Consider the following 120,518-nt stretch of genomic DNA (forward strand, 5'->3'; position numbering starts at 1 on the left):
AAACAAAAAAGGTATGATGTAAAATAATTTCTAGGTCACTAGTCAAATTTGTGACAGTGACGATGTCAACTCCATATTTTTATTGGAAATTCTCATATCATGCTGGATTAATACAATTGATCATTAGGTTTTGCACAATTGAGTTCATACCCAGCTTGAGTGTATACTGTCATTAAACCAAAAGGGAAATTCATTGCATTTTCAGTAAACTCAACTCAAAATTGTTAATGTAAATTTACTGATAATGTAATTTTTAACTAAATGTTTTTATAACATTTGAAAAATGCAAATAGAAGCAGTTTTATTAATATTCTTAGATGTTTGGACCCAAATATATATATATACAAGTTGAGTGTGACAGTCATTTTCATTAGAGATTTTGTTTCCCTAATGCAAATAATATAATTTCACCCTTCATCTTCACCTCTCCTATAGCACTTAATTGTCTTGTTGCATATCAGCAACTTTTGAATATTGCAAAGCTCCAAAACAGACGCGAGTCTCTAAATAACAGCTGCAGTCCAAAAAGTCAAAGCTGTAGATAATGTCAGTCAAAAAATCAGCAAGCATGAAGCTTTAGTTGCACATTTCGGTATAATGGATTCTGTCAAAATACCTTATATCCTCCTTTAAGTAGGAAAGGAAAAGATTTTCTTAAGTCTCAGTAATAGAATTTAATCAAGAGATGATGTTACTCAAATCTTTTGCCATTACCGAAATAATAATTGTATAATATTTATTGTTTATCTTTTCCAAATCACAAGTATGTGCTTTGGATTTTACATAACATGCTGCTTTTTGTTCTTTGAAGCATTGAATTTTCTCATTTTAATTTGACTGCTGGTGCCAATTTATTTTGATACAGTTGGTTGATCAGCATTCCACCACTACAATTGTTTTGCACTGCTATCTGGTTATGCAAGATAATGAAGGTCAAATGAAACATGTGGTGCAAGTTAAAGCTTACTCTCTCTCTATTCAGGAGGTTCGGACCCCCACTTACAAACCCCACCTGCTGGGTGTATTGACCAAAGTCTGATGGAGCGGTTTTCAGCAGTAATTTTTTTATAAAAATTTTTCAACTAATGACTGAAAAAAGAAAGCATTTAAGATATGCATTATACTTGCTTGATTACATTTAAAGCTCACTTGAATTTGTTTTAGATCATTAGCATTGTTGGGTGTAATCTGTAATATGTTATTGTAATCTAATTACTTTTAAGTCAAATAGTAGTGTAACAATTGACATTCTTGCTGTCAAATTACTTTTAAGTATGTTACTTGGGTTACACATATTTTGTAGAATACATTTCAAATAGATATAAAATACATTTACACTCACTGAGCACTTTATTAGGAACACCTGTACACACAGTGATGTGAAAAGGTATTTGCCCCCTTCCTGATTTCTTCAATGTTTTTATTTTTCATTCTAAATTGTTTTAGATCTTCAAACAAGATATAACATAAAACAAAGGCAACCTGATAAAACACAAAATACAATTAAAAAATATATATATATATATATTATAGAATCAATAAAGTTATCCCACACCTATATCAGAAAAATCTGAATCAGCAAATTTATCAGAATTTGTCTCGTGATGAATACATCACCATGTTAAGGCCCCCTTAAAATTAATAGCTGGTTGATATACCTTTAGCAGCAACGACTGTTCCTTGGATGTTATCCTTGGCTTTTTTTGACACTTCCAGGATGCGTTGACAATGTGCTCTTGGAGGAATTTTGGAAGGTCAGCCACTTCTGGGAAGCTTCAGAACTGTGCCAAGTTTATAATGAGATAATGACTCTCACTGTGGTTCTTTGGAGTCCCAGAGCTTTTGAAATAGCATTGTTACCTTCCCAGACTGATGTATTTCAACCATATTTTTCCTCATATTTTTGACCTTGACATAGCGTATTACTGGGTGAGACCTTTTAGCCAACTTCATGCTGCTGAAAAAGTAATATTTAGGTGTCGATTTGATTGAACCGTTCTGGCAGTAATCAGGCCTGGGTGTGTAGTCCAGCTGAACCCCATTATGAATGCAGTTTCATAGATTTGTGGGGGCGGGGGCATGTGTGAAAAAATACTTTTTCACACATGCCCAGCTGGTATTGGATAAATTGTTTGCTTCAATAAATAACATTATCATTTAAAAAAAAAAATATATATATATATATATATATATAGGCCTATATATTTTTTGTTTACTCAGATTACCTTCCTTTAATTTTAGATTTACTTTGAAATGGTCTGGTTTGAGTACAGGTATTTCTGTACTTTTTTTTGTAAAAAAAAAAAAAAACCTTCCAGTGAGTGGAAGTTCACACATATCACATCGGAATGCACAACACATCGGACCATGAGAAAGATGGGCAACGACAACAGAAGACCACATCAGACACACCAAAGTGTCCCTAATAAAGTGCTCAGTGCGTGTATGTTCCTATGTGTGTCTGTTTGTATTTCTGTGACAGCTGTAGGGACAGGGATAATGAACAAGGAGGAAATATAGACATCATTTAAAATTTGTTCGATGGAAAAACAAAAACTATTTTTGTGAAAATCGCTTTAGAGTAACTTAAATGTAAAGCAATTTATAAAGAAATCAGCTAAATTATTATATATATATATATTATAATTTTTAAAGAAGTAATTTAGTGGATTACTATTTTTAATAACTTACCCAACACTGATCAATAGTCATGATGCCTTTGAAGGCTCTCCAAACCAGAATCCTTACAAGGTCCCTTCATATGCAAATCGTGGCCTGTTTATGTCTGACTTAATGGGCAGGGATGCGGCAAGACAGCTGTCTTAGCTTTCGAAACAGCAGCTGATTGGATGATGGCACCACAACAGGTCTCATATAGAAGATGTACCATAAAATACACTAAATCAGTGCCTGAGCCCACTTTCTTGGTTGCTGCCTTTGATGTCACAGCTCATGCAGGATAGTCGCCAGAGAAGGGAATGGGATTTTGAGCACTCTTGTGGTGCAATCAGCCAATCAGAGCTGTCAGGATGTCATTTTCCTCAGGCCCCAGAATAAGTTAGCACAAGGGAAATTGCTTACATAACCTTTAACTAGTTCTTGAATGGTCCATAGACTGCAGATGTTTACATGCTGAGAATGTTAACACTGCTAGAGGACTATTTTAAATTGTCTTACAAATCTGTGCGCTCCACGCCAAGTTTACATCATGGTATCCATGACACTCCTGGCTTTATTCATGGCTCTATCCAGATTTGAAGACTAAAAAAAAAAGAGCAAAGGCCTGAAGACATATCAGAATGATGCCAGTGATGAATAACCTATTTCCTAGGGCCCATTTCCTTGTCCCATCTGTCAACCCAGAGCATACCACATATATTCACAACATACTAAGAGCAATCAACAATCCTTAAAGTCAATGTGGAATGCCGCTTGCAAACATTTTACTTTTGTAACCTGACATACAATTTCGGAGTGACACAGGATATTCAATGAAAAATGTGGGGCAGATAGTTCCTTATGCATCCTAGATAAACTTGTGCTGCTAAGCTTTCCACTGAGGTGAAAGCCGTGTAACTTCAGTTGCAACAGATGTTCTTAGTTGACTGTTAATGCTGTATGTCATTTAATTTGCTCACATCTCTTGCATTGCCAGTGAGCATCAGAATATAATTCTTACATTAAGAATTTAATCATGCATTATGCTGCAGTTCCTAAAAAAATCTAAGTTTTACTGTTCAACTACTTAAAGAGTAGCTTGTAGCTCTTCAAGCTAGTTTTTAATGTAACTTCCCCAACATTGTTTACAGCAGACAAGTGAGCTTCTGAAAAACACTACATCAATGAACCTCAAAGAATATAGTGTTTCTGAAGGTAAAGTGAAATTATATATGTCGCTTTTTCTAAATTACTTCAACATACAACATTTTTATGTATCTGATTAATTAGCACCGTAAGACCAATTAGCATCAACTTTACAGGGCATGCAATTCCCTTGGCTAAAAATATTGGCGTCTTGAAAATCTCATTGTTTGTCCCCATAATTTTTATTTAAAAAGGGTCTCTCACTTTTCCATTATCATGTGTGTCAAAAATGAAATGTATAAATTCAGGAATATCTAGCTGCACAAATGTCCTCAGACCAAAAATAGCACCTGATCAGTGGTTTCCCTGACTACAGCCCCACAGTTAAATAGCTTTAACACACAGAGATGAGTGGAAATGTGTTTTTAAGGGCTCTTATCTCAGAGACAACTTTGAAATAATTAAAAAAATTACAATTAAATTAGTCTTTTTGATTCTGAATGACATAACCATGGCTGGTGACATCATTGCCTTTTTTTTCTAAAAAGACTGTGACCTTTTCAATCTCTTGGCTCAGATGCAACAAAGTTGTATACATTATCTTTAATCATACCATATACACTGTTTATATGAACATATAAACCCAGATTTAAAAGTGCATGCCGTTATTACACTTTGATTGTACATCATATGCCACCTGTCATTCTTAATAGTTTGTTTCTGGTTGAATTGAACTCAGTTTCACTGTACATTCACATACATTCTGATAATGTCTACTGCATTAAAATCATTTAAAATGCTGCTGTGCTATGACTTTCTACCTTCTCAATAGCGACCATAAATGGTTTAATTGTAGTTATCAGTCTTTTTCTTTGTTTTGTTTTTTCTTTTAAATTATCAAGCTGCAGTATGGCAATTTGAGATGGATTAAAATCAGAGCAAAAATAAAAGACATGACATTTTGATTAGAAAACTTTGAAGAAAAAAAAACATGATTAAAACATACAACATTGTGTGCAACTACATCACATTCAGAACAGAGAAGGACGAAGTCAGCTGCTCAGCTCATACAATGCAGAGCCACAGGCATGCACCCAGTTAAATGGAGGAAAAGGGGTCTTCACTTCTTGCGAGGGACCTTGTCACCCAGAGGCACGTCATCCATGAGTTTCTGCAGATATAAGAGGTAAGCAAAGAGTTAGAGGTGTACAAATAAAAAAGGCTTATGTCCTGAAGTACTGCACAGTCATGTACAGGATTCACACACCTTAAGAAGTCTTGCAATGTATGTTCTGTCATCTTCTCCCTCTCCCCGCATGACATCCACATGGTATCTCCTGCAGGCCACAAGCAGCTCTTCAGGACTGAAGAGGGGTGCAGGGTCAATCGAATGACCATTAATGAGGCTAACCAGATATTCTCTATAATGCTTCCTGAAACAGAGGGCAACATTAAAGTTACATAAAATTGACAGGAATAGTTTAGCAAAAAAAGGAACATTCTGTAATTTACCTTCATGTCCTTACATACCTGTACGCTGTTTTCCAAATGACTTGTGGACTCTATTCATAGTATTCTGAAGCTATACAATGGGTTAAACCTAGGTCTCATAGAATGAACGTTACTATAACTACAGTACATTTTTGCAAACTGACTTCTATGTGCCGCGTTTTACGTTTCACTTCAGTTTTCTAGTGAAATTAACAATAGAGGCACTATAATAATTGTGCGTTTTATTCACTTTCACAAAAATCCCAAGCACAACGGCTGATTATGACTTTATAAACACTTATTCTTCACACTATTTCTCACACACTGCTATGTTAAGATATCAAAACACTTTTACTATAACGCAACATTTGAAAAACAATACATTTTAAGGCTTGTATTACAGATGCAACTATATTTACATAAGTAATCCAGTTCACCTCAAAGAGTGATAGAGCCTGTGCTTTTCATGTCACATTTGCTTTTTCCACACTATTGGTTAGGTTTAGCTATTGGTTTAGGATAAGTGGATAAGGACATGTGTGCTTTGTTTACCTCTCATTAGGACACCATGTCGAAGTGCCTTTTTGTTTTTATATGAAAGCAAACGCAAATAAGATTTCAAAGCTACGGCAGTGGGGAAGATTATCACTGAATAATAGAATACATTTCTATCCGTTTTTCACCAGAAGCATCGTATGGCTTCATAAGAAAAAAAATAGTAACTAATTTTCTTATCCTTTTTTAAAGTTTGATAGTTACGGTGACTGAACTTTCCTTGAGTGGACAATAAGTGTGTAAAGATTCTTTAAAAGTTCTCCTTTTGCATTTCACAGGATCAAATAAGAGCATACAGGTTTGGAACGACACAAGGCTGTGTAAATAATGACAGAATTTTCATATTGGGGTGAACAAATTACTTTAACACCATACAACGCAAATGATTGAAACTAAAAACTATTAAATGAGTTGCCACAGTTGGGGCAGATAGGGAGGTTATAATGATTTCACGCACTCGCAGAGTCCCGCCTGGCCCGGCTGAGTCTGAGCCCCACATGCAGAATCTGGACGAGGCCCTTCGTCTTTCTGCTCTATCACTCCGCATACACCTGAAGCACACGTGCAAAAACACAGCAAGGATGTATTTAGAGGAAAGGCAGAGTTTTCGAGGGAGATATTTTCAGGATGGATAAGTGGGACAGATTGTGAAATCAAGCTGTAAGGAGTAGGTGTATGTGTGCGTTTGAGAGTGATTTCATGGTACATATATAGCCTCGGTCTGAGAAGCAGTAATTGGATGGCAGTTTTAGTCTGAAAACAGTGCTTTGCTTTATGATGTCCGGCTTTTAGACTTTCATTACAGTAAAAGCAATTCTGTTCTACTGGGCAGTTGAGATAAAGAGTGAAGTAAACTAGACTTAAGACAGAGACAGATAAATTAGGAGAGAGACAGGCTGAAAAACCCAAACAAACAGATAAAAAGCGCTGAGGTAGTTAAGACAGACTGAAACACAGGCACGCTGTCAGAATAAACTAAACAAGTACATCTTTTAAAGCTGTTTTTAGCTTTTATACTCTTACAAATAAAAACATACCAGTTTGTGCTCCAGGAGCAGTGTCAGTATTGTAGTTCACCCCGATTTTCTATGAGGAAACACAACGACAATGTGGTGTTTAAACAAGTAGGCAAAAATAAATCTGTGGAGATAAGACGATATTTCACAATCCAACCCTGGCACACAAGCTCTGTAAGTGTGTATGTGTAGGAGGAAATGTAAGTGTCTGTGTTAAAGCATCACATTGTACTTGAGCAGAGAGAGAGAGAGAGAGAGAGAGAGCTGAACATTTATTTTGTTAGAGAGAACATTTTGTATAAACAATATTTTACATGTACAATCATTTCCAATGTACACTACTAAATTATATTACTACTAGAGCTGTCAAATTTAACAAGTTAACACATGCAATTAATATAAAATGTTTAATGCGTTCATTTTACTTAATCGAGATTAACGCATTTACCAGTTTTCACATAAGATTCTGACATTATATTCAGCTCTGTTTGAGTTCTGAAAACTGCCTGGAATAGGATGGAACCTTTGCACTGTTTTACACTGATGGACACACCACAAACAGAACACACAACAGCGACTTTGTGTCAGTGATCAAGTAATGGAGAAAGAACCTCTTAACTGTAATGTTTTGTGTACAAAATCACGTTCACCTCGAACCATGATTTATATCTCTGTGATTATAATCATCTTTATTATTATTATTCTTACATTTATAAATTGTTTTTATGTCTTCATTTGTGTAAATAATTTTCTGCCTGCATTTTCAGACAGATGCTTGCCTGATGGTGAATGGAAAGGTGGTTACTTATATATAAATATATTATTTTTATCACTTCAATATTTTAATTGCTTTTTCATTTAGTTTGGAGAGCAATTTGAATTTAGAAATGTTTAAGTTTGTAATTTTTTTAATAATTTAACTTTCAATGCAAAATCACTAAAGCAAGAATATTCTCAGATCCCTCAGCCTGAGGGTTGCCTACGTAATTGGATATTGCGATTTATTATATATATATATATATATATATATATATATATATATATATATATATATATATATATATACACAGTGGGTACGGAAAGTATTCAGACTCCTTAAATTTTTCACTCTTTGTTATATTGCAGCCATTTGCTAAAATCATTTAAGTTCAATTTTTTTCCTCATTATTGTACACACAGCACCCCATATTGACAGAAAAACACAGAATTATTGACATTTTTGCACATTTAGTAAAAAAGAAAAACTGAAATATCACATGGTCCTAAGTATTCAGACCCTTTGTTCAGTATTTAGTAGAGGCACCCTTTTGATCTAATACAGCCATGAGTCTTTTTGAACAAGTTTTTCACATCTGCATTTGGGTATCCTCTGCCATTCCTCCTTGCAGATCCTCTCCAGTTCTGTCAGGTTGGATGGTAAACGTTGGTGGACAGCCATTTTCAGGTCTCTCCAGAGATGCTCAATTGGGTTTAAGTCAGGGCTCTGGCTGGGCCATTCAAGAACAGTCACGGAGTTGTTGTGAAGCCACTCCTTCGTTATTTTAGCGGTGTGCTTAGGGTCATTGTCTTGTTGGAAGGTGAACCTTCGGCCCAGTCTGAGGTCCAGAGCACTCTGGAGAAGGTTTTCGTCCAGGATATCCCTGTACTTGGCCGCATTCCTCTTTCCCTCGATTGCAACCAGTCGTCCTGTCCCTGCAGCTGAAAAACACCCCCAAAGCATGATGCTGCCACCACCATGCTTCACTGTTGAGACTGTATTGAACAGGTGATGAGCAGTGACTGGTTTTCTCCACACATACCGCTTAGAATTAAGGCCAAAAAGTTCTATCTTGGTCTCATCAGACCAGAGAATCTTATTTATCACCATCTTTGAGTCCTTCAGGTGTTTTTTAGCAAACTCCATGCGGGCTTTCATGTGTCTTGCACTGAGGAGAGGCTTCCGTCGGGCCACTCTGCCATAAAGCCCCGACTGGTGGATGGCTGCAGTGATGGTTGACTTACTACAACTTTCTCCCATCTTCCGACTGCATCTCTGGAGCTCAGCCACAGTGATCTTTGGGTTCTTCTTTACCTCTCTCACCAAGGCTCTTCTCCCCCGATAGCTCAGTTTGGCCGGACGGCCAGCTCTAGGAAGGGTTCTGGTCGTCCCAAACGTCTTCCATTTAAGGATTATGGAGGCCACTGTGCTCTTATGAACCTTAAGGGCAGCAGAAATTTTTTTGTAACCTTGGCCAGATCTGTGCCTTGCCACAATTCTGTCTCTGAACTCTTCAGGCAGTTCCTTTGACCTCATGATTCTCATTTGCTCTGACATGCACTGTGAGCTGTAAGGTCTTATATAGACAGGTGTGTGGCTTTCCTAATCAAGTCCAATCAGTATAATCAAACACAGCTGGACTCAATTGAAGGTGTAGGACAATCTCAATGATGATCAGAAGAAATGGACAGCACCTGAGTTAAATATATGAGTGTCACAGCAAAGGGTCTGAATACTTAGGACCATGTGATATTTCAGTTTTTCTTTTTTACTAAATGTGCAAAAATGTCAACAATTCTGTGTTTTTCTGTCAATATGGGGTGCTGTGTGTACAATAATGAGGAAAAAAAATGAACTTAAATGATTTTAGCCAATGGCTGCAATATAACAAAGAGTGAAAAATTTAAGGGGGTCTGAATACTTTCCGTACCCACTGTATATATATATATATATATATATATATATATATATATATATATATATATATATATATATATATATATATATATATGTGAAGGAGGGAACAAAACAAATGTATTCACACATGTATTTTCCTGGACAATAAAATACCCGACTGGTAGAGAATACACGGATGAAGTAGGTTATTTTCCAGAGAGATGTTGTCCTTCACAACTGTTGTAAAGCCATCTTTCAAAATGTCAACACACTAAGTTGCACTTAATTTATTTCCATTTTCATTTGAATTTTAAGCAAAAATAAATGAAAAATAAAGTTCAAAGTTTGAAATCAAGGTGTCTTGTTTTAATGTGTAGGCTTAACACTAACCCTGCTTAACGAAAATTACCCCAGAGTACCACCTAGCGTCCAACCAGCGGTTTACTGTGGTTGGTTGGTCGCAGAAAAAAAAAAAAAACTCCAATCAAAACTTGGTCGACTAAGACTCTTCTCATCGACTAACATTTGGTCAACTATTAGGGGCAGCCCTAGTGAATAGCCATTAATAATATTGTGGAGAATGAGGGTTGAAGAGATTTAAGGCCCATTGCAATGAAAACGCAAACCACAGGGACTAAATATTTCAGTTAGTTAACCTCCCACTTACACATTAGGAAACATTCTACATGAATTGGTGTTATTTTAGTGCATTTCTATTTTTATACTGTGGAATGCTTTGTATGGAAAATATCAATACAATTTTGTTACATTCTAAAAATTTTCTTAGAAAAATTACTTTTCTAAGAAGGAACGAAGTACATTTTGACAGGAAACAATCGATTAATTGAGATTAGATATTTTAATCGACTGACAGCACTTAATACTATATTTTACCTTGTCCTTATTTGATTATACTTATATTTTCCTGTACCTCCTTTTTTACATTAATCTATTTATTTTTGTAATGTCTCAATATTTCAATGACTAATGCTGACAATCATGCCAATAAAGCTTTGTTACTTTTGAAAGAGAGAGAGTGTGTGAGTGTGTACCTGAAGTAAGGCCTGAAGCCTGGCAGGCTCCCAGTCTCGGAGGTAGAAGAGGCAGTCTCTAGGGTGATGGGAATGCAAACCTGTCACAGTACACTGGTTCACTGCACATGTCTACCAGAGAGATAGAGAGGGAGTGAGGAAGAGTGTGAGGGAAGGAGAGAGGGAGTGGAAAAAGATGAGAAGGCTTTGACTTTTAGCACAAACATAGCTGTTTGCTGGCCTCAAACTGAATATAACAATCATGTATGTGACTCTTTATAACATGCACACAAACCTACAGATTGGCATGAACAATCTCACTGCAAGAAGACAGAGAAGAACAGATGAGCATTGAGTTGAGAGAGACTCACTGTGTGGAAGGGGTTGTTGCATCCGCTGCAGAACTGGTACCTGCACTGGGAACAACTGAAGTGCATGCAGCCGCCCCTGGCCAATGCATACTGGAACCTACAGTTAGGACAAGCTTTACAAGAGAGTAAGAGAGGTTTCTTAATATTACTAATTTATAAAAAATTCAGAGCTGCATATAAAATTACAGGGAAACCAGCCTAGTTGTCACACTATCTACTTTATATTTCTCAGGGCAGGTTTATTTTTGAAAGTTTCCGCATAGCAACTTGCTTTGAAGTTAACTTCAGTTCATTCAACACATGTTAACCATTTATGACAACTTGCCCCAACAGTGGTCAAAATGTACAGGAAAATGAAGGTAACAAATTTCACAATAATGTTTTGGCCAACAAATATTGAAACAACATACAAATCCTCTGCTAGAGGAAACACACATTTGCGACTTTTGAATCTCCAATTCTTTTTGATATACACTCACCTACAGGATTATTAGGAACACCTGTTTAATTTCTCATTAATGCAATTATCTAATCAACCAATCACATGGCAGTTGCTTCAATGCATTTAGGGGTGTGGTCCTGGTCAAGACAATCTCCTGAACTCCAAACTGAATGTCAGAATGGGAAAGAAAGTTGATTTAAGCAATTTTGAGCGTGGCATGGTTGTTGGTGCCAGACGGGCCGGTCTGAGTATTTCACAATCTGCTCAGTTACTGGGATTTTCACGCACAACCATTTCTAGGGTTTACAAAGAATGGTGTGAAAAGGGAAAAACATCCAGTATGTGGCAGTCCTGTGGGCGAAAATGCCTTGTTGATGCTAGAGGTCAGAGCAGAATGGGCCGACTGATTCAAGCTGATAGAAGAGCAACTTTGCCTGAAATAACCACTCGTTACAAACGAGGTATGCAGCAAAGCATTTGTGAAGCCACAACACACACAACCTTGAGGCGGATGGGCTACAACAGCAGAAGACCCCACCGGGTACCACTCATCTCCACTACAAATAGGAAAAAGAGGCTACAATTTGCAAGAGCTCACCAAAATTGGACAGTTGAAGACTGGAAAAATGTGGCCTGGTCTGATGAGTCTCGATTTCTGTTGAGACATTCAGATGGTAGAGTCAGAATTTGGCGTAAACAGAATGAGAACATGGATCCATCATGCCTTGTTACCACTGTGCAGGCTGGTGGTGGTGGTGTAATGGTGTGGGGATGTTTTCTTGGCACACTTTAGGCCCCTTAGTGCCAATTGGGCATCGTTTAAATGCCACGGCCTACCTGAGCATTGTTTCTGACCATGTCCATCCCTTTATGGCCACCATGTACCCATCCTCTGATAGCTACTTCCAGCAGGATAATGCACCATGTCACAAAGCTCGAATCATTTCAAATTGGTTTCTTGAACATGACAAGGAAATCACTGTACTAAAATGGCCCCCACAGTCACCAGATCTCAACCCAATAGAGCATCTTTGGGATGTGGTGGAACGGGAGCTTCGTGCCCTGGATGTACATCCCACAAATCTCCATCAACTGCAAAATGCTATCCTATCAATATGGGCCAACATTTCTAAAGAATGCTTTCAGCACCTTGTTGAATCAATGCCACGTAGAATTAAGGCAGTTCTGAAGGTGAAAGGGGGTCAAACACAGTATTAGTATGGTGTTCCTAATAATCCTTTAGGTGAGTGTATATACACACACACCGATCAGCCACAACATTAAAACCACCTACCTAATATTGTGTAGGTCCCCCCCTTGTGCCAAAACAGCACCAGGTCACATCTCAGAATAGCATTCTGAGATGATTTTCTTCTCACCACAATTGTACAGAGCGGTAATCTGAGTTACCATAGACTTAATCAGGTCGAACCAGTCTGGCCATTCTCTTTTGACCTCTCTCCAGACAGGCTGGTTTGAGTATTTCTGTAACTGCTGATCTCCTGATATTTTTACACACAACAGTCTCTAGAATTTACTTCGAATGGTGCCAAAAACAAAAAAAAAAAACATCCAGTGAAATTCAGTTCTGTGAAAGGAAACACCTTGTTAATGAGAGAGGTCAACAGAGAATAGCCAGACTGGTTTGACCTGACAAAGTCTACAGTAACACAGATAAACGCTCTGTACAATTGTGGTGAGTATATGCTCAGAATTTTCCTGGACCTTTTTCTTTCCTTTTCCTCAGAATGCTAATCTGAAATGCGGGTTGGCGCTGTTTTGGCGGCACGAGGGGGACCTACACAATATAAAACAGGTGGTTTTAATGGTGTGGCTGATCGAAGCATATATAAAATTATCAAAGAATCAGAATGAAACTCAGAAGAATGATTGATTCAGAAGAACAGACAGAGAGATGATCCGGACAGGAAGATAGATTTATAGAGCAACAGAATGAAAGGACGACAGATACAGAAGAGCATACAGACAGATAAAGAGAGAGAGACAGATTCAGAGAAAAGAAAGACACATTCATAGAAACAGAAAGACAAACAGCCTTGATATGAAAGTGATAAGTGACATGCACCACTATAAACAACTTGTTCAGGCAGTAACTCACTCGGCTATCACTTTTGAGGTGTGAATAAATCAGAATAAAAATGCCTACAAGTGAGAAATACACAACATTAATATTTGATTTAAGGGCTTTACACTGGACCATACCCAAACACAACAAAACAAACAAACAGACTATATGAGCAAGCAACATGTTTTCTAGGGTTAATTCTGCTCATATCCAGTCTGGTAGTCAGAGGTGCAGGGGGTAGTATTTGATTTTGAGCTCCTCTGAGGTGGTGCTGGTACAGTTAGCTGTCAGTAGATGGGGATTAAAAGAGCATTAACACAGGTCCAAGAGGCTTCTGGAGCAGATCAAAAAGTGACTCACTGATCCCATTGTCACGCAGGTATCCAGCCAACCCCTGCCGCTGGTACTCCGGGTCATTCTCTCGCTTCCACTGCTGGAACTGCTCACATGAGAGCCCCAAATGCTGGGGCTCCCACTGCAGAGTGAGACAGACAGACAAATGGTGAGACAGAAGAAAACAACTGTTTGTCTCCTTCAGTCATGCAGTACTATGACTGATACATGGTTTGCTTCCTCAGAATGCTTACCGGCTTTTTGCACTGTGCACAGAAGCTTTTCCTGCACTGCGGACAGGTGACCTTGAGCTGATCGCCATCGTAGATAAAGCCATACGAGCACTGTGGGAATGAGATGAGAGAGATGCACAAAGGTTCAAGAATAAATCTGTTAAATGGCATGTGAACTGAGAACATTTACTAGCCATTAATATTTTTTATTTGCCATGAAACTGTATTTTGAATTATTTCCTTAAAAATATGTTTTCACACACACACGCGCACGCACGCACGCACACACAATTTTGACCATATGACAAACTTATTCAGGTGCTTTTCTGTTACTGCAGATGGCAGGTTATAGTGTCCCTTGCAGCTAGAAGTAGAGAAATATGTAAGTTTTACAGATACATTTGTGCCGTTAGTTCCTTATTGGAACTATCGTTTATCAGCAAAAAACTAAGCTGATAGTTGCCTTTTCTATTTTATTCCTTCTTAAGAGAATTCTACAGTTAGAATGACAGTGAAATAATATAATAAAGCAATATCATACAAGAGTACTGTTATGGCCGTATATCAGCAAAGCTGCGATTCAAGTGTAGGTAATCACAGCAGTGCTGATATACGGACAACAGCATGATTGAGAGTGTAATCTTGCTTTTATAAAACAGTTCAACAAACATGTAAATAAATAAGTAAAAACTAAGCACTGTCCCAAAAAAAAAAACACTTGTGTGTGGAACTTCTTTCTTACATCAAGGATTAGGATCTGCCATTGCTAGTTCAAAAGACACGCCCATGCCTCCATTAGTAATACAAAAGCGTCCATTTAGAAATATTAACTACAGCTTAGGTTGTTTCTAACAAATGATTAGAGTAAAAAGGACGTGCGTGTGTTTGTGTGAAAGCGAGAGAGACTGAGTGTGTAAGTAGACGATCAACAATCAGCACTGCACTTTATTAATCATCATCTTGTATCACACACTGGACAGTCAAATATATTCTCCCCAATTCAACTACTGTAGATATACACTCACCAAAAGGATTATTAGGAACACCATACTAATATTGTGTTTGACCCCCTTTCACCTTCAGAACTGCCTTAATTCTACGTGGCATTGATTCAACAAGGTGCTGAAAGCATTCTTTAGAAATGTTGGCCCATATTGATAGGATAGCATCTTGCAGTTGATGGAGATTTGTGGGATGCACATCCAGGGCACAAAGCTCCCGTTCCACCACATCCCAAAGATGCTCTATTGGGTTGAGATCTGGTGACTGTGGGGGCCATTTTAGTACAGTGATTTCCTTGTCATGTTCAAGAAACCAATTTGAAATGATTCGAGCTGTGTGACATGGTGCATTATCCTGCTGGAAGTAGCCATCAGAGGATGGGTACATGGTGGCCATAAAGGGATGGACATGGTCAGAAACAATGCTCAGGTAGGCCGTGGCATTTAAACGATGCCCAATTGGCACTAAGGGGCCTAAAGTGTGCCAAGAAAACATCCCCCACACCATCAAACCACCACCACCAGCCTGCACAGTGGTAACAAGGCATGATGGATCCATGTTCTCATTCTGTTTACGCCAAATTCTGACTCTACCATCTGAATGTCTCAACAGAAATCGAGACTCATCAGACCAGGCAACATTTTTCCAGTCTTCAACTGTCCAATTTTGGTGAGCTCTTGCAAATTGTAGCCTCTTTTTCCTATTTGTAGTGGAGATGAGTGGTACCCGGTAGGGTCTTCTGCTGTTGTAGCCCATCCGCCTCAAGGTTGTGTGTGTTGTGGCTTCACAAATGCTTTGCTGCATACCTCGGTTGTAACGAGTGGTTATTTCAGGCAAAGTTGCTCTTCTATCAGCTTGAATCAGTCGGCCCATTCTCCTCTGACCTCTAGCATCAACAAGGCATTTTCAGCCCACAGGACTGCCGCATACTGGATGTTTTTCCCTTTTCACACCATTCTTTGTAAACCCTAGAAATGGTTGTGCGTGAAAATCCCAGTAACTGAGCAGATTGTGAAATACTCAGACCGGCCCGTCTGGCACCAACAACCATGCCACGCTCAAAATTGCTTAAATCACCTTTCTTTCCCATTCTGACATTCAGTTTGGAGTTCAGGAGATTGTATTGACCAGGACCACACCCCTAAATGCATTGAAGCAACTGCCATGTGATTGGTTGATTAGATGAGAAATTGAACAGGTGTTCCTAATAATCCTTTAGGTGAGTGTATATATATATATATATATATATATATATATATATATTGGTCTATACCCTTACCCTTACTTTTTATTTTTATTGTATGTGTATTCTATATTGTGTGTATTGTTTACTGTACATTGTATATTGTGTAAGTATGTGTACATTTGTTATGTAAATTGTGTTGTGTAAATATGTTGTTTATTGTAATTGGTACTGCTATGTTATTCGGAACTGCACACAAGACTTTCACCTACTGTTGCACTTGTGTACACAGTAGTGTGACAATAAAATGATTTGATTGATTGAAGTACAAGCATCTGTAGCGATACCCAAGCAGTGTTGAACAGCAATGCTGATGCTGTTAGGTTAACTCCATTTATCAGCTTTAGTTTGGTAGTAATTCACTCCGAGTGATCATGGAGTGATGCTGCTTAGTTTAAGTTTAAGTGTTATGTTGTAGGAGAGAAAACATGGAGGATGACACCTGGATCTATGAATCTATGAATCTATGAATCACCATACATAAATAAAACCAGGGTAAATGCCAGTTTTTAAGGAAGGTTATAATTTCGAAATACTAATTTCTGTTTCCAATACAGAGCCAACAGTATGTGGCTGTCACGTGTCAAATGAATGAAAGACTCATACCAGAAGACCCAGTCGGTAGGTGAACTAATCATTTCCGTTTCCTGTACAGATCCTATGTGGCTGTCAAGTGTAAAATGAACGAAACACTAACTATAAATTTTGCGCATGTGAGGCCACAACAAAATAAACGAATCACTCTCTGGGAATACTCTGGGAGTTTTTCCAGAGTCTGTAAAAGATTTGTTAAAAGTATTCCTTCACTAGTATCCTCCCAATTTGGAAACTTTGGGTATCAGGTAGGTGCCATGAACGTGTTTGATTATGCTGTGTTTTGCGGCTCAAAGTTGTGATCGGCAGTTATGCAGAAGCTGTTAGTTAAGCTATATTGTAATTTCTGGTAGTTCTCAGCTTTGGTGTAGTAGTTACCTGAACAATCATGGAGCGAGAGACATTATTATTACCATAATAATAAACGTATTACCTTAAATGTTCCAATGGCATAAAAGACACACGCAATAGCCACAGATCTTGCCTTCTGGAGATGTTTGAAAGTCTTAGATTTGATTCACACATTTTAAAATAATTCAACCAAGCATTATTTAGCATTTCTTAGAAAAGTTACAGGCCAACTGCAATTTTTACTCTCATTTGGTGCATAGCAAGTGTTAATTTTGGACCTCGATGCAAACATACTGTGATGCAAACATAAATGCTCCTCAATTATTAGTGTCAACTAATTCTTGCAGCTCAATTCAGGTCATTGTAAAATGCACTTGAATGAGACTACTGCTTAGTATTAGAGTAACAATGTCACTCACATGGCTGCACCACAGGAATTTTGGGTCCTTGATGAGAGCTTGCTCAGTCAGCTTCTTGTGGAAGAGCTCGTACACATCCAGTTCCAGACAATCCCTGAGCTATGCAATCACAAACACACAAAAATACACAGTGAGATAATTTTAGACGTCACATAGAGTAGTAGCCTGAAGCACAGTTACATGCCGATTTGCTCTTTGAGGAAGTCATTTCCCAGTATTATACTGTCCATATCCTCAGCATCTCTATTTATTTATTCTTTCACTTTTTTTTACCTGTATGTCCAGAGTGGAGAAATAGCTGTTAAAGTGCTCTGGGTCGTTGATGTCAGGCTCAGTGCAGACAGGGCACACCATGTCTCTGATGTGCTTGTCCCTTACTGCTATGGTGAAATGCTGCTTGAAACAGCCACAGCACACAGAGCACTGGCACGATGTCAGAGACTGCATCTGAAATACAGCAGGTGAGACAGAGAGACCACAAAACAAAATTGTACTATTACTAAGTAGAGTCCTGACAGTGCATTTACACATTCAGCCTTTGCTGTAAACTTGAAAGCATTTTTCCATTTAGATGTCATCATGTGTCAAAATGCTCAGAGTTTTAATATTGTGGGAATTTAATAGTTTCATAAATGAAAGTGGCTGATACCAGTCTTACTAGCCACTCTAAATAGATTAACTATAAACAAGATCGTAAACACTGTCCTAATCAGGTGTGACGTGATAAAGCCACAAGCTACAAAAGCTCCATTCTCCATGTATATCTGAGATTTGTCCCAACCAGTGGCAAATGACATGGCATTTTTTTGATTGCTTGATTTCTATTTCTGTTGTGTCAGTGTGGACAGAAAATTGCTTATCACCGAAAACGTGTTCAGTACCTTACTTTGGGGAAAGACAGACAGGCAGATTGGGCATTCTTTGTTCAGAACACGACGAATGAAGTCTCGATCATGTGACTCACGCACGGCCTGTACCACATCATCCAGAGTGTATGGGGCTGCAGGATCCCGAAGCAAAGACAGAGCCAGCTCGCAGCGCCCCCAGCTGGGCAAATCATACACCGCCAGTAACCTACGACAAACACGCTGAACACAAAGAATACACTATTTAGTATGTATTTTTCTGAACATAACAGTCAATTTACCACTGACCACCTTAAATATCTTAAGCAGCCAATGTTACAAAATGTAAAAAAAAAGTTAAGTTACCAGATATAAAAATGATAATAGGCTAAGCTGCTTAAACTATTTTGTACATCTACTTGTGAGATAGCAATGCAGTCTTTCAGTGAATCCACACGAAGTTAAAAGGTCAGTCACCTGTTTATCAGTATGGTTGATGTCGATGGGGGGCTCTGGTTCATTGCTCCACATGCGCTGATGGAAGGGCTCCAGTGAATGCCGCTGCAGCATGACGAGAGCCCCCCTCACCTCCCCTCCGCTCTGCCTCAGGGCTTCTTCACAGCGAGCTACATCATTAAAGCCCATAGAACCTAGTTCTTTTACCTAACAAATACATACACAGAAAGACAAGACGTCATGTTAAAAAATTGCTTTTGTTTAAATGAAAACCTTGGTAAAACTTTAATTACTTTCATTGATAAATCAATTACAAACAATATTTAAAACTTAGGTTGATAGACATTCTGGGATATATAAATAAATCAAAGTTTCATGATATTTCTAATTATTTAGCATACTATATTCATATTATATTCATGTTGTTTAGCCAGAGGGGAACTGGTCCCCACAGTGAGTCTGGTTTCTGCCAGAAAAAAAAAAAAAAAGGAAAAAAAAAAGCTAATACATACACAATGACGAGAACTTAAGGATCTTCTTCAGTGTGTGTCTGATATCAACATGTAAACAGATGACAAGCACACATATCTGAAGCTCAGGTTTATACAAGTACTCCACTAAAACAACAGATAATTCTGCTCTGAATGTTGCATTTGCTTGGCTTGAATTTCAACTGCATCTGGGAGAAATGCTTTTATCCACACTTGCATTGTCTTTTATGACAAATGTAATTTTTTTGTAAAAAAATATCAAGAAGTTTTTGCAGGGTTACACCAAATGAAGAACAAAATGTGCCCAAAATATTTATATATGGGGCTCCGTTTTCATAATCACGCTACGTCTAATTCAGTTTGCTGTGAACTCTTTATTTACTATCACCTATACTAAGACCTGAATCAATACCTAAATTAATTAATGTTAAGTTATTAGCTTTAATTTACTCTGGAGAAAATGTAGATGGACTCGTTAATGTTATACTTGTTCATATGAGTATAAGGAATGACACATTTTAATCCATAGCATGCACTTCTCAGTATTTATTTAAAGATGTTTTAAAAAAGAAAGAAAAAAACACTGCATGTATCCTCTCTAGGTACCTCATACCACTATAACAAGTGACCCAGCAACAAAGTCTTTAAAATGTTTTGGATCATTTTGATAAAATCCAGCTTAAAACTACTCAAACATACACCCGTAGGATCTCATTGTAAAAAGGCAAACACTTGTCAGAGAAATGGCGGCGGAGCAGCAGTTACTAAGACAGGATTGGTCAGAAACGATTTTAAGGCACGGCTTGCCGAAGGGTCAATTCCGCTAATGTGCTGTGCAACTGAAATATATCTGGAGCACTGTAAATATAACGCGGTCAGCACGTTTGCGGAGTGCAGGAACCAAGCACAGCTGTTCTGTACTAAATGCACAAAATTAGTGCATGAGATGGAATACATTTTTTATATATCGAGCACAGAACCGTCATTATCCTAGGCACGTCCCGTGGGTTTTATAAGCATAAATAAGCATTATTTAACGCTGTGCCCAATACGCGTTATATGGGCGAGTGTAATGTTGTGGAAATGTTATTGACGTAAATTGTTGCCTTAGAATCCACCAGCCAATGAAAACAATTGTCACAGTGGCAAACTTCATGACCAAATTGTTTTCAATTCAGGACAGTAATATTGCTCATATCACAAATAAAAGATTGTCATGTGTCCATTAAATCACACAATGAACTATAGTGCTAGAAAAGCTTGTTTTGACATAAAACAAAAAGAAAAGATTGCTAGTTACTAGTTTCAATATCATTGTCCTCACACGTGTTATGAGAAATTGGGATGTACCACTTTAAGATGTGTAAGGATTGTGGGATTTGTTGTAGTTCGAGGATTTTGCGTAGTGTTGTGTGGGTGTGTGTGCGAGCCATGCTGCTCGGTGTTAGAAGAGCAAGGAGGGGAAAAGTTTTAAGTTTTGCCCACCCCAACGTTTATGTTCATACCATGCAAGATATTGTTGGTGGCAAGAATAAACGCAAGCTCTTCAAATGAATGTAGTCTCACTCATCATTTGCAATAGACAAACAACAGACTTTGGGTGCTATATCAGAGCAACAGAGAATTCGCTCTGCCCTGGAGCTCACAGCTGCAGCTTCCCTGAGCCACTTCTTCACAGACCGGTGGCCGAATTAGGAAAAGATAACACAAGTCACTCTTCCCACAGTTCAGAAACACGATTTTGTTGTAAAATCACCCACTTGTTGAAGTTTCTATAGCCTCTCTTTCTCAATTTTTTATTGAAATCTGCGTAGGTCGCTGATGCTTTCACTGCAGATAGTTGCATGAACTTGAACGTGTTGACAAACTAAAATCTAGCCTATCAGATAGTGTGACTGAAGGAAGGCGCTTCTGATTGGCTAACTCATTTTGGTAAGTATGCTTACCTTGGCCATTTGTAGTAGCAGGCGTGATTCAGTTTGGATGAACGTACATTGTTGAATGAAAGGGAAGTAAACAATGGAATCAAAGCATAAAATAAAGTGCTTATATCTGAGGGTGGAGCTAAAGGGAATAAATTAATAACCGTCTGTGCGGGGATAAAAGATGACAAATTTAAACAAAAACAGTAGTTTATATTAACAATAATATTTAAAAATGTTATCGTTAGCTAAGCACTGCTTACTTTAATTATATGGATGTATATAATCATGCACTGCCATGTGAGCAAAGTGCTGTTGTACTGAATAGCATCATGGTTGTGATTCAGCCATAAACATGAGGCTGCAGGTAATCACAGTTATGCTAATATTCAATATAACAGCATGATTACGAATCTAATATTGCTTTTCTACAACAGTTCTATGAAAAAGAAGTTAATACGGAGCATTTACGTATTAGACACAATATGGACAGTTATTTTGACTATTGTTGGTTAGCTAACAAAATTGTTCCAAACAAAGCCAAAGCAGGATCAACCGTAGTTTGTGGCATAGAAACGTAAAGACTAACAGCTGCAAATAAGACAAGCAGAGTGATATAAACAGTAAAGCATCCTAATACTAAATATCAACTCTCTTTCAATGCCGCTTGTTCAATCAGATTGGAGGACGAGAACTAAGTTACAATTATCCATTTCATGATGCAGCCCATTCAGACCATTTTTTAGCATATTAAATCACATCATATACCATTCTGAAAGGTCTAGCAACATTTAAGAATTCATAATATTACTGTAATAGGTAGTCAAACCAGCAAGTTTTTCATTGTGATGAGGTGCACAAGGCTGGTCTGTCATGAACTCACTTTAGCTCTACGGTCTCGGAGAGCCTGTCTGATAGCCTTCTCATTATCGCCCCCTGCTGCCAGCCAGGCCCGTTTGGCTTCTGCTCTAGACAGGGGAACAGCAATGCTCTTCTGTCCATTCTGGCCCTCGTTCTCCCCCGAAACATTTGGCAGAATGGATTGTGCATTGAGTTCTTGCTGACAGGATGCAGCCATCACACAGATCTGATCAAGCATGTGAGGAAGCTCTGTCTTCAGCCAGTCATATGGGGTCACATTGTTGTTCCCTGACACACAAGTGCTTGTGTATACCTCCTCTGGGCTCACCCCTTTTTTCTCTCCCTCCTGAAGTAAAGAGTACAAATAATAAATGTACCAATAATAAATCCAGAGAGGAACTTCTCTCTTGTGAAAGCAACCACTTGGATTTAAAGAGACAGTTATACCAAAAATAAACAAATAATTTGCTCACAGTCATGTAGTTCCAAATCTGTATGACTTCCTTTCGTTTGTGGAACACAAAAGGAAATGTTAAGTAGAATGACAAAAGTATCTGTTCACTTTCATATTATGTCAGTCATCATTCACTTCCGATGGATCTTTTTCCCATATGGGTTTGGAGCAACATGACAGTGAGTAAATAATTACAGAAATTTCATTTTTGCCATTAACCATCCCTGCAAGTTTATAAGGATGGAGTCCAGGCTACAACAACTGTACATAGTACAAATATAAGACTTACACGAATAAGCTGAATCAGTTTAAGCCCCTCCTCCCTCATTAGTCTCTGTCTTTTTATATCAGGGTCCTCAGTGGGTGTGATTTTGAGTGTGGTTGAAAGCGGTGTGATGTCCTTCGCAGGTGAGAGTGGCAGTACTTTAGAGAGTGGCAGGACTTTAGAGAGTGATGGGGCAGGGTCTGATCTTGAAAGACAACACATTTCACAGACAGGTGATGGCATGTGGTTGTCATATGTACAGAACTGGCAAACCCACTGAATGAGAGAAGGAAAAAAGAAATAGGAAAAAACAGGATCAATTCTTAAAACTTCCAAATGCTCAACAAAGGGATGATTATCACATCCTCAAATTAATGAATATGAAATATATGCATAGATAGAAGTGGCAACATCAACTGTAATACTATATGTACCTACAAAACTGCAAAAATATTTAGTGCGAGTTAATATTGCATATGGAGTAAAGCAAAAATTGGCACCTTGCTGTCCATTAGTCCTGTAGCAGAGGGAGTTGGCCGTGAGGGTGCAACAGGAGGCCGTGTGGCCAGACGAGGGCGCTCACACACCACACAGAGTATACTGCTGCCTGCATTCACCACTGTGCAGCTTTTACACTGCCATTCTAATTGACAAATGCAACGTTCAAAGATTTCGATTTCAAGTTGATTACAAGGAAAATAAGCTACTAATAAATATATATTTTTAAATGTTCAAGCAAAACTGATTAAAAAGTAATTTATGCATTTAAAAAAAAGTGGGATCCAGTCAATTTGGTGCAGAAACTATGACAAATGCAGGATTTTTGAAAAATTAAACCTATACAGAATGTACAGACTCACCAGATATTGTGGAGGGCTGTGATGGCTCCACCTGTACAGAGGGTGCAGTGGAGGACAGGTGTGGTTGATCACAGGTTTCACACAAAACCTGCTGCATTGTATTTACTGTAGTGCAGTGTGAACACTGCCATGTAGACAGAGATGAGCTAAAGAAAGTCATTGCAGAGACTGAGAATATGCAGTTTTGAAAAAAAAAAGAAAAATCAGATTACAAAAGTTTAAAAAATGTTTCATTTAAAAATGCTAACCTAAGCCGTTTTGTGGGTTTGGAGGAAGTTACAGGGATCCTGATGTGTGTGGATCGTCCTGAATGGGAATGATACAGCCTGTCACATTCTGTGCACAGTCGCTGAGTACAGGTGGGACAGTGAGCGGAGACCGGATTAATGCCACATATGGTGCAGTTGTCTGCAAAGCAATTGAAAATGAATGAAATTGGAAACAGAAGCCTAACAGAGGGGATACCCACAATTAAACATATTCCTTAAAGGAATAGTTCACACAAAAATAAAGATTCTCTCATTATTCACTTACCCTGATGCTATCCCATATGTGTATGACTGCATATCTTCAGAAGAAAACAAATTAAGATTTTTAGAAGAATATATGACTCTGTCAGGTCCTTATAATATAATTATATGGGTGTCAGCATTTTGATGGTCCAAAAGTCATATTTAGGCAGCAACAAAATAATCCGCACAACTCCAGTTGATCAATGAATGCCTTCTGAAGTAGTGTTGTCAAAAATACCGGTACCAACTCAAACAAAAAATTATTTACGATACCAGAATTTCTGAAGGTACCGGGCTACCGAGTACCGTCTACCCCACTTACCCAAGCAGAGGCGGGAACTTTCGAACGCTCACAACAAGCAAAAGATGATGACAAGCAAAGCTGCTGCGGAGTCTCAACTGAATCATGTCGAAATGAAAAGTGGAAAAAGCCAGGTTTGGAAATTATTTGCATTTGAGGCTGATGAAAAGGGAAACATCATAGATCAGCAAAAACCTATTTGTAAACGCTGCTTTCACAATTTTCTGACGAAAGGAGGGAACACATCAAATTTAATAAAGCACATGAAAGACAAGACACGTCTGGATTTATTCAAGCAAATAAAGCAGGTGAGTTTAAAAGCATATTATCATTTATATTAGGGCTGAAACGTTTAGTCGGCATTATCGACATCGTCAAAAATACAAAACTGACAAGAAAACTGTTCGTTGTTGAATAGCCGTCTGAAATCATTTAACGTAACATGAAATCACATTAAACTGTAACAATGACGCGCGAGAGCAGCAATTCACGCCTGATGGAGGAAGAATTACACAGATCAGTCCTGATGCACTCGAAACTTTCACAGTTTATTTTATGTAGATCCCAAAGTATTAGGGAATGTGAAAAAAAAAAAAAAAATACATTCAGAAGCATGTAAGGTTGTGGTATAAGCGGAGGCGGAGCTCTTTAAAGGAAACATCCTGGCGTAACATCTTAAATGCAGTAAAACTGCTTTATTAAAGTTCAAATAATACAGAAGCAGCTCATGTTAATAACTATAAACTCAGAAACTGGCATTTCTCTGTGTGGTCGGTGCCTCTTCTATGAGTTGCGAGAATGTCCCGATCTAACCGTGCGTTCACACCAGAAGCGGCGAGAGCGTCAAAATTCACTCTGGCTGCCCTGCCTTCAACGCTCGTGGACGCTCTGACATATCTGAAATAGGGGGCAACGTTTGTTCAGAATGCTTTGTTTTGTGAACTATATTTAAAGGGGCTGCAATTTAAACATCCAGACATGTCGACCATTTACTTTTTAACGACCTATCACAAGTAGCGTATATCCTCTTTAAAATGTGAAAATAAGAAATCGATCGATGGCAGAAAGTAATTAAAATTATAGTTGTTAGTTATTATTACAAATGTATTTTATTTTGATAACAGTGGTCTTGGTTGTTTTATATCCCTGTAAGCAAACAGGGACAGATCATATATTACTATGAAACCCGCCACGGCAATAATTAGTTTCTCCTCCATTTTATCTTCGGAACGAATGTTTGGTGGGAACCAAAGTTTACACTGTTGTGTTCTCTAGACTTCGCTTGAGCGGAGCACTTCTATATTCCAATAGGTTGCCGCCGAACCGCGTCAAAGCTCATTACCATAATGTTGACTGCACTTGAACTTTCATCTGACGCCCACACCGCCCAAGACTTGCCGCGCCACTTCTCGCCGCCGAGAGACGCTGGCTGTCATTGAAAACGAATGACTTACAGCCGATTTTACGCTCTCGCCGCCTCTGGTGTGAACGCACAGCAAGGGGGACAGATTGAAACTGCACCCGGCTGAGAGAGACTCTGCCTCGGGGACACTCATCCCTCGCGCGAGCACGCTAAATGCAGCTTAATTAGACCGTGATTGCTCGCGACTTATTTAATCATATATATATATATATATATATATATATATATATATATATATATATATATATATGTATACAGTGGGAAAGTATTCAGACCCCTTAAATTTTTCACTCTTTGTTATATTGCAGCCATTTGCTAAAATCATTTAAGTTCATTTTTTTCCTCATTATTGTACACACAGCACCCCATATTGACAGAAAAACACAGAATTGTTGACATTTTTGCACATTTATTAAAAAAGAAAAACTGAAATATCACATGATCCTAAGTATTCAGACCCTTTGCTGTGACACTCATATATTTAACTCAGATGCTGTCCATTTCTTCTGATCATCATTGAGATGGTTCTACACCTTCAATTGAGTCCAGCTGTGTTTGATTATACTGATTGGACTTGATTAGGAAAGCCACACACCTGTCTATATAAGACCTTACAGCTCACAGTGCATGTCAGAACAAATGAGAATCATGAGGTCAAAGGAACTGCCTGAAGAGTTCAGAGACAGAATTGTGGCAAGGCACAGATCTAGCCAAGGTTACCAAAAAAATGTCTACTGCCCTTAAGGTTCATAAGAGCACAGTGGCCTCCATAATCCTTAAATGGAAGACCTTTGGGACGACCAGAACCCTTCCTAGAGCTGGCCGCCAAACTGAGCTATCAGGGGAGAAGAGCCTTGGTGAGAGAGGTAAAGAAGAACCCAAAGATCACTGTGGCTGAGCTCCAGAGATGCAGTCGGGAGATGGGAGAAAGTTGTAGTAAGTCAACCATCACTGCAGCCATCCACCAGTCGGGGCTTTATGGCAGAGTGGCCCGACCGAAGCCTCTCCTCAGTGCAAGACACATGAAAGCCCGCATGGAGTTTGCTAAAAAACACCTGAAGGACTCAAAGATGGTGATAAATAAGATTCTCTGGTCTGATGAGACCAAGATAGAACATGTGTGGTGGCAGCATCATGCTGTGGGGGTGTTTTTCAGCTGCAGGGACAGGACGACTGGTTGCAATCGAGGGAGAGATGAATGTGGCCAAGTACAGGGATATCCTGGACAAAAACCTTCTCCAGAGTGCTCTGGACCTCAGACTGGGCCGAAGGTTCACCTTCCAACAAGACAATGACCCTAAGCACATCGCTAAAATAACGAAGGAGTGGCTTCACAACAACTCCGTGACTGTTCTTGAATGGCCCAGCCAGAGCCCTGACTTAAACCCAATTGAGCATCTCTGGAGAGACATGATAATGGCTGTCCACCAATGTTTACCATCCAACCTGACAGAACTGGAGAGGATCTGCAAGGAGGAATGGCAGAGGATACCCAAATCCAGATGTGAAAAACTTGTTGCATCTTTCCCAAAAAGACTCATGGCTGTATTAGATCAAAAGGGTGCTTCTACTAAATACTGAACAAAGGGTCTGAATACTTAGGACCATGTGATATTTCAGTTTTTCTTTTTTAATAAATGTGCAAAAATGTCAACAATTCTGTGTTTTTCTGTCAATATGGGGTGATGTGTGTACAATAATGAGGAAACAAAAATGAACTTAAATGATTTTAGCAAATGGCTGCAATATAACAAAGAGTGAAAAATATTTAAGGGGGTCTGAATACTTTCCGTACCCACTGTATATACACTCACCTAAAGGATTATTAGGAACACCTGTTCAATTTCTCATTAATGCAATTATCTAATCAACCAATCACATGGCAGTTGCTTCAATGCATTTAGGGGTGTGGTCCTGGTCAAGACAATCTCCTGAACTCCAAACTGAATGTCAGAATGGGAAAGAAAGGTGATTTAAGCAATTTTGAGCGTGGCATGGTTGTTGGTGCCAGGCGGGCGGTCTGAGTATTTCACAATCTGCTCAGTTACTGGGATTTTCACGCACAACCATTTCTAGGGTTTACAAAGAATGGTGTGAAAAGGAAAAACATCCAGTATGCGGCAGTCCTGTGGGCTGAAAATGCCTTGTTGATGCTAGAGGTCAAAGGAGAATGGGCCGACTGATTCAAGCTGATAGAAGAGCAACTTTGCCTGAAATAACCACTGCGTTACAAACGAGGTATGCAGCAAAGCATTTGTGAAGCCACAACACGCACAACCTTGAGGCGGATGGGCTACAACAGCAGAAGACCCCACCGGGTACCACTCATCTCCACTACAAATAGGAAAAAGAGGCTACAATTTGCAAGCTCACCAAAATTGGACAGTTGAAGACTGGAAAAATGTTGCCTGGTCTGATGAGTCTCGATTTCTGTTGAGACATTCAGATGGTAGAGTCAGAATTTGGCGTAAACAGAATGAGAACATGGATCCATCATGCCTTGTTACCACTGTGCAGGCTGGTGGTGGTGGTGTAATGGTGTGGGGGATGTTTTCTTGGCACACTTTAGGCCCCTTAGTGCCAATTGGGCATCGTTTAAATGCCACGGCCTACCTGAGCATTGTTTCTGACCATGTCCATCCCTTTATGGCCACCATGTACCCATCCTCTGATGGCTACTTCCAGCAGGATAATGCACCATGTCACAAAGCTCGAATCATTTCAAATTGGTTTCTTGAACATGACAATGAGTTCACTGTACTAAAATGGCCCCCACAGTCACCAGATCTCAACCCAATACAGCATCTTTGGGATGTGGTGGAACGGGAGCTTCGTGCCCTGGATGTGCATCCCACAAATCTCCATCAACTGCAAGATAATATCCTATCAATATGGGCCAACATTTCTAAAAAATGCTTTCAGCACCTTGTTGAATCAATGCCACGTAGAATTAAGGCAGTTCTGAAGGCGAAAGGGGGTCAAACACAGTATTAGTATGGTGTTCCTAATAATCCTTTAGGTGAGTGTATATATATGTCACTATGCATTTCTTATCATGAAGAAAATTGGCAATATGCAGCTTTATTAATAAGAGAGCACTTTGCACATTAGTTTGGAAATTGTTTTTATTCATTCTATTTTATGCTTGTTTATTTATGCTTTTTTTTTTAGTACTTGGTAAAAACTTAAATTAAAAGTTAAAGTAAATCTTATATAAATGTTCAAAAATACTTTAAGCATACATTGTTCAGTTTTCTTATAATTAAAAAATATTATATTTAAATTAAAGTGTTGCCCAATGGCATATTTTTGTTCTTAGTTCTGCTGCTAATGTTTTGTAGACTTTGTTAATAAAAGAGTGTTGTTTAGTAACCTGTTTTTGCTTTGGTACCGAAAATGGTATCGAGTACAGTGAAATTTCACTGGTATTGGTACAGACTACTGACATTTTGGTACCGTGACAACACTATTCTGAAGTGAATCGATAGGTTTATGTAAGAAACAAGTTGATAATTAAAAAGTTTTTAACTTTAAATCGGTGCTTCCATCCAGGGCTCTGAGGCAGTTTGAAATGGGCGAATGCTCACATGACTAGTGCTGCCCCCAACAAAAGATTTTCCTAGTCGACTAGTAGATATTAGTTTAAGCCATTAGTCGACTAGTTGTCGCACATTTATTATATTAATTTAATTACATAAATAGCCCTAGTCACGTGAGCGTTCCAATTTAAAGTTAAAAACATTTTCATTATCGACTTGTTTCTTACATAAACCTATCGATTCACTTCAGAAGACATTCATTGATTGACTGGAGTTGTGCAGATTATTTTGTTGCTGCCTAAATATGACTTTTGGACCATCAAAATGCTGGCACCCATATACTTCTATTATAAGGAGTCAGTTCCAGGGCTGAGAAAGAATGTTATAAGTAACATTGCTAACACTGTTCTACATTACAGAGAAATACTAAACCAAAATAATGAGCCTTTAAAATATACATTTTACAAGTGCACGCACAAAGCGAACCGCAGTGACACTGGCAAAAATGGTAATGATTTTGAATGTGTCAGAAAAACCAGCAGGTAGACTGACTGAACATTTAGTTAATTTATAGAGAGCAATGTACATCAAGTTAAACATGCAGCAAGCAAGGTACTAATTTAGGTTCCCCACTCCCCACGAACACTTGAATAATCCTAATAGCGCATATTTATCTAGGTTATGTAACAGAGCGAGCAGCCATGCTAAATGGCTAACGTTAGGCTACTTACATGTTTCAAATGATAAGCCATGTTTGAGGTCGATGTATGATTGGCGAACATTTGCCTGCAGAGTTTGCATGTCACCTTCTTTAGGTCATCCTTTACCCTCTCGAAATTATCCCACACTTTGTATTTCATGCCAGACATAATTAATTACTGCATAGACCAGCTATGTAAACGATCATGTCTGTCCGTCATTGACTGCGTGACTTTGCCACTTCTTGTGGAGTTTTTTTTACTGCGACCAACTGACCAATCAAAACTTGGTCGACCAAGACTCTTTTCATCAGCTAACAGTTGGTCAACAATTAGGGGGCAGCCCTACGCCTGACGTTCCATTTTCTGTTGTAAATATGTGCCACTTCCGGATTCTCACGCAAACTCGCCGATATGCTTATGTCACGTTTTGCATCAGCTGCTGGGAAGAAGCGTTTTTAAAAAGTGAATAATGTTTTAATTATCTATTTATTTTTACTCAAATGTTTTTGTTTCAGAAGACACTCATTGGTCATCCTGAGACCTGTGGATTACTTTTATGTAGAGATGCACCGATCGACCGGCCAGGGACCGGAATTAGCCGATTTTCCGCATGCTCGGCCGGACCGGTGACCGGCCGGTCAGCCTCACGTCTTTCCGATTCCAAGCCGGTCCGTTTTGTTGACAGTTGGCAATAACGTCACAGCCGTACGTAAACATGTCATTGGCGTGGAAGATCTTCACTATGAGTGAAGAATACATAAAGTTCGAAATGTGTAATAATTGTAAGGCCAAAGTAAACCGTGGGGGAACCACCACAATAACTTTCGGAACAACAAACATAATTAGACATTTAAAACACCATCACCCAGCTGAAAATGCCCATTTTAAAAAAGAAGCTAAAAAGGGAAAGCGGCTAAAGCTAGCCAGAGCTCAGAGCCAGTCACAAGTCAGCAGCCTCTCCTATCTTTCCTTGGAATGAGCAGCGAAAAGACCAAAGCAATTACGAGGAAAATTATGGAATTCATGGCCTTGGATGACCAGCTGTTCTCCATAGTTGAGGACAGAGGGTTCAGAAATCGGATACATTTCCTCAATACAGAGTAGGAGGTACTTTTCCGACGTCGCAATGCCAGAGTTGTTTAATCTCGTGTCATGTCACACACGCAGCCTGTTTGTTATCTGTCAACATTTGGGTACACAAATCCGGGAGAGGTGAAGTGGGGTGCTGGATGGCAGAGGCAGGCTAAATACATACAAATTGTGCCGTTGTGATTTAATGTGCTGAGTAACGTAATTTTCCCCACCGTGTCCGATATTAAAATCAGTGCGACACACATTGCAAAAGGCGTGGGCATTGTCAATATGGCTTCGGGATGAAATTAAATTCTTCCATCCAGCTGTTGTTAAATATACATGTATATTTTGTTTTTCTTCACCGGAGCACCAGCTGATTCTTCTCCTCCCCTCTACCAGCGATGCTTGATTTAACATCCCACGTCTACTGCCTGCGCAGATATCAACAGCGCAAATGGGTTGTAGGTTGCCAGGTTGAGGTCATAAATGATTTGTAATGTGTATGATGTGTCGATTGTGTGAGTAGGATGCGTTTCATTCAAGATCTGGCAACTGGATATTTGGACATCTAACGTAAGATGAGCGTATGTTGCATCGAAGAAAGGTAGATTTTGTTTGTATATGCGGTCAATAATAGTTCTTAGAAAGAAAATCGGAAAAAATTGGTATCGGCAGGTCACACTTGCAAAAAATCAGAAATCTGAATTGGCCAAGAAAATTGCAATCGGTGCATCTCTACTTTTATGTTGCCTAAATATGACTTTAGGACCAACAAAGTGCTGGCACCCATGTACTTGGAACTGACAGAGCTCTATCTTCCTCTAAAAATCTTCATTTGTGTTCTGCTGAAGAAAGACAGTAATACACATCTGGAATGGCATCAGGGTAAGTGAATAATGTGAGAATTTTTATTTTTGGTTGAACTATTCCTTTAAAGGGAAAGGCAGTATTTTTTTAAATACAATGGTGAGTGTGATGTTTTCACCTGTCTGTTTAGAGGGCACTAGAGAAGTCAGAGGTAGCGCTGGACTGTATGGAGATTTGGGCTGAGAAGGACCCGACACTGGCGAGGTAGTCTGTTTCTCCCATGGTTTTTCACTAGAAGAGAAGGCAACTGCATCCGGACTGAGTTCCTCATCATCCTGTACATATTTTATAAGACAATACAGAGTTTGTGAAGTAAATCTTAAAGAAATATTTCACCCAAAAATAAAAATTGAACATAAAAAAAGCTGTTGGTCTCAGTCACCTTTCAGTTTCATTGCAGCTTTTTTTAAATACAATAATAATAAATGGAGACTGAAGTGCAAACGTGTGACGCAAATTTCATCATGTGCTAAAAGATTTAATCTCCACTAAACAACAGGAGACAAATGTAAAGATAGCAACAGTGGAAGTGCCCCTCAAGAGCGTGTGTGTGAGGATGTCAGGAGATCCCTGCATTTATGCAACTCCAGTCTGAAAGAATATAAAGACATCTTTATTGGTCTAAACTACTGAAGAAATAGTCCGGTGCCTGATAGCAGTCGTAGCATGCATGCGCCAACTGCCTGTGTATGCACACACAGTCAAGTATACTTTGATAGGCTAGTTTTCGACTGTACACAGACGCATTAAAATTGAAGTACAATTTGGGTTTTAGGCTTTAATTCTGTCATAAATCTCCTTTTGTGTTCCACAGAAGCGAAAGTCAATTGGTTCTGGAGCATGACAGAATAACTGAATTAAAATTTCTGGTTAACTATACCTTCAAAAGGGATACGAAGATTTTAAGAAGAATATATCAGCTCTGTTGGTACTTTCAATGCAAGTGAATGGTGAACAGAAATCTGAAGGTCCAAAAAGCAGATAAAAGCAGCATAAAAGTAATTCATAAGACCCCAGTGGTTAAATCCATATCTTAAGTAGTGATATAGATGTGGGTGAGAAACAGATATTTAAGTCATTTTTTACCTTAAAATCTCCACTATCATTATCACTTTCAGATGTGAAAGTGGAGATTAAAAATAAAATGGACTTACATACAGATCTGTTCCTCACTCACACCAATCATATCGGTTTTTGAAGAATTTAAGGATTTAACCACTGAGCCTTATGGATTACTTTAATGTTTCCTTCATGTGATTTTTGGAGCTACAATGGTCTGATCACCATTCACTTGCATTGTATGGACCTACAGAACTGAGATATTCTTCTAAAAAGATTTGTTTGTATTCAGCAGAAGAAAGTCATACACATCTTGGATCGCATGAGGATGAGTAAACAATGAGATGAGAATTTTAACCACAAAAATTATAAACCGAATACAATTAAGATGTACAACTGTGAATTAGTTAGAACTTACAGCCAGTCAGAAAAATAAAACATTTTGAATAGAAGGACAAAAGAACAGTACCTGCAGAGTGAGGGAGGGAATAAGTCTTTCAAAGAATTCTGGATGAGGATGGGCACCCTACATGAAATTAAAATAATATATATGAGTTACAGTTCATTTGTAATAATAAAACAGTTATTTAAAGGGCTTATGCTTTACTGTACCAGACCTTGATGAACATGTCCAGCTCCATTCGGAGGCTCATGACCTCAAGAGTCACCGACGCCACCTTCTCAACATCTGGCCCAAGAACATCATCAGGAAAGCTCAAGCCATCAGGCTGCTGATTGGTGTACCCATAAAGGTAGAGTACTGCTCTGCCTTCCTAAAAGAAGATGATTCATGTAGGTTTCAGATGTTTTGTGGGGGTTATGGGAGGACATTTATTGTCTTATGATCTCATCCACCTCGCACCTGAATAGAATCTACGGTGGTCCTGAAGACAGGGTTGTTGTACTTCACTGTACGCCAGTACTTTGGCCTGTTGGAGTTGGTAAGATTAGAACCATACTTCTCCAAGATGTTAAGAGCTGTGGAAAGTTTCTGCAGGGAGCCAAGTGTCTGAAAAGATCAGGAGATATTAATTTGCAACAAAATGGACTTCATTACAACCCTAAAAAAACAACGTGTCAAAAATGATCTACGCAGGAATTTTGAGTGCTAATATTAATGGAAACGAATGACAGACTTAAAGGATGGGATATCCACCCTAGGGTGAAAAAACAGATTATTGTGAAACACCTCAGGAAACTTTGCATTTTAATGAGCTTTATGTCAGTCATTCACACAGCCAGGCCGGTCCCCATACATTACATATATTTATAGGTCACTATGTGCAAATGACTTTAACAGTGCCTAAGCATGATAGAGAAGAGAGCAGCATGAAACAAGTCAAAGGTTTACAACAGTTGTTTCCTGTTGCATAATCATAAACTCTCAAGAAAATGATTCATTACACCAGCTCTCACCTCCTTCCTGGTGTTTCCACTACTGTTCTCCTTCAGCATACACTCAGCTGCTATGCACCTGTATTTACTGGAGGGGGGGAGGGGGATGTTGGCCATGGCAGCCACCCCTGCCCTCATCTCCTGGGCAGAGCCTAAAGAAGATAAACTCTCTTCCGCATTTGCCCTAACCTCCTCCAGCTGGTCACTGAGAGAAGCCATATCTGAAAGTGATTCAAAGCATTTAAAAACAGGGACTACATTCCCTTAGATCACAATTTCTCATGAAAAAGCAGCAGTAAACACATATACACTTTATAGCTAAAGTTTAGTGGCGTTGTGATTTATTCATGTTTGAGGCATAGACAAAGAGTGTCAGACGTTTTTTGATTGACTTGTCAAATATACATTGAAATGTTACCATTTATTTACATTTAATACTTATAATTAATAGGATGTATGACTGTCACCTCGTTTAAATAACACGAATGGATGTCATTTACACCAAATCAAGGTTAGCTAAGAAGCTATCTGGTGAAAGGAAAGTGAAACCATAACAACTCATCCAAAGCTAAATTAGCTACATCATTTTTCTGAATAAATCTCAATTCATTAAAAAACGGATGTTTTACAGTCTCCATTGTTATTCGTCAAATCTGCACAGGTTGACAGACGTATACAGCATACAAAAACAAAACGTACCTCTGATTAAACGCCTCTAATACAGACTACTCGTAGGCTAACAAGCTAATGCTGAGAAAATATCTCCAAAAACTGGCCAGAGAGATTGTAGAGGAACGTCTAAATACGTATGCGTTAATATTGTTAGGTTAGGTCAACTATTTGGAACATTCTAGCAGCTGTCAACGCATATGTATATACTTACCGTAGTTAGAGAAGCGCAGCACTCATTCACTTACAAGTAACACAGAAGCACGTGACATGACTGTTATCAATCCGCATAGAGGCGCTGTGATGATTCACGCGCTGCATCTCGAGTCGTATTTTTAACAGTCAGCATGGCATCTAAAACCATGCCAATCTACTGCTCGAGACGCCGCGCAAAGGTCAAAGACATCCACCTAGCGCATGTTTACATAGGAAAAAACAAACAAACAAAAACACAAAGTCAATAACACGTTTGGCGTAAACGAAACTTAAAGGTGCACGAAGTTCTTGTTAATCTTAGAAACACACTGACACCTAGTGGCCTGGATGCAGTGATTGAAAGTGTCAAATAATAGGACGGTTACTAAGATTAACCAAGTAGTATTTGGCTGGTCATGTGAATCTAACATGGCAGCCCTCATGTGCGGACCCTCTCCATGTAGAATAAAACAGCTTTTATAATGTTACTGATCTGACTGGACTCTTAGTTTTAATTTGAGTGTTTGTGATTTTCTACATGTTTCAAAATTACAATTCATTTCTTAAGGAGTACCATTTTTTTTTTTTTTTTGAGGAAAATATTACTTAATGCACCTTTAAGAAGAAATTGCTCACACTTCAACGTTTGCTTTTAAATAAAAACCAACATGCACAGGCTTTAAAAAGAGTTTAGATTGGGTACACCTGTTGGCAGCCACTGATTGCATTAATGTTGCTCCCTGAAAACTTCACAAAACATATAAATCTAAAGTACAAAGCTCTAACCGCAGAGTTATTTGCTCTCGCTGTAAACACATTTAAGTCCACGTTGTCACTTTCACATCTAAGGTTAGTAATGTGCGGAGTTATTTTAAAGTTAATGTGATCTTACTGTGAAACTAGCATGCTGGTCCAGTTTAAATGGCCCTTGTAATCTATCGTGTTGTAATTGTTAAAGTTTTGGTAGTCTTTTTACAGTATTGCAGTGTTTTGTATTCTGTACTGTCTTAAAGTCTCCTCACAGAACAATGGAAGGTAAGAATGCTTATGATAGTCAGTCTTATTTTTTGCTTGTTTAGGCAGAGCAAATAAGTTGAAATTTTTGTTTTAGGCATAAACAACACTTCACAGTCAATGGGAGTTGGGCAACCTCACCATCCAGTGAACCACACCAGACCATTTTTCTACGTTCAGCCACCATCTCAGCCTTATTACATGTATCAGTGGCCTATGAATCCATATGGACACTATGGCTTTCCAGGGCCAGGTAAGTTTAGTGTGGTTATTTAAAGTTGCTTATTTTTGTAGCTACTAAACCATTAAGTTACTATTTCTCAACAGCTTTGCACTATGGCCGTCCCTACATGCCCCCTTATCAGTTTATGCAGTATCCTGGGTATGTGATTCCACATGCACCCATGCAGCCAATTGATTACAGAAGAATCAGCCCACACTTCCCCTCCGTTGCTTCGTATGATTTGCGAGTCCGCCACCACTATCAACATCAGGGTATGCAGCACGAGACTGCCTGTTCTGAGGTCCAAACAGACCCTAGTGATTCAGTCAACAAACTGCTAGACAAAATTGAGGGTCTCAAGGCCTGTGAACACAAAGCAAGTGATAAAGAGTCTAACACCGTGGTCTCTTCTACTCCTGATGTGATTCAGGGAGAGAAGCAGCTGACATGTTTAAATGAAGAGTCCATATTACAACTTGCTTCAAAGGAGGAGCAGGCCACTCAAGTCAAGGCTACAACCTACAGTGACTCTGCATATGATGCAGAGTCAAGCCAAGGCAGACTGGATGATTGCGTGTTATCAGATGTGCTGCCTCTTGACAGTTCCTCTGTCCATGAGGATGTGAATGAGGAAGATAATCAACAGTGCATTGCTGATGAAACCAGCTATCAAAGTGAAATGTCTGCAACCAATGCCACTGGCAATGTGTTTTGTTGTGGTGCCAAAAGCACTTCATCTCCATCAGAGAGTCATGATTTGGAAAAATCTTCCTTGCATGAGGGTGTGGTGCCCGATGAGCTGGTACAAAATATTTCCACTGATGCTGCTGTGGTTGTGGAACCTCTGATAAATCTTTCTGAAGACTTTGACCTACAATATCAAATTCTTCGCCTGCCCTGCAATAAGACTACAACTGGCCTCGGTCTTGAACGAGAGATTGACCCACTTGTATACTTTCATTCTCCATCTACTCTATTGCCTCCCCAAAACCATTTGTCCTCAATTGGTGGTGCATATCCCTACAGCTACTACCCTCCAGTGGCCCAAGAGCGCCAGAGTGTTCTGAGTCCCTCCATAGATGAGCTTTCCTCCAGAGATGAAATGTTCTCTACGGATGTGGAGGATCTTGATCTCATTCCTGGGCACGTGTATGTGGGTGGTGGCAAACTGGCTGAAACCAGTGACGTGCCCATTCGCTCCCGAAAAGAGCTCTTGAGTGTAGAGAGAACCTGTTTGGTCTGCCAGAAAACCTGTGCCTGCTGTGGCTCAAGCCTACAGGATGAGGGAGTGCTGGGTAAAATGGTTGAGCACCGCAGCCATCCTGAGAGGGAACTTGCTAATGAGGTATCTGATCAAGATATTGAGTATGACATTGAGGGAGAGGTGCGGAGTAATTGTGAGTCCCCAAGGGTTTCCAAGAAGAAGTGTTACAGCAGGCATGCACTGCCTCCCTGTGGTCGTCTTTGTGCCAAGCACTGGCACAGGAAGTTAAAATGTGAAGGCCAAGAGAGCTGTGAGCTACACGAGCAGGTTCGGGGACATCCCAAGGGAGAGTGCAGTGATGAGTACGGTGCTCTGGCTAAAGTGGACAAGCGAATTAAAAAGGGTGCCTTGTGCAGGCCTTGTATTGGTAAGGGTTTCAATGTCTGTCTTTTTGTATTTGCATTTTAATTCCTTTAAGATGGTCAACCAATGCAAAGGTGTGGTGGGTTTTTAAGAACGGCAATGGAGAGATGATCTGTCTGATCAAGAGAACTGGGCAAGCTGTGGAGTCAAGCCAAGGACTTGGAGGCAAGTTGGTGGACCTCAAGATCAAGGTAGGATGTGTACTGCAGTACAGTTCACATGCATTTTTATCTAGATGCATAAATTATAATTTCAGTGCAAATATAAAGTCTGTTTTGTCGGACCAAATTTTTAAAGGGAGGGTGCCATTGAGAAGGCCATCTTGTAAGGCGTTCCTCCCGCAGAGGCCAAGAAGTGAATATGATGACTGTGATGAGACCGACTTTACCTACTGCCAGAGAGGCAGAGGTGAGTTAAGTTCTATTTAATACACCATTTACAGGTGCTGTGCCTTTTAATGCTTTTCTCATATTTATTTGTGCCTTGTCCCATCAGGTGCACTGAAGAAAAGGGGCACAAGATACTAAACCATTATGCACTTCTGTAATGCTTGAATGTATTACCCGATGCTTGTGTAAAATGCACTTCACTGTGAAATGAACACATGGACACCGTTCTCCACTGTATGTAACTGGAAAAAGTTTGACTGATGTATACCTTGCTGCATTTCCAGTGCTCATGTTAACTTTCTATTTTGAGTGTGACGCATTCATCTTAATCTACTTTAACTGGACCATGCCTTGACCTATGCCTTCAAGGCCCCATTCTGATGTTGCCTGACTTTGGGAGGTGTGAATCTCACCTGACCGATGAGCTCTTGAGTCTTGGCGTGTTCAAGGACTGGTCCACTGAGTCTGTTTCAAATGTTGGGCACTGGAGATGCAGCTGGATTAAGGGATTATGCAACAAAAAAAAAAAGTGAGGATGGATAAATAAAGTGGGCAATTTGGTAGTTTGGCCACTCTTAGTCCAGATGTGTCTTTGTTTTATTAGGCCTACTGTGCCATTTTTATACATCAGTGTAATGTTGACATGCAGAAAATGTATCAATTTAGCTGTACAGTGTTATTGTGTCATTAAAGTCTATGCATTGCACTTGATCTGCCTGTAGTACGAGCATTGATCTTTTTGTTTTCAGTTATGTTTTCCCTCTTTCTAGAAGGTGCATTGTTTGGATTCATTATCCATGTGTTTTTAATTGAGAGGGCATTAATAGTGGGGAGTTGTTGTGACTGCAGTATCTCAATTGGTGTTTAACTCTCAATGGAGAATAATTTTCACCACTGTGTACACATCTGAAATTAAATGGATATTGATCTTTTAAAATGGGACCAATTAAAGGTGGTGTGATTACCACAAAAATTAAATCTGGGTAAGGTATTACACTGGGGTCTATCCATAAATGTTAAAATACTGTTTTAAAACTATAGCCACAAATGTGCGGTAACCTGATTTTAGTGTTAAATTTGCTGCTAACCATTTTTATGCAGTTTTATGCCACAAACCCTAAACAACTGTAAAAACGAACTTTACAGCTCTCATGCGTGTTTTAATGTGTTTTTTTTTTTAATTCGGCCCCGTTCACTTCCCATTTCAACTTGTTTCTCAGGGTATGTGAACCGGGACTATTTGAAACACCAAAGCAGCAGAATATGGTTGTCAGACCTGTTTTTAGTGCTTAATACATTTGCGTTCTCGCACACAAGATTGTTATTTAGGAGTGTGAATTCTTTATCCGAACTGACACCTGCAAATTTTCTGGTCTCTCAACTGCTTTCTCTGCAAACCTGTGCTGTGAGAATGGAACCGTGGTACTGGACAACTATTGTCAGTTACTGTACATGAGGGCTGGACTGGGACATAATTTCAGGCCTGGAGTCTCACACTCATCCAGGCCACCCAATAAACCCACTACCAATTTTTAAACCACTGCTAATTTTGAGGATAATGATTTAACAAACTTTACCCTAAGGTTGTATATTTTAATGTGTAAATGATCTAGGCAGGAATTGCGAGTGCTTAAATTCGTGGAAACATTTGACATGGGTTGTGATGTCCACACTGGGGTGGAAAATAAATTATTGCAAAACACCATGAAAATGTGACTGATGTAACCCACTTACCTGAAAAAAAAAAAATTGACATTTTGACTAGTTTCTTTTCTATCTATGGTGTAGACAAAAAATATTAGTCTGTCACAGATTTTTATTTGAATTTAGAATTGTATCTTCTCCCATTAAATGGCATCTTTGACATTTTAAGAATCGCTGACACTAAAAATCTAGTTTTGACCATACTGCGATGGATTAGTGGCTTGCTATGAAATACTGTTCAACAGTGCTCAGAAATACTCTACCTCACTACATTTTTTAGTGTCTGCAATTATTCACAGAAGTTTGGTAATTTTAAGATTAATTTATATAAATCCTTAAAACGACACTCGGCGCTCAAAGCGAGATAATAAACCACAGAAGTAGTTGTCTATGGTTAATATTTATTTTCACGCTGCTCATTGTTTATTGCAATTGTGCAGAAGAATTGAAATATATGCTATTCATTATCCTTCCAGCACTTATCAAGCATTGTTATTTTGTTGACGAATATTCAAATTCAAATTCAAAAATGCTTTATTGGCATGACTGTACATATTACAATATTGCCAAAGCTTGGAACACATAGAATAATTATAAAGACATCAAAATAATAAAGTATATAACTTAAATTTAAATGTACAAATTAAATTAATTGTACAAATTAACAGTGTAACAGATTACAATATCTGTGAACATTCGATAACACAGTGTTTTAACACACATATATATATATATACATATACATACATACACACATATACATTACTGAGGGTCACTGTGGCGGACAGTAGGGAAACACGCTGAGGTCAGACACACACACACACACACACACACACACACACACACACACACATACATTCACCTGCTGCTGTCTGTCCCTCTCCTAGTAAGGTCTTTATCTGATCTATTTCAGTCATGGCTGTAAAGTCCTGTATTAAGTCAGTGAGTTTGTTGAAGTAGAGTTCTCTGACTGAGCTGTATTTGTGACAGTGAAGGAGGAAGTGTGTCTCTGTCTCTATCTCTCCTGTCCTACACTGAACACACACCCTTTGCTCTCGGGGTAACCAGCTCTTTCTGTGTCTGCCGGTCTCGATGGCTAGGCTGTGTTCACTCAGCCTGTACTTGCTCAGGATCCGTCTCTGCTTTGTGTCTCTCACACTCTGGAGATATTCTGCCAATTCATAATTTGATTTCAAAGTTCGATAGAATTATAATTTACTTTGTGTTTAAGTTTCCTGATCCCAATGTTCCAGATATGTATTTTTAGACTGTTTGATAATTTGGTTTATTCTGATGTGTGTGTGAGAAGCAGTGCTGGTCTGAGACTGGTTAGAGTTAGTAGGGTTAGTCGGGTTAGTGAGTCTTAGGACCAGCTGACTGAGGAGACTCTTTTCGGGGTTCAGTTCTTGGGTTTGTAGTGCTTTAAAATGTAGCGTTTCTGTGGGACTTGATTTTAGATGCATCCAGAATTTGAGGGATCTTTTTTGCATATTAACAATCAATGGGAATCGGCCTAATTCTGCCCTACATGCATTATTGGGTGTTTTCCTTTGTAGTTTTAGAATCATTTTGCAGAACTCTGTGTGTAGGGCTTCTGTTGGATGTCTGTCCCATCTAGTGTAGCTCTGATCACTGAGTGGACCCCAAACCTCACTTCCATACAGCGCAATGGGCTGAATTACACTATCAAAGACCTTACACCAGATTGGAATCGGTAATTCAGTGTTTTGGAATTTCTTCTTAATTGCATATAGAGCTCTTCGAGCTTTATCTCTTAGAGCACTGCCACACTGAAACTCCCCGATGCAGTGATGACCAGGCCGAGGTAAGTGTACTGCATCGTGTGCTCTAGGCCGGTGCTGCCTAGACTGAACTGGTATCTGTGTTCCTGACATCTGGGCTTTTTCTGAAAGATCATAATGTTGGTCTTTGTGAGGTTGACTGCCAGGGCCCAGTTCTGGCAGTAGTTCTGCAGCAGGTCCAGGTGCTGCTGTAGTCCCTGTGCAGTGGGTGACAGCAGCACCAGGTCGTCTGCGTACAGCAGGAGCTTGATGTTCCTGTCCTGTAGAGTGAGTCCAGGGCCTGTAGACTGCTCCAACTGCACCGCTAGTTCATTAATGTAGATGTTGAACAGCATTGGACTCAGGCTACAGCCCTGCCACACTCCTCTTTTCTGGGTGAAGAATTCTGTATGTTTGTTGCCAATTCGTATTGCACATTTGTTGTTCGAATGTATTGATTTTATAATGTCATAGACTTTACCCCCTACACCACTTTGTAAAAGTTTGTAATATAATCCGTTATGCCAAATAGAATCAAATGCTTTTTTGAAATCGACAAAGCATGCAAATATTTTTCCGTTTTTGGTCTGTTTTACATGTTTATGGATTAGGGTGTGTAGGGTGTAAATGTGGTCAGTAGTTCTGTGATTTGGAACGAAGCCAATCTGACTCTTGCTCAGGACATTGTGTTCGTTAAGAAAGCTTACAATTCTATTGTTTAAAATACTGCTAAATAACTTCCCCAGATTACCTACTGCTCACACAAATGCCTCTGAAATTATTAGAGTCTAATTTATTTCCACTCTTATGAATTGGGGTAATAAGTCCTTGGCTCCAGATGTCAGGAAAACAGCCTGAACGAAGTACAATGTTGAACAGTTTGAGCACGGCCGCCTGCAGCTCCGGTGTGCTGTGTTTCAGCATCTCACTCAGAATGCTGTCAGGACCACAAGATTTATTACCTTTTTGGTTTTTGAGTTTGTTTGTCAATTCTTCATGTGTAATTTGGAAGTCAAGTGGATTTTGATTATTTTTAATTGTCTCTTCATAAGTTTGTAGATTTTGTTGGATCAGATTATAATTGTCATTGAGTTGTTTTGATGGGATTTCTTTATATAAGTTTTCAAAATGATTTGTCCAAATTTCTCCATCTTGTATTGGTAGGTATTGTGGTTTTGCTGTGCTCAGATTATTCCACATATCCCAGAACTGATTTTGATTTATTGAATGTTCTAATTCTTGTATACTTTTGGTCAGATGGTGTTGCTTCTTCACTCTAATCGTGTCTTTATATATTTTTAGTTTTGAAAAGTATTCAGTTCTTAAGTCAGTGTTGTTTGGTTCTTTATGTTTCAGATTTGATAATTTTCTAAGTTGTTTTCTTAATGTTTTGCAGTCTGAGTCAAACCATTTTTCATCTTTTGGAGTATTTTTAGTGTATTTTTTGCCTTTCTTTTTCAATTCACTTCTATGTGCTGCTTGTTTAAATATGTAATTGATTTCATTTGTGGCCGAATTAACACCATCTTTAGTTGTTTCAAATTTCTTATTAATAAATGTATTTATTAGATTTTTTAGTTCTTCAGAACTGAGGGCTTGGACAAATTTATCTGCTCTGTCCGGAGCCCATCTGTATCTCTGCTGGACCTGATACATTTGGTAAACCGCTTTACTGGTTGAAGGTGTCAATCCTGTGAAGACTGGCGCTATTAAAGGGCGTGGTAATAGGATTTGAGGGCTTTTCTATTGGCTGTCACATTCGCTGCGGGAGTAGCACTTTTACTGTACAGCCTTTGAAGAAAGCAGAGAGTGAAGTATGTCAGACGACGAGGCTGCTCTTCGTAAGATACTCAGCGTTTGGAGATATTAAAGAAGACAGTATGAACAAGAAGAGGGTGAGTTATTTTTTCTGCTGTGAGAGGATGGCTTTCCTGCTTTCTGTGTTTTCGCACAAAGTTTGTGCTTAATTTAATTATCAGTGTTCCCCGTTGTGATAAACATAGTAAACGACAAACAAAACTGATCTGTGCTCTAAATCAGTTTTGTTCTACATCGACATATGCTTGTTGGATAACATCCTTAGCAGCGGGTTTGCAATTATAAACTGCGCTTAACATGTAAGGGGCCATTCACACAGAAATCGTTTTTCAGCCCGTCCGCACGTACGATCGTTGCGCCGGATCTCGTTTTTTTTTTTTTTTTCAGCGTCTCGCGCATGACGCCTTGTCAAGTTAAAATCGCATCTCTAGACACATGCGTTGTTATATATATTATATATATATATATATATATATATATATATATATATATATATATATATATATATATATATATATATATTATTTTTTTATAGCACAAGGACGTGTTCGGTGTGAACGGCCCCTAGGAAATGCCATGCGTCTGGTTATGAGGTTGTTGTTATTACACCGATTTTGTCACCTGACTACAATAAGTTAGGCGATATGTATAATGCATTGTTTTCCAAAATAATAGTTGCTTGGAGAACACAACAGACGCCTTTTTTGTTTTATGATTTTATTGCAACCGTGTAGTAGGCTTACGATAGGAGGATCTTGCACTGTTAATAACAGGATCATCATGAGCAGCTCTGTATCTCCGTCTCTGTTCCGGTTGAAGTATTGTTTTGATTTGATTGTTCTTCAGAAGCAAACCACAATGGGTTTGTTAAATAACCTAGTAAGCTGCATACCTAGACAGCACTTTGGGTATCATAGGGGCTTTCCTATTCCTGCACACATATGCTAACACCCAAAATGCTAAGCAGCTCAGTAGGTTTTGAAACACAGCTAAAGGGAAATATGCGTGTCTTTGAAAACAGACTCTCCTTGATAATTCCTGTGCATGTCACGCCATGCAAACAATTTGGGTAAAAACCCCAACCTTTGTCTCTTAAAATGTGTTTCTGTCTCCTTTAACTTTAACAAACATTTTGAAATCAGGGGCAGTTTGCAAAGCACTTTGACTTTACTGTGTCCTTGTGGCTTGATTAGTAAATTCTATTGACATTATCTTACATTATCTCATCTCGGGTATGTGCTATCAGATGCTGAATGATCCACTCAACGAGTTCCCTTTTCTCTTTACATGTAGATTTGGTTTCTTATTAACATTAGTTTGTGTCTAAAGATCAGAATGGAAGTCTGTACTCAGTCACTGTACTTTAAACTGCAGGTGTTCTGTTAATTTTACACCCTTTCAGACACTGAACAAAAATACTTATCTGACTGTTAAAGCATTTTGGTTCTTTGTTTGCTGCATACATTTTGTGTCACCTTGGGACACTGACGATTTCTGCATTGTTTATGGAGGGTTATATTGGAGGTTCATAGATGTAGTCAGTAATCAGATTACAAAAACACTTGTTACAAACAAACATTTCAGAGTTGTCCGTCACATGGAACGTTGTGCTTTTGCTCCATGCTTCAGAATGGCAGAATAAGCAGCTGTCTTCGGTTTAGGCCACACCTTCTCATGAATAATTATGAGGAGGTACAAATAGTATATTTAAAAAAACCTTTTTCTACTCCGCAACTGTCAAATAGCAAGCTTTTGTTTAATTTAATGTTTTACTAATGTTTAATGAAAGTGTTAATTGGTACTTAATACTTGAAAAGTAATGATTGTTTTTGTTTTGTTTTTTCAAAATATGAAATGTGAAATCCAAAAGTAATCAGATTAGATTACTGTAACAGGGTTCAAAGGAAAGGAGGAGGCAGGAACCAGAAGAAGGATCAAAGTAATGTTTTTAGTAAACTTAAACACAAAGACACAAAAACGTAAACGCATACAGGGCAGCTGCCTATAGCTCTCTCTCTCTCCCGAACTGCCAGATCTCGTTGCACTTATCCCTCTCCTCGGCTGATTAGCCCAATTGGGGGTCGGGCATGTAGGACCTCCCACTTATTTTTATTGGCTGTATTTTTTAAAGTTACAGTTTCACTAAAAATCTGAGGCTGCTGTTGGAAGGTATTTGAATAGACCATTTTGTAAATGTATTTTCACAGCATCGTTTTTAATTGAATGTTCTTATAAGTGTGCCGGTGACAATTTTTAAGCTAAGGAACCCTGTGCTTAAAATGGATATAAAAATCTACACACCCCTGTTAAAATGCCAGGTTCTTGTGAGGGAAAAGAATGAGACAAAGATAAACCATGTCAGAAATGTTTCCACCTTTAATGTGACCTATAACGTGAACAATTCAATTGAAAAACAAACAGAAATCTTTTTTTTTCCCCTCAAACCTCACAATAACCTGGTTGCATAAGTGTGCACACCCTTAAACTAATACTTTGTTGAAGCACCTTTTGATTTTATTACAGCACTCAGTATTTTTGAGTAACAGTCTATTAGCATGGCACATCTTGACGTGGCAATATTTGCCCACTCTTCTTTGCAAAAGCGCTCCAAGTCAGATTGTGAGGACATCTCCTGTGCACAGCCCTCTTCAGATCACCCCACAGATATTCAATTGGATTCAGGTCTGGGCTCTGGCTGGGCCATTCCAAAACTTTAATCTTCTTCTGGTGAAGCCATGCTTTTGTGGATTTGGATGTGTGCTTTGTGTCGTTGTCATGCTGAAAGGTGAACTTCCTCTTCATCTTCAGCTTTCTAATGGATGCCTGAATGTTTTGTGCCAAAATTGCCTGGTATTTGGAACTGTTCATAATTCCCTCCACCCTGACTAAGGACCTGGTTCCAGCTGAAGAAAAACAGCCCCAAAGCATGATGCTGCCACCACCATGCTTCACTGTGGGTATGGTGTTCTTCGGGTAATGAGCAGTGTTGTTTTTGCGCCAAACATACCTTTTGGAATTATGGCCAAAAAGTTCAACCTTGGTTTCATCAGACCATAACACATTTTGCCACATGCTTTTGGGAGACTTGATGTTTGTTTTTGCAAACTTCAGCCAGGCTTAGATGTTTTTCTTTGTAAGACAAGGCTTCCGTCTTGCCACCCTACCCCATAACCCATTCATATGAAGAATACAGGATATTGTTGTCACATGTAGTACACAGCCAGTACTTGCCAGAAATTCCTGCAGTTCCTTTAATGTTGCTGTAGGCCTCTTGCAAGCCTCCCTGACCCATTTCTTCTCGTCTTTTCATCAATTTTGGAGCGATGTCCAGTTCTTGGTAATGTTGTGCCATATTTTCTCCACTTGATGATGACTGACTTCACTGTGTTCCATGGTATATCAAATGCTTTGTAAATTCTTTTGTACCCTTCTGACTGATATCTTTCAACAATGAGATCCCTTTGATGCTTTGGAAGCTCTCTGCGGACCATGACTTTTGCTCTGAGATGCAACTAAGAAAATGTCAGGAAAATCCTACTAGAACAGCTGAACTTTATTTGTGATTAATCAGAGTCACTTTAAATGATGGCATGTGTGTAATGACTTCTATTTAACATGAGTTTGAATCTTATTGGTTAATTCTGAACACAGACACATCCACAGTTATAAGAGGGTGTGCACACTTATGCAACCAGGTTATTGTAAGATTTTTAATTAAATTTTTTCCCCCAATGAAGATTTCAGTTTGTTTTTCAATTGAATTGTTCACATTATAGGTCACATTAAAAGTAGACATGAAAGACATGATTTATCTTTATCTCATTCTTTTACATCACAAAAACCTGGCATTTTTACAGGGATGTGTAGACTTTTTATATCCACTGTATATAAGACCCATCCCATATTCCATGTTCATGTGAAAGTCTGTGTAAAGATGACATTAGACCAAGTTTGCTATTGAGATTTGATTTTCTTTATCACTTTTATTTTGAATCACCTAACATGTCTCTTGTAACAATACTCGCATACAGTAACTAACTCTGACTTTTTCCACACAATTTTTAAAGGCTTTATTAAATATAGTGCCATGCTATGACGTATAAAAGATAAAATATGATAATATTAACATTACGCTTTCTTGTAGATGTCTTTAGTTATGAACCTAAGACCATCATGTACATATTTTTGCAGTACATGTCTGCAGCGCCTATATTGTAGGATTTCTTTTATCATAAGATATCAACTACAGAGCAATGCAATTTATTTACTGTATATGCCTAGTGCCAAAATATTTATGCCCTAAAGTAAACAAACTATAATGTTCTTGACAGTCTGAGAGCGTAGTGGGAGAGAGAAAATAATAGACTTACGAAAGTAAACAAAAAAAAACTTATATGTATATATATATATATATATATATATATATATATATATATATATATATATATATATATATATATATATAATATATGTATAATTTTTTTGTGAGTTTTTTTTAATCATTTATAATTTTCTAGATAAATGAATCCAAGAACATAATATAAAATAGGTAAAGTATATTGCCTGTCCAATATCATATATCTAAAGCCCATAACTGTAAAACACAATTATTAATATTATCAAAAGAAGATGGTGGTGTGTTTGAGTAAATTATGTATTAATGAATTTAAACATTACATCATGCTTCATCATTGAGATATTAATCTCAGTACACAGTGATACACAGATACAGTGTATGCCATTTGCATGGCTATTTTATTTCAAATAATATAAAAAATCAGAGGACATTGTGCCATGGAGGGACTTGTACACAAACAAAATGAGCAAAACCACCGTATTCTGATGTGTTATATTTGTACTATGATCCTCGCAACACCTTCATCCACAGGTACAGTATATGCCGATTGCACCTTTCTGCAGAGCCAATAATTATATTTCAAATATTCTCAACAAAAAGTAAATAAAAAAAAATGTAATTGTAGTGGCATAGAGGGACTCATAGACTAATCAAATGAGCAATTTCATCATATTCTGATGTGTTATGTTTGAAATATTATTCTCTGAACACAGCAATTCACAGATAGCGTGAATGGTGATTGCGCCAATCTGCAGAGCCCATAATTAATTATTTTCAAATATTCACAAAAACCTGAGATCATGGTGGCATGGAAGGACTCACACATGAACAAAATGACCAATTTCACCACATTCTGATGTGTTATATTTGAAACATGATCCTCGGAACACCGCCACCAACAGGTACAGTATATGCCCAAATCTGCGCCTAACTGCAGAGCCCATAACTATATTATTTAAAATATTCTAAAAAAAAACGAGATCATAGTGGCATAGAAGGACTCGCACACTAACGAAACAGAAAGAGATGTTGAAGGCCAGATGTACAAATAAACAAAAGGATAAGTACATCAGAGTCTCTAGTTTGAGTAATAGACACCTCACAGGTCCTCAGCTGACAGCTTCATTGAATTCTACCCGCTCAACACCAGTTTCATGTACAACAGTAAAGAGAAGACTCAGGGGTGCAGGCCTTATGGGAAGAATTGCAATGAAAAAGCCACTTTTGAAACAGAAGATCAAAATGAAAGGGTTGGAGTGGGCAAAGAAACACAGACATTGGACAACAGATAATTGGAAAAGAGTGTTATGGATCTTAACCCCATTGAGATTTTTTGGGATCAGCTAGACTGTAAGGAGAACTGCCCGACAAGACAGCCACATCTATAGCAAGTGCTACAGGAAGTGTGAGGTGAAATGTTACCGGAGTATCTGCACAAACTGAGCTAGAATGCCAAGGATCGGCAAAGCTGTCATTGCTGCACGTTGAGGATTTTTTAATGAGAGCTATTTGTTGTTAAATCTTTTTTTTTTATTATTGCAATTTTTCACATTATTAATGTCCTGACTATACATTGTGATCAGTTGCATGCCACTTCTGCAAAATCTGTTCATTATTCCAAACTTTTGGCCGCAAGGGTATGTATGTATACAGTGAGGAAAATAAGCATTTGAACACCCTGCTATTTTGCAAGTTCTCCCACTTAGAAATCATGGAGGGGTCTGAAATTGTCATCGTAGGTGCATGTCCACTGTGAGAGACATAATCTAAAAAAAAAAACAGAAATCACAATGTATGATTTTTTTAACTATTTATTCGTATGATACAGCTGCAAATAAGTATTTGAACACCTGTCTATCAGCTAGAATTCTGACCCTCAAAGACCTGTTAGTCTGCCTTTAAAATGTCCACCTCCACTCCATTTATTATCCTAAATTAGATGCACCTGTTTGAGGTCGTTAGCTGCATAAAGACACCTGTCCACCCCATATAATCAGTAAGAATCCAACTACTAACATGGCCAAGACCAAAGAGCTGTCCAAAGACACTAGAGACAAAATTGTACACCTCCACAAGGCTGGAAAGGGCTACGGGAAATTGCCAAGCAGCTTGGTGAAAAAAGGTCCACTGTTGGAGCAATCATTAGAAAATGGAAGAAGCTAAACATGACTGTCAATCTCCCTCGGACTGGGGCTCCATGCAAGATCTCACCTCGTGGGGTCTCAATGATCCTAAGAAAGGTGAGAAATCAGCCCAGAACTACACGGGAGGAGCTGGTCAATGACCTGAAAAGAGCTGGGACCACCGTTTCCAAGGTTACTGTTGGTAATACACTAAGACGTCATGGTTTGAAATCATGCATGGCATGGAAGGTTCCCCTGCTTAAACCAGCACATGTCAAGGCCCGTCTTAAGTTTGCCAATGACCATTTGGATGATCCAGAGGAGTCATGGGAGAAAGTCATGTGGTCAGATGAGACCAAAATAGAACTTTTGGTCATAATTCCACTAACCGTGTTTGGAGGAAGAAGAATGATGAGTACCATCCAAGAACACCATCCCTACTGTGAAGCATGGGGGTGGTAGCATCATGCTTTGGGGGTGTTTTTCTGCACATGGGACAGGGCGACTGCACTGTATTAAGGAGAGGATGACCGGGGCCATGTATTGCGAGATTTTGGGGAACAACCTCCTCCCCTCAGTTAGAGCATTGAAGATGGGTCGAGGCTGGGTCTTCCAACATGACAATGACCCGAAGCACACAGCCAGGATAACCAAGGAGTGGCTCTGTAAGAAGCATATCAAGGTTCTGGCGTGGCCTAGCCAGTCTCCAGACCTAAACCCAATAGAGAATCTTTGGAGGGAGCTCAAACTCCGTGTTTCTCAGCAACAGCCCAGAAACCTGACTGATCTAGAGAAGATCTGTGTGGAGGAGTGGGCCAAAATCCCTCTTGCAGTGTGTGCAAACCTGGTGAAAAACTACAGGAAACGTTTGACCTCTGTAATTGCAAACAAAGGCTAGTGTACCAAATATTAACATTGATTTTCTCAGGTGTTCAAATACTTATTTGCAGCTGTATCATACAAATAAATAGTTAAAAAATCATACATTGTGATTTCTGGATTTTTTTTTTAGATTATGTCTCTCACAGTGGACATGCACCTACGATGACAATTTCAGACCCCTCCATGATTTCTAAGTGGGAGAACTTGCAAAATAGCAGGGTGTTCAAATACTTATTTTCCTCACTGTATATGTATGTATCTATATATTAATCACATGAATGTAGGGTTATAATAAATACTCATATATGAATGCCATTAATAATTTGTGAATTTGTTAACCACATCTTTTATACTGAAATGGTTGTTATTATTATTGTTGATTTAATTTTTTTTACACATTAACTGTCAAAATATTATTTCAAAGCCACCTTGCAACTGCTTTTGCTTAAGCACTTTACTCCTGGTAGCTCAACCATATGCAGACGGTCAACACACTTTCAAGGTACACTTAATACATCTCCTTTAAGACTTAAGATTCTAACTTTTACAAATAAAAACTTTATGGAACTTTTACCAAACATATTGTCCTAGTTATATGTTCTGTACCAGAACAATAACAAGTCAAAGAGTTGGACAAGTGTAACTTTTTATTTCCTCCATATTGGTGACTGCACTGGAGAGGAGAGTGCAGGTTTTCAGTTGCCCTTAGACCTCTAAACTGAGGACCATTCTAATAAAAAATCTCTTATTGGCATAAACATGTAAGTTATGTGATTAAAGATACATTATCATTCATGCTACTTTGACAAAATTCTGGCATCGTGTCCTGAAAAAGGAAGTAAGGTTTTTTCATTTTTATTGTTATCTCAGGTTTCAATCACACCAGCAGTATGCAGCATATCCCTGATTTATATGGTGTAGAAGTACATAGGTAACTACTTCTATACTCTTCACCACCAAGAAAGTAAGTGATGGCGATATTAAATTTTTTAACCAAAATTTGTTTACCCAAAAGCTAGCCTGGGACTTCATATCACTTTTTTCACATTGTAAGAGACAGATCATGTTGTGTTTCTACCCAGATAGTTGCTGTGACACAACTTCCAGAGAGGAACTACCACAAACCAAAATGGCATTGATGCAGCTCTTCGTTTTGAATTAATCTGTTTGTTTAATTGTTTTATTTCTTTTTGCATTACAAAAACGATAGCTTATTTGAAAAATAGAGAGTGTAATGTAAATGTGTACCCTCAATGATAAGTGCTGTCTGAGAGTTCGCTCCATTGGCCATCCCAGGTGCCCAAAATCTTCACTGTGATTGGCCAGCTCCAAAGTCGGAGGCGTGCCTTCAGTTTCGCAGTCTGAACCTTGTTAGTTTAAAACGGAGCGTGAACGGAGCGAGAATTGAATCAATCAGTCAGCGTCAAGAATTGAGTGGTAATTTGGTGGACTCGCGGAACAGTGCGTACAGTAATCCGAAATGAAATGTGGCTTGAACGCGCACAATACTTTGTGGCTTATTTCATATCCGCGTGAACACGACTATTGAAGCGCACACGTGAAGCGGGCTTGATAAAGTCAGGTGAGGGAGCATTTCAATATAAACAACACTCCAAATACCACACAACATTACGACAAGCACTATAAGTGAACTAACTAGTTCTCTCAAAAATACTTTTCTGCCCTGCCAGTAATATAATTCTTCATATTTCATCTAATTAAAGTCCGTTTTCAGGTGTGTATAACGTCTGTGTACATAATACTGTAATTCGTTTGGCAAACGTGAGGATATCTCGTTTACTTGCAAGTATCTGCCTAAAAACAGCAAGTTTTTTAATAACCACAAGATAACAATAGATACAATGCCATATTTCGGCTTGTTCTTAATCATAATCACATTTTGGAGTCACGTAAATGAATAGTCCTCCCCATTTTTTAATTTGCAAAAAAGTGCTTTAATGCTTTTATTTCCTTTCATAATGTAATGCATTCAGCCTTAATCCATCGCCTCTAAGAAGCAAAAGTAAGTCTCAAAAGCTTAAAAGTTATATATATATATATATATACATACACGCACAAATAAATGTAAGTAGGTTAAATGCATTAACTACGCAAAAAATTTTACAGCATTGTTTAATTCAATAATCCGGTTACATTTGGCAGTCCCAATATATGATAATACTGAGTGAAATCTAGGACAGTATGTGATAAGAAATATATATATATATATATATATATAATATCTAAATAGTCACAAAACAATGTCCTACTTGATAGTAATACGTTATGTCATTATATCTCTCCAAAACTACGATCTCGTTTTTTTTTTTATTTTTTTTTTTTATTTTTTATTTTTTTTTTATAGAGTATTTGAAATAATATAATTATGGGCTTTGCAGATTGCCGCAATTGGGATATACTGTACCTGTGGATGATGGCGTTGCGAGGATCATATTTCAAACATAACGCATCAGAATATGACGTAATGCATGATTTCGTTAGTGAATGTATTTCTCTAGCCCACTATGGTCTCTGATTTTTGAGAAAATTTGAAAAAAATTTGTTTAGGGCTATGCAGATTGGCATTATTTTTGAATAATGCTACATCAGAGTATGTATTTAGTGTATACATTGGTGAATGTATTTATCTAGGCCTCTCCAATCTTGTTTTTTAGAGAATATTTGAAATAATATAATTATTGGCTCTGCAGAAAGGTGCAATCGGCTTACTGTACCTGTGGATGACGGTGTTGCGAGGATCATAGTACAAATATAACACATCAGAATATGGTGGTTTTGCTCATTTTGTTTGTGTACGAGTCCCTCCATGGCACAATGTCCTCAGATGTATATACATGATGTAATGTTTAATTTCATTAATCCATAATTTACTCAAACACACCACCATCTTCTTTTGATTATATTAATAATTGTGTTTTACAGTAAAACCTATTTTATATTATGTTCTTGGATTAATTTATCTAGAAAATGATCACAATCGGAATCAGCTTTACTGCCAAGTATTCTTACACATAACATTTATTTTTCTTGGTGACAGAAGCTTCCAGTGCAAAAAAAACATGGCGTAGTGGGCTAAAGCACATAACTGTTAATCAGAAGGTCACTAGTTCGATCCCCACAGCCACCACCATTGTGTCCTTGAGCAAGGCACTTAACTCCAGATTGCTCCGGGGGTATTGTCCCTGTAATAAGAGCTCTGTTAGTCGCTTTGGATAAAAGCTTCTGCCAAATGCATAAATGTAAATGTAAGTCTATTATTTTCTCTCTCCCACTACGCTCTCAGACCGTCAAGAACATTATAGTTTGTTTACTTTAGGGCATAAATATTTTGGCACTAGGCATATACAGTAAATAAATTGCATTGCTCTGTAGTTGATATCTTATGATAAAAGAAATCCTACAATATAGGCGCTGCAGACATGTACTGCAAAAATATGTACATGATGGTCTTAGGTTCATAACTAAAGACATCTACAAGAAAGCGTAATGTTAATATTATCATATTTTATCTTTTTTTACGTCATAGCATGGCACTATATTTAATAAAGCCTTTAAAAATTGTGTGGGAAAAGTCGGAGTTGGTTACTGCACCACTAAATTACATAATGGATTACAAATTAATTTGTATAATTTGTAATCAGCACCTGATTACAATTTCAAAAGTAATGTACCCAGCACTGTATGTAGAACAAACAACCCACAGGCATCCTACAGTATGTTGCATGAAAAAGGTTATCAGTAAAGTAAAGGCCGTGGGCATGATAGCACCCCACCTGCTCAAGTAAGGGACATTTTTCCCCTATACCCCCTTTCTGACAAATCCCTGATTCAGCTGCATCCATCATGTTGATGGTCCACTGTAGCATGCAGCTGACAGTTTGTTATCTGCTTGTTTTATTGTCTTGGTTTCATGAGACAACAGACCAAAGAGTGACCTACAGAGAAGCTCCCTTTATGAAATATTCACATTTCTTCAAAGCCTATTTAAGTATGTTGTTAATATGATTTCCCATTTGATAATAACATATGATGTGCATCGAAGGTACCAATCCCGTTATAATTTTATTTCCTTAGTTATGTGCCTCTGTTGCTTTTCATCTGTAGTAAAATAATTTTAAAAAAGCAATGGATATTCCAGGTCCATGGTAGGACAAGATGACAGGTGAAAGCCAGCATGCTCAGCATAAAAAGAGAGATTGACGCGAGTACGAAACTGTGAACTCCAAGGACACATTTCAAGGTTAAGCCTTCTCAAAGATTTCATATGATTTAGTAAATTTGCCCACAGGACTTATTATAGATTGGCACTTTTTCTCCCCTGTGTGCTGTACCAGAATTGCTGAAGGAAATTATGCAATGTGAAATTGAGCTACTGTAAGAGTGGTTTTCATGGCAACATAATTATCATGGTGCACTTCAATTCTCTTCCACAGCAAGATGGAATTGTAATATGCAGCACTGAATTTCCACATTTCTTTCATTTCTGATGCACTTTGCAAGATTTATTATGATAGCGGGTTGGTGATCATGAAATGATCATAACATTAAGAATCAAACTGGTTTAATATACTAAAATTAAAGACTTTTTTTCACACCCCTCTGAATTATTTGTAAGTTAAATATATTAATGTCTGTAAGTCCCTAAAGCTTTCTGTGAATTTGTTTTAATGTGATTTGATTGGAAGTCCCAGAGAAATGGGAAATGTTTCCACTTCCCTTTCACAAGATAATATGCACCTAATAATGAATAAACCCTCAGGGGTGTCCGTCCATTCATGGCACTTTAGCGAGTTTAATTGCATTATTAATTATTTTTTCTCTCAGGAGATGGGTGGAAAATTATACTTATATGAGCTATTACTCACGTGGTTTTACCCATACACTTGAAAGAGAAGGATACAATACATTAACAGTCCTAAATATGCAACCACTTTGTTTTTGTCATGGTCGCATGAGCAAGTTATTAAGGTATGGTAGTTTGTGTAACAACAAGAACTCTGGAATGAAGTGTAGGTGGACACGAGTAAATGTACTTTTATCTTGTGAAATAGCCACTTGACAACTGTTTACGCTTTTGCTTCAGGTGATTGACATTTGTGGCACTGGCACATTTCAATTTTGCTTTAAATATTCCTCCCTTAATGACAAGCATTGAGAAAAGCAATTAAAATGCATATTAGCTGTACAGTACCTGAAGGAAACAAATGCCCTCAAATCAATTTTTAAATGAGTTTAGGAAGTATTTTGAAGCTCTGAATTTGTTAAGGTCAGAAGGAAGCAGAGGTGCTTGAGGGATTTTTGGACTCCCATTCATTGGTCAACTTCATGCATGCTAATAGTCATGTGTTATGCAGCTTTCTGAAATTTTGCCTACGGGCTCAACTAAACTAGGTCACATTTGGCTAGTGCTTGAAAGAGGAGTCTGTTTATCCAGTGTCATTTTTTACTTGCATTGTGTGTACATAAATACTTAATGAAAGTGCATTATATTGCCCACCCATTGCATTTATGGCAATGAAACAACCCTATTACAAGTTTATGTTGATAATATACAGGGCTCAACAATAAACATTTAATCTGTGGGCCTGATTGGGTAAGAAGTTCAGATTTTTACTTGCCATGCCAATACTGCCCCACCACATAAAATATAAATGTTGTGTTTGGCAACAAGTTTTTACATGTGTCAGAAAGAAATATATTTAAATATTTTGCATATCTGAAGTTTCCTCTACAAAAATAAAAAAATAAAGCAAGTTACAAATAATAATTCCAATTATTCAATTTACAATAATAACTTGAACTTCTGCAGAAGTAATGTACAGTAAGTCAATGACAAATGTAAATTCATAACACTTTGGTAAAAAAAAAAAAAACCTGTACACAACTATATAACTTCCTTGATTTCATCATTTTCATGTAGTGGCCTTTTATTTTACAGAGTGATTTCGTCATTTAATGGGACAGGAGTTTATTTGGACTGCCAATTACCTGAATATCTGCCTAGATTTGTACTAAACTCAAGGTAAGAGTCACTTCATGAAGCAATCGAGAAATTTTGTATACTGAGAAAATGTACCATTGATAATAAAAAAGGATTGTTCATCCAAAAATTTAAAATCTCTCATCATTTACTCATCCTAATGTTCTTACAAGCCCATATGACTTTCTGACCTCTGTGGGACACAAAAGGAGATGATTGACAGAATGTTAATAATAATAATAAACTTTATTTTATATAGCACCTTTAAAGAAACCTCTCAAAGCACTTTACATAGAAAGGAAATATAAAAATACAGTGCTTAATACAAATGGGAAAAACATGCATCTGAAAACAACTAATGATAAAACGTAGTAAATAAAGTGATAGTATTAAATTATTTAAATATATTAGTATCAATTAAAATCCTCTTTGAAAAAATAATTAATATATATATAGTTTTAATTAATAATAAAGTAATTTATAATAAAATAATAAAATAATGATTTAAACACACTAAAAACTGAACTTCTCCAAGTTCTGAGGGTAGAGATTTCCATAGCTTTGGAGTATAAGAAGAGAATGCCCTGTCACCCATAGAGTGTAAACGACTGTTAGTGTCAGTCACCACTGACTTTCATTGATTTAATTCATCTTACAGTATTTACACGTATTAACATTATACAGGTTAACATTCTGCCTAACATCCTCTTTTATGTTCCCTGGCAGAAATAAAGTCATATGGGTTTGGAACAACGTGAGGATAAGCAAGTTATGATTTCATTTTTATTTATGGGTAAACTAACCCTTTAACATACAAATTGTGAATCTTAAATTAGGGGCACCTAAATTAAAAAAATCTTGAAAAATACATGTTTTTTTTATTCACGTTATAAACAATTATCTCATGTTGTGGAATAAGGATCTAAACATGGTGTAGATAAATATTAAAGTATATTTTTGATTTTCTGGATTTTGTAATATGGTGTTGAGTTTTGATTGTGTGTGTGATGGTAATTACTTTTTCTTTACAAATATTCTGAGATTTTTTTTTTTACTTTACTTTGCTTGACCCAACTTATTGACCCAAAAATTTAGCTAGCTGTTTCTCTTAATAAAATATATCATAACCTTAAAGGGATAGTTCACCCAAAACTGAAAATGATCTCATCATTTACTCACCCTCATGCCATCCCAGATGTGTATGACTTTTCTTTCTTCTGCTGAATACAAAGATTTTTAGAAGAATTTCTCCGCTGTATTAGTCCATACAATGCAAGTGAATGGTTACAAAATTTAAGCTCAAAAAGCACATAAAAATAGCATACAAGTAGTCCATATGACTCCAGTGGTTAAATCAATGTCTTCTAAAGTGATAATATACTGTAAGTGTGGGTGAGAAACAGATCAATATTTAAATAATTTTTTACTATCAATCTTTTCACTCACTTTCGCATTCTTCTTTAGTTTTTTCCAATTCACATTCTTCATGCATATCGCCCCCACCTGGGCAGGGAGGAGAATTTATATAAACCTTCTGAAGATATGGATTAAACCACTGGAGTACTTTTGGATTATTTTATGCTGCCTTGATGTGCTTTTAGGAGCTTCACAATCTTTGAGATCCTTTGACTTGCATCGTTAGGACCAACAAAGCTGAAATATTCTTCTAAAAATGTTAGTTTGTCATACACATCTGGGATGGCATAAAGTTGGGTAACATATGAGATCATTTTTTAAAAAACTTTTTGGGGTGAATTATCACTTTGGCACATTTTTTAAATTGTTAATATTTAGTTTTCTTTAAAATCAATCTTCGGGCAGAAAAGTTACCCTAATTGAGAATCACCCTAACATGAAAATAAAAGTTCAATTTGAGTGTTCTGTTTTGAATCTACTTAAACCATTTAGTTATCTAGCCTCAGTTTTCTCTCCTCAGACCATGTCTAAGCTCAGGGTGACTGTGGACAGTCTTAATCCCTGCTGATTTGTTTACTTATCCAAAACGTCTGCATCTGAGTCAAGCCTGACAGCAGTTTAGATACAGCTCACAGCTAGTGCATAATAAATTCACCCCTCAGCCTACTTGTGTATGTGCCAAAAGTTTTACCCTGGATTACACTCTTGACTGACTGTTTTGATGCAACGTCCTCATCTTGGTTTCACAGGCAGAGCCAGATATGGATTAAAGCACTGACAGCCAATAAAGACAAAGAGTGGTCAAAGGAGAGTGGCAATAGAAATTGGCAAAGGGACTGTCATCAAAGAAGCCAAAGGTGTCTGCGTGACTGCATCAAGAATTTTATGTGCAACAGCCACTTTTTGAGGATGATGGAGACCTTGTCACAGAGCTCCATGCTTGAGTGTCAAATCTGTTTTAACAACTTCAGCCAAAGGCGCCGTCCCAAACTCCTGCACTGCCAGCATACCTGCTGCTCCATGTGTCTAAGCCAAATGAGGCTCAGTCAGAGAGAAATCCGCTGCCCTTGGTGCAGGTGCATAACACATCTCACCAACGGCATCTCTGTCGCCCATCTTCCCGATGACCAGGAAGTGCTCTCAGTCATCAGTCTCTCTCAGTCCTCTGAGCACACGCCCATCTTTATACACTTACCAAACAGCGGCTGCTACCTGCTGCCTGTTCCTCTGGACACAGATGGGGTGCTTCTCCCTGGAGATCAGGAGTGCCGTTTTGCCCCCAAAAGTGTTGGTGTGTTAAATGTCTTAGATGGGCGGAGCCTGGTGTTGGGGGAGGAACAGGTTGAGGACAGGATGGAGGAGGAGGTGGCGGTTCAGACCACGGCATGGACAGGAGTTTGCACTGTGCTACTTGTGGCTTTTATTTTAATTTTTCTGCTAGGCATTGTGTTGCACAACATGTCCTGTATATCCAAACGGTTCACCATAATCTCCTGTGGTTGAGACGGTAGACTATGTGGAACAATTAGGAAATTAAATGGTTTGATGAACTCTTGTAGTTAGAGATGTCTCGTTTGATATCAAATAGTAATTATGTGAATCATACAGACCTACAGTATATGAAAGGATATGCTAACTATATATATGAGAGCATAAGGGAATTAAAGAATACTCAACTTCAAGCTAAAGTTAAGGGCACTATCTAAGCAGACAAAGGGTTTTCAAATGTTAATGAAAGCACTGATTTATTCTTAGCAATTATTTGGGGAATTTGTTCAGTTAATGGGCAGAAATGTCATTATTGACAATGTATTTGCATGTCTTGTATGTATGTACATGAGGGAAACTAGCTTTGAAAAAATCTAATTTTCCATGATCTCTAGTGCTTAACTAGACCTGTGCATTGTTGACAGTTTGTAATAGGTTTGTGCAGTTTGTCTGAAAACAAAATACAGCTTACGATGTTACAAAATGTCATAGTTCCACTGCCTAAGTGAGTCTTTGTTTTAGAGATCGTAATCGAAATATACAGTGAGCTGTATAATAAAATATCACAAATGTAGTGTTTTCAATGGTAGCAAACTGTATTGATTTTTTTTTTTTGCTTGTGGGTTTGTCCTTGATTAAAAACATGGTATTAAACATGACAGATATTTCATCGCTTTGCTACAGTTCCTCTTCATACAAGTCATATCAAAAGTTCAGTTTCAGGCTGCAGATTATGTTTGAACCACTCAACCTGGTTGGCAGACAAGGGATAATCAGTACTTCGGCTCAGAATTTTCGTTTTATTTTAACATGGTTGGCAGTGATTGGATGATGCTGGCCATTAATTACTCAGAATTAATTATGCTAATTTCTGACTGGTAAAATGCTTCAGCGCTGGCTATCACTTGTTTATTTGTGTAAAGAGCAAACATTGAGATATTGTTGCGAAAATAGAAAAACCCCACTGCAACATAAAAGTGAAATCATTGTAGTTTTTATTTGTGCTTTTCCAAATACACATAATTCCAAAGTAACTTTGCAGAAAGTCCACTATAATGTCTGTAACATCTCAAAAACATGAATAACCAACACCCCTGGAAACATAAACAATTTGATAAAAAAAAAAAAAAAAAAAGCTTTCTTTAGTATTATTTAAAATGTTAGAACTTACTGCTTTCCTGCCGTCCAAAAATGTGGACATCAATTTGCTACTAGTTACAAATCAAAAAGGGAAATGGAAAAATGCACAAATCAGTCACACTCAGGTCTCAGGAGGATATGACAGAGTTTAATGTGTGGAATACTGTATTCAATATCCATATACTTGTTCATGACAAAAATCAAGAAAACTATTGTTTAAAACGTGTATTGTGGAATAATACCAATGCTTTACATGCATTTATATATTTCCAGTAATCTAAGAAGCAAATATTCCATTCTGAACAAATACACTGCCTCCTTAAAACTATTTATTTTGGATAAAGTTAAAGATGAGGTCACACAGCCACCAGGACATTTAATTGACAAACCTTTATCACATCACATCATTGTGCCACAGACATTATTAATGATGTTATCAACAAGTTGTTTGACTGCAGATCAATAACAGATTGCTCTCACTATATAAACAGTGTTTGTGTTGCTGATGTTCTGCACATATAATTTTCAGCACTAGGCAAATTTAAAATGTGTTCAGTTTCATAAAAATAAATTAATCTAATTTGGGTTATACATTCTTGATCTATATTACCTAAGATGAGTTTTTCAGACAAATTAAAGGTCCAAATGGATTTTTTTCCCAGACCAACAGCTACAGAAATGCTCAAACTAGCACATCTGGCACCAACAATCATGGCACAGTTGAAATCACTGAGATCAAATTTTTACCCATTCTGATCCAGACCCATATCTGCATGATTTTATGCATTTCACTGCTGCAACACCATTGGCTGATAGAATAATCGCATGAAAAAGTAGGTTTACAGGTGTTCCTAATAAAGTGGTCGGTGAGTGAATCTCAGCAATTGTAAGTCCTTGGTAAAATAACTGAAAATAAACTAAATAATAATTTGAAATTGAAAACTAAATAAAAATGAAAACTAAATGAAAACCTAAAGCTATAATAACCTTGTTTGATGGCGAGTAAAGAAGGACAGAATTTTAATTTTGGGGTGAATTATACCTTTAAGAAATATGACAATCATTAAGCTCTCAAATATTCAAACATATAGTATGCATATTTAGAGCTCCATCCACTCACAGAAAAATGCCAGAAGAGCACACCTCATTTACCTCAGCCTGCATCTGTCAACATGCTACAGAAAATGGCATACGTTTGCTGAAATTATGCAAGAGTGTCAGGCCACACTGTACGTGATTGATTGTGTTGTCTAAATGCTGGAACTCGAGTTCTTTTCTGTAACTTTAGTAAATCACCTATCCAAAGGGAGCTTTAACAGGCCATTAACACACAACACTGACACAATCCATCTTCACAGTCACACAGTCACAAACCATGTCATCTGCACAAGGATGTTTTCATCTGCTTTTGAAAGTTAGATTTGATAAATAAATGGATAAATATTACCATCAATAAAAGGAGCTATAGGTAAAAATGGGTGAATGTTTCTCCATCTAAAATGTCTTTTGTGTATTAATGGATGAATAAATTACTGGTTGTTCTTTGGTAAGAAACCAATTTTCTGAGGGACCTTCATGCTATATAATTTTATTACTGTGGTAATGGGGTTAGCACAGTAGGTGGTATTCAAATAAATAAATAGTCACTTTCTCATGAAATTCCTTTCATCAAGGACAAACAGGCAAGCGTGAAGAACCAAAAAGCTGAAAAAATTCAAAAGCAGAAAAAAAATGCTATTTGATTTAAGCACATTGATTGAAATATATTAAATTAAATCAGAATTGATGTTTAAGTTAACATTTATTGTTTATATTCCATTAGAATATACTACACTTATGCTTAAATATATTACTGCTCTCCTGTTTCAGTACTGTCTCAAATTGATGGAAAATAATTACTTAGACACTTGAACAATGTAGCACCTGCCATTAGAACAACTCTCCAGCAGAAGGCACTAGTAGACTGCAACATTATTGAGTTATCTCACACCATTTAAGTCCTTCCATAATTCAAGCTTCCACTTCAAGAATACACGGAGTACATCAACTCTGCTTTTCAAATGTAATTTATGTATTAACTCACAGGTTTATCTGTCATGAGCTACAAGATCAGTGGTAGTGAGGATGATTTTGTGCCACAAAGTGTTTACATCCACAAATAATAAACTATCAATAATTCCTTCCTTATATACAAATAGTACTAAAAATAAAAGAATTTAATAAAAATTCTTCTTCTCACAGAACATACAGTATAATGTCAACTGCTATTAGAGACATACAGAAAGAACCCATTACAATTAAATTGTAATACATTAAATAAAATAAAAGCCATTACATTACATTAGATTACATTAGATTAAATAAAAGCCATTACATTAAATAAACTCAGCAAAAAAGATGGCCCTTTTTCAGGACACTGTATTTTAAAGATAATTTTGTAAATATATATAAATGAACATGCATCTGTGGAACGGCCGTTAAGACACTAACTGCTTACAGACGGTAGGCAATTAAGGTCACAGTTATAAAAACGTATAGGTTTTTATAACATAATATATATATATATATAATATAGGACACAAATGAGACCTTTCTACTGACTGGAAAAACGCCAATAGATAGATGCCCAGGGTCCCTGCTCATCTGAGTGAACGTGCCTTAGGCATGCTGCATGGAGGCATGAGGACTGCAAATGTGGCCAGGGAAATTGCAATGTCTGTACTGTGAGACGCCTAAGACAGCGCTACAGGGAGACAGGAAGGACAGTTGATCATCCTCGCAGTGGCAGGTGTAACAACACCTGCACAGGATCGGTACATCTGAATATCACACCTGCGGGATAGGTACAGGATGGCAACAACATCTTGCCAAATTACACCAAGAATGCACAATCCCTCCATCAGTGCTCAGACTGTCCCCAATTGGCTGAGAGAGGCTGGACTGAGGGCTTGTAGGCCTGTTGTAAGGCAGGTCCTTACCAGACATCACCGGCAACAACGTCGCATATGGGGACAAACCCACCTTCGCTGGACAAGACAGGACTGGCAAAAAGTGCTATTAATTGAGGAGTCATGGTTTTGTCTCACCAGGGGTGATGATCGGATGCATTAATCATCAAAGGAATGAGCATTACACCCTGTTCTCTTGAGGGGGATCGATTTGGAGGTGGAGGGTCATCATGGGACTGAGCTTGTTGTCACTGCAGGCAATCTCAATGTTGTGCGTTACAGGGAAGACAGCCTCCTCCCTCTTGTGGTACCCTTCCTGCAGGCTCATCCTGACATGACCCTCCAGCATGACAATGCCACCAGACATATTGCTAGTTCTGTGTGTAATTTCATGTAAGGCAGGAATGTCAGTGACACTTGACATGGCCAGCAAAGAGCCTGGATCTCAATCCCATTGAGCATATCTGGGACCTTTTGGATCGGAGGGTGAGGGCTAGGGCCATCCCCCCCCAGGAACTTGCAAGTAAATGGTCTGCACTTATATAGCGCCTTTTTAACCTTAACGGTATTCAAAGTGCTTTACACTGTGACTCTTTCACCCATTCTCTCACACCAATGACAGCAGAGCTGCCATGTAAAGCACTAGCCTGCCATTGGGAGCAACTTGGGGTTCAATGTCTTGCCCAAGGACACTTCGGCATGTGGAGTCGTGTGGGCCAGGAATCGAACCACCAACCCTGCAATTGGTGGCCAACCCACTCTACCACCTGAGCTACAGCCGCAAGTAAATTGGTGGAAGAGTGGGGAAACGTCTCACAGCAAGAACTGGCAAATCTGGTACAGTCCATGAGGAGGAGATGCACTGCAGTACTTAATGCAGCTGGTGGCCGCACCAGATACTGACTGTTATTTTGAAGTATCCCCCCTTTGTTCAGGGACACATTATTCCATTTCTGTTAGTCACATGTCTGTGATACTTGTTTAGTTTACGTCTCAGTTGTTGAATCTTTTTATGCGAATACAAATATTTACACAATTTTGCTGAAATTAAAAGCAGTTAAAAGTGAGAGGACGTTTCTTTTTTTTGCTGAGTTTATTTATCCTGCATATTATCCACACACAGGAGTGAAATGGTTCTCTGGCAGATTTAGAGTTCACAGCCCAGACGAGCAATTTCATCTAATATGAAGTCTACATCCTCCCTCTGGGTAGCTGGGTTGGAGAAAACACAACGGAAGAAATTCACTTTATCTTCGAGAGGTTGGTAGCTGATCATTGCAAATCCTTCCTCCATCATCTTTGCCTTGATTTTTGGAGCCACCTGTGGGAATTCATAACTTAAACATGTAAAGCTACAAGCAGATAATTGGAGCAGGTCTATAAATCACTTACTTTTAAATGGAGGCTTATTCCCAGTCTACCTGTATCCTATTGGGTAATTTAACTGGTTGAATTATTAAAGGCACCATTTTGTGACTCACCATATTGAGTTCTCTGTCTCGCTCTGGGCCAGGAGGAATGTTTTGCACTCGTTTTGGGAGATACCAAAAGCAGACATTGCTGTGTTCGGGCTGAAATAATACAGGAAGCATATTAAATCTTTAAGCTTTCATAGGGGGGAAATGCATATGCAATTGTTATGTAGGCAAGTAACCATAATTCACAATTTAAATTCTATCATCATTTACTCTCATGTTGTTCCAAATCTGAATGACTTCCATTTGTGCAGAATTAGTGCTGTCAGTCAAGATGAGTATTCATCACAATGGGCATAAAACCTCTTAACCTCTCATCCTCCTCAAAATTAATCAGCCGGTAGACTGTGGCCATCCACTTTTCTTACAGCAATCGTTCTGCCGCATTCGCTATTTGCGTCAGGGCATCAACGCCAGCATCAAGCACAGCTTTGAACGCCACATAGATAGCGCTTGCAGACAATGTCTAATTCTGCATTTTTCGTGATAGTTAACCCATGACGTACTTCTGTGGTAAATAAATTGTACCTTACAGAGGCTGCAAAGTACTTGATTTCTGTCACAAGTGCCATCTGGACTTGTTTTGTTTAGCAAATAGCGTTAAGAGGCCCTTTCTCATCACTTCATCATTTCCGCCCTCCCATCAGTGTTTACAACTCACACGGAGCTGATCAAATGCTAGAATCTAATTTCAAACCAATAAATGCGTTAATCGCGATTAAGAAAACTCGTTAAACATATTAAATTACTCACATTCTTTAGCATGTTAACTTTGATAGCCCTATGTGGAACACAAATGGAGATGTTAGAGAGAATGTTAGACTCAGTCACCATTCACTTTCATATGGATAAAAGATGCAATGGAAGTGAATAGTGAAATAGTGACTGCCTAATGTCTTCTTTTGTGTTCCAAGTAGGGCTGTCGATTTATCGCTTTAATTCAGTGTGATTAATTTTATTAAAAATAACGCGTTAAAAAAATTAACGCAATTAAACACAATGCCCCTGGATTGTAATAAGGAAGATTCCTGAGAAATGCAAGGTTGTAGTACCACCTGTTTACTCCAGAGGGCAGTAATTGAAATTTCAGCTGTATGGGCAATGCGCAGTTTTTAAAGTGAAGAAAACAACCAGACAGCACAAAACAGACATTCGATACGTTCTTGCGTTCAAAACATTTAATGGAGCGGAAATTCGAACTAAGGGATCTCAAGATGTGTTCTAAGTATTAAACTATATTTAACTTGACATAGTGACCTAAAAAACGCACCCGAGACGCTACACAAGCATGTCTGCCGCTTGTTGAAATTGACGGGTCCTTAAACAAGCCCTCATAATAAATCTCCAACTGATTGACAAATTCACTTGTGAAATGGATTGCTGTGAACTGTATGCCAATGATTGGCTTATGATCAATAATATGGAAGTAAACAATACATTGTATTCTAAAACAGTTTTTTGTATTGTCTTATCAATGATTAACTCTTCTGCTACAAGAATATAATGCATTTTAATTATCTGAATATATATATATATATATATATATATATATATATATATATATATATATATATATATATCATTTTTAATATTTAAATATAACTATGTATAATTATTTCATCATTATATTTTGAATTATTGTTATATGAGGGGATTTCTCAGCAAATATTTGTATATGCGATTGATGAATTAATCGGGACATCATGTAATTAATTTTATAAAAATTGTAATCGATTGACAGCCCTAGTTCCAAGCAAAAGGTTTTAAACAACATGAGAGAAGTGAATTATGAACTATCCTGAGTGAACTATCCTTTTAAATCATTTGGCACTTTTCAACTTTTAAAAGGGGATGAAAGTGTAAAAGCACTTACTTTTTCTTTAAAGACCAGTTTAAAATCTGTCCTCCACTTCAGCTTGTAGTAAAGATACTCTGCATTTTCAAGGCAGTGGTTGACCTGTTTTTCAAAACCCTCTGAGCCCTGAAAAGAATTCACTCATTTTTGTTTCACTTAATTTTTTAAGGAAAAGTGACAATCTTTGTGGAATTCTGTGCATCAAAGTTCAGTATAATAACTGAAAATCAGTCTTTTGTACCCATACTGGACCAAGTTGTCTATTTTTTTGAGGCATTAAACTATTTGAAAATTATTTTAAAAGTTTCATTCAGAAAAATAGCATATTTACATTAAATAATATAAACAGATTTTTCAGTAATTTGGGGAACAAAGTACTTTTCAATTCTGGTGTTGTACCTTTTTGTCTTTTTTATACAATATTTTCCCCCAGTCAACAAAATAATACATATAACAACATTTTTTTTTTTTTTTAACAATTTCAAATGAATGTATGAAATCAGTTCACACAGGTGCCTAAGCAGAGAAAACTTGGATACATTTCATGGCATATACTTTTAAATATAAAATATAAAATACTTTTTGTCTTAATTCAGCATATTTTGTTTTTTAAATTGATGAAACATTTTAGTTGAAAAGTGAGTTTGTGATATTGTTATATACTGTGACATTAAGCAACCATGCATTTTCAAGTGTGACTGAAGTGCCCAAATATTTCTTTAGGTCACTGAACATTTTGCCTATGTAAAGAAATTCTTTAATTTATTTTGAAGCTGTCATAGTCATTACCTTTGCCTTCCACATGAGCCACAGTTTGAAGACGTCCACATGCCTTCCACACTGAATGCTTTTGTCTCCGGTGTCATAGGACACATCATACTGCTTGTCAGTTTGGAAGAGATACTCGGCACACAATTGATTGCACTCCAGCAGGAGGCCCTGAGAACAACATATATCCAGCTATTAGAATATGTGCTGTGTATAGTTATTATGACTGAATGAATGTATCTGTACAGCTCAACCTACCTTCCTCTTCACCAGAAAGGCTGAGCACTGCAACGGGACACCCATCATTTTGTGGGGGTTCCAGGTAACAGAATCAGCCCTGGTTGACAGCATATGAAAATCAAGATGAAGTTAGATGTCAAAATAATTTCACCAATTCAAAGTACACTTTAAAAAAATACATTGGAAGCTATATTATAAAACTATATTAGAATCCATTAGACAGAAAATGTCAGAAAATCACTTTGATGAATTCTATGAGCAAGAATGTAACTCCAGCTTCTGACCAACCACTGGGACACAACAAATGAAGTTTTTTCAGGTTTAGGGGGTTAAGTGAGTTTTTTTTTATATATATATTCCCTCAAACTTCAAAACTACTACTTCACTCCTGCAGATGTACAGTGCAAATTGCAGAGAAATTACTTGAATTATCCTGCAGGACTCCAAATCTAATGGCAATAAAGACTGCACTTTATGTTGATTAAAAGAAAATGAAAAAGAAGGATGTCAGAGAAGTGTTCAGAGAAACGGCTGCTGACATTTAAGGTAGACAAAGAAGCCTGTGCTCACATTAACCCAACAGGATTTAAAATCAACTAGTGATGAGCCGGTTGCATATGTACAGGAATTGGTAGAAAAGTACAAATTTAATTGGTAAAACAGCACAAATATCACGAGTAAAACATCATATAGGATTATTGTTTTATGGCAGGGATTTCATTTGAAATAAGCTATTTCTGAGTGGTGAAATTTTGGACATGATGCACAGGGCTGGATCATGGACTGGACCAATGGGGCCAATGCCTCTGGGCCTCCAAAGCAGAAAGCTGAACATCAGGGTCACTAGGACACCAGCTGAACATTAAAATTTTTGGGAGAACTATCCCTTGATCACAGTGCAATCTTTGGATTTGTAAATGTCATGCAGCCTGCGATGCAATGGTGAATTGCATTTTCACCTTTGACAAATTCACACATACTGAGGACAAAGGACTCTCATTCCCATGAATGTGACTGTACCCTTTTTGCCCTAATACCACTGTTTATAAATATGTGAAATAGGATTTCTGTAAGTCATTTAATACAAACATCTCTTTTTTTTTGCCGATCACTGCTGCTGTAAATCTTAGGCAATTAAAAAAAAAGAAAAAGGACATTTTTTACTTGTCTGTGATCTTGCTCCAATGTTATGTCAAGAACAAAATATACCATCCAGCAGAAAAAGCATGCCAAACAATTCATCAGAAAAATTTGTTTTCGACTATTGATGATAAAATGTTATATATCATCGCATCTTTCTAATGACAAGATTGAGCTTCTAGTACACTCTGTCAGGGCTAAAATGCATTAAGAGTGCCACCTTTATTTCAAATATGTATATTGTGATGGAATGTTAACTTTTCTCTAGTACTTTCTGCGATCTGGTGGAATGAAAAGAGACTTTTCAAAGTTAGGTAGAGTGAACCGAACCAGAATTATGTTTATAAATGTAAAAAAATTACATAAATAATAATAGTTGTATATATTTAAATATATACATACAACAATATTTATGAATAATTGTTATAAATAATATATTTAAAAATGTTTTTTTTTAATATAAAATGTATTATTATTTTTTGTAATAAGTCCACAGTATGTGTGAAGGGTGAGTTTTGAAATTTGAGTGGGAGAAATTGTGGGCAGCAGCCTAAAAATGCACCAGGGTTTTATTTCTACTTGAGGGTGGTTATTTGCTTATTTAGTTATTTTATGTAACATAAATGCAGATGTTATGTTATCTCTGAAAAGTTAAGATTCTAAGCTTTCAAATGATACCTCATATGCCTGACTTACATATGGGGACTTTAAAGTTTTAAGTGTAAACTTTGCGAAATAGCGCCACCCTTTGGATCCACCAGCGGGTGTTTAAGAGGTTATTAAACCATATTTAAACAATGGCAACAATGCTCCTAATAGCCTAAATGTTGCTCCCTTGTCCAGTCAAATGACAGATTTTGGTTACCTTTCAATTCCTTGCAGTTTCACGTGGTGCTTGTTGGACAAGAGCAAACCACCACCCCATGCAGCCTAAATGAGATCATAGCATTAAGGAATTGCCTTTTTTTTGTATATTTAATAAAATGCACTCAATAGGACAAACTGTATTACATCCACATGCATCCATAGGCCATGGTGTTCACATATGTCTGCAATTTCATTTAGAGGATCAAAAGCTCCATAGACTGTGGTTCCTGCAGTTGCATTGACATAGAATGGGACCAGACCCTAAAGACAGCAAACAGACATTTAAAAATACAAAGATTAATTGATACAAAATCTATTGTTACATTTACAGAAACCAAGTAAGAATCCTTGCTTTACTATTGGGAGCTTGCCACAAATGGAGTATAATAAAAATGTCTGAATCCTATTTTCTTTTTTATTTCTTTCTCATCAAATGGTCAGTGACATTATGTGTTTAAACTTAAGCAGATGTTGATAGAAAACCTAAGGAATTCAAACTAAATATTTTACAAAGAGTTTATTTTTTGTCAGTTTCTATAAGGTTTACAATTTCTGCAACCCTCTTACCAAGATTTGCGACAAGCCTCAATAACGTTTTTTTTTTTTCCATTTTTTTATAGGCCTATACAGTGCATTGCAAAAAAACATTAAATTGGACCCTCTCCATCACAGGATTTTAATTTGTCCAAGAACTTTATTGTTTTACCCACCATTTTCAATATTTATTGGGATTTTATTGTGAAAATGTTTTTGTTCATCCTATTTATTATATTTAGTTGGTGTTGTATAAATATGGTGTTTTAACTCTCATTTATCTCTTGTTCTTATGTATTTATTCAATTATATTGTATTTAAGAATGTGGAGGTGAGGGTTTATTTTATTTAAAATAATCGTATGTTCCAATTTGCAAATGTTTGGTGCTCCTTGAGTGGGATGGACTCTGGCATTAATTGTTTAGGCAGGGAGTTGGTACTGCTTTTAGTGCCCACTGTTCTAGTTTTAAAATGACCTGGGTTTTTATTTGCTCTTAAAACAGTATTTATTTGCACATTTGTACCTCCACCACAAGAATAAACATTTGGACAGCCATTACTCCTCTCCGGCATGAATCTCCTTATGACTGCGGTCACAAAGGACCTGTGGCAGACCGGAGGGCAGGGCCAGGTCGTGATTCCGCACACCCGGTCCCTAATCAGGCCAATTAGCCCTCGAGAGGGATAAAGGCCGACCGAATATGGCAGTGCGACAAAGAGAGATTTACGGACAGCTGTCCGTCACCTTTGTGTGTGTTTGTCTTTATAATTAAAATATTATTTATATTATCAAGCCGGTTCTCGCCTCATCCTTTCCAATTAATCCCTTTACACTGGTGCTGAAACCCGGGTCCTATAGTCCTCGCCACTACATCCACCCCAATGGAGCAGCCTCTGCCATCAGTGGGGGAAGAAGGTGCCCGGCCGCCTGAATGCGGATGAATGGCCGCCGACGGCGAAGGGAGAAGGGGCTCCTATAGCCGACTGGGGGAAACCCTTACGTGGTCCAGTGGGGAGGGGCTACCGGCCAACAGCCTGGACCAAGAGAACCGCTGCCAGCGGCGGGGAGACCCCTTCTGTTTCCCGAGAACACGGCGGGGAGTTCCGGAAGACTGCTTCCGATCCACCCAGGGAGGCCGGGCTGTTGTCCATTTGAGGTTGGAGGAGTGGCCGAGGACCAAGCTACGGTGTATCGGAGAACTGGCGAGGACGTTTTTTTTCTCTCTCTCTCTCTCCCTCTCTCTCTCCCACTGCCGCTCCATGTTGGCCTTTCCCTCTCTTTTTAAAAATGTTTTGTAAATTCATCCTTTCCCCTGAACCCCCCTTTATAGGCCCAAACATCAAAATTAAATAGAAAAATTATATAAAAAATTAATCCAGTCAATATTACTAACATATCATTTGTGACTCTAATTCCTTAAAAAAGTAATGGGACAACGAAGTTTATCATATTCGTGGAATGTGCCATTTTTAATATTATATCAGCTTATTTGACCAACCTTTGACATTGCTGCATCAATGCTGAAGTTCAGTTCTGATGAGATCATTTTCCCCCTTGCAGAGAGAAAGCAACGAGTATTATGAATCTTTTTAAACTCAAAACAATGCATATTCAGAATTTATGATTCTGTCCACCAATCTTACATTTCATCACATTTGACGACAATGACGTTTTCAGAGCCAATTCCGAGCACTGCTGCAGACTTCTTGATTGAATAATGACTCTAATAAGGAAATCAAATGATACACATGCATGGACAATCTTCTTGCAAACAGCTAACATGACCTAACCTTTTATTTTACCATAATAAGACATGAAAACGTTGAATTAACCACAGTTTATCTGAACTTTTTATAACACTGCTGTGACATATAATGTCTGACCTCCTAGACAGTGGGTCACAAGATAATGGCTGACATGTGTAGTGCTATGTGTTTGATTGAGTAAGTGGAACTGTCACAGTATGCCTGCTTAGTGTGGTGGAAACAATAATGAGATCATGTACGTGTGCAGAGGTGAACAGTGCCAGGCGAGGAATGGCGCACATCCCTTGGGTCTTCACCGCCGGGAAGAAATGGAACCGAGCCAACAACACACTGTACAGATTGGACATGGTACCTCCTGCGGAGAAAGCCATTAGTTGTTTAATAAAATACTAATGATGAAAAAGTTTTATAATTTTGAAAACGTTTCTCATTTTGAAAAAACATCTCACTAGGTCTAATTTTCACTATATAAATGCTTTTGGCATTTTGTGCTATCAACTTGTTACCTGGACAAAAGATGCCATCTCCCTCCTCTTCAGGCCATCCAATAATTGTGTGCATTTTTCTCAGAATTACCTCCTCCATTAGTATAAAGACTGGGGATATTTCATAAGTAAACCTGTAAACAGAAAAGTATTCTGATGAAAAGTACAAGTAAATCTATGTTTTTTTCTATTCATTAAAAAATAGGAAATAAAAAGAAATAACAAATCTAATCTGACATGTTTGTGTTTGCTGTGGACGTCAACCATTCTCCGGCCAGACCAATGATGTCAAGTCCAGTTGACAGCTGGTTGAAAAACCTAGGATGACCTGGTGGTTAAGGAAGGACATCATTTAGGGTTAGTTTTTACCCCATTTGTTTCATTTTGGATGACTGTACGCAGTGAGTCCACTTGATTAACTGTCATTTCACTGCTTCCTGCTCCGATTTAAACCAATGAGGTTCTACCTGGTTTTATTGAAGTCTTATTGATGGCCCGCCTCTAGCTTGGGAAGTGACCAATCATAGTTTAGAAATTAGGGTGGCACCTGGGGTGACCAATCAAATTACACTTTCCCAGCATCTGGACACACCCCTGCATAAACCAATTTCAGCTGAAGAACTTTAGAAATACTGTGGCTGTATTCACAGCGAGATCAGTCTTACTGGATGAAAACTAGGGGCTGCAAATCTCCAAAAATGGCGAAAAAAGATCCATTAAAGTATCATAGAAGTGCACAAGACTTGTGCACACTATTCCATGTCTTGTGAAGCCATATGATAGCTTTTCGAGGAACAGACTGAAATTTCAGTCATTTATCACAGAAAATCTTGCATTAAATATCTTGTTTGACACCTTTGGTCCTCATTCATTTTCATTGCATGGCAAAGATCAGCTTGGACATTCTGCTGCATATGATAGCTTTTGTGTTCCACAGAATAAAGTCATAAGGGTTTGAAACTGCATACAGGTGATTAAATTATGACAGAATTTGCATTATTTGGTAAACTGTCACTTTAATAAAATAAATTAAAAAAAATAAAAACCTGCACTAAACAAACGGATGGGCATGAAGATGAATTGCTTGTTCTTAGCACCTGTTTTAACTCCATATTTCAGTGTGTCTCTGCAATCCACCAGTATTTGCTCAAGATTATCTGGCTGGTCAGGGAGCTCCAGGCTGAATCCCTCCAGACCTTCTTTAAGCTGGTGAGGATAATGGAAGTCCAGAACTTTGGAGCTGCGTTTCAGGGATTTACTGACATAGGCCAGCAAAATGTTTACCAACTCCTGCAGGAAATGCTTAGTTGCCTCCTCTCCATCCTCAGCTGGCAGCAGATCTGAGCAAACACAAACTGCACATCAATCTCTCATTTTATCTTTCAGTGATTTATGTGCCAAAACTAGTCCACTAAGACTGTAAGTATGTGTCAGTTACAACAACCTAAAGCCATGGCAAGCAGTTCTGTGGTCTAATTTACTTTCTACAGTACAACATTTGAAAATTACACCACATACTTTTTTAAAAAGAATCAAAAGCTTTCTGAATCAAAATTATTTTAATTCACCATATGTAGGTAAAAAACAAACAAAACAAAAAAAAAGGAATAAGAATTTGGCATTGCATTTCCATCCATGAATTTGGCAGATGCTTTAATTTATCCAAATGTACTGTATATATTTTATCAGTATGTTCCCTGGATACAATATTTGAATACTATAGACAATTCAATGTCACACCATGCAGAATCGAACTCACATTTGCTATTGCTTTAACTAACTTGTAAATATTTATATAGAATAAGAGCAGAGTGTCATAAGAGTAATAAGAGTGTCAGAGTCAAATTTCCAATTCGTATCTAATCAGTCAAAACAAACTTTACAGTGGGTATCAAACTGAAAAGGAATATCCCACAAAACTGGGCTGTATTCCTGTGCTGAATTGGTTTCTAGTACCATTGATTTCACCCCCATTATATCTGTTTTTTTGTACCTTTGCTGTGGATGCAGCTGAAGTTATAGGCTACGCCTCCACTATCATATTTCAGGCCGTCATCAGTGTTTCCTATAGAACTTCTGTCCTGTTTACTCTTGCCTAAATGCTGCTCATCACCTTGTTTGATCTCCATAGTGTTTCCTGGAAACATATGTACATGTCAACAAGCAAGCACAAACAAGTGCAGACAGATACACACAAACTTCAACAATCACATAATGTAACATAAATTAAAAACCAAGACCTAAACTATTTGGATTTAAGTTCAAATTAAGATTTAATTTAGGTCACATTTTAAAAGCAGTGCCAATGAAAAATGATCTTAAAGTGTCCTATTTTACCTGTACCTAATCATTTTCTTTTCTATTGCATAAAATGAATAAAAACTATTTACAACTATTGAATGACATTCTGAGTTTTTATAAAACAAAGACAAAAAGTAGCATATGGTTTACCTGTTCATCAAGTTATCCACTGATGTAGATTGTTAGTAACTAGACTCCTTGCCAAATGGCTGAGAGTTTTACAAGTTCCAACCACCCCCAGGGCTAAAATGCACCCAACCTTCAGTCAAACTAGGCGTGGACTCTGTGTCATAGCACATGACTTTCCATTTAAATGGAAACAATGCAATTACACAAGGATAAAATGCCCACTATCTCTCGGTCTTCCATTGCTAATAGATATGAATATGCACATACACTATACATCCTCAGAGTATTAAAAATACAAGTTTATGTGAAGAACAAAACATGGCCAAATCTCGAAGCATTCAACAGTCTGCAGCTCTAAGCCTCAAGGCTAAATGTTTCTCATTCTTGAATCCTGTTGGTTTGGTTCACAGATGCTGCTATTTTCGTGGAAACATGTTTCTTTTTCTTTTATGTGTGAGTTGTTGTCAGGCCTGATCTATTAAATGGATAGTTCTCATTGTTCTAACACTGATTTATCAGGTTGATTTAGTCATATTTGAAGGTTTGGGTTCACCTTTGTCACTTTGGCCTATTGATGTGTTGAATACATTTACTAGCAATTGTTATAAAAAGGTCATCAAAAGTCTTCTTACCATGTGCATTTATTCAGGTTATTTGTTCAGATAAATTTGTAGTATTTGTAACTACAATAATTTTTCAGCCTAACTTTGCTCTTTTGTGTTTGGACGTATTGTTCTCTCATCACTTTTGTTCCAGCTGGATATGCCTGTAATAAGGTCTGCCTTAACCTTGAAGGAAAGATAGCCCTCTGTTTTGTCTAATGCAGTGTTTCCCAACCTTTTCTCTGCCACGGCACACTATCCCACATGGGCTAATCATCGTCAATATTTTTCCTTTTCAAGAACTTGTCCATGTTTTCTGTCCGTCATAGTAGCATGTTTACTTGTAATGTTTGAAATTCGGCTACAAAGTAACATACAGTGCTTGCGTTAGACTTTCTTCGTCATAATCTATTATTACCCATCTTTTTAATTTTCATATTTTAATGATAAGACATTTAATAGCTTTTATTATCGTTCACAAGTTTAATTTTAATCATAAACTTACAGGATAAGCATATAGCAGATTATGAATTTATTTATTTATAAAGAGAACAGATGAGCAACAGAGACACCACATGAAGATATAGAACAACGCAATATTACAAAAAACAAATACGATTAAAATATAAACAAAACACGTAAAAAATTAACTGAACAGAACTCAATCGACTTGCAGTTGCTTTGATAGCAGAACGTAATAAAAGGACTTGTTTATGTTTAGGTCTAAGTGTTTTCTTGGTGAATTTAAATTAGTTAAATAACTGAGGTCTCTGAAATTCATAAATGTTAAGGTAATATTTAATCAAAAGAAATTATAAGACATACAATGTCTCTTCACAAATTTGTACAGTTTTTTTTTTTAAGATTTGTTGTTGGTTAGTACTCTCTAAGACATTGTTGGTGAAGCAATGTGAGTGAAAAACACTTTGGTGTAAAGTGGCATCACTTCATAGACTTCAATGTATTCTGCAGCGCTGACATGAGTCATGTGAAAGACCCATAACGTGTATAAATATCAGTCACTTTTGCACATTAATCATTGCTCTTCACTATCACAAAAGTGACCGATTATGGTTTAAAAATTGAGAATTTCTCTGAAAGGTGAGGTGTTTGTGTATTTGAAATTATTATTATAAATTTTCATGCATTTATTTATTTTGTGGAATTTGATAATTTAGTATGCACAGTGGTTGGGAAACACTGGTCTAATGATGTCAGTGCAGGAATTGTTTGGAGTTTTGATAGTCATGTGACTAAGCAAGTGGAACTGGACATCAAGGGTATCTAAAAGGAGAAGAGCCCTCTCGATCTATGACTCACCTCTGACCCTTATCTGCTGACCTAGTGTTTTAAAAAATATTATCTTTTGAATGATTGCATTTACGTAGTTGAACAGTACACTATGTTTGGAAGTTTCTAGAATTATCTGTACTGTTCACCTATCAGAACTCTGAACTTGTAAGAGATGATGTCAATTAATTAGCATATGCCTGCTATTAATGTTGTTTTAGTAGTCTAAGTTAATTCGAGGTTAGATCCTCAGCAAATTTTCTGTTTCTCTCTTTTGTCTTTGGCAATGTGGAGAACTTTGACTTCAGTAAACTCTCTCTCAACTGATTGAAACTCTACTTTGACTCCTGGTTTTCATTTTTCTTACTGGTCTCTCTAATGAGTCTAGCTGTATTTAAATCCATGTATTTAAAACAAACATCTCAGATTTGCACAAAACCAGTTCATTTAGATATTACCACATGAAGAACCAGATTTTTTACATGTGAAAAATCACATTAATAAAGAAACAGATACAATGTATGTACTCTTGAGACCTCCCCTATTTTATTATAGTAGGTTTATTTATTTCCGTATGTCTTCTTTTTGAAATACAAAACCAGGCAGGTTTGCTTTTCAGTGCTGCCAGGCCAGCTGAGGTCCCATTTACGAGAACACAAAGCAGCTCTGTTTTTCAAATGGTGTGCAAATAGCTTGGGCAAATTGAGTCGAGGGATTGATAAGTGCTAGGTGAAGGCTTGTTTTTATTATTTTTTTTATTATGTTTTTAATCAGACTGACCATGCTGCTTTCATCAGCCTCGTTGGTTAATCTAGAATGATTTCTATAGCTTGTCCTTGGATATCGCAGTACCTTGCCTGGGATGCATGCAGCCATGGTAACTTCATTCAGTAGAGTACTCCCTTTTGTGCATTTCATCTATAAATGAAGATTCCACATCTTGGTAAATGCACTGGCTAATGGAGTGATGCGGGTTTTCTAAGATGCGAGAGAGGACATCAATTATTTTTTTATCTTATTTCGTCATCTTGATTGCTTATTATTCCCTAATGAGAAATTAAAAAATTGTTGTTATATATAATGCTTGCTATAATAGACGGAACAACATTACACAAGATACTATATGCTATGTTTACAGAGACACAAAGCGTCATGTCTGCTTTATATGTGCACCTGGTGCTTGATGTACCGGCTTTAGATTCAGGTCCATGCAGACGTGCAAATAGGTTTCAATAACCTAGAAAATTAGGAGTTGGCCTATGGCAACCTTTGGCTTGGCCCACTGAAATATCCAATGTGTGCAATGTGCACATCATATAAATAAACATATCACACTCCCACATTCATTTTCCTAGGTCTAAAGGTTCCACTTCAATGCAAGAGGTCTGTTTATAGAAAATAATTCCTCCAGCACATAGTTCAAGTTGAAGAGCAATTTGTTTTCCCAAGCATGCACCCAGAAATTATCCCAGGAGGCTTAGTAGCATTGTATGCTTGATAGCCTTTTGTTTAGAAGCAAAGTGCATATTTAGAACACGTCCTCTATGGGGGAGTTTTTAAAGTCAGAATTCTCAGATTCACCCAGCGTGAGCAAGTAAATTTGAGCAATCATAGTTAGCAATTTATATACGTAAATAATGAACTCTGCTGACTTTCTTGACTGTAAGTTTGAAGCAATAGCCTAGAGGAGAATAATATTTACAATAAACTTTTTTAACAGTCTGAATGTGCTTTAACATATGACATGCACCATAGTTGTGAACAAGTTTTATTCAAGTAACTTGGGCAGACTTGAAAATTTAAAAGAAGTGTTTTTCATTTGCAACGCAGTTTACATGAATTTGTTTTACTAGCTCATTGCATGTGAAAGTACCTGAGGAAAAAAAAGTTTACAAACCACCCATTAAAGATCGTAGACCTTAAATGGTTCCAAAGTCAGTGGTTTAATCATTTGTAATATTTTGTGTTCTATACAACACTGTCCACTGTTAATAGATGGTCCTGGCTAGCAAACATTTTCAATATAGTATTAGTTCACTGAAGGGTTTTTGAAGGATTAGTTCACCCAGAAATAAATATTCAGTCATTGTTTACTCATCCCTGTGTTGTTATAACCCAATATGACATTCTTTCTTCTTAACATAAAGGTAGACATTTTGAACAAATGTTGTACTCAGTGATGGCAGTGGCAGTTTATGGTGACAACCTATTCAAGCTTCAAAAGGAAACAAAATTTTAATTCAGATGTCTAATAAATTATTCCATGAGACTCATGGTTGTTGTGAAAGCATACGATAAGGTTTGGTGCGAAACAAACTGAAATCGAATGTATTATTTAGAAAAATGTTCACTGTTAACTGTTATTCTCCTGTGTGCGTTCATGAGTCTGCATGGGAGCTCTGCACGAGAGCAACGGTAATTACGCAGCATGCACGAGATGGGGCATTCAAGCGAGTTTTGTTTCGCTTCAACCCTATTTGTGTATTACACAGTCTGTGTAGGGCACCAAGTGCCTAGTGAGAGCACCATCTTAACCAAGGGGGCTACCAGAAACTCTACAGGCTGTCACACATTATACCTTATTCAAGGACCCGAAAGCAGTCGTGGAACATATACAATTGCCTGGCGCTCGCATAATTCTCATTTTGGACAGGTGCCAGTTCATAGTGGACGGGGTTACGGGCACGGCACCAAATATAGAAACCAAGCAATAGACAGAGGGTCACATTGCAGCTGTTTTTTTGTGACAAAAAGCTCTGATAAACATAGAAAAGATAACTTTTATTGTGTGTCGTTTTGCGTCTGAGTAGGACACGGTGTGTCTGTAGCTAACTTCAGTGAGGACTCTGTCCTGTTCTCTGGTTTGTGTGCAGCTATGTTATGTTTTCTGTTGTTAATATCGCTGGTGGTCCCATTGAAGCGAAACAAAAAAAGTTTTTGCTTGAATGCCCCATCTCGCACATGGTGCGTAACCACTGTTGCTCTTGTGCAAAGGGCTCTAAAGCTTGCATGCAGACTCATGAATGCACACAGGAGAATAATGGTCAGTGACATATTTTAATAAATAATACATTCGATTTCAGTTTGTTTAGCTAAACCTTATCGTATGCTTTCATAACAATCATGAGTCTCATGGAATAATTTATTAGACTTTTGAATTATACTTTTGTGTCCTTTTGAAGCTTGAAGAGGTGGTCACCATAAAATTCCATTGTATGACATCACTGAGAACAAAATTTGTTCACAATTTCTCCCTTTGTGTTAAGAAAAAGAAAGAAAGTCATATGGGGTTGTAACAACACAAAGGTGAGTAAACGTCTTGGTTATGTACATAACTTTTAGGATCAAGTTAGGTTCCAAGTCGAGCTGTAACAAGGCAAGGGGGATTTAGCTGCCCTGCCCCCTAGGAACTATGATTAAATCATGTTTTCCTATAGAGGTGCAGGTTTCAGGTGCGTGATACACAGATATAATCGCTACATCAACTTTCGTAAAGGCGTTTTGTGGAGGGTGCTCTAGCATGTAATATGGTTTTCATAACCGACCGAGCCAATTCTGGATCATCCGCTGTGCTCCGTTCAAAGACCACACATGTAGGCTTCGCAGCTCTGGCTGGGTATGCCAAACAGTGCCTTGTGTTTGAGAGAGAAGATCTTTATTCAGCAGTATTTCCTATGGAAGCTCGTCCAGTATTTCTATCATCTCCAGAAAACAGAACTGATTGGGCAATTTCAGCACAATTAACAGAACTCTTTCCATGTCCACTCGGACTTTGCTAATGACAGAATGAAGGAGGTGCACTGGGGGAAATGCATATTTACGTTTGTGGGCCATATGTGGGTGAGTGCATCATGGTGACATATATATATATATATATATATATATATATATATATATATATATATATATATATATACCCCACTACTGTTGTGTTATCCAAACAAATCAGAATGTGGTGATTCACAATATAAAATGAAAACATCTCAAAGCTCTAAGCTAGAAAGACAGCCAGTAGCTCTAGGCGGTTGACATGTCACGGCCGCTTCGAACCTGTCATGTGGTCGAAAGTCAGGCGTCCATTACACACTGCGCCCCAACTTGTGTTGGATGCACTTGTAGTCAGCACTTTCCTTCTAAAAACTTGACCCAGCATAACACCCTGTTGGTAGACGGCTGGTGCTGGTGACTTCAGAGGTAATGTTTTTTCAGTTTGAACTGAAACAGACACCAAAGAATGGTCTGTACATGCTTGTTCATGAGGTACACATGCATAAACTCATAAAAAGCAGATTTACTGGCTGGAGAAAACTGTGCTTTTGCCCAGTTGACATTAGACCAGATTTTCCATATGGCCAAGCAGCAAGTCTCTGTGTTCGCTCAGTAGTGCCTCTGATTAGCTAATAATAACCAGTCAACAATATTCCTTTCCCGACAAAGAACAGTGGGAATACAGCAGCTTTTCCCACGTCATGCATTTCCGTGAGGGTCAGCCATATGTGACAATCCAAAAACACCAGGTTGCTCACTGACTTGCCAATGGCCTGTCAGTGACTTTCGTGGCTCACAACGCTATGTCCGTAGTGGTGTGTAGCTCTTTGAACGTCTCTTGATCATAGCTCATAGATCATCAAATGGATAGCCTTGCTCATCCATTTGTTTGAGGAGCTTAGCTTGGAAAACTTGGAGCACTGTCATCGCGTGGAGTGCTGTACCAGTTTGGCCCGCCGCTGAGTATGCTTTTCCAGCCAGTGTAGACATTAGTCAACACGGGTTAGAAAGATTAACAGAGTGTGAGTTCCAAGCCCTGCTACTCACCGGGGAGAGATATACCACTACCGCCTCTTTCAAGAGGGGTAGTTGGGCATAAATAGACAGTGAATGCAGCTCTCATGCTGATCTGACGGCTGGATGTGTCCCTTGCATAAGAAAACACTTACGGAATGACATCTTTAAAAAGACGTGGACACGTAAGCAGCTCTTTTATATATATACATTTGTATATGTATATACTGTATATGAATGAATCCTGTTCTTGATTTTTCTTGATTTGTTGCATTATCTCTTTAATTTATAAAAACTAAAATCTAAATATATTTTATTTTACTGTTTTCTAATTGTCTTTCATTTTTTAAATTTAAAATTTTTTATTTGGCAGGATCTTCGACAGGCACAGGAGCCTGGACAGACATGTTCGACACCCACAGGGAAATGGAATATAATCTTCAACACCAAAGACAGCAGCAAAACACATGCACATGCCCGGATGGCTGAGATATAGAACTGGGTATAACTGAAAATGAGAATGCGAACAGCTGCACCTTTCCAGGCTCAGCTGGGAGAACTGGCTGAAGAACATTCTTTATCTTCTTAAGATAGATAGATAGGTAGGTTGATAGACAGAGAGACAGACAGATAGTACTGGTATGTTTTTGTAGGTTTAAAAGTATACTTTATATTGGATTATATATCAAATTAATGTAACATGTATTTATGTACACAAGAATAAAACCCATAGCTTTTAGTAGCACACTCCTCAGCTGGAGATTAATATGACCACTAGGGCAAATTGCGACTTAGGCAAGTTCAAGGAGAGGACATGTATATATAAAGCTGCACATGTTCGTTCTCAAGGCAGACTTGCTGGATGCATAACAATCAATGTGGACAAATAATCAAAGTGATTACTTAATGTGCTGTACATTCTGATTGGCTGTTCCACTTGCACACTGGCAAACATGCCCGCTTTATGTAAAGCAATAAATTATGGATATAAGTGCTGGCCACACTTCATAACAGGCAAGAAACACTTTTCTTGTTTGTATATTAGGTTTAGAAATTTCACTCCAAGTCTATTACTCAAATACAATTTGAATTTTTAACGGTGATTTTTAATTTCATATGCAGTATGCTGTTTGGATTGGTCATGAATTGGCCATTCTATTGAAAATGTATTTGACCTTTACCCTCAGTTTAAATACAGTGTAAAACTACAAACAAAAGTAGCTTTCATTTCTTCCCTCTTTCACAAAGTGACATCTATATTCTCTCTCTCTCTCTCTCTCTATATATATATATACACATACACACACGCATACTTATATATATGAAACTTAAACTTAAATATATAGATAAACTTATCTGGTGTACTTGAAATATGCCAGATAAGGATATGAAATCAAGTCTTCAACATTAGTTTATACAAATCTACTCATCAATTTATGAGTCAAGTGTTTAATACATTAAAGTAACAGCATATTTTTCCTTTAGCAAAGCTAATGTAAAAAAACCTTAATCTCAATTTTGTACAGCATTCAGTCAAGGGGTAGATACCAACAATGTCTGCTCTTTTGGTTGGTATGAATTTGAGTGTCAATACAACAAGTATATTACCACAGAAATTACCTGAGCAGATGCTGAGATATGTTTACATTTGATTAGGTAACACAAACATGTGTTTATTTTACCCTTATTATGTAATTGTTATTAAACATCAACATCTCTCTCTCTCTCTCTCTCTCTCTCTCTCTCCCCTATATAATAGTTTCAATGTCCAGTCTTATTGCATATCTGTTGGCACTAACCTGGTGCCTATACACAGTGAAAGGCAGTTAAACTTAATCAAGGAGGTCATCAAAAACTCTGACATTGCGCTGGGTGCAACTTGGATAGGTTTATCTGACCGATATAAGGAACAGGAATATACATGATTATGGGGATGGGGGCATGATCGTGTGTCTGTCTGCAGGAGAGATCGTGAGGGTCGGCATCTTGGTTTCATTATCTCTAACAGCTGTTTCTTGTTACACTGATGGCAGAGGGAGACTTTAAAAAGAACATGAATGAAGAGAGTGTCAGAGGAGAGTGGCATCCCTGTGTTTGCCACACTAGGCAATGAAATTGAAATAGAAATTGAAATGGAAATGGAATAGGAATACATAGACTATCAATTGCCAACAAAAGCCTGCATCAGCCAATTAACAAGGACAATTGACTCTATGTGAACTTCTGCAGTTAATACAGGATGAACTTCAAAGATATTGGTCATTAATCTTACAGTTCAAACAAAATCTAAGTTTAAACATTGACCCTTAACACTTACATAGTTTAATAATTTTTAAACCATGACTTGCACTATACATAAGTAATATTTACATTATATTCATGATGTTAGCCAGAGGGGAACTGGCCCCCCACAGTGAGTCTGGTTTCTCCCAAGGTTATTTTTCTCCATTAACCAACATCTTATGGAGTTTTGTTTTCCTTGCCACAGTCGCCTTCAGCTTGCTCACTGGGGTTATTAATGCAATTATTATTTAATTAATTATTTTTTAAACATGATTAACAATCATATTTTATCTAATTATACAATGATGATTAATCGACATTATAGATATTACAGTTTTATCTTCTATTAATGCCTGATCTTCTGTAAAGCTACTTTGAAACGATCTGTGTTGTGAAAGGCGTTATACAAATAAAATGGACTTGACTTGACAAGAAGCCTGTGTTTATCCTGTGTTATCAAAGACAAGCAAAAGAAAACATTTGTGTTCAAGTTGGCTATGGAGAGCTGTTTTATGTTAAAGTTTGTGCTCTGGAGCAGTCAAGTGATGAATCACTTAAGCACACTTTTGACCATGTGTTTTGTTAATAATATAAAAAAAAATATTTTTACATTATTAAAGTCCAGTTGTATTGAGTGATGCAGGACTCTAAAAAAAAAAAGAGACTACAACCCCCAAAGAGCCATCGGAAAACGCTTTTCCAGGCGGCTCATCATAACTGAACTAAATAATGGCCGTTTTTATTGGCCGGGCATTCACAGGGATGACCGCAGGTGGTGTGTGGCATGCCGTGAATGTCAGCTGGTGAATCCACTGGCCACCCCAAAAGCACACTTTTGCCCCCTGCCATTAACAATCGAGGTTCCCTTCAAAAGAATTGGCATTAACCTCGTCGCGCCATTTGAGTGGTCAGCACGCGGATATCGCTTTGTGTTAGTCCTGAATTATTTATTAAGATTATTGAGCTGCTGTGAGAGATTAATGCAATGTTATCAATAGGGCTGGGCAATAAAATGATCTAGATGATGTCGAGAGATGTCCTCGATAAAAATTTTGAGTAGATTTCCACATTTAGCCTATTTATTACATCTAGAACAGGGGTGTTCATTACATCGAGTGCGATAGCAAGAGCACCACTGGTTGGTTGATCTAGATAAAATACAAAAGATTGACTTTTTATTTCCTGATGTCTGTAGCTGTGTGTTGTTTGATTGACAGGCGGCTGATGTTTGAGCACTAATGCGCCTAATGATCAAATACACTTTATAATTCCGCCAATACCGTCTTGATGAGCCATTAATGTAAACGCAGTTCTTTATGTCTAAAGTGAATTTAAACAGTGGGACAAAAAGCATATTTGCATCAAAATGTTGGACTTTAAGCATACATGTAACCAAATTGAGCACTGTCTAGTACGCTATGCCATATGAAGGCTATTAATCAAACAACATTAACAAGGAAATGAGAAAACCACACACTACTTTTGGCTTAATAACTTTAGTAGCTTTAAAAGTATTAATGTAATAGAATAAATCAGTGACAATTTTAATAATAATTTTTTTTAAAATATTGTTCGTTTTTTTATAATACTGACCTCTGATGTAGAGAGTGTTATAATTGGTATAATAAATTACCAGAAAAGTAGAGATGATAAAATAATATATAATTATGATTAGTCTTCAAGATAGAACAGTATCAACATTCGCAGAGCAATCCTTCAGCAGAATATTCCACCAGGCACAGTCTTCAGAAAATTGTGCATCATGCATCAGAATGAGAACACAACTATTTCTTGACTTAAAAGATACAGTAACTAAATCAATGTGGAATATTACATCTCAAAAGGAGGACAATGTGGCCCCTCATGTGCTATTTAAAGAAATAATTCACACAAAAATGAAAATTCTCTTATCATTTACTCACCCTCATGCCATCTGTGAATGACTTTCTTTCTTCAGAACACAAATTAAGATTTTTAGAAGAATATTTCAGCTCTGTGGGTCCATTCAACGCAAGTGAATGGGTGCCAAAATGTTGCCACTCCAAAAAGCACATAAAAGCAGCATAAAAGTAATACATACAACTCCAGTGGTTTAATCCACAACTTCAGAATTGATATGAAAGGTGTGGATGACACACAGATCAATATTTAAATACATTTTTGCTAGAAATTCTTCTCCCTGCCTTGTAGGTGGCGATATGCATGAAGAATGTGAATCACCAAAAACCAAGAAGAAAGTGAAAGTTAAAGTGGAGTTTGACTGAGCAGGGAGGATCATTTCTAGCAAAAATTGACTTAAATATTGATCTGTTTCTCACCCAACCTATCATATGTCTTCAGAAGACATGGGTTGAGTGGAATGGGGAGGATTGGAGACCTTGGTGTGCGACTGGGGTGTCCAATGGGAAAACCACCTGGCCACCCCCTAGCTCCGCCACTGCCCTCTTCACCCCCAACAGGAATACAAGACTTTTTAGGATATGTGGTATGCAACATTTAGATGGGAATTTAGGGTCTCGAAATATGAGAGCTGTGAACTAAATTAAACTGTCCTTATTGTACATCATTATGTAATGAAATATATAATGGAATTAGTCACGTTCAACAATCATTCTCCACCATTAAAATCGTAATCCATGTATCGGCTCACAATTTCTACTGTAAGGAATTATCTTAAATAAGTGAATTATGATTAATTCACTTATTGGAGTGATATTATTCTCATGGCTTATTGAAAATAATATCACATGTATTTAGGTACAGCTTTGAAGCAAAATCTTTTAGAAACAGCGATGAGATTATTTATCAAAATATACTACAGTCAATCATCTTTGAATACAGACAAACTTTATTGTTATTCTAAACATAAATCTAATCTAACACATGTATACATGAGACAGGCTGGTGAAAACAGTGACAGAATGTGAAAGAAATGATCAATACAGTGAAAATGAACTTAATGGAGTCTGTTGACAATGCCTTAAGAACCATTTATCCTTCTTTGAGTCTACATCGATTTGCATCGATCGGATTACCCAAATGATTTAATTAATACACCAGCACTTTTAGCACAATATTGTACTTGCGTGTAGTGGTGTTTCCTTGTGTTCTTTGTGTTGCTTGGTTCTTGGCAGTTCGTTCCGTCGATGTTTTGCACCTCTGTAAGATTGTAAAGTTATTGTCTTTATGAATGATGAGGTTGGCTTTGAAGCGAGGCCTTCTCATGGCTTTCTCGGGACGTCGAGTCCTGAGCTTCCTTGGACCTCACATGGCATGGACCTGGTTCCGACGAGAACCCAAGAAGACCACGAGAGAAGAGTCAGAGCGAAGTCTGAGCAGTAAGTGGAGCAAGAGAGAAGACCGAAGAGAAGAGAAGAGAGAGCGTGTTCTTCCTGTTTGGAAACATTTGAACTGAAATTGGCTGCATCCCCTAAGGTGTCCTGCGCCAATCAGAAGTGACTTTTCAGAGTCACATGGTCAACTGTTTTTTTCCGACACTTGATTTATGGTACTTTGTTTCAGATTCTTACAAATCTCCTGCTCAAAAATAGTGCATATTTAACCATGAACTTTTAAATCTTGAAAATGGTACAAGAGACATGATATTCGTTGTCATCAGCTTTCTCTGCATACGCCAGCGAACGCTTACATACCAAACATGACATTTTTTTAATATTATTTGGATATTATACGTGTAGGTAACAAAACATGAAAATCCCTGGTTACAAATCATACTGGTTAATTCCTTGGTTACACAAAATGGATAAAACATTACACACATTTTAAAGAGGCACATCAGGCTAAAATCATTAATTTTTCAGTTATACAATTTACCTCAGTTCAAAGAAAATTTCATAATTACCTAGCAAGACTAGGTCTTGTATAAATCATGGATTTAATTGCATTCTGTACATTTTAGAAGGCTAAATCGGTAAAGTACTGTGACTGTGTAAAATGTTCCTGGTTTAAGATGAAATGTCTTAGTATTCGAGTCTGATGGTCTTTTGGAAACCTTTCATGGAAAAGTCTGCTTTAACTCTGTGTGGCAGTTCAGAAGGTCAGGCTGAGGAGCCTTTCTGACCAATGCTGATGCCTGGGCCATTTAATTTATAACAGTGAAGAATTCCAGGTTTGCAAAGTTTGAAAATCCCTAGATTCAAATCATGTAATTTCAATTCTTCTGCATGTATACTACCATAACTTTATGGGCTCATCCAGGCCACAAAGAAATCAATGACGCATTCCTGGTTGAAGCCCAAACCCGAGGCCAATGCTAGAAATTCCTTCAAATTCTTTCTTACCAGCTGGTTCTCCTGACAGAGACCAAAGAGCTTTTCAACCAGAGAATCAGATGAAAATAAAACTAACTCCGGCTGTGTCTATGTGTGGTCAAATCATTCTGTCATGAATGCTAACAGGAAGGAGGACCCAAATGCAGGATTGAGTGAAAATAAATATATTTTATTAAACAACAGAAAACAAACACAAAATTCTCATGGGGGGAGAGAAAACAAACTAAACATAAACCAGAATAAAAATACTAACAAGGACCAACTGGCAAAAGAAACAAGACTGGAATAGGAACAGATGAACTGATAAACAAAATGATTCGACAAACAAAAGAGGAATAACAGGGCAGACAATCAACATGACAAGGACTAAACAAGGAGGCGTGGCAACTGGGAACAAGTGGACTGGGTCAGAAGAGTGCAATTTCCAAATGCATGAAGGTCCCACGTTCATCTGTACAACCAACAGTACATAACCTGAAAGGCTGCTTAGCAAGGAAGAAGCCAGTACTCAAAATCAGCCATAAAAATGTCTGACAAAAGTTTGCAAGTGCAAAGATCTTACTTTTTGGAGAAATTTTCTCTGGTCTGATGAAAAAAAATTGAACTTTTTGGCCATAATGACCATTGTTATGTTTGGAGGAAAAAGGGTGAGGCTTGCAAGCCGAAGAACATCCCAACAGTGAAGCATGGAGGTGGCAGCATCATGTATTAAGGGTGCTTTGCTGCAGGAGGGAATGGTGCACTTCACGAAATAGATGGCATCATGATGAAGGAAAATTATGTGGCTACATTGAAGCAACAAAGTCAAGGTATTGGAGTTAGCACCACAAATCCCATGACCTCAGTCTGATAGAAAAGTTGTGGGCAGAATTGAAAAAGCATGTGCAAGCAAGGAGGCCTACAACACTGACTCCGTTACACTAGTTCTGTCTGGAGGAATGTGCCAAAATTCCAGCACTTTATTGTGAGAAGCTTGTGTAAGGCTACACAAAGGTTTGACTCAAGTTAAACAATTTAAAGGCAATTCTTCCAAATACTAACTAAGTGTATGTAAACCTCTGACCCACTGGGAATGTGATGAAAGAAATAAAAGCTCTCTACTATAATTCTGACATTTCGCATTCTTAAAATAAAGTAGTGATACATACTGACCTAAGACCTACGATTAAATGTCAGGAATTGTGAATAACTTAGTTTAAATGTATTTGTCTAAGGTGTATGTAAACTTCTGACTTCAACTGCATATGTATATATATTTCTAGTGTCACGATTCACTGTTGTCTGCCCTGTGCTTTACCCTGTCATCTGTTTCCCCTAGACTACACTTCCCATAATCCCCTGCTCTGATAACTTCCAGCTGTTCCACATTGTTTTTACCTGTGTGCCATTTACCTAATTATCCCTCATGTATATAATGACCTATTCCCTTTCAGAAAGCTACACTTATGATGCTGCACTGAAAAGTGCTTTGGGAACGACTTTAGGTGTGACCAGCTGTGAATATGTGTGCAACACGTCAATGAACATTGACCGGAATTTATAGCCTCTGCCGATGTTTTTATTGGTTGCACCTGTGGCATGGCTATAAATAGATGCATCACAGGCACATCGTCAGATCTTTTGTCTTCAGATCACTCTTTGTGTTTGTGTGCTTCATGAGCCAGTCAGAACTTTGTTTCCTCTGTTAGGAGTTAGAATTTGTTAGGCAGTGCGCTGAAATCTTTCTCTTTCTCTTTTCTTTAAAAAAAAAGAAGAAAAATAATGACTGATAAACAAAGCATCAGTGTTGTTTTGTGTGTTTGGGGGAAGAGCATGCTGCTCTTGCATTGCAGCAGAGCTGGTGCAGGCATTCCGATCTGTTTACAGTCAAAATGCTTCACACTGGTCTCGCTTACTTCCAAGAGCCAGTGCCCACTTTTTTGTCGTGGGGCTTTATGGATCTGGCTGAGAAGCTAGAGACAGGTCTGTCTCTATCGCTCGTAAGCTTGAAGCGCGCCTCGGCGCCTCTGTGTTCACGAGGGGGACACTGAACCTCTGTACGTTCCACACACAATAATAAAGCGGCTAACAACAGACCCCCCACAAATGCTCCAAACTAGAAGACAAATTTCTGTCTGGTGGCCAAAATAAATAAGTAAAAAAGGGAAGGGAACACTATATCAGTCCCTTCCTTTCCTCTATGACCTCCATAACAAGTATTCTCATTCATGGAGGAATCCTTATACTTCCCGTATCTTCGTGCCCTCGACGTTGACATATTTGACTATCGTGGGTGCTGAAGCTCAGGGGTATGCGGTAATGCCGCCGGTAGAAGAGACACTTGCAGGTTATCTCTCGCCTGGCTCGGCATCATCACTAATGAGACCCACTCTCCCCACAAAGCTATGCAGGACCACCTCCACACTTGTGGGGAAAGCTTATCAGGCAGCAGGTAAGGCTGGTGCTGCCCTGCACACTATGGCAGTGTTACAGGTGCACTAGGCTAATCTGTTGAAGGACCTGAGTGTGGGCACCACGGTCGATGAAGAGGCTTTCTCTGAGCTTCGTCGAACCACGGGTCTGTCTCTCTGCACGACCAAGCAGATGGCCCGCACCATTGGCTGGTCTATGTCTGCTTTAGTCAGCACGTAGATACACTTATGGCTTAACCTATCGGGCATCAGAGACAAGGACAAAAACTTTCCTTCCCGATGCCCCGGTTTCGTCTTCTGGTTTATTTGGTAACGCTATGAATATAGTTATCACCAGGTTCCAGGAGGCAAAAAGTCACGAGGAAGCCTTTGGGCAATTCCTTTCTCGACACACTCAGGGGGAGGGGCCGTCGGCCACCCAGCCCCATCCCGGTCCTTCTAGATGGGAGGCTCAAAAATCGTGTTCCCCCTCGTAAAGACTGGGGTCCGGTTCGTCGCCCTCAGGAGCCCCCAAAGCAAGACCTCAGGGCAGTTATTTCTAAAAGGAAAAAAACCCTGACGGATTTGCGCCCAGCCTTGTGGGGGTAGCCCCCCTCGGGACGGTATCATCCACTTCTGCCCTCCCGGTACCTCCATTCCTGCCTCTGGTGTTTTGGGAGTTAGAGGCTTCCAATGAAAAATTGGGTGTACCGTTGCTTCCTGCCTTAGTACAGGACACGGAACACTCGACATCCCCTCAACAGGAAGTGTCAAAATTAATACCCATCTCAGAGAACCTGGCAGCGTGAAACTTTTGCCAGGTATTTCTATGTGGGTCCTAAGAACAGTAGAAAATATTTACAGAATTCAATTCGCTCGCCGCCCTCCATGTTTCAATGGCGTGGTCCATTGAAACACGGAGCACTTGGTCAAAGGGGCCATAGAACGTGTTCGCCTTCCAGAGAAAGAGTCAGGTTTTTACAGCAAATACTTCCTGGTACCCAAGAAGGGTGGGGGGTTGCGTCCGATCTTAGATCATCGAGGCTTGAATCGCTCAGTCAGGGTGTTCAAGTTCAAGATGCTAACTATCAAGACAGTCGTGTCACAAATCCAAAATCACGATTGGCTGGTCACGATCGATCTCATGGACGCATATTTTCATATAGAAATTCTGCCACAGCACAGGAAGTGCCTGAGGTTCGCTTTCGGGGGCGAAGCCTTCCAGTATCTGGTTCTTCCATTCAGCCCAGCCCTATCACCCTGCACATTCACGAAATGCATGGATGCAGCACTGGCTCCTTTGCGACTCCGGAGCATCCGCATTCTGAATTACATAGAAGACTGGCTGATACTAGCACAGTTCAGCACAGGGATATTGTCTTAGCTCATCTGGTTTCTCTGGGTCTAAAGACTCAACGTCAAAAAGAGCATTCTCTCTCCCAGGCAGGAAATTACCTATCTGGGGGTTATATGGAATTTGATTACGATGTTTGCACAATTGTCTCCTGCTGGAATCATGTCCATTCAGAACACCCTGAGCAAAGTCAGGCTAGGTCAAGGTTGCACTGTTCGTCAGTATCAACGAATACTAGGTCTCATGGCGTCTGTGTCCACGGTGATTCCTTTGGGCCTTCTGCACATGAGACCGTTTCAGCTGTGGCTAAAGCCAGGGGATTTCATCCAAGGGCCAGTCCCCTAAGGCAAATAAGGGTTATGCGCTGCATGCTTCGTTCCCTTTCTATGTGGTTCAGACACCGGTTTCTTACCTTGGGTCCAACTCTAGGTGCGTCTTGTCATTGCAGGTTGCTAACGACAGACGCCTCCCTGACGGACTGGGTAGCGGCCTTAAGTGGTCGTCCAGCTCAAGGGGAATGGGAGGGTCGTCAGCTCGATTGTCACATTAACTGTCTCGAGTTGATGGCTGTATTTCTGGCCCTGAAATACTTCCTCCAGAGGCTGCCATGTCTTGGTGCGGGTGGACAACACAGCGGTAGTCTCTTACATAAACCATCAAGGAGGTCTATGTTCATGCCAGCTCAACAGACTGGATTCTCAGATTCTCCTTTGTGCCCAGGGCAAGCTCCTGTTAATCAGAGCAGCTTATATCCATGGATGCCTGAATGGGAGCAGATTTACTGTCCAGACAGAAGGTAGTGGAACAAATCTGGTTGAGATTTTACAAGAGCAGAAGTTGACCTCTTCGCCTCCCAACAGACAGCGCAATGTCCCCTCTACTTCTGTCTGAGTCACCCAGCCCCCCTGGGTCTGGACGCGATGGCACATACATGGCCCAGAATGCGCCTGTATGCTTCCCCCCCGGTTTCTCTGCTCCCGGGAGTCTTGGCCAGAGTTCGCCAGCAAGGGTCCTGCCTCTTAATGATATCGCCACGCTGGCCAAACAGGGTATGGTTCTCGGAGATAAGGTCTCTCCTCGACGTCTTGCCTTGGGCAATTCTGGACAGGAGGGACCTTCTGTCTCAGGTGCAGGTGACAATATTTCATCCCCGGCTCGTTCTGTAGAACCTTCATGTTTGGCCCCTGAAGGGTTTTAACTTGAAGTTATCAAGACCATTCTAAGTGCTAGGGCTCCCTCTACCAGAAGAAGTTACGCCAATTAATGGGGTGTCTTTGAAAGATGGTGCAGTACACATAATGCAGAACCAGTTAACTGCCAGATTGTTAGAGTCAGCGTCTGATAAACTTCTGACTCTCAAGATGGTTTTTCTTATGGCAATCACCTCTCTAAAAAGAACTGGGGAGCTACAGGCTCTGTCTGTTTTGCCAGCCTGCTTAGATTTTGCCCCAGGAATGGCTAAAGCAATTTTGCACCCTCACCCTGACTAAGGTTCCTTTCTCAACCTTACATCCGGTCACTCTCAAAGCCTTCTGCTCCCTGCCGTTTACAATGCCGGAGCAGGAAGGACTTCACAGACTTTGTCCAGTCTGTGCCCTTCAGACTTTTGTCCACTGCATTAGCCAGTGGCGTAAGTCAGGGCAACTATTCATTTGCCATGGGGGCCGCAACAGGGGGGCTGCCGCCACCAAGCAGACTATGTCTCATTGGGTGAGGGACGCTATTGCCCTGGCCTACGAGGCTTCGCCAGTAGGTTTCAGGGCTTTCTCTACCAGAGGGGTCGCCTCCTTGGCTAGGGGTGTCCCTCTGCAGCATGTTTGTGATGCAACAGGCTGGTCCTCTCCGCACACATTCATCAGATTTTATAGTTTGGATGTTCATGCCACTCCGGGCTCTTATGTCCTTGAGTCGACATCTCAAGCTCATGTCTGAGACCTCTCACGCTCTTGTTAGCACACTACACAACTGTAGGGGGTCCGGACAGCCACAGTGCTGCAACGTGGGTATTCTCGTTCCCAAAGCACTTTTCAGTGCTGCATCATAAGTGTAGCTTTTTGAAAGGGAACATCTTGGGTTACTTAAGTGTAACCCTTGTTCCCTGATAAAAGCGGAACGAGATGCTGCGCTTCATTGCCGCACTGGAATGCCCCAGGACTGCTCTTCAGACAAAATACCTGACGATGCACCTGTGACGCATCTATTTATAGCCCTGCCACAGGTGCATTCAGTGATTACACCGGCAGAGGCTATAAATTACGGTCAGTGTTCATTGACATGTTGCACACATATTCACAGCTGGTCACACCTAAAGTCGTTCCCAAAGCACTTTTCAGCACAGCATCTCCTTCCACATTTATCAGGGAATAAGGGTCTCCTTTGTCGGTTGTTAATGTTTCTCCCTAGTTCATGCCCCGGTTTCAGTCCTGTTTGTTTTTGCTTCCTGGTTTCCTGCCTTGCCCTGTTTCCGTGTTCATCCTGTTTTGTATTTAGTTTTATTCTTATTAAACAAAGCTGCGTTTAGATCCTACTCTTGTGACCTCCCTCATTGCTACAACTAGGATACATTTCAAGGGATGAAAACTATATGGATAAATTGTTTCTGCATAAATGTACGAACACAGGACATGTGGGTGGTGAGATTTGATGGCTTTAATAATTACACATAGTTTAAAAATGCTGTAGGGCCAGTTTATCAAGGCAGGGTTAAAATTATTGTCAATATGCCCTTTGTACAACTTTTAGTGGATGCACAACCCACTGAAGCTGTGGAGATGAGAGTTGTTCATAAGTATGGTTGTTAAATGTTGAAGGGTGTAATTTCTGCACCGCTAGTGTCACCAAACAGACATTCAGGTAGGGTAGTCCTCCTCTAAACTCATGCCATTGGTTGAGCCTGTGTTTAATGTTGTGCTGGATGCTCAAACAAACTGATAGGGCTATAGAGTCACAGTGTTTACACCTGTCAGAGGAATCAGCCTACAAATTACTTACTTACAGAATATTTGTCTCTGCATATAAAGGTGGGAGGGGAGAAAGTATAGTAACATTGAAAAAAATACACACTTCAAGTCACCCTTCAGTTATCCTTCATAAGAATGCTGAGACTTGGTTAAGTTTTTGTTGACCTTGTTCAGTCGGATATGTTGGCATCATACCGGTAAGAAAAGGAGACACTAGAGACTGAGACTCAAAAGAAGGACCAGGAAAAGGAAAAATGATTGGACTGAATAGTAATGAATAGTGGCAATAGCCGGTGATAATTACAGTGTTTAATGATTAGTTAAGTGAGACTTGCAGTAGAATAGTCTACATCAGAAAAAGAGAACAGGCTTATTACAATCATGCTTATTACACATAATATACAGGAGATGATTATTACTGTGCAGTTTCATTCATTTCTGAATACAAAAAGCAGCAATAAATAATAAATAACAGTGAATGTACAATGTGTGGTCAAATTGTATTATGCACAATTAATATGAGTGCATAATAAAAAAATCCAGAAAATGTTTGATGTAGCTTCAAACATAGATTTGTGATATGTGTGAAAGTTCAAGGAAAGTGTTGCTGTTGTCGGTGTGGTGGAAGGCTATAGTTTGATGATGAAATCTGATCAGTTAATCTGATTGTGGTGTGTATTTGGATTGTTCAAAAGTGTCACTCTGGCATACATGATATATTCAGGTAGTCTATTAAAAGGCTTTACTTTGAAAAAATGAAACAATTAAAGAATTTACTGCATTCAGTGCTGGACTTAAATTTCAACATGTAAGAAAAGAACCTCTTTTTTGGTTGCATTTTAGGTTCACAGACTTAGATTATCAGTACATTGTCAAAATTTGATAACTCCTAATGTGATAATAGTTTAACTTTACACATTAGTTATATTAGCAATCCCTTATAGTAACCCTTTACAATGAGGTTCCATTCATTAACTTTAGTTAATGCATTAGGTTTCAAGAACTAACGATGAATAATATATATATATATATATATATATATATATATATATATATATATATATATATATATATATATATAGTTTATTTTTATTTTTACAGCATGTCTTAATCTTACTGTTAGTGTTGGGCCTCATGTATTCAGATAGAAGACAAAGGCAGGCCTGCACGCAGTCGTAAAGCCTGACTGAGGCCTACACACACAGTCATAAAATCTTACTGAAAAAAACTGCACCAAAATCAAACAAAGAGAGTCCAAAACAGACTACAAATCCCACGAAGCCTTGCTCACTTTACACCTATGTGTGAAATTCCAAAGGATCGAACTCAACTCCTATTGGACTGAGGTGTATGACAGAATGCCCCTCAATCATGACATCATCGAGAGTAGAGGGATACTTCTGAAATACAGAGTAGGGATACTTCTGAAATACATCTGGGTGTCACCTCCAGCAACATTGCGTGCTGTGCGTAGACGCAGCTCTTCGCTGCACTAAAGTGTAGCCTCATTGCACAAGGAAGTAATGTACGACTTGAAACTGTGGGCATACAATCTTGCTGGACGAGTTGAGACTACACTGTGTTCCACCGAACACTGTAATGGATATGAAGGAGACCACCGAGCAATCCGTATCTTCATCCGTTTGCCTGCAGAAGTGAAGAAAGAAGATTTCTCTTCCCTCTTCAACTGTGTCAATGTCGCTGATTTCTACGCCAGCCCACCGAGAATCAGAAGCCATTCCGCCCACCGACAGACCAAGGAAACGGCCTCCCGTCATCACCCAAGCCTTGAGGAGTTAAAGGACGGATGAACACATATTCTACCTGTGTCCTCACGTGATTCACGTAAGAGGCTTACATCTGGGTAGAGATAGAATATTATAGTGTTATTCTTGTGTATCAAGGTTATTGCTTGTAAAGTTTACGGACTGCCGAGTCCACTCATTGCTGCTAATAATACTTATTACTGTAACATACCGTTTTCACGAATGAGATTTGCTGTGTTGTAGTATAACCATGTTGGACTGTTGTGTATTTCCGCCATCACGGATGAGACCGGCACACTGAGTTTATCCATTAAAGACCCAAACACCGTGGAGCGGTTTACTGAGCGGTGCCGCACTTTATTCTCTCTCTCTCGAACTAACCACACACACACACACACACACACACACACACACACACACATGTTGTGTTTCCATGTTTTATGGGGACTTGGTTAAGTTTTTGTTGACCTTGTTCAGTCGGATATGTTGGCATCATACCGGTAAGAAAAGGAGACACTAGAGACTGAGACTCAAAAGAAGGACCAGGAAAAGGAAAAATGATTGGACTGAATAGTAATGAATAGTGGCAATAGCCGGTGATAATTACATAGTGCATAGACATTATGGTTTTTATACTGTACAAACTTTATATTCTATCCCCTAAACCTAACCCTACCCCTAAACCTGACCCTCACAGAAAACATTCTGCATTTTTACATTTTCAAAAAACATAATTTTGTATGATTTATAAGCTGTTTTCCTCATGGGGACCGACAAAATGTCCCCACAAGGTCAAACATTTCGGGTTTTACTATCCTTATGGGGACATTTGGTACCCACAAAGTGATAAATACACGCTCACACACACACACACACACACACACACACACACACACACACACACACACACACACACACACACACACACACACACACACACACACACACACACACAAAATGCTCCTTTGATTTTATTTTCTCCCAAAACACCAAATAGCAACAAAACCTATCACCTAGTACTAGGTGTTTAGTACTTTCCTAAACACCTGTTTGACAGTATATATTGAAACATTTTCCTGATCCATGAGATCTTTCCGTGTGGCATCTTAAGTTTGATTTTTAGGCAATTTTATCTAATTAGTGCTTTGAGCCTGAAGGACTGAAACCCTATTGAATTTGTAAGGGTTATTAGGTAGTCCCTAACCCTAATTCACTTGCATTGTATGGACCAAAAGAGCTGAGAACCCATTCACTTGTATTGTATGGACTTGCATTGTATGGACCAAAAGAGCTGAGAAATTCTTCTAAAATTCTTCATGAAAATACACATCTGGGATTACATAAGGGTGAATAAATGATAAGAGAATTTTCATTTTTGGGTGAACTATTCCTTTAACATGTAGCTGTTACAAGCCCACCAGACTCTCCTTCAATCACCCGCCCTCACTCATCCATGTTTTAGCTACGCACACCTGCATCTAATCATCATCTCATCTTAACTCTGTCGATACATCAAATGTCACAAAAAAATTGTTTGGAAACTAAATAAAATTGTCGATAAAATGGGCATTAATGCAAAAACTTTGTCACATAACAGAGTTTGCCCCAATCGTTAGCCAGTGTTATCATGATGACTGTATTGATAGCCCATATATTGTACGTGATTTATTGATTGATCTTTACGCCATGTAGAGCCGATGCTGCAAACATGACACTTCCAGGAGTGCCAACACAAATGTCTCAAGCACATTGAACAAATGAATGGCCACTGTTTTGCTTTTTCACACCATTCAGAATAATAGAAAACAGTCACTGAATTAGTCCACAATAAAAAAACCATATAATTTCTGTGCACAAAGATGTTTTAAATAAAAAAATAAATGCACAATACTAGGAGTAAAGCATCAGTGCTTTTTTTGTTTTTTTGGAACACTTACAGCCCAATTCTTTTAAATTATTGTTTAGTTTTACTTTTGAAAAAATGCTGGCAAAATTCTCTGTATTAAATAAAATATATATTTTTAGACCTGTATATGCCTTTTTTTGTACACAAACTTCAATTAGCCATACCCTGTTCTGTAAATGAATAAAGTCGTCTGAATGACGTTCTCAGAATGTTCTGCACTTTTTTTAAGACTATAAATCAGAACTATGTGTCCAATGCTGAGTGTGGGGAGACCCACATTGACTACTTTGTGAAAAAGGCCCAGCAGAGGTTGAACTTCCTTCGGCATTTGAGAAAGTTCAACTTTGGGGAGTAACGGAATACATGTAACAGGAATATATATTTAAAATATAAGTAACTGTATTCCACTACAGTTACAATTTAAATCATCGGTAATTAGAATAGTTACATTCAAAAAGTATTTTGATTACTGAAGAGATTACTTTGCATTTTATTGTCATTTGTTTAATCTAATATTTAGTCCTATATAAATGATGCGATCAAAAGAGCATTTGAACAGCGGTGAAACACTTTCTTATGATGTGTTACATTCATATGAGCAGAAAGAGAAGTAAGTTTGGGGCAGAAGAAATTAGAAATAAACCTTGTGTAAATTGTCAGCTTTACACTAAGCTAAAATGCTATTTCTGGCCATTTTACATGCACGTTACAAGGTACGATCATGTTTTTTTTATCAAGAAAATTCACTTTGGATTCTAGTAAGACCTTTGATATTAGGGCAAACATCTTATTCTTGATTATAATTGTTGTATTGTTTTCCTGTAAAAATATTTTAAAAAATCCTTAAAACAACATCAATTTGATTGATCCTGTTTTAGAAACAACACTGCATAAGATATTTAGTTTTTTCAGATAATGTATTTTTAACATGTGTATTTTGTCTTACTGTACTGGCAGAGTTTTTATAGTCAAAACAAGTGAAAAAAATCTACCAGTGCCAGAAGAAATACAGTGCATCCGGAAAGTATTCACAGCACTTCACTTTTTCCACATTTTGTTATGTTACAGCCTTATTCCAAAATGGATTAAATTAATTATTTTCCTCAAAATTCTACAAACAATACCCCATAATGACAACATGAAAGAAGTTTGTTTGAAATCTTTGCAAAATTATTCAAAATAAAAAATGAAAAAATCACATGTACATAAGTATTCACAGCAAAAGTATTCACCATGACACTCAAAATTGAGCTCAGGTTCATCCTGTTTCCATTGCTCATCTTGAGATGTTTCTACAACTTGATTGGAGTCCACCAGTGGTAAATTCAGTTGATTGGACATGATTTGTAAAGGCACACACCTGTCTATATAAGGTCCCACAGTTAACAGTGCATGTCAGAGCACAAACCAAGCCATGAAGTCCAAGGAATTGTCTGTAGACCTCCGAGACAGGATTGTGTCGAGGCACAGAGACATTTATGTAGCATTGAAGTCCCAATGATTACAGTGGCCTCCATCATCTGTAAACGGAAGAAGTTTGGAACCACCAGGACTCTTCCTAGTGCTGGCCACCTGGCTAAACTGAGCGATCGGGGGAGAAGGGCCTTAGTCAGGGAGGTGACCAAGAACCCGATGGTCACACTGACAGAGCTCCAGCATTTCTCTGTGGAGAGCAGAAAACCTTCCAGAAGAACAACCATCTCTGCAGCACTCCACCAATCAGGCCTGTATGGTAGAGTAGTCACTCCTCAGTAAAAGGTACATGACAGCCCACCTGGAGTTTGCCAAAAGCACTCTCAGACCATGAGAAACAAAATTATCTGGTCTGATGAAACAAAGATTGATCTCTTTGGCCTGAATGGCAAGCATCATGTCTGGAGGATACCAGGCACTGCTCATCACCTGGCCAATACCATCCCTACAGTGAAGCATGGTGGTGGCAGTATTCTGCTGTTGGGATGTTTTTCAGCGGCAGGAAATGGGAGACTAGTCAGGATCGAGGAAAAGATGAATGCAACAGTGTACAGAGACATCCTTGATGAAAACTTGCTCCAGAGAGCTCTGGATCTCAGACTGGGGCAAAGGTTTATCTTCCAACAGGACAACTACCCTAAGCACACAGCCAAGATAACAAAGGAGTGGCTACGGGACAACTCTGTGAATGTCCTTGAGTGGCCCAGCCAGAGCCCAGACTTGAACCCGATTGGACATCTCTGGAGAGATCTGAAAATGGCTGTGCACCGACGCTCACCATCCAACCTGATGGAGCTTGAGAGGTCCTGCAAAGAAGAATGGGAGAAACCGCCCAAAAACAGGTGTGCCAAGCTTGTAGCATCATACTCAAAAAGAATTGAGGCTGTAATTGGTGCCAAAGGTGCTTCAACAAAGTATTGAGCAAAGGCTGTGAATATTTATGTACATGTGATTTTTATTTGTAATAAATTTGCAAAGATTTCAAACAAACTTCTTTCTCATTGTCATTATGGGGTATTGTTTGTAGAATTGAGGAAAATAATTAATTTAATCCATTTTGGAATAAGGCTGTAACATAACAAAATGTGGAAAAAGTGAAACGCTGTGAATACTTTCCGGATGCACTGTAATCCAGTATTTAGAATACATTACGGACCTTAAGTAATCTAATGGAATATGGTACAAATGACATTTTACAGCATGTATTCGGTAATCTGTAGTGGAATACATTTCAAAAGTAACCCTCCCAACCCTGTGTATATGTAAGCATTCTTGGCAATAAAGCTCATTCTGATTCTGATAAACTCACTGCACCTGAATTGGGCAAAGCATATGTAACCTTTCATACTCCTCCGACTTAAATGGGGAGGAGAGGTAAATTAATGATCTGCGAGCAAAATAACCTAGAAATAATCTTTGACTGGCAGGGCATGCGAATCACAGACTCTTTTAAACGATGCCAATGCTACTAGCAGTGCCATCTTGAGAGTCAAAACGTATCAGTAACTGTTGTCAAGGGCTTCAACGGAGCACCCAAGAGTGCCTCTAAAACAACAGATAAAAAGGTCTAAACCTGCGTACGCCACGCATAAAGCTAGAGAATGTCTACCAACAGAGACTACATTGATAAGAGCATGTTTAGTCCTTCTAGCGGCAACATAGACTTTAAGTGTTGGGCAAACCTGTGCCCAAAACGCTCTTGCAAAAATTCCAGAACTGTAACGACAAGGTAGTGAACTGAATTTTCACTCTGCGCTGTACACCAAGAAGCTGAAATATGCCACTTAAACATGTTTAGCCACCTCGGTGATCATCACTAATAACCCATCATTCAAAAGTGCGCCACGGTGAGGGGTCACACCCATTACTTCCACACGTCCTGCCGGGGGTGCCAAATACTGCCCCATGCCTGAGATAACATGTTCGCTGTGGCTGGAATCTCCCAAGGCATCTTTACTGGGAGAGAGACCAGAGTCGAAAACCATACTTGAGATGGCCAATATGGCAGCGAACAGAAGCTGAACCCAATCCTCCCGAACCCTCTGCAGAAGACGTAAAGATGTATGTGGATGTAATTTCTATTCTCCGCATGTCAGACCCTGTCTGGACAGGAGATCCGCCACCAAGTTCAACTGGCCCGCAGCTCATAGTGATAGTACATTTGCCGGTGCCCACAGAAGAATGCGGTGTGTCAGCCTTAGCATGGCATGAGAGCACACCACTCCCTGGTAATTGATGTTGGACACCACCGTCCTGTTGTCCGAACAGATGAGGACATGACTGTCCTGAATCTCTGGAAGGAAAAACCTTAACGCCAGCACGACTGTGAGCATCTCCAGCCAGTTTATGTGCCAATCTTGCCTCTGGCCCATCCAGACTCCATAGGTTGGACGACCATCGTGTACAGTGCCCCAACCCATGGAGGAGGCATCTGTCATTATCACCTTGCAGCGACACACCTGTCCCAACAGAACGCCCAGCATCAGAAGGCAGAATGGCTGAGAACGACATCTCAATATTGGGCAGCCAAAGTCTCTGAGTGAGCTAACAACAAACAATCATTGAGATGATTCAAAACATGAATGCCTTGAAGCCTCAAGGGCGTTAGATCTGCATCCATGCGTTTTGTGAAAGTGCGTGGTGCAAGTCCAAATGGAAGAATGCAAAATTTGTACGCTTTCCCCTCAAAAGAGAATCTGAGAAAAAGCCTGTTTTGTTTCGGCACAATCTGAATATGGAAATAAGCATTATACATAATCTGTTGTCACAAACCAGTCCCCCAGCTGTACTTCTATGGAGGTAAATTCTTGACTAAAGTCTTTGAAGTATAAAAGCATGTTGAATTCCTCAGTGTTTGCATTTAGAAGCATTGCATTTTGGGAGGCTGAAATTTAACATTGTTGTATTTCTAAGCATTGAATATTTAATTTTACTCATTTCATTATTAAAAATTCTAAAAAAAAATTCACCATCCAAAGTCAATTTCTAAAATATTCAGTTCATTCAAAATACCATATAGATCTTTCGACAGGTAAAATTCAGTCCATTCTATTTCGCTTAACACAATTAGCTTTTTTCAAATTCAGCTGTTATAAATTAAATAAATTAAGAGAAATATCAAGAGATATAAAGCTCTCGCTCCCTCATTACACATGCGTTTTGTGCAGTGTAGATGGTGCTCGCGTCACGGTTTCATGGGCGGCTGTTGACATATTTACAATAAACAAGAACCACATTGCACCAAGTCAAATACACACACTCACATATTTGTATTTATTAAAACCAACATAATTAAACACAAATTTAGTTATCCATAGTCGTTTTGGATCTGTTTCACCTTACCTCAAGGAGAAGTGCCCTGTCAACACTATTTAATTAAGAGACAGTTGACCACAGATTTTAAACTGGGCTCACTTTGTTACTGTTGAACTTCATATAGTATTTAAATAAAATCAGAAGATAGTCAGTTAAATAATAGAAGTAAGTTGAATCATAATCGGTTGTTACATGTGATAAATAAATTATAAAAGAAAAGCATTTGTGTTTATTGTTGCTTTGTTTGTCTTTGATTTGCCTACTAGAAAAATGTATGCACATTTTGAGCAGAATTAATTTTTATTTGTTGTTTATAATTTCATTAGAATAAAGTGAAATATTTTTGGGGTATGTTTTATGATTCGCATTAATGACATATCACCCATTGAAATCAGTTCATTTTAAAATTAGGTTTCAATTTGCAGTTTATTTTAACCTGGAAAATCTATTTGTGTACTCATATGCTCCCAAGCTCTGGCTTTCAAATAATATAGATATTCAATTGATCATGTAGTTAGGGAATTTTAATTACATGTATCTTTTCATCCATGTTTTCAGCAATCTGATATGAGCTCAGTAAATGGATGTATGATTGGCTGTGAAAAATAATCCTATCAATGACTGCTGCAGAGGCTCAGAAAAAGAGGATTTGGTCAGCCTATTAGTGCTCATATGTGGGTGTTGTTTGTGTGTTGGATGTTAAGGAGCCTACTTCGATAGAGACAAAACATGATCAATTATCTGCTGAGCGGAACAAACAGATTCGTTTGACACCGTAGAGGGCTTTGCCCAGCCGCTCTCGACTGTGAAGAAACAGATGGCGGCCATTCAACACATGAATGCCCTGCAGCGGCTCAAGATCCCACATTTCCGTCTGCTCGCAGAGGGCGTCCCCCTGCAGCGGTGAAACCCCAGGCAGCTCCGCCCCTGCCCGGGCGCAGCTCTCAGTCCCAGCGTAGAGCTTCCCGCAGGAAGCAGACGGCCCCCGCTCACGGACCACCTCTCAGACCCAGAAGGCTCCCAAGCGCTCCAGTGGGCAACCCAGGGAGGAAGACATCTGCCATGGAGCTGGTATCCAGACCACTCCATTCCCCGGTGGAGGGCCGGGTAGAGAACCCCAAAGGGCTGCGGTACCCATTTTGTCGAAAAGGAAGCAGTTTCCTCACTCCCTGGGCCACTTAGCCAATGCCTACAACCACCGTTCTCGTGGCGATCAGACACCGAGCACTTGCAGTCAGGCCCCCATGAACACGTAGCCTCCACCTTCACATGCACAACTGCACCACACTCGCGTCTCTGGCTGGCAGGTGGTGACGAGTCAATGGTCGTCACTACAGAATATCCTCAGTTGCCTACTCACCCCAGGCCGGGTACGTGGAGCAAGGTAAGTGCTTCGAGCCGCTCCTCAGCACAACCACCTCGAGACGAAGCAACGCTCCCTGACGTGACGTTGCCTGCTCCCCCCGCCGCAAGGCCCCACCTCCAGGTACGTCACACGTGATCGTCCCCTTAGTGCCCCTCTCCCGGAGCTTGGACGCGTGGCTTATGCTTTTTTTCTCAGGTTTTTCCCCATTGAGCCTACTTGCACAAGTCCTGTGCAAGGTCAAGGACATCGAGGAACAAGTCATTCTCGTGGCCCACTCGGACTTGGCTTTCGGATCTCACGCTCCCCGCGACAGCACCTCCCTGGAAAGGAAGGTCCTTACTTCTCAGGGACAGGGCACCCTCTGGCATCCGTGCCCAGACCTCAGATGGGATGCGGAAGATGTAATCAGTCTACCACCAGCCGTTGTAGACACTATCTCTCAAGCCAGAGCTCCCTCTACCAGGTAGCTTTATGCCCTAAAGTGGCGCTTATTCGCAAATTGGTGTTATTTCCAATCTGAAGAGCCACAGAGCTGCACAGTCATGTCAGTGCTCTCATACCTGCAGGAGAGGTTGGAGGGGCGGCTGTCCCCCTCCACCTTGAAGGTTTATGTAGCCGCCATAGCAGCTCACCACAATGAAGTGGACGGTAAGTTGTTAGGGAAGCACGACCTGATCATCAGGTTCCTTAGAGGCGCCTGGAGGCTGAACCCTCCTAGTCCATGCCTGTTCCCCTCATGGGATCTCTTTGTTGTCCTCTCAGGCCTTCGGGGAGCCCCATTTGAGCCACTAGACTCAGTCGAACTAAAGGCCCTCTCCTCGAAGACATTCCTGCTGATCACGCTCACTTCCATCAAGAGGGTAGGGGACCTGCAAGCACTCTGTCAGCGAAACATTTGTGGAGTTCGGTTTGGTAGACTCTTGCGTCATCTTTGCACACCTATTTGGATCGCACGCAGAGCTTTAGACACTTTGAGCAGCGCTATGTCTGCTTTCGTGGACAGCGGAAAGGGAACGCTGTCTCCAAACAGAGGCTTGCCCACTGGATCATGGACGCCATTTCATTGGCCTACCAGATCCAGGCCGTGCCCGCTCCCATGCGGGTTTGAGCACACTCTACAAAGAGTGTGGCATCCTCGTGGGCACTGGCCAATGGCACCTCTCTACCAGACATATGCAGAGCGGCGGGCTGGGCAACACCCAATACCCTCGTGAGATTTGAGCCGGTCTCATCCCGTTTTTTGACAGGTCCGAACACGTAGAATTTGGTAATAAGGAGACAACAGCTGGCCGTGTGTATCGTTTGCGCAGAGCACCTTTCCCCTCCCCTGAGGTGAAGAAGTGCGCTCTACTCCTTCAGTCGAGACCACAAGTCACGGACCCTGGGTGTCCTTCGTCACTAGCCCTCCGGCTCCGAACTCAGCAGAGGAAGTTTGCAGCCAGACCCACTGCAGGCACCAACTTGCCTGCGCTGGAATCGGTGCTTCACAGTTTCTGATTATTCCAATATCCCCTATGATGTATTTTCCGCAATATAGTCCTGTAGGGCTCACAGTTTAGGAGCGGTTTGGTTATTAGCAATGATTAATAATTATCATAGATAATCATTAATTATTAAAATCAATAGAACATTGATTAGAATCAATGTTAGCTTTTTTAATCCTTTAAATCAACAATCATCAAATTTAATAGAAAATGAATTATTATCACAGATAATAATTAATGATTCAAATGAATTAAACATTGATTAGACTCAACACTAACTTATTGATCCTTCAAATTCAACAATCATCAAAGATAATTGTCAATTATCAAAATCAATAGAATATTAATTAGGATTAATGTAGACGGGGCACCACCCTGGAATCAGGGACTTATAACTAGACAGTATAACAGTCTCAATGTTAGATTGTTCTCTTAGGAAAATTGATGTCCGTAGATCATCAAGATTAAAAAGGGAACAACATTCGAGGGTTGAATTCGAGCACTGGCATCCCCTGCCAGCCTTTGACACGCAAAACAAACCAAACAATTAACGCCGGTTAATGGCGTCTGCCCATGTGCGGCGTGTCTTTCTCTTGTCCGACTTGTGTGTGTGTGTGTGTGTAGATTACAACACAGCAAACTCTCAATTTACGGACTCCACAGTCCGTAAATTGTACAAACAATAAACTTGATCCACAAGAATAACACACCTAAATATCCTATCTCTGCCCAGACAAACCTCTTACTTAGAACGTGTGTTCATCCGTTGATGGACTCCGACTCGGTTCCTCGAGGCTTGGGTGATGATGGGAGGCCGTTTTCTCACTCTGTCGGCAGACAGCTGCTAATTCTCGACGGCTGGCGGAGAAATCAGCGACGTTAACTTGATGGAAGAGGGAAGGGAATTCTTCGTCACTCCTGCAGGCAAAAAGATGCGGATTGCTCGGCGGTTTCGTTCGGATCCGTTAAAGTGTTCGGTGGAACACAATGTAATCTCAACTCATCCAGCAAGATGGAGATTGTATGGCCGCAGTTTCAAGTTGCACGTTACTTCCTTGTGCAATGAGGCAACACCTGAGAGCAGCAATGAGCCACGTTTACATATGGCACGCGAAGTCACTGGAAGTGAGGTACAGATGATTTTCGAAGTGCGTTCTGTTGAGTGCCTCATCCAATAGGAGTTGAGAGTTCGATCCTTTGGAATTTCACACAATTGTAAAGTGAGCAAGGCTTCTTGGGATTTGTAGTCTGTTTTGTACTCCCTTTGTTTGATTTTGGCGCGGTTTTTATCAGTAAGATTTATGACTTTGTTTTTGTGGGCCTCAGTCAGGCTTTACGACTGTGTTAGGCCTGCTTGTATCTGAATACATGAGGCCCAACAGTCCCCCTGTCGACGGACCCACGTCTCCCTTGGGCAGAGCTCCCTCTGTCCCCCGGTCGCTGTGTTTGTAGAGCTCTTCTCCATCGAGGCAGGACCTACCACCGCGCCACTTCCATGTGTGGCTGGTAAGCCCATATGACATATTTTCCACATGTTAACCTCCCCTGTTGGGTAGGATGTGGTGTCCACGGGGTCTTTTCCCCCTGAAAGAATAGGATTGGAAAGAACACCTTCCCTGATGCGTGTTATAGCATTAGATGCCCCCAGCTGCATCTAACACTCTATGGAGAGAACACAGAGAGAGAGAAAAGGCTGCGGCTGGCGCGGCCTGCTCCCAGGCTAGTTACGTCCCTTCTCTCCCTCAGAGATGTGGGGAACTATATGATGTCTCTTGGGGCATTGGGGAAGGTTATGTGCAGTCTGATGCACCTGCTATTTTCACATGCAACAGCTTGCTTGCACCTGCATCAGCAGTCCACGTAACACATTCAGTGTTGTGGCATTTTTAAATGGGGACCCTTAGTGTCACTACACCGACACAGCGTCGAGTGAGAGACAGAAGGGGAACGTCTCGGTTATTTTCGTAACCTCCGTTCCCTGATGGAGGGAACGAGACGTTTTGTCCCTCTTTTCCCAACACTGTACTAAGTCGCTGAAAGGGCCGGGACCTTCCTCTCGGCTCCTCAGCTCAAAACCTGTCTGAACAGATGTGTGATTCCCTCTTTTTATACCCATATGTCCGGGGAAGGGGCATACAAATTCTGTTCGCTAATTCTCATTGGCCTTTTCTCAAAGATAAGGGGTAACAGAGGCTCTCAAGAGAGACCCCTAGTGTCACTACATTGACACAATATCTCGTTCCCACCATCAGGGAACGGAGGCTACGACAGTAACCGAGACTTTATTGTTTTTTGTTTTTTTTATTCATTCCTTATTTTTAGGGGTTCTTTTAGCTCAACTGGTAGAGCATGGTGCTTGCAATGCCAATATCATGGGTTTGATTCCCAGGAAATACACAAACCTATAAAATGTATACATTGGACTGTAAATCACTTTGGATAAAAGCACTTGCCAAATGCATAAGTTTAAATGTAAATTTAGTTAATACTGCATTTAACAGTCCTAATTTTGTAGCTGGGTGCATTGTGGTAATGAGAAATTAACCAGGAAATTCTTTCAAATCTAAAATAAAACAAGATATTCTTTGTAATATTTATGTACAAGATATACGTATATATCTATTGTGTACAATTTTGAGGATAGAATTTCAAAAAAATAATGGGTTTTTCCTCTGTGAGCCTACTTGCACAAGTCCTGTGCAAGTTAAAGAAGGTCAAGGAACAAGTCATTCTCGTGGCCCCCCACTGGCTATGTTGTTATATGTTTATATAGAAATCCTCTCTGTCGCAGTTCAAGTTCGGTTTCATTAAAATTACCCATGCTGGTCATATAATCTCAACATGGTGGCGCTTATGAACAGCACTTTAAAGGCTAGGGAACCATTTGGGGCTGACGCAATCATGATGATTGAGAAAGGTTTAAGAGCGGAAATGTTTTTTTGGTCTAGCCAAGATATTTTTAAACAACACAAGACAACTGAAAGTACAGTGGGAAATGTTTTGCAATTATAGATAATGATTTGTTAACCATAAAATAAGGAAGTAAGATAGGAAGTAGATATGGACGTGAAAGACTTGAAAGGCATCTTTATCCCAGCCTTAATAATTGTCACGGTTGTAGGTGAAGGCAGACAAGAGACAAGGATCTAAATGCAGCGATACTTTATTGGGACAACGGGGCAACCCGAAAACACACGAACAAAGAAAACATCCACAATGGGAAACAGTAAAACAAAAACAAGGAAGGCATACGAAGATCGACCAGGTGGGGTAACATCGACAGGAAAACAGGCATTCACATACATCAAAGACCGACAGGGGAATGGAGAAACAAACAGGGTTAAATACACAAACACAATGACGACTAAACGAGACACAGGTGAGAACAATGAAGAGTGCAGGCAGTGAGAGAGGCCAGGAATTGTGGGAATTGTAGTTTTTAGACAAGGACAGTGAAACACGGGGCGGACAACAAGGAAAACGTGACATGGAGCGTGATCAGTGACGAGTGAAACAGAAAACACGGGGCAGACAACACAGGGACGTGACAATAATGCTGTTTGACAAGATAACTGTTCTGTGTTCTTCCTTTACCTTGTGAGAATTTCATGACATCATCAGAGCAATGGTTTAAATATTTGTCTCATTGAAGTTGTAAGTATCCCTTTTGTTCCCATTCCAGTAACTCATTTAATGAATCTGTTGAATTGCTTCACATTCGTATAAAGCTGGATTAGCTGTACGCACAAGAAACCCTGAATTGAATAAGAACCCATGTTATCTCTTGTATAATATTTTTAATGTTTCAATGCATTATATTTTATACTATAAGTGTTTTTACTTAATGTACATTATTCCATGTGTATTTTTTTTAGATGTACTCGTAGCAAAATACATGTGTATAAATATAAAAACATGATGTGTTCTCATCTCACTCACAGATTCGTATTCCTTAAAATGCATAAAAAATATGAAAAGAGCACAATGAAGCAGCAGGTAAATAAATGCCTTAACGTTAAATAGGCCTATTTTTATCCCATTAATTGACAGCTGATTGCTGAAAAATCTGTGCAGTTAACAGAATAAAAATGTTTTTAGAAGATCGCCACCTACTGTATAGGGTTAAATAGTTTTTCATTTAGTTTAGTTTTCACTGTGAATAGACTTTCGACTGCAGTTCATCTTGCAAGTTTGTCTCGGATTTGGTGTGAATAAGCCTTTAGCCTGCATTCATCCATCAAAGCAGTCTCTGATTGGTGGAGATAGCTGGAGGTGGAGTCAGAACTCAGCATGCCAGACAGCGACGGTGAGAGCTAAAGGATATCACACACCTGCCAAGTGTTGGAAGCGCTCTGGAGATTGTGTGCCTTACTCACTGAATGCTGCATTTTGCTTTTTCACTCAGAGTCAGCCCTTCCGCATTCAGTCCATTCTCGCTCTCTCCTTTGCTCTTTTTTCTGTCTGCATTTATTTTCGTATGTTTTTGTGCAAGGGGTGGGGGCCTCTTGCAGCCTGCCCATTGTTTGACTTCTGCTTCTTGAAAAAGTGTTATTGAGGTGAGGAATTAATGGATGCTTGTACCTGCAAATACACTTTAATCTTCATGCTGAATGATGTGTGATACGATACTACATGACTGAAGAATTCAGCAGGAGATGCAGGTCTGAGTTAGAGATCAAAATATCAACTACAGATTTTTTTGGAAATGAACTACTCACATCATCATGGACTGCATCATTCTTACCGGAATCATAGCCAAGGAACCTTTCCGGTGGGGAAGGCTGCTCAGGGTGAGAGGGGATCAAATTCTGGATGCTATGAGCAGCTTCTCATCTCCACTGAGGTGTTCCTTACACTTGGGCTTTTCAGTCTCCTGGAGAACATTATGGTGATTGCTGCAATCATCAAGAACAAGAACCTTCATTCTCCCATGTACTTCTTTATCTGCAGCCTGGCTGTAGCAGACTTGTTGGTCAGTGTCTCTAATGCTTCTGAAACAGTGGTCATGGCACTTATCACAGGGGGCAACCTGACCAATCGTGAGAGCATCATCAAGAACATGGACAACATTTTCGACTCGATGATCTGCAGCTCACTGTTAGCCTCCATTTGGAGTTTGTTAGCCATTGCAGTGGACCGTTATATCACAATCTTCTACGCTTTGAGGTACCACAACATCATGACCCAGCGGCGGGCCGGCATCATAATTACCTGCATCTGGACCTTCTGCACGGTCTCTGGTGTGCTCTTTATTGTGTACTCTGAGAGCTCCACTGTTCTGATCTGCCTTATTAGTATGTTCTTTACCATGTTGGCTCTCATGGCTTCACTATACGTCCACATGTTTCTCCTCGCCCGACTGCATATGAAGCGCATTGCCGCCATTCCTGGTAATGGCTCTATATGGCAGGCAGCGAATATGAAGGGTGCCATTACTATTACCATACTGCTGGGGGTTTTTGTGGTTTGCTGGGCTCCATTCTTCTTGCACCTCATCCTCATGATCTCCTGTCCACGAAACCCCTACTGCGTCTGCTTCATGTCCCACTTCAACATGTATCTAATTCTCATTATGTGCAACTCAGTCATTGACCCTCTCATCTATGCCTTCAGGAGTCAAGAAATGAGGAAGACCTTTAAGGAATTCTGCTGCTGCTGGTATGGACAGACCTCTCTCTGTGTGTAAGCTTTTACACTCAGTTAGTAGCGTAAGTTTTTGGTCCCTTTTTAAATTAGGTGTCTTTAACATCTACATTACTTAAGTAATTGCATAAAAAATGTTAAGCATTTGATTTTTGACTTGACTTATTGTTTACATATGTTTTGTTTCATTATACTTCTATTAAATACAGTACAGGCATCTGTAATTACACTATTGACAATAGCCTAATGCCTAATCCTAACCCCTGACCCTACTCTTAACCTGTACCCCTAGCTCTGTTGAAGCAAATGCGATTTTATGTGAGTTTTGCAACACAATACAAGTAACACTGTATCAAATGGTTAATATTCTTATGTAAAAAGTAGTAAAAGACTAAAGATTAATGACAAAAAATATAAAGTGTGACAAGTGTTTTATTGTTGTTAAGGCACTAAATGCTAATTGTGAAATGTTGGTATGCCTTGCAAGACAGCGCTTAGCAACCGTTGCTGGATGATGCTGAGAATGTAGATCTGACTGTTGTGCGGTTATACTGTGCACATAATTTGATACCAAATGCAACCACCACATAAATGTGATACTTTGCTTGTGCTGACCATAAAATTGAAACCTGAAATAGGTGCACATACTGCAAAGAGCTCATGTTAAGTATTTTTTTTATTCATATATATTACAGTGTTTATGTATATCTGTCACATTCATTTTTATCTGCTGAATAAGATATATTCAAAATATGATGAGGCAACAATATTAAAATCTTTTTTTAAAAGAAGATTCAAGAGGATGTGTGTGGTTGTGATTCAATGATTCAAGCACCTGCATTATGTTAGGCAACTGTTGGTTTTTATGCCAATCTCTAGCTTGAAGACCATTGTTGCTTGATAAACATACTGAGTGTTTAGTAAATTCATGCTTATTTTAATATTTTATAAGTTCAGATAAATGTATTTGTAATTGTTGTAATACCATTTCATTGTGACAATAAAAAAAACTGTGCCTCAAAAGATTTTCTTGTGGAACAGCTAAAACTGTGGCATTGGTGGGGACTACTCTACTTCACATAATCCACTTCAGCTTGTGCCTTTATACAATCTTAGGACAGGTTCACACAGTCAATATTTGGGATTGACAACTGTGTTTAACTGTATTATGTCTCCAGAATGTCCTGTTAATATAGCAGCTTATAGTAGTGTCTCAAAGAGTCTGTCTGTATTCACCATATGCGTCAGAGAATCTAAAGCGCAGCCATCTTGAAAATTTAGTTTGAAACTTCCGGTCTAGCGGTTGCTATATAGATACAGTATATCTGTTGTGTTGATATTAAAGTATTATAAACTAGCGAAGTGGATTTATAGGTTATAGAGTTGTCAAATGCTTTAATGAGTATTTTAAAGTGTTCAGGGGATGTCATAACAAGAGCACTTAATTCATAAATTATTATTATTATAACCTTTATTTAACCATGATAACCTCTCTTAAGATAAAACAATCTCTTTTACCTGAGTGTCAGGTGGGCTGCAAGTAAATTAAAAATACACAACCTAATTAAAAGCAAAACAACAAACTGTGAACGGGCATTTAAAACACTAAAAACATTTAGTATTTATACATTTATAAGATATTTAGGTTTTTCAGAGAATGTATTTTTAACATGTATTTTGTTTTAATAGTCAAAACAAGTAAAACAAAATATACCAGTGCTAAAGAAGTAATAAAAAGTATTTATAATACATTATTGACCTTGAGTAATCTAATAGAATATGTTACAAATGACATTTTACATCATGTATTCTGCAAAAGTAACCCTCCCAACACTGGTGGTAGAACACAATGTGTACAGATAGAAGATGAACAATATGAATCATTAGAGATTGCTAAGGGTATCCCCCAAGAATCTGTGTTGGACGCTTTTATTTACTATTTACATAAACAGTAAATAAAACAGTCTCGATCACGACATTCAAAATATAAATTACCATTTTTATTCTGATGACACTGTTATGTATTGCAGTGCTTCCTCAAAGCAGCAAGCCTTGCATAAACTACGATTAGCTTTTGATGTCATTCAGTTATGGCTTTACAATTTAAAACTTGTTTTGAATGCTGATAAAACCAATCATATGTTATACATATGTTGTCGCGCTGGTTGGCCAGAACCATTCGATTCGGCTATCCAATTAAATTCGGCAGGCGCTAGTGCACATTAGTGAAGGACGAGACCAGCTGGGGTGCCATGTGCAATCAACTGCCTCAAGTTGCTGGCAGTACTGCTCGCTCTGCGGAGGCTATTTCCATTGATCCAGGGCAAGCACGTGTTGGTCCAGATGGACAACATGATGACAGTGGCTTATATAAACCGCCCTCGATATGGAGTTTTTTTTTACAATGTCTAGACCTAATGTATGATTAATCACATATTCGTTTTATTATATATGATGAGATTCTGCAACAGCACTCATTATCATTTGTTTTTATGTTATGCATGTCATAAAAAGCTATTTAGAAAACAATTTTTAACTGCTAAAATAATTGTAATACAAAATCATCCTTAAAACAAGATAAATGATAAATGTAATTGTGAAAAATGTTTAAGAAAGTAAGACTTTCATGTTTTCAAAGAAAATCCTTTCAATTAGGTTTATTTTTCTTATCCCATTTTTCAGATTTCTTGTTTTATGCATAATCCTCACGGAATTTCATCACATGTTTTTGCCGATCGAGTAAGACATGTAAACTTATTTTAAGATATACTCCCTGAAAACAAGTGTTAATATATCAATTTAGCTTTTTAAATAAATGTATCATATATGTACATAATGTGTGTGTGTGTGTGTGTGTGTATGTATGTATGTGTGTATATATATATATATATATATATATATATATATATATACTACTGGTCAAAAGTTTTGAAACACTTGACTGAAATGTTTCTCATGATCTTAAAAATCTTTTGATCTGAAGGCATTTGCTTAAATGTTTGAAATTAGTTTTGTAGACAAAAATATAATTGTGCCACTTATTAATTAATTTAATTATAAATCTAATATTTAATAAAAAAAAGTTTTTGAAATGGATGACTTATAACAAATAATAAAGAACAGCAGCCAATAAGTGCTCAACATAGATGGGAACTTCTTCAATACTGTTTAAAATGAATCACAAGATGTTGGTTGAGAAAATGTCAAGTGTACATGTCTGCAAATTCTAGGCAAAGGACGACTGCTTTGAAGATGCTCAAATAATACAGATAGATTTATTTTGGATTTTGTTTAGTTACAACATAATTCCCATAGTTCCATTTATTATTTTTATTACTTTACTATTATTCTAAAATGGCAAAAAAAAAAAAAAAATATATAATATAGAATGTGTAAGTGTTTCAAAACTTTTGACCGGCTGTGTAACGGTTACCCTGTCTTGTTTCACTGTTCCCTCTTGTTTACCATTTTCGTCACTTTTTGCATTCCTTAGTTTTCACTTTTGTCCCTTATGTAACTCCATAGTCTCTTTGTTAGCGTTCGTGTTTTCCGTCATTGCTTTCTATGGAATGATATTCCGGACATTATTCAAAAGGAATTGCAAATTGTATTTGCAATTGCGTTTTCAATTTGTGGACGCATAAAATGTGACATAATCCAAACGCAATTGCAAATCGCGCATTACGGTTTGCATTTTCGTTTAGCTGAACGCACAGTGACTGCCAAATTTCAAATGGAAAAGCAAAGTCCGTTTGCAACTGTGTTTCCCATATCTTACCAGTTTTGGCCCTGTCATATTTAAATAGCAATTTCAATTACCACGTCTGCTTTTTCACTTTCTCAGCGTCGCGTATGTAGCCAGCCAAAACTCAAATGGAATACTATTTTTTCTTTTTTTTTTCTTTTTTTTTTTTTTTTTTTATTGCAATATTAACAAACAGAACAAGACGATACATACAAGAAATATAAACAATCTTTCAAAACAAAAGAGAAATTATGGTTCAGAATACATTAAGAGTGGAAATGTGAAAGAAATTTAAATATATTCAACAACAGTCTAAAAAGAAAAGAGAGTAAGAGAAGAAAGAAAAAAAAAAAAAGAAGAAGAGGGCACAAAAGAAAAAAAACATTGAGAGAATATTAAACATGGCACTAATTCTGGATGTTTTCATTGCTTTCTTGTTAACAGAAGTTGAAATTGTATTTAAATACATCTTCAATTCTTCTTTGAAAAAGCTAAAGTGGGGTTTACTTTTCATATATTTACATTTATGGATATGAAACTTTCCAATATATAAAAGAAGGTTTATACAAAAACATGCATTAATTAGATTCTTGTTTTTAACATAAAATCCAAAATGAATGTGTCTATATGATAAAGAAAAGTTACATAAAACCTTTTGGACAATCAGAGCATCAATATTGTTCCAGAAAGACCGAGTAAAAAGACATTCCCAAAACAAATGATCAACAGTTTCAGAGGAGGCTTCACAAAAAGAGCAGGAAGTATCAATATCATTTCTAAATTTCTTAAAAGTATTTAACTGGATAAAATCTATGAATAATTTTATAGGATATTTCTTTAACTTTATTAGTTAGAAAGAATTTCTGAGGAAGTGACCAAACATATGACCATTTAATATCATCAAAAAGGTTATTCCAATAAGAAATGGAGGAAGGAATTGAAGTAACAGGGTCCAAAAATAATGACCTAATTTTATAATTGGATTTATGTATTGAAAAACAAATAGAACCAACCGCAGTAGATTCAGGGCTAGGGGGAGAAACAGAAGTCACTCTAGCACTATTATTGTTTCTAAACAGCATACAGATTTCCAAAGAGATGGCCTTGAAAACTATATTAAATTCTTTACTAGATACTGGGAATTGGTATCCTGAAACAAAATCGGAATAATTAAATAAATTACCTTCAGTATCAAATAGCTGGTTTACTAATATCACCCCATTATTGAACCAGTTTTCAAGAAATAAAGATTTCCTCTTATGAAGAATATTACAGTTGTTCCAAATTAAAAAAATTGTGTGGCGAGAAATTATGCTTGTAAATAAGTTTCCAAGCCATAAGCATCTGCTGATGATAATTGGAAAGATTGACAGGAAGTTTACTAATTGAATAATTGCACATTAAATGAAAATGTATACCTCCTAATTGAGAAAAAATATATCTTGGGATTATACTCCAAATAGAAGATTGATTGTGAAGGAAACGTTTAAGCCAATTAATTTTTAAGGTATTGTTAAGAGAATCAAAATCAATGAAATTTAAGCCACCTTTATTATAAGAATTCAAAATAACTGATTTTCTAATACTCAAATGGAATACTAATTCCCTTAGTATTCCATTTCCGATGCCTTACACAGAAATCTGTCAATCAGGGTCAAGGGTGGGATTATGCTATGGGGCGTGTTTGTCTTGGGAAGTGACGTCACTCACAGTCGACGGTCAAGAGGTGATGCCCTGAACAGACGCCGGTTTATCAAATCAAATCACTTTGTTGTCACACTACCATGTACACAAGTGCAACAGTAGGTGAAATTCTTGTGTGCAGTTCCGAGCAACATAACAGTCATGACAGTGACGAGACATAGGTCTATACCAATTACAGTAAACAACATACTTACACAAAACAATTTACAAATCAAATGTAGGCCTACACATACTTACACAACACAATAATTCTATACAATGTACAGTAAACAATACACACAATATACAATACAATAAGTAGGAGTATATGAAATATATATATATATATATATATATATATATATATATATATATATATATATATGAAGTAGTATATTGAGGAGAATATGTTGACAGTCCAGTGTGAGATTATAGATGAATAAAGTGCAGTGCTAATTATTGATCCTGATAGACTGTGAGTGATGTCACTTCCCAAGACAAACACGCCCCATAGCATAATCCCACCCTTGACCCTGATTGACAGGTTTCCGTGTAAGGCATCAATGGAAATACTAAGGGAATTAGTATTCCATTTGAGTTTTGGCTGGCTACATCACCGACGCTGAGAAAGTGAAAAAGCAGACGTGGTAATTGAAATTGCTATTTAAATATGACAGGGCCAAAACTCGTAAGATATGGGAAACACACCTGTCCCTCGTTAACTTGCTATATTGCCTCTGTTTCTTCCCTCGTTATCTTGTTTGGTGTTCTGTTTGTTCATTGGCCCCTTAGTTCTATGTTCATGTCTATATATCCTGGTTTTTGGTTTAGTCGCTGTCTTTCGTTGATTGTATGTGAACGTGAATGTCATCGTTGTGTGTTCGCTCGTGGTTACCCTGCCCACTGTGGATGTTCTCTGCCCAGTCACTCCTGCACCCCTCCTGTGTTAAATCCAGTATTTCTAGTTTGTGTTTTTCCCATCGTGGATCTTTTCATTTGCTTCCTGCAGTCACTACAGAACAAAAGACCAAACAATGGATCCAGCGGTTCTCCGGGCGTGTGCGTGTGCGTGTGTGTGCGCCAGTCACCCGGTCCCGTATTAGGCTAATCAAGCCTCTGAGGTTTAAAGGTCGACTGCAGAGTATCATGCGGGAGAGAGAGATCGTTTACGGACATTTATGCATTTGGCAGACGCTTTTATCCAAAGTGACTTACAGTGCAATTATTACAGGGACAATCCCCCCCGGAGCAACCTGGAGTTAAGTATCTTGCTCAAGGACACAATGGTGGTGGCTGTGGGGATCGAACCAACAACCTTCTGATTACCAGTTTACCAGTACTGTGGTTTAGACCACTTCATGTCCGTCATGTGTGTGTTTTTGTCTTTTAAGTGTATCATTAAAACTATCATTTATATTATCAAGCCGATTCTCGCCTCTTCCTTTCCATGAATACATATATATCTGGACTGCTCTATAATCTATACAGTGTGACAAAACTTCCTTGGACTTCCAATACAGTTTGATTTGACATTCCACAATCCATTCGTGTCAGTCTTATTGCAATCAATATAAATTCCAAGAATAAGTGGATTAAGATTCAGCTCTTTGTTTCCAGGTCACTGTCACCAGGTCATCTCGTTGCTGAATAAAAGCTCCCTTTTTTCTAAACACAAGTTACGTGGTAAGTGCTGCTGGCACATGTATGGCAGATTTTAACAGCTTGAAATGCATCCTTCTGCTTGAACACAGTAATGAAAACATTCTAAATGGAAATAAAAATGTGTACAATGAATGCAATCCTGTTTGTCTCAATCTAATTTATTGCCTCTACTTGAGCATTGATATATTAGCTCCATAGCATGGTCATGTCTCTATAAATGAGGCTTCCACTCAAAAGCATGAAATTATTTGTAAACTACTTTTTAGTAATGTAGTCTTTGGTCAGAGTTGAATGATAAGATATTAGTTAATTTAGTAATTTATTTATTAAAGAAGGTGAAAATAAATCAATGTCCCAAAGAGCGTCATCACACCACTAAGTGGTACTGTAAATATGTATTTTGTAGTCTTTCTAGTTTTGACAACAATGACTGAAAGAACATCCCCTGTGTTTATGACCATTCAGTATGCAAAGATATTAAGTTTGCTATCACCAAAATGAATTACTGAAAGTCTGATTTGTTTTGATTCAAGAGGC

At 38.5% G+C, this 120,518-nt stretch overlaps 5 protein-coding genes across 5 annotated transcripts; 3 read left to right on the top strand and 2 right to left on the bottom strand.

The window, feature by feature from the left end:
• Positions 1–4,041: 4,041 nt before the first annotated feature.
• Positions 4,042–35,682, bottom strand: LOC127648616 (E3 ubiquitin-protein ligase RNF31-like). Its single transcript, XM_052133299.1, has 23 exons — positions 35,533–35,682; positions 34,671–34,870; positions 34,117–34,263; positions 33,872–34,027; positions 33,724–33,780; positions 32,314–32,470; positions 24,027–24,186; positions 23,779–23,924; positions 23,419–23,561; positions 22,943–23,194; positions 22,222–22,545; positions 18,947–19,132; positions 18,506–18,712; positions 17,898–18,071; positions 17,625–17,723; positions 14,037–14,126; positions 13,810–13,924; positions 10,922–11,034; positions 10,572–10,682; positions 6,888–6,936; positions 6,308–6,401; positions 5,072–5,237; positions 4,042–4,975 (listed from the first exon to the last, which is right to left on the bottom strand). The coding sequence occupies exons 2-23, from the start codon at positions 34,866–34,868 to the stop codon at positions 4,925–4,927; spliced, it is 3,195 nt and encodes a 1,064-aa protein (XP_051989259.1). The 5' UTR covers positions 34,869–34,870; positions 35,533–35,682; the 3' UTR covers positions 4,042–4,924.
• An 859-nt stretch (positions 35,683–36,541) lies between these two features.
• LOC127649703 (bucky ball-like) lies at positions 36,542–38,904 on the top strand. Its single transcript, XM_052134936.1, has 6 exons — positions 36,542–36,548; positions 36,607–36,780; positions 36,855–38,381; positions 38,470–38,568; positions 38,675–38,785; positions 38,873–38,904. Exons 1-6 carry the CDS (start codon positions 36,542–36,544, stop codon positions 38,902–38,904), a joined length of 1,950 nt encoding a protein of 649 aa, XP_051990896.1.
• Positions 38,905–44,043: 5,139 nt separating this feature from the next.
• Positions 44,044–60,954, top strand: LOC127648723 (E3 ubiquitin-protein ligase rnf152-like). The gene is made up of 3 exons (XM_052133453.1): positions 44,044–44,146; positions 57,391–57,474; positions 59,598–60,954. Exon 3 carries the CDS (start codon positions 59,734–59,736, stop codon positions 60,349–60,351), a length of 618 nt encoding a protein of 205 aa, XP_051989413.1. The 5' UTR covers positions 44,044–44,146; positions 57,391–57,474; positions 59,598–59,733; the 3' UTR covers positions 60,352–60,954.
• A 501-nt stretch (positions 60,955–61,455) lies between these two features.
• Positions 61,456–76,137, bottom strand: LOC127648720 (glutamate decarboxylase 1-like). Its single transcript, XM_052133450.1, has 15 exons — positions 76,007–76,137; positions 75,549–75,692; positions 74,653–74,895; positions 73,793–73,883; positions 73,577–73,689; positions 73,310–73,425; positions 72,948–73,027; positions 72,803–72,857; positions 70,914–71,030; positions 70,768–70,832; positions 68,781–68,859; positions 68,544–68,693; positions 67,773–67,880; positions 65,906–65,995; positions 61,456–65,745 (listed from the first exon to the last, which is right to left on the bottom strand). Exons 2-15 carry the CDS (start codon positions 75,682–75,684, stop codon positions 65,572–65,574), a joined length of 1,617 nt encoding a protein of 538 aa, XP_051989410.1. The 5' UTR covers positions 75,685–75,692; positions 76,007–76,137; the 3' UTR covers positions 61,456–65,571.
• A 35,816-nt stretch (positions 76,138–111,953) lies between these two features.
• Positions 111,954–113,104, top strand: LOC127648722 (melanocortin receptor 4-like). The gene has a single exon (XM_052133452.1). The coding sequence runs from the start codon at positions 111,954–111,956 to the stop codon at positions 112,932–112,934; it is 981 nt and encodes a 326-aa protein (XP_051989412.1). The 3' UTR covers positions 112,935–113,104.
• Positions 113,105–120,518: the final 7,414 nt, after the last annotated feature.

The sequence above is a fragment of the Xyrauchen texanus genome, chromosome 9, assembly GCF_025860055.1.
Source record: "Xyrauchen texanus isolate HMW12.3.18 chromosome 9, RBS_HiC_50CHRs, whole genome shotgun sequence".
NCBI lineage: Eukaryota > Metazoa > Chordata > Actinopteri > Cypriniformes > Catostomidae > Xyrauchen > Xyrauchen texanus.

Bases quoted from the DNA above. Each gene is read 5' to 3' on its own strand.
- LOC127648616 (XM_052133299.1), bottom strand. From the start codon at position 34,868: ATGGCTTCTCTCAGTGACCAGCTGGAGGAGGTTAGGGCAAATGCGGAA. The intron at 14,127-17,624 runs GTGAGTGACATT...TCATTCCCACAG, and splicing joins AATTCCTGTGGTGCAGCCAT to TGCTCGTATGGCTTTATCTA. The intron at 5,238-6,307 runs GTGCGTGAAATC...CCTCTGTTTCAG, and splicing joins GGCCAGGCGGGACTCTGCGA to GAAGCATTATAGAGAATATC.
- LOC127649703 (XM_052134936.1), top strand. The intron at 38,382-38,469 runs GTAAGGGTTTCA...TGGGTTTTTAAG, and splicing joins CTTGTGCAGGCCTTGTATTG to AACGGCAATGGAGAGATGAT. The intron at 38,786-38,872 runs GTGAGTTAAGTT...TTGTCCCATCAG, and splicing joins CTACTGCCAGAGAGGCAGAG to GTGCACTGAAGAAAAGGGGC.
- LOC127648723 (XM_052133453.1), top strand. From the start codon at position 59,734: ATGTGCAACAGCCACTTTTTGAGGATGATGGAGACCTTGTCACAGAGC.
- LOC127648720 (XM_052133450.1), bottom strand. From the start codon at position 75,684: ATGGAGATCAAACAAGGTGATGAGCAGCATTTAGGCAAGAGTAAACAG. The intron at 68,860-70,767 runs GTAACCAAAATC...GCTGTCAACCAG, and splicing joins AAACTGCAAGGAATTGAAAG to GGCTGATTCTGTTACCTGGA. The intron at 65,746-65,905 runs GTGAGTCACAAA...GAATTCCCACAG, and splicing joins GAGACAGAGAACTCAATATG to GTGGCTCCAAAAATCAAGGC.
- LOC127648722 (XM_052133452.1), top strand. From the start codon at position 111,954: ATGAACTACTCACATCATCATGGACTGCATCATTCTTACCGGAATCAT.